At 45.4% G+C, this 144,179-nt stretch overlaps 1 protein-coding gene and 1 long non-coding RNA gene across 7 annotated transcripts; one reads left to right on the forward strand and one right to left on the reverse strand.

The window, feature by feature from the left end:
- Positions 1 to 502: 502 nt before the first annotated feature.
- KCTD7 (potassium channel tetramerization domain containing 7) lies at positions 503 to 70,388 on the forward strand. Of its 6 annotated transcripts, XR_011026227.1 has the most exons (7): positions 503 to 628; positions 8,608 to 8,921; positions 39,896 to 40,065; positions 54,021 to 54,199; positions 57,054 to 60,362; positions 66,285 to 67,501; positions 69,885 to 70,388. XR_011026227.1 is itself a non-coding variant. In XM_068268595.1 (5 exons), the coding sequence occupies exons 2-5, from the start codon at positions 8,634 to 8,636 to the stop codon at positions 57,428 to 57,430; spliced, it is 1,014 nt and encodes a 337-aa protein (XP_068124696.1). In that variant the 5' UTR covers positions 503 to 628; positions 8,608 to 8,633; the 3' UTR covers positions 57,431 to 60,864. The 6 variants fall into 6 exon arrangements, 1 of the variants encoding a protein (XP_068124696.1); XR_011026228.1 differs by having other exon boundaries at positions 503 to 717; positions 66,285 to 70,388; XR_011026229.1 differs by having other exon boundaries at positions 503 to 713; positions 66,285 to 70,388.
- A 58,061-nt stretch (positions 70,389 to 128,449) lies between these two features.
- LOC137544291 (uncharacterized) lies at positions 128,450 to 142,841 on the reverse strand. Its single transcript, XR_011025810.1, has 3 exons — positions 142,758 to 142,841; positions 132,234 to 132,351; positions 128,450 to 129,956 (listed from the first exon to the last, which is right to left on the reverse strand). It is a non-coding gene; the product is annotated as an uncharacterized lncRNA (long non-coding RNA).
- Positions 142,842 to 144,179: the final 1,338 nt, after the last annotated feature.

The raw sequence follows: 144,179 nt of genomic DNA on the forward strand, positions 1-144,179 counted from the left end.
GGGGATCTTCCGTCCTCCATTTTGAAAATGGTTATTACCCATAACAGCCTTCTGGTCAGCACACAGTTAAACTGTAACATCGCCCACTTGAGCCATAGGGAAACATGGACATTACCTGGTACATCAGTTTTCCTCTCAGCTATAACTGACAGCAATTGCTATTTTACTGACAGCAACTGATATATTTCAGATCTGACAAAATGTTGTCAGAACTGGAAGAGATTATTGTCAGAAGAAAATGGTGAGCTTCTGAGAGGAACTGATGGCAAGGTAACTATGCAATGTTCATTTGAAGCTACCTCATGTGTTTATTTTAAATATTTTTACTCAGTACAGGTTCTCTTTAAATACCATTTTATTGGCTTACTGGTCCCACTGGCAGCACTTCAGCTCTCAGTAACGTGCTGGCGCCAGGCGTTCGCTGATTGGTTAGCTGCAGAGTCGCGTCCCGCCTGAGCTCCACGCCTCGGTTCAGCCTCTTTGTCCACTCGCTGCTGGGAACGTCACTGCTGTAGCCGGAGCGAGCGTTGAGTGTGTCTCGCTCCCGCGCGAGATTAGAGCAGGCCGGGGTTAAGATGGCGGCGCCCGTGCTAAGAGTGTCTGTGCCGCGGTGGGAGAGCGGGGCCCGGTATGTGGTGTGCGTCCTCGGCCTCATCTTGTCCTTTTACGCCTTCCACGTGGAGAGAGAGAAGGAGAGGGATCCCGGCTAACGAGTGGGTGCGCTGCTCAGGGTGGGGCAAACCCGGTGCTGCTGCTGCAGGGATGCTCAGCTGTGTTATGAGTCACTGGGCAGGAATTCCTCTGCGGGGTGTAGCATCTGTAGCTACCTAGATACTATCAACTGCAGAGTGTGGAATGATTACTTCTAGGGGGACTTGCTGTGATTGGACAAAAATGGCATTTTTTGTCACAGTTTTGTGTGAGGAGTTCAGTCACCATGTGTGTCCTCTATTAGCTGTCTATTGCTGTTATACCTTTAATCCCCATCTACACGATCTGTGCGATTCGATTACGCTTCTATTTACAATTAAATCCGACGTGTCCGATTACGATTTGATTTGAATCAATTCGATTTGCAATGGCAAATCGAATTAAATCGAATCCCGATCGGACATGTCGGATTTAATTGGACCGTAAATAGAATTGTAATCGAATCGCACAAAGAATTGTATCGTGTAGATTGGGCTTTAGGGCTCGTTCACACTAGGAGCTCATCCGAGTGTTTTGACGGATTGCGCCTAGTTTGCGTTTACAAAGGAAACATGAAAGTCTATTTTACTTTCATGTTAACTTTCACATTAGACAAAGCGTTCCAGAGCGTTACATTACAATGCATCTGGGAGCTTCGTAACGTCCAGCTGCAGCATTTTCCCCGTTGGGTAAATTAGAACTACCACCGCTAATCCGTGTCCCACCGCAACTTCTTGACGTCATGCTGCAGGCCAATAACGCTTGCAGGAAATTGGCTCCTGCACGCGATTGTTAATGTAAAAAGAGCCCTAAGTAAGTTGCCTTCTGTCGCCAGTTTTTGCTTGGCTGTCATGGCAGTGAGCTGGTAGTAGAGGCACATAGCCAGTCTGGCAGTTCCTGAGATAGTACTCCTCAGTAACTATTTCTATGAGTAGCTTGTAGTCAATTTGTAAGATTACATGGTCTGGAAACAGTTCCTGATTGCTGCACTCCCAAGAGGTGTTGATTATTGGAGCAATGGTTGATTGGAGGAGGGTCTGGAAATGTGCAGTGCTGAACACTAATAATGCTCACTGTTAACATAATAATTTATCCATATTCCAAAGATAACATGTCAGTGATTTGATGTATTGACGAGTAGTGCAATTTCTACCTCCTTTTGGTGCAATTCTAGATATACCACTTTACACTGCTAGTCTACTTGAGGTGACCCAGCGGGAAACCTTATAGGGAAATTCCACTATGTGATTGGGTTAATGGCGCACTCTCAAACTTTTAGGATTTGCTAAGGTCAGGGGTGGCAAAGTTGGTTTCTTTTTTTTTTTTTTTTTTTTTTTTATTTAGTTGCGAGCTGCATTCCACTTTCAGGGTGCATTCCTCTCGTTCTTCCCAGCAGAGCTGTAAGTGCATAATGACATGATTAACTCATCCAATCACTGCTTCCAGTGCTCATTTCCACAGCGGCATCATCTGGCACATGCTGTTGGTGGGTCACATGAAGCTACTGTGGCCAAGTAGATTGGTTGAGGTAAACCTATCATTATGTATCACTAGCAACTTTGCAGGGAGAGAGGAGGGCCGGATTCTATCGGTGGGCCGGATTAAAAAACACCAACAAGGTGTATATATCTCGCTGACCATAGTTTTCCCAGCCCAATCTTAGGTTGTAGTAGTAATAACACCCACACTATTTGGCCAATTACAACGCTTCAAGTTGTAGAAGGTGCTGTGATTGGAAAACTGTTCTTTATGAGGCTCCTGTTTGCCGGCCAGGCGCTTGCCATCCTCAGACGCAATATGAGATTTTTTGGACATAGGGTAATGCCACCATGTGCCAAATGTGACACAAGTGGTGTTAACAAACGTTACCATTCAGCTGCATGTTATTGTAGCAAAACGAGCTAAAAGCGTGCCTGAACTCAGATTTTCCTCTCTGCTCTAAAAGATAAGCAACAGCATAATAACCCTTAAAGAAAACATTTCTTGGTTACAGCTGCTACAAATCCTGCTATAAATCTGCAGTTTGTCTACTTTCTTCTTTCATGGAAGCAGGCATTGCTCACATCCTGTGTTTACCTATTACCTCTATGCAATGGCAGTCAGCTGACACAGCTCAGGGATCACATTTCAACTTGTGCATAGTTACAGTTGAGGTAGAATTAGACAGGCTAAACTCTCTAAATACATATTGAGTGCATTTCTCTATGCTTTTCTTTTGTTCTGTGCAAGAGTTCAGGTCCAATTTAACCTCCTTGCCGGTCTAAAAAATCCGGCAAGGAGGCAGCGCCGCACATTTTTTTTAAATTTTTTTTTTTTTTAAATCATGTAGCGAGCCAAGGGCTCGCTACATGATAGCCGCTAAGCGGCGGCATCCCCCCACCCACTCCGATCGCCTTCGGCGATCAGAGTATGCAGGGAATCCCGTTGAGAACGGGATTTCCTGCAGGGCTTCCCCGGTCGCCATGGCGACGGGCGGGATGACGTCACTGACGTCATGGACGTCGGGACGTCATAGGGAATCCCGATCCGCCCCTCAACGCTGCCTGGCACTGATTGGCCAGGCAGCGCAGGGCTCTGGGGCGGGGGGGAGCGACTCGGCGCGGCGGATCGGCGGCGAGGGGCGGCGATCGGAAGTTACAAGCAGCTAGCAAAGTGCTAGCTGCTTGTAACAAAAAAAAAATTATGCAAATCGGCCCAGCGGGGCCTGAGATATCCTCCTGCGCAGGTTACCCCGAGCTGAGCTCGGGATAACCGGCAAGGAGGTTAAAGAGACTCTGAAGCGAGAATAAATCTCGCTTCAGAGCTCATAGTTTGCAGGGGCATGTGTGCCCCTGCTAAACCGCCGCTATCCCGCGGCTAAACGGGGGTCCCTTCACCCCCAAACCCACCCCGGCAAAACTTGGTCGTGAAATTTTTTCTTCCTGGAGGCAGGGCTAACGGCTGCAGCCCTGCCTCTAGTCGCGTCTATCAGACGCGCATCGCCGCCTCTCTCCCGCCCCTCTCAGTGAAGGAAGACTGAGAGGGGCGGGGGAGAGGCGGAGGTACTCATCTGATAGACGTGCATGAGGCAGGGCTGCGGCGGTTAGCCCTGCCCCAATGCGGAAGCGCTCCCCGGCTGCACGGAGGGGATTTGGGGGTGATGGGACCCCCGTTAAACCGCGGGATAGCGGCGGTTTAGCAGGGGCACACATGCCCCTGCTATCTATGAGGTCTGAAGCGAGATTTATTCTCGCTTCAGACTCTCTTTAAAGAGGAGCTGTTAGGTATAGGGTCTCAGAGACAATAAACACATATATCAGTAGCTAAATATTGGCTGTACTTACATTACATATGCATTTCACTGTCCACGTTTGGATTTCACAGAATCTTTATATAGTATTTGCAGAGAATGATGCTCCTGACAGCTCATGGCAGGTTCCATGTTTGTCTGTCTCCTATGAAGCCAAATGTGTTGTCATGTCCTGCCTGCTTCCTGATGATTAGACTCACACAAAAGATCGGTAATGTAAAACACTACAGTGCAGTGAATATTAATTAGCCATGTGGCTGGGAACAATAGCGGACTCCTGCAGTGTACTCTGCTGGGAGTTTTTTCAGTGCTGCGGGCTGCTGCTTTTGTAACAAGAGCCCTGTAACTTATCACTAGCAGCCGAGGGGAGGGCCCCAGAATGCTTTGCTGTATGGTATGCGGCTCTCGTCTTCTTAAGAGCTTGGGTCTAACAGCTTTGCTGATAAGCACACATCAAAACTAGAGATTTTTAACTTCAGTAGTGCCTTTTTGGCTTCCTTCTAAACTGTTTAACACAGGAGAATAGAGGTTTAAATTAGCTTTTGCAGCCTGACAGTCATGCTACGTACACACATGCGACAACGATCGTTCGTTAAGAACGACGAACGAACTTTTAATTGATGAAAGAACGACCTAAGTAAAGATAGTTTTAAAATGTGTGTAACGATCTGATCGTTAGAACGAACGTTACATCACAGAAAGCAACTATTGCGCCTGCGCATAAAAATGAGAAGTTCCATGGAGAAATAGTGAAATGCGCATGTCAAGCCTAGTACGAACGATCGTTTCCAACGATGTACTACTTTTGCAAACGATCGTCGTTGGTTAAAATCCGCCGAGACAGAACTTTCTTTTGTAGCGATTTGGCTCGTTCGTCGTTTGCCTTAATAGTCGGTGGTTCGTTTTTTGTAACGATCGTCGTTGGTAAAGATCGGGGAACGATCGTTACAAACGACTATAGTCGCATGTGTGTACGCACCTTTACTCTTTAAGGCTGGGAAGTTGAACTGCTTGACAAACAAGCAGTTCAGCCATCTGTGAAAGAGGCCTTATTTTGGGTGGCTGAGGAACACCTGTCCTCTGTTGTGTGTTTTTTTTTTTTTTATTATTATAGTGTTCTATGTAGAGGTCAGTTCATTAGCACAAGAGTAGGATGATTTGCGCTCGGCCAACTGAAAAGGATTTATATTAAAGAGTACACAGTAGGAGCCAACACAGTGTTTCAGGTTACATTGCTTGTTTGATTAATTCTGTGTGTAGGCATCGGTAAACTACTGCTGAGAACAGTGTAATGTGCACATGAAACTGAGTGCTTCAGTCAAAGTTCATTCGCATTTGCTCCAAAACAACTGGTTTCTACAGGACAAAAGGAAGTAGCAGACTCAATTGATTTTGATTGGGTCAGCATACAAATTCAAATAATTTAATTGACCGTTTCAATAATTGTTGAAATGGTTAGTAAAGGTGGCCATACATCTATTGATTTTGCGGACCGATCAACCATCTGATTTGAATCAGATGAAAATTGGTGATGCAATAAGCATGCACATTCCGCTTATTTTAGACTGAAATCGGTTGAAGGTATCGATTGAGCAAGCTGGAAAATCGTGGGTCCACATATCTGTTTTCAAAAATATGTTTTGTCACTGCAGATTTGCTTTACAGGACAACTTAAGTTAGAGGTATATGGAGGCTGACATATTTATTTCCTTTTAAACAATACCAGTTGCCTGGCAGTACTGCTGATCTGTTTGAGTGTCATAGTGTCTGAAAAACACCAGAAACAAGCATGTGGCAAATTTTGTCAGATCTAACAATGTCAAAAACACCTATGGCTAAAATAATTAGAGGCAAAGGATTAGCAAGATAGCCAGGAACTGGTATTGCTTAAAAGGAAACAAATATTGCAGCGTTGATATCCCTCTCGCTTCAGTTATCATTTTAGCTCTATAGCTGTGAACAGGTAACAAATCCTTAAAGAGGCACTGTATTTAGCAGTCTTCAGCATTAAATTCTAAGCTGATTTGCCGCATCCCTTGCGGCACAACAAGTTATTTATGGCCCAGAAATAGCCCAGCAAAGTTCCATGGCTTGCATATTTTTGCTTCCTGGAAGAGGCAGAGTTGTGCGCGGTAGCTCTGCCTCTTCTCCAATCAATCTCCACCTCTTGCCTCCCTTCTCAGTCTTCTTTCTTTAAGACAGAGGGCATACAGGCATAGGGGGGTACAGACATCGGCCTTACAGCCGTTTCGCGGGGCTCCCACTTCTTCAGAGACCACAAGATGTGACATCTTGTGGTCTCTGAAGAAGCGGGAGCCCTGCGAAACGGCTGTAAGGCCGATGTCTGTACCCCCCTATGCCTGTATGCCCTCTGTCTTAATCCAATAAACCTAACTGCATGGAGTTGGTGCTGCGTCTCTAATCTACTTCCTATTTGATGACATTACTGCTGAAGCACATCCAGGTTGGGAGGATTAAGTGTGAAGCTGTTGGCTGTTAAATCTGGTGCTGACATTTTCTCTTCAATTCCTTCTTTAAGAGGGGCGGGGAGAGGCGGAGCTACTGCGCACAGCTCTGCCTCTCCCAGGCAGCAAAATCTGTGACTTGCAAAGTTTTGGAACTTTGCTTGGCTATTTCTGGGCCATAAATAACTTGTTCTGCCGTGGGGATGCATCAAATCAGAAAGTAAGGTAAAAAAAATTTCTTCAGTGTAAGGCCTGTACACACTGACTGATGTCATCGGATGACTTGTTCCCTCAGGCAACATTGCTGGGCCAAGGCTATACATATGCATAGTCAGCCTACAGGCTCACTACGTATTCTGTTTCAATTGGAGGAGGGCGGCAGAGGGCTGACGGGTCGGCAAAGCCTTGACATTTATTGGGCTGGGCATCGGTGAGTTCAAAGCAATTGAACGTTGCTCGACTGAATTGATCTGCCCGGCAGAATGCTGACCGAGCACCGATTGGGGGCCACTGTACACATGCCAGCTTATCGGCTGAGGCAAACCTTAAAGGCTTCCTCAGCCGTCTTTAATCTAGCATGTGTACGGGGCTTCAGAGTTAACTGGAGTCACAGACCTTTGAGCAGAGCAGTGCTAAATTGTACTATCACAGACCTTTGAGCAGTGCTATCGTTAAAAAAGTAGGCAGTTAAAATCTGTCAGAACTGACAGGTTTTGGGCCAGTCCATCTCCTCATGGGGTATTCTCATGGTTTTCTTTGTTTTCAACAGCATTTCCTGAACAGCAGTTTAACTGCCAAAATAGTAAGATACCAGCCAGCCTCCCTAATCACTTGCACACTATTTTGTCAGTTAACTGCCGTTCCGGAAATGCTTTTGAAAAAAAAAAAAAGAAATCCTTGAGAATACCCCATGAGGAGATGGACTGGCCCAAAACCTGTCAGATATGGACTGGCCCAAAACCAGTCCGTTCTGTCAGATTCTAACTGCCTACTTCTTTTTGCAGTAGTGGTCCTTTTTAAAGAGAACCCGAGGCGGATTTTCTAAATCTGAATAGGACACAGAGGCATGTTCTCTGCGCAATGACATGCCTCTGTGTCCTTCCGGTATTACCGCCAGTCCTCCCTGGGCTCTGCTGTCTTCCCTGAAAAATAGTGCCAGGCTAGCGACAATCTGCTTGTCGCTAGCCTTCTGTTTACCTTGTAAACCTGGTGCGTTCATGGTCTAGATGCGTCTTGTAGATGTTCTTTCTCCAGTTATTGTGTTGGACTTGTATCTCTTGTGTGCCCCTTTGTGTCCTCTATTGTCTCCCTTGTGTCCTCTGTGCCTCTTTTTGTCCCCGTGTCTTTTTTTTTTTCCCCCAGTGTCTTTTTTTTTTTTTTTTTTTTGTCCATGTCCTTTTGTGTCCTCCTGTTTGTCCCCCCCTTTGTGCCCTTTTTGTCCCCCTTTGTGCCCTTTTTATCCCCCTTTGTGCCCTGTTCGTCCCCCTTAATTCCTCCGTGTCCTTCTTTGTGTCCCCCTCCACTCTCCCATGCATAGTTTAAAAGCAGCGGCAGTGCATCTCTCCAGATCCATTGGCTCCTGCCCTACACATGACCAGCACTAGGGGAACAGTGAGGGAGAGGAAAGGTCTCTGATTGCCGTGGGAGACAATGTATCAAATGAGATGCACTGCCGCTGCATTTAACTATATATGGGGGAGGCACAAGGGACACAAAGGAGTACACATTACAATACAAGGGAGTTCCTGTCATCGCAGCTGTTAACATTGGCAGGCATTCAGGGACTTCCTGTATTTGGAATATAGTACAAAGATGCAGTGACTTTTTCTCCCCATTTTTAGGGGAGGAAAAGTGCATCTTATATTGTATACCCTTTACTGGTGAAAATCAGGCTAATCAAATACTGCTGCAGTTCAAGTATGTATAGACACACAATTATCATCTGGAATATTCCTTGGCAATTGTTCTTGATGACAGGTTTAGCAACCAGTGCTGTACAGACATGCTGCTTAACCATAGCCAAACAGCTTGGTTTTTTTTGTTTTTGGGGGGGGGGGGGGGGGGTTGGGAGTAGTGACAAAAGGCATGGGATGATAGTGCTTGCTTGTTGTTGCTTGTTTAATGTTATGTCATGATGGATTGCTAAACCATGTTCCTTTACAGGTCCTAACGTGGAGTAATGTGTGAAAATGGAGTCAATGGAATGCAGAGCCGTCATCCGGTTCCTGTATTTGAAGGGCCACACACCACAGGAGACGTTCGATGAGATGAAAGTCACATATGGGGAGGATGCACCATCATATGACATAGTCAAGCACTGGCATCTTCAGTTCAAGTGTGGTCATACCTCAGTGGAAACGGCTCCCATTCTAGGGCACCCACAATCTGCCATTGATGAAGACACCATCAGGCAAGTGGAAGCTGCCATTTTGGAGGATTGCCGCATAACCGTTAACCAACTAGCCCATGATGTCAAGGTCAGTGTAGGGTCTATAGAAAAAAACAAACAGTCCAACTTGAAAACAGACCAATAAAATAGAGCATTTGATTGTTCTGTTCTCTAGTTGCAAATATTTGCATAAATTAGCATAACAATTTGCATTGACTTGGAATTATTTGCCTCTGACTGACCATCACTACCAGACAGCTCACGCAAAACAGATAGGTTGAAGATTGCAACATTTTTCTGAGGGGTTGTACATTTATTTATGGTGTTTCCATTACGGAAAGGTCATGCTTCATGCATTCTTAGACCGTGGTAAGGATTGGCACGCATCAGTCGATGAACCAGTCGCAGACACTACAATGGACCATACAACGATTACAGCGAATACATTAATATGGATCTGATACTGCTGTGCCATAGTATTGACCCAGCTAAATGAGCTGTCAGGGATGGCAGGTGCAAAAATCCTGAAACATTTAAAGGGGAACAGAAGTAAGAGGTCTACGGAGGCTGCCATATTTATTTCATTTTAATCAATACCAGTTGTCTGGCAGTCCTGCTGGTCTATTTCTCTGCAGTAGTATCTGAATAACACCAGAAACCAGCATGCAGCTAGTCTTGTCAGATCTGACATTAATGTCAAACGCCTGATCTGCTGCATGCTTGTTCAGGGGCTATGGCTAATAGTATTAGAGGCAGAGAATCAGCAGGGCTGCCAGGCAACTGGTATTGCTTAAAAGGAAATAAACATGGCAGCCTCCATATACCTCTCTCTTCAGTTGTCCTTTAGGATACTTTTGCAGTAGTTCATATAGTATTGTTATAGGCAAAAATACTGGAACGTAATCATAATATTTTACTGCTAAAATCAAGTTTCTGACCCTTACCACTTCTGATAAGGCACAATAAGCATTTACCTAGAAGCGCCATTAACTTAAATTTTACTGATATATTGCAGTTGTCCATATGTATTTGAATAAAGTACAGATATTTGAATGTGTTATAGTATATTTTGACATAGAAAACGTATGGGTGCAAGCTGTGTAACGAGAGTGTGGCTTTGTTTGTCGTGTGTATCGATGGGTGGACTGTAAGGCACTAGATTGTTATGTATATTTAGAAAATGTAGGCTCTATACCAGGGGTGGGCAAACTTACCAGGCTGAAGAATGCAGCCTGCAAACCTCTGCACTTCTTCTTCCAGCTTTAGGGCTTGTTTCCACTGTTGCGACGCGATTTCGCCGGCATTCCGACGCTTGTAAAAACGCATGCGGATGCGTTTTCGCATGCGTTTTTACCCGCGATTTCGCGTGCGATTTCGCATGGCAGGGTTCCATGCGAAATTAACCATGACACTGCCAGGGCAAAATAAAATTGAAAAAGGTGCGAAATCGCGGGTAAAAACGCATGTAACAAACGCATGCGTTTTTACTATTAAATACATTAGCGGCGATTCACATGCATTCCACTCGCAGGCGAATTCGTTGGCTCTTTTGTGCGTTTTTTTTACCGCTGAAAAAAACGCACCTCAACAACGCTACAGTGGAAACAGGCCCATCCACTTGCATTACATGTGCGAATCTGCATGCGTTGGACGCATGCAGATTCGCGATAGTGGAAACGAGCCCTTAAACCTGCTACCACAAAAAAAAAAAAAAAAATGTAGCAGAACAGCATTCAAACAGTTAAATGCAGCACTTTGTTCTTCAGTGGAATACTCCTTGCTTCAGTGGGCAGTTGGCTGGAGATGACATCTTTTTGTTTACATTCCTTTGTCAGATACATTAAGTAAACATTACCCCCCCCCCCCGGGACCGCCTAATGCTGATGGGCGTCAAGTCCTGGGGCTGGGATTTGCAGGAGATCGCACGCAGGCTGCATGCGCATCTCCTACTCTGGGGATGGAGCTCCGCCCCACCTTCAATCGCCGGGAGACTGTAAAGACGGCGAAACCGCTGTCTATTTACATGTACAGTACTGGGGACAGCCGTGGGACACCGCTGTCCCTCTGGGGGACAAGAGTGGGAGAGAGCAGAAGCCTATGACAGCCGATCGCCATGATTGGCCGGCTGGGGGGAGGGGGGGATATGGAAAAAAAATAAATAGGAAAAAATAATGGCAAAAAAATAAATATTTATTTAAAAATAAACAACTTGGGGGTGATCAGACCCCACCAACAGAGAGGTCTGTTAGTGGGTGGAAAAGGTGTGGGGGGGGGGGGGGGGGGAAGAATCACTTGTGTGCTGTTGTGCGGCCCTGCAGCTTGGCCTTTAAGCTGCAGTGGCCAATTTAGTAAAAATGTGCCTGGTCTTTAGGAGGGTTTACCACTGTGGTCCTCAAGTGGTTAAAGCGCTGAAACTGAGCGCTCTCTCTGCTTCAAGTATGTGTGCAGTTTAGAAGAGATAGTTTTTAATGGATACATTTGGAGCCTTGTAATTTTGTAAACAGACAATTGGCCTCAATTCACTAAGCTTAACTCATGTCTTTAATAACTCTTCTGAGCTGTTTTACAGTTACCACAATTATATCACCATGGTGATAACTGTAAAGCAGCTCAGAAGAGTTATAAAGACAGGAGTAAGCTTAGTGAATTGAGGCCATTATTACTTGTGCACAGAAGCAAATATAACCGTATGGATAATTAAAAGTAGGAAAACACATTTTATTGAATGTTATGTCTACCTACAACATGTTTTTATAACATGTAGATAGCAGCAGCATTTGCAGCAATTATCTATGCGATGTCTTTTTTGATCGACAGGTCTTTTGATCTGAATATACTTGTATTTTGCAGCAGCCTGTCTAACGCATTTAACTGTTGAATGCAACAATGTTGAAACTGGTTTTGCGCTGTTAATTCTGACTTTGATCTTCCTGTGATAAGAGGTATTTTTGACTGTTACGTCCTAATCTTTATTACAGAATGCTTCCCCTTTTACGCATGAGGGTGTGTGATGTTAATGTGGTTAGCTCTACTCCATCTGTCATAGATTTGAGGGTCTATACAGTGGTGATGGAGGCATCCGATTGTGCCTGTCTCTACTTTTTTTTTTTTTTAATTTTTTTTTTTTTTTACTACTACAATTGACAGTGGTTTCTCGTGCTAGTGGATCTATGCATTGGTCTTGTCTTTGCCTTACTTTCTGCACCTTTCTTTTAGTGTCTCTCCTTGGTGGAGGTTTGCTTTTTTTCTGATTGTTTACCAAATGTGTTCTGTGAAATACTTTCAGGTAAGGTATAGTGCCTTGATAAAGTGACCCTTGGCCCTGAAACTTTGACTCACCGTATATACTCGCATACAAGCCGAGATTTTGACCCCCCCCCCCCCCAAAAGTGGGTCAAAAGTTGGGGGTCGGCTTGTATGCGAGCCATGTGGTTCCCCGTGCCCCCCCCGCTGCTATTACCTTAGCCGCCGCTGCTTATTTTATTCCCCTCTCCTGCACGCTCCATAATTCACAGCAGCGCTCTTCGCGGCTGCTGTCCGTGATGAGGCGGAGAGCAGTTCCCATAGCAATGGCGATACACATCGCCGCTACAGGAAGCCGCGCTCTCTGCTTCCTGCTTCATCAGACAGCAGCCGTGAAGAGCGCTGCTGTGAATTATGGAGCGAGCAGGAGAGGGGAATAGAAGAAGCGGCGCCGGCTAAGGTAAAAGCAGCGGCCGCAGGGGGTTATGATACTGGGCACTATACTAGCTATACTGGGGCACTATTCTAGGGCACTAACTACCCATACTGGGCACTTAACTAGCTATACTGGGACACACTAGGGGAATAAGGCGGCCAGCATTTCCTACCCCCGGCTTGTATGGGGGTCAATCATTTTTTCCAGTTTTTTTAGGTAAAGGGGGGGGGGGGGGGCGGCTTATATGCGCGTATATACGGTAATACCCCAATAAAAGATTTTACTTAATACGCTTAAGGTTTAATTGAAAGTATCCCTAGCATAATGTGCTCAGACTCGGAATTAGTTGCTTGTAGAACTTGCTTCAACCACTTTTATAGTCTACTGCACCCTATATTTCCCAAGTGATTGTGACCTTAAGATTGTCTGGAATCCACATATGAGATTTTACCCTGACAACCAACTGTGATTTTGAAGTCCATCAATTCACTGCATTAATCACATCCTTGTCATTCGTCTGCATTAAAATGCACCTGGTTTAAAAATGGGTTCCCAAAGTAACTACAGAAACTATAAAAAACAGGAATAATTCAAATAAGGCTATATATTTTGTTTTCATGTACCATCAACCCTCCCAAAAGGTTTCAAAATGTATTGCCACTGCATTGTCAGTACACAACTGCAAACCGGAATCGAGAACAAATCCTCCTGTCATGACTTATCTGTGTGATCAGCGCAGTGTTAGACTTTAATCTACACAAACCAACAAACCAGAGTGTAGAGTCTTCCCCCTAATATAAGGGAAACAGGTACTTTCAGGGTAATATAGTTCAAACAAAAATACCAATAAGTTAACTGATGAATTCCAGTTAAATGTATTGTTTATAGCCATTAATGACAAACTGAGCAAAAGAATTGACAATTTCTCAAGAAACAGAACAGTCTCATAAACATAACATTTATATGTAATTCAATGAAAATGACACAAATATGTAGACACTATATCTGTGTTGAATTAAACTACGGTAGTTGTACACCAAGACTCTCTCCTACCCTCGGGCTACAAACCCCGTTCTAACAGATTGGAGTCTCTAATGCTGGGAATACACAGTTTGTTTTTGAGGCAAATAGATGGTTCGATGGATAATTTCAGACATGTCTGATCTCCCTTTCGATCCTATCGCCACTCAATTTATGATAGAAGTGAGTGGAAAAAGATAAGAAAAAAATGAGCGGAAGATAAGAGAATCGACTGCAGAATCGAGCGGCAAAAACGATCGAGAGGAGAATTGAGCGCCAGAAACGAACCGTGTATTCCCAGCATAAAAGGGCCTTCCAATTTAACATTTCAAAAAAGTGGAGCTGGACACAATCTCAGGAAGGTGAAAGCAAGACTCTTAATTCCAAGGAACTGAAAGGACCCCAGCATCCATGGCAACCCAAAAGACTGGAACAGACAGAAGCTTACTTGAATTCTTCCATGTAATTTCATCTTATTTACTGCTATGATGTATTTTTTAGATATTTTTTTGTAATTTTTCTGTAATCTTTTATTGCACTATTTTTTAATTTTTTTAAATTGTATAAATGTTTATTTCCTGTTCTGTACATACATAGCATTGAATCTGCCTCTCGGTACTGTAAAAATTTTGTTTTTTGCATAAAGGAAAGGATTAAACCAAAGATGTTTTGCATAGCTTTTTCTATTCAGGCGGTGTCCTTGTATAGACCCGGGGTGGCAAGTGATTTCATTGTTTAAGCAGCGGCTGTCTGACTCCTTTCTCAGCCAGCTGGTACATAGATTGTGGTCCCCAGTGCTGGAAAATCTGTGTAGGGTGAGGCTATGTGGTGCTGCCTAGCATGTTTGTGACACCTGCTGCCCAAAAGTTCTATCATTAAAATACCCCAAGAACTGTTTCCAGTTAAAGAGACACTGAAGCAAAAAAAAAAAAAAAAAATATGGTGAATTGGTTGTGTACTATGAATAATTACTAGAAGATTAGCAGCAAAGAAAATATTCTCATGTTTTTTTTTTTCAGGTATATAGTGTTTTTTCTAACATTGCATCATTCTATAATGTGCGCAGATTACACAACACTCTGCATTCAAAATGAGTCTTTCAGAGCAGTCTGTGAACTAATGACCTCTCCTCTAGCAGAGGAAAAGTAAATAGTTCAGGAACAGTTGATAATAAAAGTCAGAAAACAGCCCTCTCCACGACTTTGAAAGTCGTAGAGATTAATCGCTTTTTTGCATAGAGATAACTGGAGTTTCTTAACTCTTCCTGTACTGGAAACAATTAGACTGATGTATCTGATCTTAATGTTTTATTTCTTAGCTGTACTACACATACAAATCATAATATCATAATTTTTTTTCGCTTCAGTGTCTCTTTAAGTAAACCCTCTTTACACTAGCAAACATGCAGTCTTACAAGTGTAACCTAGCAAATAATATTGGCAAGCTCCTGGAAAAGAATCCTTCCCATAGGCATAACCTTGATGGAAAGTAAGCGATACATCATTTGCTGATACTTTCTTGTGCAATAAGAAGAAATTAATTTGATCTCTCAATTTAACAATTTTACTGATGTACCAGATCAGTGCAAATACCCCAAGAGTGTATGACTTTGGGCTCCGGTATGTTGAAAAGAAACTACTTATTCTAAAATCAAAAAACATGCATGACATCGGACAACCCATTGGTAAACAATGATTAAAATAAAATCCTGCATCAAACTGGAAACCTTACGATGAAAAGCTACCTTAATGTTCAAAGATGAAAACCTGACTTGATGTCAGTCTTAGCCATCAAAGCCCCCAAACCAAAAGAATTAACGAAACAGCTTGATCAAAACTAAGCTATTGAACCCACACCTACTCATCAGTTACTGACGTTTAGAGAACCACCCTTCGCTCACAAAACTTTGTGTATCAGACGATACTCTCATACTTCTGACTATCTCAGTCAGCAACAAAGAATGAAAGAAAAGGGCCCAACTGGCCTACCCGCATCTAACTCTTCCTATGTAAATTAACATGCATAACATCTTTCATATATTGAAGTCCCCCCCCCCCCCCCCCCCCCCCAATATGCCGATAAAAGGTGGAACAAAAAAGCGATCCTGAAAACTAATACTTGAAAGCTCAGCTGGTTGGTTGGGAAACCATTTAAGCCAAGGTCTTCCATTTTCAAATTGCTCGTACCCTTTAAGAAATGGCTCACAAAGTGGACAAATTGTTTGGCACTGGTATTTTCCTCAAAAGCCGTCTCCTCTGTAAAGAAATCCTCATAAAAAAAATAAAATCAGTTCAATGGTCCAAAATTACAATAAGCCCCTAAAATGATGTTCACAGTCTGAAGCAGGCCAACCTGTTTTTCAGAAAGTTTCTCACCGTATGCAAAAGGACAGTAACCAGTTTTAGAATGCCCTGGCGATCGGCCTTCTGTCTTTTTTTTTTTTTTTTTTTTTTAACAAGAAATTTTAAGTGTGGAATGAAGCAACAACAAAATATTAAATACATCTTTTCTATAATAGAAAGGTGACATCCCAGGGGATGTGCTACTGCATGATGGATGTGAAAAAAGGGGGGGGGGGGGGAATTGAAGAATTCTCCTGCCCTGAAGGGGAATATTGCACTGGAATATAGATGGTCAGTGAGATGCTAATCATTTCAACTTGCACACAAATTTAATGTAAATTGTATGCAGCTTGGTTTTGGCCAATCGGATACACTTCCTGCTAATTTTGATAGGCCATTTCCAAGCTGTATCCAGTTTGCATACATGCCACAATCATTAGTATCTCACCAGCCATCTCCATGTAGGACTAATCTGTTTTGGAATTCTAATGATGGATACCTGTCAGCTTGATTGACTGATCAACCGTCAATCATTCACTTTTAATTCTGATAAGGCCTGGCAATGTTCTGGTTCTTCCCAAAGCAATTCCTCTGTTCGCAGTGCAAGAAACTTGTCTAAAGTTGAATATAAAACTTACTCTTACACATAAAGCTGAAAGAAAAGGCTGGTGTAAGTGAAATGAATGAAGACGTCATTGTGATGGTCATGTCCCCCCCCCCCCCCCCGCGAGTGACACCCGCAAAACGGTCGCCCGCAAACTGACTGACATCGCAATCGCCCGCAACCCGACCGACATCGCAATCGCCCGCAAAACGACCAACATCACAATCACCTGCAGACCGACATCGCAATCGCCCGCAAAATGACCGACATCACCTGCAAACCGCCCGACATCGCAATGGCCCGCAAAACGACCGACATCGCAATCGCCCGCAAAACGACTGACATCACAATCGCCCGCAAACCGACCGACATCGCAATCGCCCGCAAACCGACCGACATCGCAATCGCCCGCAAAACGACCGACATCGCAAGCACCCGCAAACCGACCGACATCGCCATCAACTCCAAAACGACCGACATCGCATTCGCCCGCAAAATGACCGACATCGCAATCGCCCGCAAAACTACCGACTTCGCAATCGCAAGCAAACCGACCGACATCGCAATCTCCGGCAAAACGACCAACATCGTAATCGCCCGCAAAACGACCGACTTCACAATCTCAAGCAAAACGACCGACTTCGCAATTGCAAGCAAAACGACCGACATCGCAATCGCAAGCAAACCGACCGACATCGCAATCGCAAGCAAACCGACCGACATCGCAATCGCCCGCAAAACGACCGACTTCGCAATCTCTGGCAAAACGACCAACATCGTAATCGCCCGCAAAACGACCGACTTCACAATCTCAAGCAAAACGACCGACTTCGCAATTGCAAGCAAAACGACCGACATCGCAATCGCAAGCAAAACGACCGACATCGCAAACAAAACGACCGACATCGCAATCGCAAGCAAAACGACCGACATCGCAAACAAAACGACCGACATCGCAATCGCAAGCAAAACGACCGACATCGCAATCGCAAGCAAAACGACCGACATCGCAATCGCAAGCAAAACGACTGACTTCGCAATCGGACGCAAAACGACTGATTTTGCAATCGCAAACAAAACGACCGACATTGCAATCGCAAGCAAAGGACCGACATCGCAATCGTCTGCAAAACGACTAACATCGCAATTGCAAGCAAAACGACTGACATCGCAATCGCCCCCAAAACGACCGGCATCGCAACCGCCCGCAAATTGAATGACATTGCAATCATCCGCAACCCCCCGCGACTGACAACGCAATCGCTCGCACAGCTCCCCCCACCCCAACTGACAGCGAGATCACACGCAACCCAGACATGATCGCTCCCCGCTGAGTGCCTAAAACACACGATGCGTTTTCCCGCTCGATCCGCGGGTCGATTAGATTATTTCCAACATGCTCGAATCGGATTTCGATCGTTCCTGCTGTCGATTTGGCATAATTAACATGTTGGAAATAATCGAATCGATCCCGATTGACCCGCGGATCGAGCGGGAAAACGCATCTTGTGTACCGAGCATAAGACCAGAGACTCGTAGGAGTGTCTGAGGGCTGGGACTTGGGAGGGTTAATGTATAATTAATCAGGAAGCAGGGTAAGGGAGGATATGACATCACAATTGGCTTCAGACAAGACAGACAAACATGGAACCTGCCATGAGCTGTCAGGAGCATCATTCTCTGCATATACTACATAAAAATTTTGTGAAATCCAAACGTGGATAGTGAAATGCATATGTAATGTAAGTACAGCCAGTATTTAGCTACTGATATGTGTTTTTTGTCTCTGAGACCCTATACCTAACAGCTCCTCTTTAAAGGACCTCTGTAATTAAATAAACCTTCCTTTTATTACTATAGCAATTTTAAAGAGGCTCACTGCAGACAAAGAAGTGGCAACCTGAAATCAGATTGCAATTTTTTTTTTTTAAATTTCTTTATAAACTGACAAACTTTTCAGTCACACTACGCTTGGACGCTTGGATTAGAATTGTGTCTGAGCATCCCTACTACTAAGTTGATGCAGGATTATGCGATAAAACCGCTAAAATTCTGACAGGTTCATACGGTCAGTTTTCAAGCTGCATACATTGGCAGACAAAAAGCGCTGCGGAATATGTTGGCGCTATATAAATAATAATAATAATTTACATAATCCTGCATCAACTGAGAATTATTTGCATCTCATTCACCATCCCTAGTTAATAGAAATAAATCTATATTGCATACACCTCAATCGGCTTAAACAAATATTCAAAACAGATGCAACATAAGTAGCTGTGTTACAATTCCCATTTTTGCACCACCTCTGATATCCCTGTAAGTGATACCACATCTGAAACCAAGTGCTAGAAGCAGAGCAAAAATAAATGTGTGTGATTTACTGAAGAGAATCAGCAGATTCCACCTGTGACTTCATGACAGTTCTGTACAAGATAACCTCTGGGGTGATGTGACAGACACAATTAGATAACATAATAACAGTCAAGGAGATAAACTGTGTATGCATATAGCTGTTAAATCTCGGCGCTGACAGCTGCACAGTCTTTCTTTTCCTGGTTGTCATTGCCAGTAGCTGATGATCATCACTCAGTGAGGAGAGGGCAGGCACAGCATGAGCATGCACAGGCTGTGACCTCACAATGTCTGGATCACACCACAGCCCTCCCCACCCCCAACTCTGACAAGCGAGCCCCCAGGCAAGAGTGATGGTGGTAGTCTCGGGGCAGTTACAAGATAGAGAAACCCCAGATGACGCAATGTCGAACACTGATGCTGAGGATGAGCTGATTGAGCCAAAAACGCCAACCCCGGGAAACGTTGCTTTCGTCCTCCACAGCAAGCTGCCCCCTTTGCAGGTAAGCACTTCACTTTCCAGTGGCCACTCTCGGTGCTGTACCAGTCAGAGCATACTCTCCTTTCCAAGCATAGTTTGGGAAAAGGGCTATGCCTAAGCTTCTGTTCACCGCACCTTCCAATCAGAAAAAGGGAAGGAGGTGTTGCCAGCCTATTACTAAACACACCTCCCCTTTCTGTATGTGTGGATGGGGGCACATAGTTTCGACAGCAGATCCTCCTGGGAAAAGAGACATTCTATCGTTTGGGGGGGGGGGGAGATTATGGAGAGTAACTGCTATGATACTTTTGACACTGCTTCCCTAAAAATAAATGCATTTCGGAGCCTGTTTATATACTTAAACCTACACTACTGTAGTGTTTGTGTGTCATTACAATAGATAGTGGTGTAGGAGCAGGCAATGCTGAAAAGGCCTGTAACCCTCCACTACGTCATAATTGCCAAATTAGCTGGTGCTTGGCAAACCCACCCAATATCCTGCGCACACTGCCAGACCATAGGACCAGATCCACACTAAGGGCTGGTGCACACCGAGCGGCTTTTTCAGCGTTTCTGCTGCCGCTTGCGGCTGCGGATATGCTTGGTCAATGTATCTCAATAGGGTGGTTCACACCAGAGCGGGAGGCGTTTTGCAGAAACGCATACTCCCGGGTGAGGCATTTTTTGGATTGCGGATGCGTTTCTGCCTCAATGTTAAGTATAGGAAAAACGCAAACCGCTCTGAAAAACGCCTGTTCAGAGCGGTTTTGCTGGCGTTTTTGTTACAGAAGCTGTTCAGTAACAGCTTTACTGTAACAATATATGAAATCTACTACACCAAAAACGCTTCACAAAACCGCAAAATGCTAGCTGAAACGCTACAGAAAAAGAAGAAAAAGCGTTTCAAAATCTGCTAGCATTTTGCGGATCTGCTAGCGGTTTTTGGTGCGCACCAGGCCTTAGTGCTTTTCTGAGCACTTTGTGATTGATTAGTGCTTTCTGAGCGCTTTTTAAAAATCTCCTCCATTCACTTTCATTAAAAATTGCCGCGATCATGTATGTGAAAAATCGTGGCGATTTTTACCGCGATTTTAATGAAAGTGAATGGGAGAGATTTTCAAAAAATCGCTCATCAATCACGAGCACTCAGAAAAGTGCTTAGAGTGTGGATCCGGCCTAAGAGCCCCTTTCCACAAGTGGCTGAACTGCGCACTCAGTGAGCAGTTATCAGACAGCAGCAAGCAGTTGAGGGTTCAACAGTCTTTTTACTGCCTATGATGAACTGCTCGTGGAAAAGGTCCCTAACAGAGGCTCCCACTGGGGCTTTGTGATTTTAAAAGCTCTTGCTAATGTTATCCTATGTGTGTGTTCACACTGGAGCAAAGTGGTTTTGTAAAAATCCCCCATAGCATTGCATTAGCAAGAGCTTTTAAAGAGGAACTCCAGTGAAAATAATGTAGTAAAAAAAAGTGCTTCATTTTTTACCATAATTATGTATAAATGTTTTAGTCAGTGTTTGCTCATTGTAAAATCTTTCCTCTCCCCGATTAACATTCTGACATTTATTACATGGTGACATTTTTACTGTGGGCAGGTTATGTAGCTGCTCCTAGCTGTTTTGGCTGTTAGAGACAGCTGTAAACAGCCAATTCCTGTCTGTGAACATTGTTACATTGTGGCAGTTTTCCCAGAGTACCGCGGTACTCAGAGCTTCTTGTGGGAGGGGTTCAGCACAAAATCAGTCATTAAGCGCCCCCTGATGGACTGTTTGTGAAAAGCATTATATTTCTCATGTAAAAGTGGGTATCAGCTACTGATTGGGATAAAGTTCAATTCTAGGTTGGAGTTTCTCTTTAAAATCTTTTAGTGTGCACCAGCCCTAACTCAGCCTTTGAATGCATTTGTAACAGAACTTGAATTTGTAGGGGGTTAACTCGCTGCCTCTGTGTACTGAGCTCCACGTCACGTTCCATCTCTCTGATGCTTTCTTCTTCACAGCTGGATGAAAGAAGTATCGGAGAGGTGGAATGCAGCGCACAGAGGTTGCGACAAGGGTGAACTAACACCCCCTCCCCACTGTGGTCCAGAATCTCACAAATGTGAGTGCCTTTGTCACATTTTTTATGAATACTATAATTTTCATGGGACAACACTGTAGATGTGCACTTTGATACAATGTAAAATAGTCAATGTACAGCTTGTATATACGTGTAAATTTGTTGTCCAGTCAAAATAACTCATCACGCAGCCATTAATGTTTACATCTCAATCAACAAAAGTTAGTACATCCTTAAAGAGGAATTTACCAAAAAATAGTAGTAGGGGGGAAAATACATGGCTAAGTGAGAAGTTTAAAAAAAAAAAAAAAATTAGAAAGACCAAGAAATGATTGATATCCGCCATGTAATTCATTCATGTTATTTGACTCACAATGAGCCAGCATGTCATCTTCTTCCCTACTTGCAGACAAGAACTGACATTATAACCACACCCACTAACGACGTGATAGGCTAAAAGGTTATATCTATGCACAGAGGGAGATATTGGACTGGTTATTTGGCAGTTGAAAGCAGCTGTTGTTTCTTACAGTGCAACAATGTTCACAGAAAGGAAACTGTCATGACCTTGTTCATAACATCACACTGTGGGAGGAGTTTCACCACAATATCAGCCAAACAGAATTACACCCACACCCGTTGATCTATTTGAGAAAAGGTAGTAATTTCTCATGGGAAATGTGGTATCAGCTGCTGATTTGGGATGAAGTTCAACCCAGGCTTAAAGGGGAGCCACAAGCTATTTATTTATAGATTAATAATTGGCAGTTGACCAGCGGCGAGAAACATGGGGGCTTCAGTGACGGCGTGGGACTTGATAGCTGCAGGGGGCCAGTAGAAGCCCCAGGTGAGTGACACTTTTGTTTTTTAAAAAAAATCCACAGAACCCCTTTAAACTTAACTGAGCCTAAAAAAAATTGTTTCACTTACCTGGGGCTTCCACCAGCAGATGTCCTGTGCCCGTGCTGTCACTCACCGATCATTCGGTCCACCGCCGTAGCTCCGTTTAATTTTTCCTTTGACTGATCAGTAGCCGAGCAGTGCGGCTTCACGCATCCTGGATCATGCAAAAAGTGTTACAAGGTGTGAATGGGCAGCAGATGTTTTATTTGATGTTATTGCACTCAGGGCTGTGGAGTCGGGACAAAAATCATCCAACTGAGTTTGTGAGACCACCGACTTTGACACCTCTAATTTACATATAATAATCTTTTTGAGTGAAAGTATGCATTTCATCACTGCCAGAGCTTAGGAATTTTAAAGCTATGTTAACATGGCATCTGCTTTTGGGAACAAAACTAGTCTCCTGGCCGGGAAGCTGACACTCTACCTTGTCGGCCATCCGGGTCTGTCATTGCAGAGAACTCTTTGAATTGTTGTGCTACATAAAGATGTCCTAGGCTATAATGAGATTGCCAACATCCTGAAACTGAGCTGAAGCATGGTGACCAAGACCATACAGTGGTTAATCAAGACATTTTCCACTTAGAACAGGCCTGGCCAAGGTCAACTGAAGAAGCTGAGTGTGCAATCTCAGTGTCCTATCCAGAAGTTGTCTTTTGAAAATAGGCATGTGAGTGCTGGCAGCATTGCTGCAGAAGTTGAAATGGTGAGTTCAGCCTGTCTGTGCTCAGACCATATGCCACACACTGCATCAGATTGATCTGCATGGCTGTCATCCCAGCGGGAAAACTCTTCTAAATATGATGTACAAGAAAGCCAGCAAACCATTTGCTGAAGAAAAGCAGAATAAGGACATGGATTACTGGGGCCTTGTCCTGAGGTCTGAGACTAAGATAAACTTCTTTGGTTCAGATGATGTCAACCATATTTGGCAGCAACCAGGTGAGGAGTACAAATACAAGGGTGCCTTGCTTCCAGTCAAGCATGTTGATAGGAGTGTCATAGTTTGGGGTTGTGAATGCTGCCAGTAATGGGGAGCTACAGTTCATTGAGGGAACCATGATTGTCAACATGTACTGTGACATAATGAAACAGAGCAATGACCCTCTCCCTTTGGAAACTGGACCACAGGGCAGGATTCCAACATAACTACCCCAAACACACCTCCAAGACAACCAGAGGGTAACAGTGCTGGACTGGCCAAGCATGTCTCTAAACCTAATTCCTATTGCACAAGATCACTAACATTCACCAGATTCGTCATGGAGTGGAAGAGCATTCCAGTGGAAACCTGGGAACTTTAAGCTCAAGAAAGTTAAGTTTGCACTGTAAAACAATGGTAGGCAATAAAGTATTGACACTTTGGGCACAATATTGACATTCTTCACTTTTGGTTGTACTTAAGTTTGTTGCCCTAACGGTTTAGACATTAATGGCTCTGTGTTAAAGGGAAGGTTCAGGGAGGGTAGTGAAAAAATAAAAATCAATTTCCACTTACCTGGGGCTTCCTCCAGCCCGTGGCAGGCAGGAGGTGCCCGCTCCGCAGGCTCCCGGTGGTCTCCGGTGGCCGACCCGACCTGGCCAGGCCGGCTACCAGGTCGGGCACTTCTGCGTCCCACGCGGGCGCGCTGACGTCATCGGACGTCCTCCGGGCTGTACTGCGCAGGCACAGTAGTTCTGCGCCTGCGCAGTACAGCCCGGAGGACGTCCGATGACGTCAGCGCGCCTGCGTGGGACGCAGAAGTGCCGGACCTTGGAGCGCAGAAGAGCCCGACCTGGCAGCCGGCCTGGCCAGGTCGGGTCGGCCACCAGAGACCACCGGGAGCCTGCGGAGCGGTGGCGAGGGCACCTCCTGCGTGCCACGGGCTGGAGGAAGCCCCAGGTAAGTGGAAATTGATTTTTATTTTTTCACTACCCTCCCTGAACCTTCCCTTTAAGTTATTTTGATGGGACAGCAAATTTACACTGTTATACAAGCTGTACACGCAGGGACGAAACTAGTAGCCACCCGGCCCCGCTCGGGATGAAAATAGGTTGCATCCTCAATCGCGCATGCTGCAAGATGTTACTTGATCAGGTGCGCGGCAGTAATGGCGTGCAATTTCCAGACAATCAACAATCATGACAAAACCCTGGACAGTGTCTCCCCTAATGTAAATTTTTCCCTGTGCCCTGTGTAAAGTGTATACATTACCTGTCCGCTGCCTGTGCTTGTCTCTCCGCTGCTCCAGGTGCATTCTCCTCTCCATACACGTGTCCCACATGATTTCCTAGTAAGGGCGCGCATGTGACGTCACACTAGGAAACCAAGTTGGGCGCGCGTGTATGCAGAGATGGAATACCTGAATCCAGCGGGGAACAATCAGAGGCCGCGGAGAGGTAATGTACACACTTTACACGGGGCACTGGGGGGACATTGACTTAGGGGACAGCGTCAAGGCAGAAGTAATACGGCGCACAAGGCTGATTCGCAAGAGATTTCAAGCTGAAATTGATTGAAAATCCGCCTGTGGTGTGTGGGCAGATGACAGATCTCTCTCTTACCAGATTTGATAAAAGAGAGATTTGTCTCTTGGTCGAATCTGTCCATACATCGCTAGATGTATGGCTACCATTATAATTTACACTAACGTAATTTACCTTCTTCAATTTTTGGTTTTTAAATATTTGACCTTTTTTGTAACCTCGTGCAAACACAGCAATAAATTATTATTATTTTTGTAAATCTAGTTCTCTTCCCTTTTGAGAAGCACCCTGTGAGATGTTAACACCAGTAAATCATGAGATAAGTATATAACTAAAAGTGTTAGATAAAACATATTAAAATGCTAAGGCTAAGAAAATATGCCGGATTAAAGTAAGCTGAGAATCCAGCATGAGTTAAGGAGCCCTCTGATGTTGCCAGAAGATCTGGCATGATGTACCTTTAGTGATATCTGACCGAACGTCGAGTGCTTTTTCCTACTCGCCCCATCTGCCATAAGCCGCCTTGTTGTGCACGATGTGTCATCCCTCCTCCCCTTCCATAGCAACAAATGACGCGTCTGTACGGAACTTAGCCTTAAACTGTCACCAACATATATCGGGTCCAAATAAGTGATTTTATATACGTAGTTCGAAGTCTTTTCATGAATGAAACCTAATGCCCGATTCACATTTGCTTTTTTTCATGGAACCGGCCATCAGGATCAGGTAAAAACTGCCAGCCAGTGTGCTGTAAACTGTCAGTTTTCTATTTCTTACTATGTAGCTGCAAAACGTTCGGTTTCCGGGCCGCTGGGCACAATGGTCCAGGAAAATAGGTCCTGCAGCATTTTTTTGTCCGTTGACCGCAACGAACAACAGATCCATACAAGCAGATGGATGTGAACGGAGCTATTGGTTTAATATTGGATCCGTTCGCATGCCTGTCTGTTTGTGCAGTATATGTTCCGCTCACCGCTAATGTGAACCGGGCCTAAGATGAGGTAAGGTGTGACATAGGTTTTGTGCATCAATCCTATATAATAAAACCGCAGGTATCCCTGCGTCATCCTGTCCGTGTGTTGCGCTACTGCGCAAGTGCAGGACGGACAGATATTGGGACACCAGGATGGAGCCAGGTGGACGGGTGCACGCACGGAGGACGGGTGCACGCACATACGTACTGACTGACTGGTGGCGGCATGAAAAGACCTAGAGCCCGTTTTTAAACGGGCTCAGCTCAACTAGTACCAATATAACACATTTGAGAGGATGAAATTCTTAGCTCAATAATTTACAAGTCATGATAATGGGGCATGGAGGGAGAAGTAAACAAGCATTTTTAAATGAGGGTCAGCGTTTTCTGTAGGGCTTGTTTTTAGTATGCCATACAAACCTTGTTTGGATTTGTTATTTATACATAAAAAGTGTAATAAGCAAAGGATAACCTTTTTTTTTAGGACCGATGGCTTTTAAGCCACCATACCACATAATATATTATTGATGTATGTTAGATGCATTATTGAGAATATGTTGATTTGATTTTGTAATGTGATTTTGATCATTCCACACCCACCACTTTCCCAGCAATGCCGCCAGATACATATGCTCAGGATGTCCTGGAAGCACATCCTGTGAAAAGCATTCCAAAAAAAAAACATTCAGGAACAATATCACTGACCTAATGATAACAAGCTTTACAGAGACACAAAGTTAAAAGGAGGTAGATTCACAAAAGGATTTGTGCAATTTACATACCGTAGTGTGTGTGATGCAAATTGCGTAGCTGGCTTTATAGGTGCCGCATGTGTGAGTGCTCCCCGCCTTGGGTAAATAAATGCTCTTCTCTGCCCCACCAAAAATGCACACTATTTACGATCTTTCAGGGAGGTTAGTTTGATTTCTTGATCGATTCTGTTGCTCTAGTCCCTTTATTGTGCCCTGTCTGCATATGTTACCTTTCTTTTGTGAATATACCATATTCATATATTAGCGTCCAAACTTTGCTCTTTAAAGAGAACCAGAGATGAAGCACCCTCATGTATTTTATTACATTTATCAGTGGGAACATGACAGTAAACACCTACCCTGCTTTTAGTTTCATTGTTATCTGCTTAATTAGTCTATTAGCAACTGTGATAAGAATGCACCGACTATTCAGTCGAGATTTGACCTGGAATCATTATAGCTGAGTCACTCTTCTGTGATGTCTTTTCAAGCCCAAGCCTTCCCCTCTCCTGGCTTAGATTTCCTGCTTTGCATACTGAGAGCTGTGATGATATGGGAGAGGCTGCTGCTCCTGAGAGAGAAGCTCTGTGGCTGTAATATGATCCCTGTGTGCACTAGATACTGATAATAACGGCAGTTTCATTCCTATGAGAGACACTTCCTACAGGCAGATATCATACCAAAATGAAAGCACATAGATGAAAGGCTGCATTTAGCCTAGATAGCAGCATAGTCTCATATAGCCTAGACAGCTCATCCAGAACAACTGATAACCCGGAAGGACAAGGGATATAAGCCGGTGGCCATATTTGATTTTTCCTGGAGCAATAATGGATAAAAAACACTAAAAAAGGCACACCAGAGCGGCAAAATTATCAGGTAGAGCATTTATTCTTTACAAGCTATCAACTGATATGTTTATTTTGTGTGAAACGTTCATCTCTGGTTCCCTTTAACCCATTCGCGTTCCGTCGTTTTCACGTGAGTAATGTTCACCTCCTATTCATTAGCCTATAACTTTATCACTACTTATCACAATGAACTGATCTATATCTTGTTTTTTCCTCCACCAATTAGGCTTCCTTTGGGGGGTACATTTTGCTAAGAGCCACTTTACTGTAAATGCATTTTAACAGGAAGAATAAGAAAAAAATGAAAAAATTCATTATTTCTCAGTTTTCAGCCATTATAGTTTTAAAATAATACATGCCTCCATAATTAAAACTCACGTATTGTATTTGCCCATATGTCCAGGCTATTACACCGTTAAAATTATGTCCCTATCACAATGTATGGCGACAATATTTTATTTGGAAATAAAGGTGCATTTGTTCCATTTTGCATCTATCATTATTTACAAGTTTAAAATAAAAAAAAAATAGAAATATTTCATCTTTACATTGATATCTAAAAAGTTTAGACCCTTAGGTAAATATTTACATGTTTTTTTTTGTTTTTTTTATTGTAAAGGTTTTTTTTTTTTTTTTTTATAGTAAACATTTTATTTGGGTAGTTTTGGGAGGGTGGGAGGTAAACAATAGATTTATAATGTAAATGTGTGTTGATTTTTATTTTTTTTTACTTTCAGTTGTAGTATTACTTTTTGGCCACAAGATGGCGGCCATGAGTTTGTTTACATGACGTCACTCTAAACGTAACACGCTTAGAGTGACGCATCGGGGAGGGAACAGCCACAAAAAGCACAGCTTCCGAGAGAAGCTGTCGCTTTTTCAGCGGGGGAGAGGAATCAGTGATCGGGCACCATAGCCCGATAAATTGATTCCATGGCTACCGAATCCGCGGCCGGGAGTGCGCGTGCACGCGCGCAGTAGCGTGCATGGTTCCTGGACGTAGTTTCTACGTCCAGGAACCAAAATAGGTTAAAGAGTAGCTGTTGGCCATACTATCTCCGACCCCCCCCCCCCCCCCACATATATTAGTAGATAAATACTTGCTCTACTTACATTACAATATTACATTTGTATTGCACTGTCCACATTTTGAGTTCAGTTAGTTTTATATAGTAAATAAATATAATTCTGTTTCTGTCAGTTTTCATCTTAGAAGCCTTGTGTCTGAAGCCAATCCTGATGTCATTTCCTCCCTGAGGCCAGAAACCCGCTAGGAGCGCTTTTCTGAGCGCTTTGCGATTTGAAAACTTTTGCTAATGGTAATGCTATGGGTGTGATCTCACTTGAGCGATTTGATTTTATAAAAATCCCCCATAGCATTGCATTAGCAAGAGCATTTTCAAATCGCTAGCGATTAGAAATCGCTCCTAGTGGGTTTCTGGCCTTACTCTTGTTTCCTCTCCTGATTGTGTATGTATGTATGCCCCCCTCTCAGTCTTCATGCACTCCCACACAGCTTTGCAGCCGCGTGCATCCTCACAAATCAATAGGATTGATTCATAAAGCATTACCACATTTGGTAATGCTGAAAACAGCTGACTTTACCAAGCACTTAGCAAAATGTAAATTCATAAAAGCAGTTACCGCATGAAAAGCTGAAATTCCCGAGAAGTGAGGTAAACTACCGCCTTATGCGGTAATTATCTCAACACATGTCAGTAAATGTCAATTCATAAACATTAGAGCAGGTGGTAATGGCATGGAGAATACCACCTGCTTTGAAGAGGTGATAAGAGAACAATAAGGGCTGGTTCAGACGGACGTTTGCAGAGCGTTTACAGCCAGCGTTCAGGGCTTGGTGTTAAACGCTCCCATTCAAGTGAATGGGAGCGTTTGTACCAAGCTTTCAAGTGCGTTTACACAAACGCGGCGTTTGGGTCCCGATTTTCTCTGGCGTTCAAGGAGCCCCTGGAAGCTACATGTAGCTTCCAGGGGAGGTTAACCGCGACGGCTAATGTCCCCCTAGGGGAAGAAAAAACGCGACCGCATCCAAACGCACACGAACGCTGCTGAACGCGACGCCAGCAAACGCAACGCCTCCAAACGTCCGTCTGAACCAGCCCTAAGATTGAGGGACTGTTAAAAGCCAGCAGCAGAGCGATCAGAACAAACAAGGCTTCCCCTGAATACCCCAGACTGTGCTTTTATCCTTTTGGGTACCTGTTTTCAGATGTGTATTTCACATCAGAAAGCCTGCATGTGTAAAGTTTCTTGAAGTTCATCTAAGCTGTGGCAATTAAATAGATTGTATAGAAAGACTAATAGATTCAGAGCAGTCAGGGCAATCAGAATCATTGTAACAAAACATGCACATCTAAAGGGAAGTTGGGGAAGCCTCTTTTATTGTAATGCTGTCTCTGCACACTCATCCAGCTACTCATTAATGTATCAACTCAGCCAGCTACTCATTAATGTATCAACTAGGCCAGCTACTCTTCTCATGTTACGACACTTTAGTTCGGTAAAACACAGCACCTGTTTATGAATTAGCACACAGAAGTCTAAAATAATAAATGCGGTATTTTCCCGCACAGATTTTTTTTTTACCGCACATGCTTTTATGAATGATAGCCATTGTGTGACTTTGCCGACATGGTTTATCTGTATGGATCGGATTTCAGCTGAGTCACTTTCTCAGCTTCTCAGCACAAGAAATATTGGCCAATCAGAGAGGAACAGAGGTGTGGGAGGGAAAACCGGGAGTGAAAGAAACTTCAGCCAATCAGGGTGCATTACTTACGTATGAGGAAAACAGGGGAGGGAAAACAAAAAACAACCAGCATGCACTGCAACTTCTTTTTTGCGGCAGATGTACCAAATAAGAGCCAGGAGACCTAGTAAATGATATTCTATTGAGAAGAACATTGAGAGATTTATATGGATTGCTTTATTATTTGTATTATATATATATATATAAGTTTGGGTACTATGGGAGGGTGTGGGAGGGAAATGATTAATTATAAAAGTCAGTGATTTTTATTAATCAAAAACAAATTTTGGTGTAATATACTATTTGGCCACAAGATTTCCTCAGTCATTATTTCCGATTTACGTACATAAGCACGTGAATCGGAAGTAATGCGTAGCAGTGTAACAACAGGAAGATACAATGAATGCCGTTGTCTCATAGACGCCGATATTCATTGAATCGGGGACTTAGCTTTATGAGGTCCCCTGTGGTCCCATTCATTAACTTCCCCTCTAAGCGGCGGTGCGCGGCGAACGGGAGCGAGCGTCGGCTGCACGCCGCTGCAGACTTGTATTCACGGCCCTGGTGCATCCTGTCAATTTTGCAGGGCCGTGAATATACTGCATAATATATGCAGCAAGTAGTTAAAGAACAACTATCAATAAAAAAGGTTTTGCTCTGTATTAGCATCTGCTGCATTACCACTAGTGCTAGGGGCACTTTATTTATTCCCACATTTCTCTATGTCTGCTTTAAAATCATCCTTCATTCCGAATGGCTGGTTCAGACGGGCGTTTTTGTGGCGTTTAACGCGGCGTTTTTTGGGATCTACTGCCATCCCATGCAAGTGAATGGGAGCGTTTAGAGCTGGCTTTTGCAGGCTTTCATGAAAGCCTGGCGGTAGATCTCGGCGTTGCGTCTAGTCTCGAAAGCAACATGCTGCTTTCAGAGGCGGTAAACGCCAGGAAACAATAGCCCGAGACCAGAACTGCTAGCCTTGAACGCTTCCCAAAAGCCTTCAAAAGCTAGCTTTTAAACGCTGGCGTTTGAACGCAATGCCAAGCGAAAGCTCAGCAGACGCCCGTGTGAACTAGCCTGAACACAGGTCACAAATACTTCACAGTGTTCTCCTCACAGCATGCAGGAGAGTCTGAGGAGGAAACTGATCAGAGGAGGTAACAGGTAGCTAGATGTGCTGTAATACTGCTGCAGTATAACTTAACCGTTAGGGAGATGTGTTTACACCACTCCTGACTGACTGCTTGTGATGTTACACTCTGCAGCATGTAATAAAGCTCTGGCTGCTCAGTGCTGTCTATGCTGGAAGGGAGGGAAACCTTGATAAAGATTAACTGATTATGCATTTCTGAACAGTCAGATAAGTGAAGGCAATAAACACAAATTGCTGTAAACTGCGGAGAGTGATGGCTCCTATGTTATACATAGGAGACATTCACACTTGTCACGCTGCAATGTATCCACAGGATCCATGGCAGTAAGTGGACCGCACTTCTGTGCAATCCGCAATAATCCTGGGACAGGTGGATGCGTTTCCTCATAATGGCTATGGAGGAGCGCATCTGCCCCAAACTCCAGCCGCATCACTGCGGACCATAGGAACAGACATTATACTGTCCGCTCCCACTGGCCGCATGTGATACAAATGTCAAGTGGGAATGGAGCCTTAACCACTTGAAGACCACAGTCTTTTCGCCCCTTAAAGCGGAATATAACCCTGCATTTCAACTTTGCTCTAAAACATTATTTACAGTATATTATATGCAACCAGCATTGGAAGGGTTACACAGGGCTTTAAAGTCCCTAGAGATTTCTGCAGACGCATCCGAACTTAAGTTAGATACTTTTTGTTTACATAGATGTATCTAAGTGTTTATTGTGACTCATCTCTCTCACTGAGAAGGAGTTGGAGGACAGCCAAAGAGTGTGTAACATTTCTAAATATATACATATAACTAAATAGAATGTAACTATCTGAACGTCTGCACGGAACTTAAAACCTCTGTGTTGAACCCTTCCAATGCTGGTCTAGTAAAAAAAAAAAAATGCTTTTTGCATATAATATGCTGTAAATAATGTTTTAGAGCAAAGTTGAAATGCAGGGTTATATTCCGCTTTAAGGACCAGAGCCTTTTTCTTCATTCAGACCACTGCAGCTTTCACGGTTTATTGCTCGCTCATACAACCTACCACCTAAATGAATTTTACCTCCTTTTCTTGTCACTAATACAGCTTTCTTTTGGTGCTATTTGATTGCTGATGCGAGTTTTACTTTTTATTATATTTATCAAAAAAGACATGAATTTTGTCAAAAAAATGACTTTTTTAACTTTCTGTGCTGACATTTTTCAAATAAAGTAAAATTTCCTATACATTTGAGCGCGAAAGTTATTCTACTACATGTCTTTGATAAAAAAAAACATTCAGTGTATATTTATTGGATTTGGTAAAAGTTATAGCGTTTACAAACTATGCTGCCAAAAGTGAATTTTCCCATTTTCAAGCATCTCTGACTTTTCTGCGCACCTGTCAGGTTTCATGAGGGGCTAAAATTCCAGGATAGTACAAATACCCCCCAAATGACCCCATTTTGGAAAGAAGACATCCCAAAGTATTCAGTGAGAGGCATGGTGAGTTCATAGAAGATTTCATTTTTTGTCACAAGTTAGCGAAAAATGACACTTTGTGACAAAAAAAAAAAGTTTCCATTTCTTCTAACTTGCGACAAAAAAAAAAATGAAATCTGCCACGGACTCACTATGCTCCTCTCTGAATACCTTGAAGTGTCTACTTTCCAAAATGGGGTAATTTGTGGGCTGTGTTCACTGTCCTGGCATTTTGGGGGGGTGCCTAATTGTAAGCACCCCTGTAAAGCCTAAAGATGCTCATTGGGCCCCTTAGCGCAGTTAGGCTGCAAAAAAGTGCCACACATGTGGTATTGCCATACTCAGGAGAAGTAGTATAATGTGTTTTGGGGTGTATTTTTACACATACCCATGCTGGGTGGGAGAAATATTGTAAATGACAATTTTTTAATTTTTTTTACACACAATTGTCTATTTATAGAGATATTTCTCCCACTCAGCATGGGTATGTGTACAAATACACCCCAAAACACATTATGCATAGAAGGATCCGCAGACCAAGTGCTGGTAGAAAAATGCTGTTGTTCTTTATTCAAAAGATTCCACATGACATGGCAATAAAACCACAGAGTTCAACTGACGCGTGTCGGGCTTACAGTCTACAACTATGACTAAGGGCAGATTGTAAGCCCGACACGCGTCAGTTGAACCCTGTGGTTTTATTGCCATGTCATGTGGAATCTTTTGAATAAAGAACAACAGCATTTTTTTTACCAGCACTTGGTCTGCGGATCCTTCTATGCATATCTGAGAATTGGCTTGGCTTTCCTGGTCCTGCACCTGCTGGTCTGATTTGAGGGGGTAGAGCGTTTTGAACTTTCCTACTGCCCCAAAACACATTATACTACTTCTCCTGAGTACGGCGATACCACATGTGTGGCACTTTTTTGCACCCTAACTGCGCTAAGGGGCCCAAAGTCCAATGAGTACCTTTAGGATTTCACAGGTCATTTTGAGAAATTTGGTTTCAAGACTACTCCTCACGGTTTAGGGCCCCTAAAATGCCAGGACAGTATAGGAACCCCACAAATTACCCCATTTTAGAAAGAAGACACCCCAAGGTATTCCGTTAGGAGTATGGTGAGTTCATAGAAGATTTTTTTTTTTTTGTCACAAGTTAGCGGAAATTGATTTTAATTGTTTTTTTTTCACAAAGTGTCATTTTCCGCTAACTTGTGACAAAAAATAAAATCTTCTATGAACTCACTGTACTCCTAACGGAATACCTTGGGGTGTCTTCTTTCTAAAATGGGGTCATTTGTGGGGTTCCTATACTGCCCTGGCATTTTAGGGGCCCTAAACCGTGAGGAGTAGTCTTGAAACCAAATGTCGCAAAATGACCTGTGAAATCCTAAAGGTACTCATTGGACTTTGGGCCCCTTAGCGCAGTTAGGGTGCAAAAAAGTGCCACACATGTGGTATCGCCGTACTCAGAAGAAGTAGTATAATGTGTTTTGGGGTGTATTTTTACACATACAGATGCTGGGTGGGAGAAATATCTCTGTAAATGACAATTATTTGATTTTTTTACACACAATTGTCCATTTACAGAGAGATTTCTTCCACCCAGCATGGGTATGTATAAAAATACACCCCAAAACACATTATACTACTTCTTCTGAGTACGGCGATACCACATGTGTGACACTTTTTTGCAGCCTAGGTGCGCTAAGGGGCCCAACGTCCTATTCACAGGTCATTTTGAGGCATTTGTTTTCTAGACTACTCCTCACGGTTTAGGGCCCCTAAAATGCCAGGGCAGTATAGGAACCCCACAAGTGACCCCATTTTAGAAAGAAGACACCCTAAGGTATTCTGTTAGGAGTATGGTGAGTTCATAGAAGATTTTTTTTTGTCACAAGTTGGCGGAAAATGACACTTTGTGAAAAAAAAAAACAATACATATCAATTTCCGCTAACTTGTGACAAAAAATAAAATCTTCTATGAACTCATCATACACCTAACAGAATACCTTAGGGTGTCTTCTTTCTAAAATGGGGTCACTTGTGGGGTTCCTATACTGCCCTGGCATTTTAGGGGCCCTAAACCGTGAGGAGTAGTCTTGAACCCAAATGTCTCAAAATGACCTGTGAAATCCTAAAGGTACTCATTGGACTTTGGGCCCCTTAGCACAGTTAGGCTGCAAAAAAGTGTCACACATGTGGTATCGCCGTACTCAGAAGAAGTAGTATAATGTGTTTTGTGGTGTATTTTTACATATAACCATGCTGGGTGGGAGAAATATCTCTGTAAATGACAATCTTTTTTTTTTTTTTTTTACACACAATTGTCCATTTACAGAGAGATTTCTCCCACCCAGCATGGGTATGTGTAAAAATACACCACAAACACACACATTATACTACTTCTCCTGAGTATGGCGATACCACATGTGACACTTTTTTGCAGCCTAGGTGCGCTAAGGGGCCCAACGTCCTATTCACATGTCATTTTGAGGCATTTGCTTTCTAGACTACTCCTCACCGTTTAGGGCCCCTAAAATGCCAGGGCAGTATAGGAACCCCACAAGTGACCCCATTTTAGAAAGAAGACACCCCAAGGTATTCCGTTAGGGGTATGGTGAGTTCATAGAAGATTTTATTTTTTGTCACAAGTTAGTGAAAAATGACACTTTGTGAAAAAAACAATAAAAATCCAATTTCCGCTAACTTTTGACAAAAAATAAAATCTTCTATGAACTCATCATACACCTAACAGAATACCTTGGGGTGTCTTCTTTCTAAAATGGGGTCACTTGTGGGGTTCCTATACTGCCCTGGCATTTTACGGGCCCAAAACTGTGAGTAGTCTGGAAACCAAATTTCTCAAAATGACTGTTCAGGGGTATAAGCATCTGCAAATTTTGATGACAGGTGGTCTATGAGGGGGCAAATTTTGTGGAACCGGTCATAAGCAGGGTGGCCTCTTAGATGACAGGATGTATTGGGCCTGATCTGATGGATAGGAGTGCTAGGGGGGTGACAGGAGGTGATTGATGGGTGTCTCAGGGGGCGGTTAGAGGGGAAAATAGATGCAATCAATGCACTGGGGAGGTGATCGGAAGGGGGTCTGAGGGGGATCTGAGGGTTTGGCCGAGTGATCAGGAGCCCACACGGGGCAAATTAGGGCCTGATCTGATGGGTAGGTGTGCTAGGGGGTGACAGGAGGTGATTGATAGGTGTCTCAAGGTGTGATTAGAGGGGGAAAATAGATGCAAGCAATGCACTGGCGAGGTGATCAGGGCTGGGGTCTGAGGTGTGGGCGGGTGATTGGGTGCCCGCAAGGGGCAGATTAGGGTCTAATCTGATGGGTAACAGTGACAGGTGGTGATAGGGGGTGATTGATGGGTAATTAGTGGGTGTTTAGAGGAGAGAAGAGATGTAAACACTGCACTTGGGAGGTGATCTGATGTCGGACCTGCGGGCGATCTATTGGTGTGGGTGGGTGATCAGATTGCCCGCAAGAGGCAGGTTAGGGGCTGATTGATGGGTGGCAGTGACAGGGGGTGATTAATGGGTGGCAGTGACAGGGGGTGATTGATGGGTGATTGACAGGTGATCAGTGGGTTATTACAGGGAATAACAGATGTAAATATTGCACTGGTGAATTGATAAGGGGGGTTCTGAGGGCAATCTGAGCGTGTGGGCGGGTGATTGGGTGCCCGCAAGGGGCAGATTGGGGTCTAATCTGATGGGTAACAGTGACAGGTGGTGATAGGGGGTGATTGATGGGTGATTAATGGGTAATTAGTGGGTGTTTAGAGGAGAGAAGAGATGTAAACACTGCACTTGGGAGGTGATCTGATGTCGGACCTGCGGGCGATCTATTGGTGTGGGTGGGTGATCAGATTGCCCGCAAGGGGCAGGTTAGGGGCTGATTGATGGGTAGCAGTGACAGGGGGTGATTGATGGGTGGCAGTGACAGGGGGTGATTGATGGGTGATTGACAGGTGATCAGTGGGTTATTACAGGGAATAACAGATGTAAATATTGCACTGGCATATTGATAAGGGGGAGTCTGAGGGCAATCTGAGCGTGTGGGCGGGTGCCCGCAAGGGGCAGATTAGGGTCTAATCTGATGGGTAACAGTGACAGGTGGTGATAGGGGGTGATTGATGGGTAATTAGTGGGTGTTTACAGGAGAGAAGAGATGTAAACACTGCACTTGGGAGGTGATCTGATGTCGGACCTGCGGGCGATCTATTGGTGTGGGTGGGTGATCAGATTGCCCGCAAGGGGCAGGTTAGGGGCTGATTGATGGGTGGCAGTGACAGGGGGTGATTGATGGGTGGCAGTGACAGGATGTGATTGATGGGTGATTGACAGGTGATCAGTGGGTTATTACAGGGAATAACAGATGTAAATATTGCACTGGCGAATTGATAAGGGGGGGGGGGGGGGTCTGAGGGCAATCTGAGCGTGTGGACGGGGGATTGGGTGCCCGCAAGGGGCAGATTAGGGTCTAATCTGATGGGTAACAGTGACAGGTGGTGATAGGGGTGATTGATGGGTAATTAGTGGGGGTTTAGAGGAGAGAAGAGATGTAAACACTTCACTTGGGAGGTGATCTGATGTCGGATCTGCGGGCGATCTATTGGTGTGGGTGGGTGATCAGATTGCCTGCAAGGGGCAGGTTAGGGGCTGATTGATGGGTGGCAGTGACAGGGGGTGATTGACGGGTGATTGACAGGTGATTGACAGGTGATCAGGGGGGATAGATGCATACAGTACACAAAGGGGTGGGGGGTCTGGGGACAATTTAAGGGGTGGGTGATCAGGAGGGAGTAGGGGGCAGATTAGGGACTAAAAAAAAAAATAGCGTTGACAGATAGTGACAGGGAGTGATTGATGGGTGATTAGGGGGGTGACTGGGTGCAAACAGTGGTCTGGGGGGTGGGCAGGGGGGGGGGTCTGAGGGGTGCTGTGGGCGATCAGGGGGCAGGGGGGGGGGGAATCAGTGTGCTTGGGTGCAGACTAGGGTGGCTGCAGCCTGCCCTGGTGGTCCCTCGGACACTGGGACCACCAGGGCAGGAGGCAGCCAGTATAATAGGATTTGTATACATTACAAAGCCTATTATACATTGTTTCAGCGGCGATCCGGGTGCTAGTAACCCGCCGGCGCTTCCGAACGGCCGGCGGGTTACAGCGAACGGTGGGCGGAGCCAGTCCCCGGCGGCTGATCGCGTCACGAATGACGCGATCGCCGCATAGCCACTCCCGCAGCCGCCCCCGCCGATGGGCGTATTGCGGTCGTTTGGGCCCGGACTTTGCCGCCGCCCATCGGCTGGGGGCGGTCGGGAAGTGGTTAAAGGGCCCATACACTCAGCCGATTTTCTGTCCGACCGATCGATCCCGATCGATCGATCAATTGATCGTTTGCAAATCGGTTGGCCAATTGACCGATCGATGGCCGATTTCGATCTATTTCGATGGATTTCCATCGAACTAGCAGGGTGGAAAATTTAGGTCGATCTGATGAGATTGCTTATCAGTTTGCATTGGCCTTAATGGAAATCTGATGGCAAAAAAATGCCATCAGATCGAATTTCAATAGATTTCAAACTGAAATCTATTGGAATTCTATCCTGGTAAAAAATGTTTTAAAAACGTATCAGATAGATCATCAGATGCATTTTTTATCTATCTGCTGCCAATCTGACGAGTTTATGGGCACCTTTATCACCATCTGAATAAGATTCTTTCAGCTAGGTGATTATTAGACTATCCACTTGAGGACCTAGCCTTTACCCCCCCCCCCCCCCCCCCTTAAGGACCAGCGCTGTTTTTTCAGATCTGTGCTTGGTGGGCTCTACAGCCCCCAGCACAGATCAAATGACAGGCAGAGCGACCAGACCGCCCCCTTTTTTCCCCACTAGGGGGATGATGTGCTGGGGGGGTCTGATCGCTCCTGCATGCTGTGGGTGGCGGGGGGCACCTCAAAGCCCCCTCCACCGCAGGATTCACCCTCTCCTCCCTCCCTTCCCCGAGAGATCAGAGTTTGCATTGGCTCCCCGCTGTCGTGACAGCGATCCCCGGCCGCTGATTGGCCGGGGATCGTTGATCTACTACAACGCTGCTACTGTAGCAGCATTGTAAAAATGTAAAGAAAGCGGATTATTTCCGCTTGTGTTTACATTTAGCCTGCGAGCCACGATCGGCGGCCCGCAGGCTATTCACGGAGCCCCCCGCCATGAAATGACAGGAAACAGCTGCTCGCGCGAGCGGCTGTTTCCTGATTAATTAGCCTGCAGCCGGCGACGCAGATCTGCGTCGCTGGTCCTGCAGCTGCCACTTTGCCGACGCGCGGTATGAGTGCGCGGTCGGCAAGTGGCTATACACTGAGGAGTGGATAGCAACCACCCTGTGCAGGAACATGGTCCATCTCTGCAGAGAGACAGCTGGGTGAGGAAAGAAATTGCTCCTAGTACTTGTGTTAAAGTATGTCGTAACATACAGCATTTAAAAAAAATTGCTTTAATCGATAGATGTCCTTTAAAGGAAATCTTAAAGAGGACCTGTAACAAAAAAAAGTCCCCTGGGGGATACTCACCTCGGTAGGGGGAAGCCTCAGGGTCCCAATGAGGCTTCCCATTCCGCTGTAGCTGCAGGCAATTCAGCGCTGGCTCCCCCGAAGTGTCCCGGAATCCTACCTCGACAAGGCTGACAAGCGCTGATTTATTTTTCTTTCCTGGCTCCAGCAGGGTCGCTGTTGCGGGTCTCTGCACGGAGATAGGCAGAAAAAGCCAATCTCTGCCGGGTCCGCATTACTGCGCAGGAGACTTGCGCATGCGCAGTAGACTGGCGCTGTCTGGGCCGCTTTGCGGGGGTCGCCGCTGATGGCCGGAGGGACTAGGACCAGCGTCGTGGGCACAGAACTACAGGGGGCTGCAAGAAGCCCTAGGAAAGTTCAACTAAGTTTATTTTTGAACTTAAAGTCTCCCTTCAAGCACAACAGAGCCCACAAACCCTTCATGACTGTGAGTACTGCTGGGACTTTGTGCTGGTTTGTTGAGACTGCTGGTTAATTGAGTTCTGGATATCCGGGACTCTACTCTAATCCCTTTTCAACAGAACATTACTTATTATATTGGCATTATTAACATACTTTATTAAGCATTTTAATTAATTTCTCTTTGAAGATATACATTGTTAATTATGTTTCCACAGCTTCCTGAAGTGATTCCTCTTAATGTGGGAGGGCTGCATTTCACCACAAGGCTATCAACACTGAAGCGGTATGAGGACACTATGCTGGCAGCCATGTTTAGTGGACGACATCACATCCCGACAGATGCTGAGGGTCGATATTTCATTGACAGGGATGGAACATATTTTGGGTAAGAGCTGCATTTAGCACTCTCATGCTGGAAATACACTGGTCGTTTTTTCCGCTCAATCGATTTTGCTGCTCGATTCCCCCCTCCATTCTTATATCTTTCGCTAGTTTTTCTTATCTTTACCCATTCAGCTCTATCAGGAATCGAGTGGCAAAACAATTGAACGGGAGATCGGATATGTCGGAAATTATCCATCTAACCATCTATCTGCCGCAAAAGTGACCCGTGTATTCCCAGCATGAAGCTGTATTTTTCAGTCTACAGGAAATCTTCATTGTTACCTTAACCTTATCTCTTTAAAAATCATAAGAACATAATATTCTAATGGGGTCAATTGGAGGAATAAGAGGAAGAGTCCTTATGCAGGAATACGTTAATGTTTGCACCAGTTGACCAAGATTAGTGACTGCAAATAGCTGCAGTTTTCAAATTACATCAGAGATCCTGCTGATCATTATCTGCAAAAAAAAATAAATCAAGACTTTGTTTCCATAACAATTAGTTTACTGCTTGGAACTGGTCCAAGATATTCTTTACACTGATATTACCTCTCCAACTGCTGAAATAAAAAGCAGTGTGTGATGTTCCCACCAATGCAATGCAATGCAGTGAATTTTTATTGCATTGCTGCATGTATGCTGGCCAGCTAGTTGAACGTAGTCTGCACAAAATGAATAGAAACGAAGTGTCCATACTCTGCCAAGAATTTTGATGATGGCACACGGCCACCTGCATTTTAAAGTGGGAATTCAGTGGAAGTTACTGTGATTCTACTCCATTTGTCACACAGTTGCCAGCTGAAGTATAAAAATACATCAGCCATGGAAATTCAGTGTTGTTAGATGATCATTAGCAGTTAACAGTTACTTCATGAGGGATCATGAGAATTGCACTGTAGTCCTGTGTCCAATAGAAATACAGGGGACTGCATCAATGCCTTTCACATGTCTTGATGCTAGTACAGTGCAGAGGGCTTAGGATCAAAGCAGGACATTTGGGCGATGGGGAAGTTTGGACACCGCCATAAGTGCCCATGTTAATAGCCACGATTAGTGGCTATAACTGTAAATTTGGGCGCCTCTGGTGGACAAATTTCCAGCTATAGCTGCTTATCACACCTATTAACATGGGCGCCAAAGGTGGTGGCCAATCTTACCTGGCGCCAGATACAAACTGCGGTTATTTAGCGGTGATATTGCTGGGGGGGCAATTAGGGTGAGGGTGCTTTCACACTGGTGCGGTGCGGTAATTTTACCGCATCCCAATGAAAGTGTATGGGACCGTTCATACTGATGCGGAGCTGCACAATGTGACGGAAGTGACATTTTCGCCGCATCCCCGACGCAAGGACAGATCTACATTATCACCGGGTTCTGCAGTGGCCTGTGGCAATGTGTGTCAGACCGGAAGTCATGTAAGTCTATGGGTGTGAAAACCCGCCACAAGTTTTACATGTTGCGCATGTGCGGAATCGTAGTTTTAGCAATGCACTTCTGCGCCTGTGATCTCTTCGGCCATAGGAAGTGAGCGTCACTTCCTGCTTGGCCAGCTGCCAGATGGGGATTACCTCGTACTAACACGGCAATCCTTAAAGGCCTGTACTAACACGCCAATCTGCCACATGAAACTGGCCTTAGGAATCACCTGGGGAGGGTTCTGAAGGGTGTGTTCGGTTAGAGTTTGGCCGCGGATGGTCGGTTAGGGTTAGGCTTTGATAGACAGGGTGTTCAAGTGAAAATGGGGTCAGGTTGGGTGATAGTAAAATATCGGAAAAAAATACTGATATTTTACTATCGTAATTACATAGGCCTCAATTCACTAAGATCATGCTGGAGATAATAAGGCAAGAGAAAACTTACCTCCACACAGTGAGAGAGTTATTTTATCTCTTCATTCCTTAAAGGGATACTGTAGGGGAGTCGGGGGAAAATGAGTTGAACTTAACCGGGGCTTCTAATGGTCCCCCACAGACATCCTGTGCCCGCGCAGCCACTCACCGATGCTCCGGCCCCGCCTCCGGTTCACTTCTGGAATTTCAGACTTTAAAGTTTAAAAACCACTCCGCCTGCGTTGCCGTGTCTTCGCTTCCCCTGATGTCACCAGGAGCGTACTGCTCAGACACAGACCATACTGGGCCTGCACAATACACTCCTGGTGACGACAGCGGTAACGAGGACATGGCAACGCAGGCGCAGTGGTTTTCAGACTTTAAAGTCTGAAATTCCAGAAGTGAACCGGAGGCGGGGCCGGAGCATCGGTGAGTGGCTGCGCGGGCACAGGATGTCTGCGAGAGACCATTAGAAGCCCCGGGTAAGTTCAACTCATTTCCCCCCGACCCCCTACTGTATTCCTTTAAGTTACCTCTTCTGTAGTTAATTTACCTCCTCTGTAGTTAATGTACCTCCTCTGTAGTTAATTGACCTCCTCTGTAGTTATTTTCACACACAGTTATTTAACAGCCTGTCTTTAACTCTGGAGTTACGTGTTCGTAAGCTTATCGAATTGAGGCCTATATAGAGCCTTATAAAATGCTTAAAAATCTGTTGTGCTGTAACTCTAAGCAGAGTCATGAGACACCTGCACACAGCTAGATTCTTGGCCAAGATGGGCCCGATGACTGCCTTGGCTAACTTCACTCTAGCGTGTGTATTCCAGGGAGCAGAGGTCAAAATATTTTACTAACATTTTAACTATCCTTGATTTCAGCTGATATAACCCAGCTAAAGGTTTCATAGTTTAGTGTCAATAGTAAAAATGTTTCTGTACCGTGTTAGCCAAAGAAATTATGTAGGTAGAAAAAAACAAAGTCTTGTAAAAGTATTACCTTTTAACGGCTAAGTGATAAAGTTAAATTATGCAAGTTTTCTGGGATCTAGTCCCCTTGAACTATGCCTATATGCCTGAAGAAGGAGACTAGATCCCAGAAAGCTTGCATAATTTAACGCTATCAGTTAGCCATTAAAAGGTATTACTTTTACAAGACTTTGTTTTTTTCTACCTACATAGTTAAGTGTCCTAATACCAAGAAATCTTAAATAAACCTGGGCATAATTTAAAAAAAAATCTTTTCGGATAATGCCCTCCAGTCCTCCTTATGCCTGATAAGGCAGACTGATGTAATACAGATGTGGCAATAAAAAACTGCATTCCCATTCATTGATCTCCCCACTAACGGTGAAAACATACGGGGGAGCGAGCGTGGAGGCGCGCATTCTTCACAATAGACAATTGCCTACGTCCCTGGGCAGGAAGTCCTGCGGGTCGTAGATAATCCATCTCAAATTGCTTAAAGAGAAACTCCGACCAAGAATTGAACTTTATCCCAATCAGTAGCTGATACCCCCTTTTACATGACAAATCTATTGCATTTCACAAACAGACCATCAGGGGGCGCTGTATGACTGATTTTGTGATGAAACCCCTCCCACAAGAAGCTCTGGTACCGTGGTACTCTGGGCAAACTGCCACAATGTAACAATGTTCACAGACAGGAATTAGCTGTTTACAGCTGTCTCTAACAGCCAAAACAGCTAGGAGCAGCTACATAACCTGCCCACAGTAACAATGTCACCATGTAATAAATGTCAGAATGTAAATCTGGGAGAGGAAAGATTTTACAATGAGCAAACACTGACTAAATCATTTATACATAATTATGGTAAAAATGAAGCACTTTTTTTATTACATTATTTTCACTGGAGTTCCTCTTTAAGTGGTTAAACTTTATTGTTTGCTTACGGTGAATATAAATTTGTTTAGATATTGTTAAGATATGTTCTGTCGACCACCCATTGTACTTTGCATCAGAAGCACTTGTTACAATCGGTTGGATTAACAAAAGAGTGCTGCTGCAGCGCGTGAGTTAAAACATCCTAGGAGCGCTATGCACGCTACGTGCGGTCGTGCAGCATAGCATGCCTTCCTTAGTTACATTTGCTTACATAGCAATGTGCACTCCTTTAACTGCCAGCCACTGCTGTGAATCGCGAATGCAATACTTCACTAGAGCGGCCGCTACTATGTTAATTAACATAGTTACTATGTAATAAACATAGTAACTATGTTAATTAACATAGTAGCGGCTGAACTAGTGAAGTATCCCATTTGCGATACTTCACAGCCGGCATTTAAAGGAGTGTGTATTGCTACGTAACCAAATGTAACTTAGGAAGGCACGCTACACTGCACGACCGCAGGTAGCATGCATAGCGATCCTTGGTTGTTTTTAACTCGCACTACTGCATCAGTGCTCTTTTGTGAATCACACCCAAAGTCTGCAACAGTGGTAAAACCATATCTAGCAAAGATTACTGCAGTATTTTGTGCTATTACAATGTTTTGATAAACATTAACCAATTTCAGATCCGTGTTACGTAAATATACGCCCCTGTGTATTTTACTTGCAGATCAGGGACGTATATACGTATTGTTTACTTTCTGCCGCCGTTCCCGATCGCCACGCCATTTCCGTTCGCAATCGCCGCATCCCCGTCCTTCCATGATCAGGGTATGAGAATCAGCTGTTCTCAACCCCGATCACCGTGCCTGTAATGAATGGAAACTTGCGGCAGTGAGACGCTGCTCTCATTCATAACCGAAAGGAAACTGTTAAACACACATTAGTTTCTATCTACTGTTAACAGCAGATGGTGAACTAAGTGTAGTGCCATCTTGTGGCCAAAAAATAAAATACACCTTAAAGTGGATCCGAGATGAACTTTTACGCATTGCATAATTGTGTTCCTTTCCTATTGTTTATAGGGCATTCCTCAAGCCAAATACTTTTTTGTTTTTGTTTTAATACTCTAATTCCCTATAAACTAAACAAGCCACGCCCACAGGTTTTCAGAAAGCCAAGGCACTTTCAGGCAGTAGCAAGGGAAGCTCAGTCTGGGCAGGAGGAGGGGGAGGTATTACTAGCCAGAGATTTCAGTGGCGGAGGGAGGAGGAGGGGGGATTAGATTTTTTTGCTCAGGATGCAGATAAGCCTGCCTCTGTGTAATGTTTACAAACAACATGGCTGCTGTCATTGTATCACAGGAAGACATAATCATATTCTATTACAGCTGCTTGCAGCTAAATTTGCTGTGTAAACTAATCTAAACTAAATCTAAACTTTAGATAAGATATATAAACAAGTTACTTGTTATAGTTAGTTTTTCATCTTGGATCCGCTTTAAGACATTGTTACTTTCAAAAATGTAATAAATATTTATTAATTTTTAAAGGTATATAAGAACAAAATCAACCCAGCCATAGTCAATAAATCACACAATCATTACAACTGACCATTCATTAATATAATATACAGCCACATATAGATAAAACCCAGTTCACTTTATTAATGTAATCATTGCTAAACTGTGGCAAAATATGAATTGTAAAGGTATAAATTAACTTTAAAAATATGTTAGCTAGAAAAATAGTTAAAAATTAACCTCCCAATGAAAAAAAAAACCCATGTAGGACTTTTCCTTTTTTTTTAGATGTTTTTACATAAACTTGTTCTATTTTCTATTTGCAACTTGGGCATCTTTATATGGTATTGTAAGATTTTATAGTGCAAAGATTTCACAGACTTATGCTGGGAACACGCGATACGGTTTTTGCGTTCGATTCTCCGCGCGATCTATTAACCATTCAATTCTCTGCTCGATTCTCTTATCTTTCGCTCATGTTTATCTTTTTTCCTTTCACATCTATGAGAAATCGAGTGGAAAAGAATCGAGCGGAGAATCGGACATGTCGGAATCTATCAATCGAGGGTAAAAACGAAACGTGTGTTGCCAGCATAAAGGCAGAGAAAGGATTAGGTGCAGCGCTAAATTAATTCATTTGAATTATCTAGTGCTCGCAGGTCTGCTGGAGTCTCTTGGCTATTGTAATTGTTTCTGGGATAAACAGACCTGCTGCGACTTGCAAGTATTTGTTTAGCTATTCTTAATCTCTTGGGTCCATGGGGCAGACTTGTCAGAACACCTGCTGCCAATTTACAGTGTTTCCAGGGAACCATCTTACCTGGTCTCTTTTTCCTACAGTGTTATACAATATGTTATATCACATTTCTTGTTTCTAATTAAAATGAAAATGTCATTGGTAATATTTCCCAACATACTAAGTACGCTTAAAGGAATCGTCAGGCACAAAAAAAAATGAGTTTCACTTACCTGGGGCTTCTACCAGCCCCATGCAGCCATCCTGTGCCCTCGTAGTCACTCACTGCTGCTCCAGTTCCCCTATGCCAGCTAGTTTCGTTTTTGCCAACCTCAGGGGCGGCGGGCCGCATTGCATACATTTTTACGCATTCCCGCTAGTGCAGGAACAGTAACACATAAATTTTTTCGAGTTAGCAGTGCAACACTAAAATTTATTAGCATTGCACCACTAACGCGAAAAAATGTATGCGTTAATGTTCTGCTGTTCCAGTCCCCCACCGCCAGCTAGTTTTGTTTTTGCCGACATTGTACATTTTTACGCATTCTCGCTAGTGCAGGAACATTAACGCATACATTTTTTCACGTTAGTGGTGCAATGCTAATAAATTTTAGTGTTGCACTTCTAACGCGAAAAAATGTATGTGTTACTGTTCCTGCACTAGCGGGAATGCGTAAAAATGTATGTAATGCGGCCCGCCGCCCCTGAGGTCGGCAAAAACTAAACCAGCTGGTGGCGGGGGACTGGAGCAGCAGCGAGTGACTACGAGGGCACAGGATGGCTGCATGGGGCTGGTAGAAGCCCCAGGTAAGTGAAATTCACTTTTTTTGCTTGATGATTTCTTTAAGTATGTACAGTTAGGTCCATAAATATTTGTACAAAGATGATTTTTTTCTCATTTTGGTTCTGTACATTACTAAAATGAATTTTAAATGAAAAAAATCAGATGCAGTTGTAGTGCAGATTTTCAGCTTTAATTCAGTGGGGGGAACAAAATGATTGCATAAAAAAAGTGAGGCAACTAAACCATTTTTTTTACATAATTTTTTACACTTGCTTTAAAACAAACCTGTAATTTATTTATTTGCAGTACATGAATTCCAATCAATAGGTACCCTCTGGGAGAAATGCTGTGCAAACTTGCTACACGTATCTAGCACTTACTGAACTTTCTTTTTTTCTTGAATTCAACTTTTGTTATTTTTCCCAACAGAACAGCATAACGCCCTTCATAAATATATGTGGCTACAACAAGCATAAAAGCCTGCCAATAAGTATTTAAATCCAGTCAGTGCAGAAATAAACATTTCTATAAAATCTGTCTAGTGCTTCTTGTCTAGTATCCAAATGCACATGGGTCAGAAGCAGAGCATGCATAAAACAGAAATATATATTGACCATAACAAACTATAAATCAGTCAAACATTATCTTGATCTCAGCACTTCTTTGGCTAAGCTCTGAATATTTCATGCATTTTTATGATATAGAAGAGCCCCATTTTCAAGTCCCAAACAAGATAGTCCATTGTTGCCTCTAAAGGGGTCTCAAACTCAATTTACCTGGGGGCCGCAGGAGGCAAAGTCTGGATGAGGCTGGGCCGCAAAAGGAATTTCACAATCGCGGCGCATCGCCGCCTCTGCCCGCCCCTCTCACTCTTCCTTCACAGAGAAGCGGCAATCCGTGCTGCGATTGACGTCAGGAGGGGCAGAGCTGAAGCTGAAAGCTCTGCCCTTTCCAGGAAATGCCGGCCGATTGGCCCCCGGGCGATTTGGGGGCTCTGCAGCCCTCGTTTAGCGGTGGGGATGCGGCAGATTACTTGGGAGCACCGAAGCAAACTATAAGGAAGCTTTTGCCGGCGAGGGCCACAAAATATTGTATCGAGGGCCGCAAATGGCCCGCGGGCCGCGAGTTTGAGACCCTAAACATTTGGTATTACAAATCTTGTAACCTGGTCTATCTGTTCAATGGCTCTGTCAAGTGTAAAATTGGGTGGTTTCCAAAACAATAACCAATCTGGCTTCCAGTAATGCTAGGTACACACCATGAAATTGTTTCTGTTCGATTTTATGTTAAGCCCCCTCTACACCATTCAATTCAGACGAGATCGATTGAATTCGATTTAATCGAATGTGATTAGATCGATTAAATCCGACATTTCTGATCGGAATTTGATTGATATTCGATCAATCGTATGATTGATTTGAATTGAAAATTAGCCAAAATCAGTCACACAATCGATTGAATCCCACTCGGACATGTTGGGCTTGATTCACAAAGCGGTGCTAACCTACTTAGCACGTCTAAAGTCTTTAGACGTGCTAACCAGGGTGCTAAGTAGGTTAGCACCGAATTTCTGAATCAGATAATTCGGTGCTAACCTACTTAGCACCCTGGTTAGCATGTCTAAAGACTTTAGACGTGCTAAGTAGGTTAGCACCGCTTTGTGAATCAAGCCCGTTGGATTTAATTGATTGAATTTGATCCAATCAAACTCAATTGATCACGCCTGGAATTGAATGGTGTAGAGGGGACCATACATTAGAAGATTATGGGCAGATTTGACCAAGAGACAAATGTATCTCTAATCAAATCTGATTAGAGATACATTTGTCTCTTGGTCGAATCTGCCCATACATTACAGGCCGATTCCCGTCCGATTTCAGCATGAAATCATCAGGGAATCGTCTGAGCCTGCCGCATTTATATGTTACCTGTCCTGTAGCAGCTTCCGCGCGGTGTCCGTTCATCTCGCCGGGTAACAGCCGCATACATGCTAGCAGCGCATAGCTTTGACGTCAGGCGCAATGCGCCGCCAGCGTGTTTGCGGAACCTGGCGAGATGGACGGAAACCATGTGGAGGCTGACACCGGACAGGTAATATATAAATGCACACACTACATACATTTATACATTTCGGCGGGGGTTTTGTTGTCTCGTCACTTGTTCGCAAATTGGCCGCCGTACTGCCGCACACCCGACCAACAAACTTCGGCCCGACATCTTGCAGCATGCGCGATCGCCCGTGCGGCCAGTTTCTGTCCCGAAATTGGTCGCTTTGTCGGTCGGGCATGCACTTGGCAGCACCAATTTTCATCCAATTCTATTATAATAATCAAATTGGATGGTCGATTGGTTGGTTGATGTATGGCCACCTTTAAGGTTTGTACACACGCACTACCGCTGGCAACAACGGGTTCGTCAGACCCTCCTGCTGGATGGGCGTTCCAGCGACAGTGGTGCGTGTGTACAGTCTGTCAGGCAGACTGATAAGGCTGTTTCTGAACGATCCACTCAGCCTTATCAGTCCGCCGACAGCGCATACACACATGCTACTGTCGGCTGAATGTCCGCCCAGCGGCGGACCCGTCGTTGCCGGCGGTAGTGCGTGTGTACGCACCTTTAGATTTACCTGCCAGATAGATAATTTCCAACATGTTGGAGATTATCTATCTAACCATCTATCTCCCTAGCAATTAGGCATTGTTCTAGTGTAATGGTTAAGGGCTCTGCCTCTGGCACAGGAGACCTAGGTTCGAATCTCGGCTCTGCCTGTTCAGTAAGCCTGCACCTATTCAGTAGGAGATCTTGGGCAAGTCTCCCTAACACTGCTACTGCCTATAGAGCGCATCCTAGTGGCTGCAGCTCTGGCGCTTTGAGTCCGCCAGGAGAAAAGCGCGATATAAATGTTCTGTGTTTGTTTGTTTGTTACTCAGCAGGAGATAACCAGAAGACAATGTACCAGAGATAATGACCAGTCTCTACCATGATTTTAAAGGGGCCCATACACCTAACGATTTTCCCACCGATATACAGCAGATTCAATCACTGTGATCGAATCTGCTGTGAAAGCGTTGCGCAAACGCTGACAGAATGATCGATTTCCATCCGAAATCAATAGTTTCCGTCGAGTGGTCCGTGCGGAAGATTACGCTCGATTGCCGGCGGGTCAGGAGTACGTCGATAGAGGCATTCGAATGCCCAACGACCGACGCTAGCGTCAATATATTATCTGCACCGCCGGCGTGTATCCCCTCTGTCCCCGCTGCTCCTTCTACGCTGGGTCCCGACAGGAAGTTTAAACGGTAGAGCGCCGTCTACTGTTTAAACTTCCCCAGAAAGAAAGTGAAGCCAGCCGGACCCGGAGCCCAGCAGGAGAAGGAGCAGCGGTGACAGCGGGGACTTGCGCCGGCCAGAGCAGGTAATGTATAGCTGGCAGGGCGGCAGCGGAAGCTCCACAGATTGTGATCGGTTTCATAGTGAAATCGATTCACAATCTGTTTACAGTAAAGGCAGCCATACGATCCCTCTCTGATCAGATTCGATCAGAGAGGGATCTATCTGTTGGTCGATCTGATGGAAAATCGACCAGTGTATGGCCACCTTAAGACGCGTACACACGCCTGATTCGCTTCAGCGGATCGGTCAAAACCAGCCGCATCAGCCTGCCGACAGACTGTACACACTGGGAAACTGTTGCCAGAATGGCAGCCCCGCGTGCGGGTCTGACGACCCGTTGTTTGAAGAAATCTGGCGTGTGTACCAGAGCTGTGGAGTCGGTACAAAAATCTTCCAACTCCAACTCCTCAGTCTATGAAACCACTGACCGACTCCGGGTACCCAAAATGGCTCCGACTCTGACTCCTCGACTCCGACTCCTTAGTCTAATACTTACCAGGGCTGTGGATTTTGTACACAAATCATCCGACTCCCGACTCCGACTCCTCAGTTTTGAAATCACCGACTCCAACTCCGGGTACCCAAAATTGCTCAGACTCCTCGACTCTGACTCCAGCTCCGACGCCACAGCCCTGGTGTTTAGGCGCCTTTACATGAAAATAATCTAACAGAAAAATCTAACAGAAAATTGTATGGTGTATACTAGGCATCAGTTTTGATTGGTTGGTTTTATCGAATGCTTGGTGGGAAAACCAAAAATGCATTCCTTATAGATATTTTACATTGGACATGGAATGACGTGCTGATGAGAGTTTCCACCTTTTGCAAAAAAATATGAAGCTGCTCTGCAAGACCACCAGATGGGAATCAATGTGACGGGTGTCCGAGCAACCTTTAATTATTTACAGGTACATTTTATGTATGCTCTTTATAACACCTTTCCTTCATAAAGTTGCCATTTTATGAGATGAGTAGTAAATTACAGCCTTCTATGTTGTGTTTCAGGTGCTGATATCTATGATATTAGTTCAACAGAAAAAGGAGTGGAACAGATACTGTCTCCAGCTAAAATATCCAGTATGGTTTTAAAACTGTGGTTGCCATCAGCAGCAGGCCTCTACATGCTTGCTGAGAAATTTGGATTGACAAAAACTGTTTATCATCTGATTTTCAGGGAAATTAAGGAATATTTGGATTGCAGTTGATCCCATAAATTTAGGGAAGCTCAGTGTATAGGTTTTGAACCTATATACTTTGTCCTCTTTTCAGACTGTGACCTGATCATAATAATGCAGTTAACAATGCTGGATATATGATACACTGGACATACAGTACACTCTTTACCCATGGTAAATTGTTTTGGTCGGTGTTCCAGAGGTCCAAAGGGGTTCTGTGGGTTTTTTTTTAAAACAAAAACTGACATTTACCTGGGGCTTCTACCGGCCCCCTGCAGCTGTCCTGTCCTGCACTATCCCCTGCGATCCTCCGCTCCCCACCGTCGGTCACTGTCTAATTATTCGTCTAACTAGACGAATACAACTGTGGCTGCAGCCGTGCACGTCCTTGCTTCCGCTCGTGTATCCGGGAGCTTACTGCGTAGGTGCAATACGAGAAAACTTTGTACTGCGCCTGCACAGGAAGCTTTTGGAGACGCGAGCAGGAGCGAGGACACGCACGGCCACAACCACACAAGCACATTTGCAATTGTCTAGTTAGACAAATAATTAGATGGTGATCTGCGGTGGGGAACGGTGGATTGTAGAGGGCGGCGCGGGACAAGACAGCTGCAGGGGGTCGGTAGAAGCCCCAGGTAAGTGTCATTTTTTGTTTTAAAAAAAACCCACAGAACCCCTTTAAGCTGTACTGCTTTGTAGGTAAAGATGATACAGGTAGTCCCCGACTTACGAACGCCTGACTTATGAACGACCCGCCGATACGAACAGCATGGATTCTGTTTTTCCATGGGAACAAGTCAAAAAATAAAATTTCAAATTCGACTTGTAGTTTTTGAGAAAATCAATTTTCAAAAATTCAAAGAAAATTTGTATAAGCAGGTACAGAGGGCAGAGATGACACAGAGGTGGACACTGGAGGCACAGGAGGGCACAGAGGAGGTACAGGGGACAGAGATGGCACAATGTTCCGACTTAAAGAGACACTGTAACATCAAAAACATCCCCTGGGGGGTACTCACCTCGGGTGGGGGAAGCCTCGGGATCCTAATGAGGCTTCCCACGCCGTCCTCTGTCCCACGGGGGTCTCGCTGCAGCCCTCCGAACAGCCGGTGACAGACCTGACTGTCAATTCAATATTTACCTTTGCTGGCTCTAGCAGGGGCGCTGTGGTTGCTTTCGGCTCCGAAGTAGACGGAAATACCCGATCTCAGTCGGGTCCGCTCTACTGCGCAGGCGCCGGAGACTTGCGCCTGCGCAGTAGAGCAGACCCGACGGCGATCGGGTATTTCCGCCTACTTCGGAGCTGACAGCCGTCAGAGCGCCTGCGCAGGAGCCGAGAAAGTAAATATTGACGTCACCGCTGTACGGAGGGCTGCAGCGAGACCCCTGAGGGACGGAGGACGGCGTGGGAAGCCTCATTAGGATCCTGAGGCTTCCCCCACCCGAGGTGAGTACCCCCCAGGGGACGTTTTGACGTTACAGATTCTCTTTAAAGTGAACCAGAGAGGAATGGAGCCTGGAAAATGAAAAAAGCTTTTATACATACCTGGGGCTTCTTTCAGCCCCATAAGCCTGGATCGCTCCCACGCCGCCATCCTCCGCTTCCTGGAACCGCCGTTACCGGGCCCGTCACTTCCGGCGGACGCGGACAATTGTACGCATCACAAGGGCTCCCTCCATACCCGTACGCATGCGGCTGCGCGGTAGGCAGCCTCATGCGTACTTGTATAGAGGGAGCTCGGTGTGATGCAGAGAATAGGCCGCGTCCACCGGCCGACTCGCGCCAATGACGGGACCCGGTGGCGGCGGATCCAGGCAGCAGAGGACGGCGGCGTGGGAGCGATCCTTGCGTATGGGGCTGGAGGAAGCCCCAGGTATGTATAAAACCTTTTTTTTAATCCTCTCTGGTTCCCTTTAAAGAGAAACTCCAACCAAGAATTGAACTTTTTCCCAAATAGTAGCTGATACCCCATTTTACATGAGAAAGACAATGATTTTCACAAACAGACCATCAGGGGGCACTGTGTGACTGATTTTGTGCTGAAACCCCTCCCACAAGAGGCTCTGAAGACCGCGGTACTGCTGGCAAACAGCTACAATGTAACAATGTTCAGAGACAGGAAATAGCTGTTATTAGCTGTCTAACAGACAGAGCAGCTAGAAACAGCTAAATAACCTGCCCACAGTAACAATGTCACCATGTAATAAATGTCAGAATGTTAATCTGGGAGAGGAAAGATTTTACAATGAGCAAACACTGACTAAATCATTTATACATAATTATGGTAAAAAATGAAGCACTTTTTTTACTACATTATTTTCACTGGAGTTCCTCTTTAAGAACAGATTCAGGTTAAGAACTAACCTACAGTCCCTATCTCGTTCGTTAACCCGGGGACTACCTGTATTGCATAAATTTAACCCCGGGGATAGAAAAGTTCTGTCTAAAATTCATTTGATTCCTGTTTTGTTTTTTTGCGCAAAATTTGCCTCATATATAATAAACATTTTCTCATGACAAAATAGGTAGCACTCTGAACAAGTATACAGTAGCAGGTTTGAGAAATAACAAAATGGTATAAACACAACTGAGTAATATGCTGTTAATATTACGTAAATATTAACACAAAAGTTTGACTTTTTTGCTGTGATAATGTTTTTGTTAACAGGGACATTTTAAACTTCTTGCGCTGTGGTGAAGCTCCTCCAAGGGACCGTGTGAAAATGGTGTACAAAGAGGCACAGTACTATTCAATTGGACCCATGCTTGAACTTTTAGATAAGATGCAACCACTTACTGGTCAAAAAGTTAGGCAAGCATTTCTTGACTTGATGCCTTATTACAAAGGTAAGTAATCTTTAATAGATTTTTCGTAACTTGTACAAATATTGTTGATATATTTATAACAATTTGCATGCAGAGCTTTAATGTAGGAAATCATAAAAGTTCTGGGCCACAGTAGTACTCTAGCTTTCCTACAATAGGGTGGCAAAATGAACATTACTGTATATACAGTATTTATATTCTGTATTTAGTGCTAAAAAGATAAGTTTTGCTAGATATTTGTTGGATTGGGCATTCCGCCCTTCAAAGACTACCAGCTGCACAGACTTCTAGCCAAAGTCCCAATCCACCTACAGTATGTAAATGAGCAGTATGTACTCTACTGGGGATAGTTAAGGATGAGCTTCCCGCTGCAAACTACTGTGGGAAAAATTGAATAGCTATTAGTAGAATAAATCCAGCAGAGCTTGTTTATGAAGAGGCAGGAGTGAATATGCCTGTACAGTCAGTAGATCTCCTGAAACCATCACAAATTATTGCTTCCATTGTAATCATTTAATGGCACTTTTAATATATTAAGGTGATTGAACTAAGATCAGAACAATCGATTTTATTATGATTGCTTTTGATGAAACAGGGTCATTTTATTGCATAGGAGAGCTGCAGACTTGAGATATAATTGACATCAAGATTTATATTTATACGCAGATATCCACCAGTTATAGATATATGCTGATGGACAAATGAACTTTTATCAGAATAGGCATTACTGTTTTTTGACCACTGGAGGTCACTATGTACCTGTTTATTTAGATTGTTTAATTAATATATTTTGTATTATAATATATATGTATTTTGTATATAATTTACAAGGAATTTGATTGTGTATAAATATAGTTTTAATATTATGTTCCTAAATACGTCTGTATTGTGTAAGTAATATTTTTTTTGGCTGCTGCTTAGATAGACGATTTACTGACCAATCATAGTGCGCTGTATTGGAGCGCACTGGTCAACTACGGTGCACTGTTTGGAACGCACCTAGATTTGATTATAGGCAGCACGGGATGACGTCAATGCACTCAGTTCCGTTCTGTCATACGTGGCCACGTATTCTCGTGAGAGCAGCGGCGCATAATAGGACTACCAGCGCTTTAGTGTTTAGCCTCCATAGAAGCAGGCGAACGCGCAAGGCGTCCCCTCCTTCTCCCCGGCAGCAGCCATTACACTATACTGGTAAGCACTGAGAATGTTTTATGACTATTGTGGTTGGTTCATCTGATACAATTCAATATTGGCACTATATTTATTATGTTACAGCCGTGTTTTGCACTTCAGGTTATCTGTTTATATGCACATTATTGTTAGCACTCAGCACTTTATATTTATATATTTTTCTATTAGAGTTGGCAGCTTTTTTGCACTATATTTTTTTGATCAATTTTTCAGTATTTCCTATATTGTGGGCTGTGCAATATTTGGATTGTGCACTTTATTATATTTGATGGTACTTTTTCACTAAAATCTTTTTTGACACTATTGCTGCTCCTGTGGATTTCCAATTACATTTGGATTTAGAAGGTGGTTTTAATATTATTGTTTTTAACTTATTTTTTGTGCTTGGAATTATCTAATAAAATTACGTTGATCACACCTTATAGAAATGTTGGAATATTTATTTATTACATGATATGTCTTTAGATGGGGCATCTTTTTTTGTGATATCAGGATTTGTCGCGGCAGGCAGAGAGTAGTCAAAATCCAAAAATCGGTAACAGTAAGACAGAAGAACACTCAAGCTGTTGGGAACCAAATAGCTACTGTATATTGTTAAGATCCTGTGCTTTCAAACAAGCTCATCTGCCTTGGCAGTCAGGTGACACAGGGGAGATCAACAACTTGTGATTAGAGACAAATGAGGAGGAATTAGATACACTAAACTCTCTATATACATGCAGGCTGCATTTCTGTATGTTTACCTTCAGTCCTGTGCAGCAGATCGGGGTCCATATAGGGGGTCAGACAGGCTAAACGCTCTATATACATACAGGGCGCATTTCTCTGTTTTTCTTGTTTCTTTTCCTCCCTGTGCATAAGTTCAGGTCCACTTTAAAAATTTGTGCCGTCCCTGGTGACGTCACGCCGCACCTCCGCCATTGCTACACTGATTAGTTACCGGTTACCCGGAAGCAGAGCGGGGACATGGGGATCCCAGCGGCCGAAGAGAAGGCAGACAGCCGGGGGGAGAAGCCTGGGTCTCGATGCGCATTGCTGATTGTGCGTGGGACCCAGGAAACACACAGGAGAGGCAGTTTTAGCCAGCTTGAGCTGAGCTCGGACTTACCACTTCCAGCTCCTGAAACGGAGCCTGAGCTCAGCTCAGGATTACCGCCAGGGGGGTTAAAACATTCCAATTATTATATTTTAGATTCTTTCGAAGTTTGTTTAAAAACAACACTAATTTAAGAAGATTGCATTAAAATCTATATGTGTGTACCTAGCATAAGACTCGGGAGCATAGGTGTCGGACTCCAGTCCTCGAGGGCCATATCCATACCAGTGTTTGGAATGGACTGATAAATGGAGAAATGTGTTCTACTCAATGAACCGCACCTTTCCTGATTCAGTCCCATCAATTAATTGCAGCTGTGCCAAAAATGTGGGAGGACCGCCGCCCTTGACGACTGGAGCTTGACATCATGGCTCTAGGGGGGCTGTCTGTCCATCCCAAATAATGGACTGTTGCTGTGGGATTACCAAATAAAATTGCAGGTACTGTAGAACCATTTCAGAATTCAGTTCTCTTGATAATATGATACCGTGGGTATACTTTTGAAGTACTTTCTATATGAGTCATACAAGTTGATTTTTTTAGACTATTTAGAAATCTAACCAATTTTACCATTTTCTTTTAAAGATCACTTGGAGCGCATTGTTGAGATCGGAAAGCTTCGAGCTATTCAGAGAAAGGCACGGTTTGCTAAACTGAAGGTCTGTGTCTTCAAGGAAGAGATGCCCATTACTCCTTATGAGTGTCCACAATTTAATGCACTTCGTTTTGAGAGAAGTGAGAGCGAGTCAAAGCACTTTGAGCACCACTGTGAGGTAGAAGTGTCTTTTGGTCCCTGGGAAGCCGTGGCTGATGTATATGATCTTCTTCATTGTATAGTTACTGATCTCTCTGAGAGGGGAATTGTTGTGGAGCACCACTGCATTGGAGTATGTGACAAGCATCTTGTTAATCACTATTACTGCAAGCGCCCAATCTATGAGTTCAAGATCACGTGGTGGTGAGATGCTGCTTAAGGAGCATGACTTTTTTTTCTTTGTTAATACAACTAGGACCAAATGACTTCTGAAATGCGCTACAAGTGCAACTCACAGACTGTTATCAGGTTCTGCAAACACTTCCTGTCAGAGAGAAATGGAGATACTGCCATTGATGAACGCCTCCTGTTTTTCAGGTCAGTCATTTCAAGCGTTCTAACAGCATAAACTCAGCATTACATCCAAGGAACTAGTATCTGTAGGACAGCAATGGCAGTCTCCATATTTCTCTTCTGGCATGTGTACTTTTAAGTTGTCTGTAGAGTACTGTAAGTTAAAGAGCTATAATGATGCCTTCTGCAGAGCTACCAAGCTTTTAAAATGTTCTTTGCACTAATTTCATAAATATTAATAGTTCAGTATGGAAGCTAATTCTCTCTTAGTCATGTATGTTAGGGATTCATTAACCTCATCTTTGCTCAGTATATTAGGTGACAGATATGTTACTTTAACTACATTGAAAGAAAATATAGGAGACAAGCAGGGCAATTGGAAACCTTTACAGATCAAGTAGGGGTATTTTAAATGTTATTATGGTTAAATATGCACAATACTGCAGACAATAGCCTAAGTTTATGCCACCAGTTTTTCTTTTGTATTATTACCCCCAACAGACTGTTCCCAAAAATTGCTTTCTCTGTAGAGTTGCCATCATTGGAGTGAACTGTACCTGCTTCTCTGGTGGATTCTACAAGAAGGTGAACTGTTGCTTGTTGTGTTCACCAGTCTGGATGTAGGGATGACAGCAGTGTGCTGCTACCTATAACATGAAGATTCTGCAGGAAACGTGCTCATGGCACACAGCCAATAAGGTTCATCAAAGATTCTCATGCTTTATCTTTTGCTTACCTTGTCATCCTTATCATTAAGTATAACATTCTCTTCTCTACTTCAGCCAAGTACGGAATGCAGTGCAGGAATTACTTGTCTCTCTGCCTGGAGGCGTCAGTTTTGGTTAGGGTGTTTATGTCCGGGAGTCTCAGACTGCCCTCTGTGATCTAAGTGTGATGATGTCACCAAATCACCCTTTTAGGGGAATTTGTGTACCATATCATGAGAGGTTCAATCATTTTTGGTGTACTGGAGATTATTTTTTTTAAAGTGATAAATTAAATACTACCTTTCTACTTTAAAACATTAAACACAGCATAAAACTAATAGGGAAAAAAAGACTGCTATAAAGTCACTGGAAGGTTCCATTTCATTGAACCAAACATCCAGTCCTAGTTTTTTTTCCCTATTAGTTTATGACCAGAGATGAAATTTGAGTTTCATGCCACTTTTAAAGTGTACCGAAGCTGAAGCTCGGGTACAAAATGTGATACTTACCTAAAGAGAGGGAAGCCTCAGTATCCTATTAAAGAGGAACTCCAGTGAAAATAATGTAATAAAAAAGTGCTTCATTCTTACAGTAATTATGTACAAATGATCTAGTCAGTGTTTGCCCATTGTAAAATATTTTAATTCCCTGATTTACATTCTGACATTTATTACATGGTGACATTTTTACTGTTGGCAGGTGATGTAGCTGTATAGCTGTAAGCTGCTATTTCCCACAATGCAACAAGGTTCACAGACAGGAAACTGCTAGGAGTACCACGTTCCTCAGAGTTTCTTATGGGAGGGGTTTCACCACAATATCAGTCATACAGCGGCCCCTGATGGTCTGTTTTTTAAAAGGAATAGATTTCTCATGTAAAAGGGAGTATCCGCTACTGATTGGGATAAAGTTCAATTCTTGGTCGGAGTTTCTCTTTAAGGCTTCCCTCAATGCTCTGATGTCCCCTGTCACTAAGCACAGCCCCCCAGAAGATTGGCGCCAAGGCATTGTTGCCAAACATATTAGGGAGTTTGTATAGGAGCAGGGTGAGCTGTTTTTTGGCTTCACCCTGCACCGAAATGGCCCACACTGATAATGAATGGACTTGTTTTGAAAGCTTGTCCTGGATTTATTACAAATATTCTGTTATTGGATAACAAAGGACAGCACACCTTATATTTGACCATAACAAGGCTTGCAGGAAGGTGCAAATCCAGTGGTATACGTGTACGGTGAGAACTTTTTTTTATCATTAATCTGACTGTATTAATACAGTTCTGGCTTGCACACTTACCTGCTATTAACCATTCACACATGGGTCAGCAATCTCCTCTATGCTTTAATATGACCCAGATGAGAATTGCAGTCATTTGCTCCCTAACAGACACATTTGTAAAAATCCATTCCAGATTAGCAGGAGCACTTCTATTTTCCAGTGTAGTAAATCGGGCCATTGGGGTTTATCCATTAAACTGCGTTAGTGCGTAGCGCGTGAGCGTTATACACTTTACGCATGCTAAGTATGTGCACGGTTGTTACGTCCGCTAATGCTTTGGTGTGGTCTGTAGCGCGTGGCGTTGACTTTACAGAGGCAAGTGTGAGCGCATAACTTTTCACGCGTGTAATTGTGTTAGTTGGCATTCATTAATATATTTCAGTTATTTATTATTTTATTTATTTGTCCCTCCAAGTGCTGCCGAATATATGTATTCACCCTGCAAGACCGTCAAATTTAATTACACACGGTACTTAACGAATTACGCACGCAATCATGGACCATCAGTTACGCCATATTACCACACTCTAAGTAACATACGTGCGGTAAAGCGGAATGCTCCTATTGCGCCCGCCTTACGTTGTTTTTTACGGACTTAACTTTTCTGCACGCGTGCAACACAATACACACACAGAAAAGTTACGTCCGTTAAAAAAAAACGCAGTTTAGTGAATCAACCCCATTGTGCCTAAAGACAGGTCATATATACTATAATATTTAATATGCAAACCTGGAGTTTTGTTTTAAACACAGAGGTATGTTACAGAAACATTAGAAGAATCCCTTCATTTCATCTCCAAACAGTAAGTATATAGCAGTGTGCAGCTGCTCAATTTTTTTTTATCATAGCATGAAAAGTCTATCTTTGTCTTGCATAACACATTATATTAGCTATTGAATCTTTTGCAGACTATTGTTAATCCTGTTCTTGCCTTCATATACGTACATTGTACTGCATAAGCTCCTTTTTTCAGTGGCTGCTTTAGTAAAACTTATAATACAGGTTATTGTCACATGTGGTTCACTAAAGGTAAAAATGACATTGGTAGAACTGGCGATAGTTCATTTACAGAACAAAAAAGCCCAAACCCCACAAAACAGATAGTGATTCCTAGCCGCTGGCGATGGCAGTACTTTTTAATTTGATAAAAAGGTAAGTGTGACCCCTGAACCTTAATAACACTTTGCCCACCATGCAGGCTTGTATTCCCCAAGGAATTTGGAGCACACAAGCTTGGGGCTCCACCCCCTGAGCAATACCAGCTTGCACAGTCCTTAAAGGATACCCGAACTGACATGTGACATGATGAGATAGACATGTGTATGTACAGTACCTAGCACACAAATAACTGTGCTGTGTTCCTTTTTTTCTCTCTCTGCCTGAAAGGGTTAAATATCAGGTATGTAAGTGGCTGACTCAGTCCTGACTCAGACAGGAAGTGACTACAGTGTGACCCTCACTGATAAGAAATTCTTTCTTGCTCTCAGAAGCCATTTTCTGCTAGGAAAGTGTTTTATAGTTGGAATTTCTTATCAGTAAGGGTCACACTGTAGTCACTTCCTGTCTGAGTCAGGACTGAGTTAGCCACTTACATACCTAATATTTAACTCTTTCAGGCAGAGAAAGAAAAAAAAGGAACACAGCATAGTTATTTGTGTGCGAGGCACTGTACATACACATGTCTATCTCATCATGTCACGTCAGTTTGGGTATCCTTTAATATTGTGCATACTCTCATGCATGTCTGATGTTAATGGACAAGTGTCTCATCCTCACCTTCAATGCCCAAGTGGTGGAGGGGACTGATGATGGAATCTGGAAGCTCACTGTAAGTAATAGCGACCTCCCAGACATCCACCCCTCCCAGATAAATAGGTAAAAGTGGTAATTTTTGACCACCTACTTAGGATTACATTGAAAATAGTAATATATATTAGACCTGAAAGATAGATCGAATTTAAACCGAAATCGCAGTCACCAAGATCATAATTTTGGAATCGTCAAAGCGGCAATTATCGTGATCACATCATTTCCATATGGAGGAAGTTTGAAGAAGTGGCTTTAAACTTCCCCAAAGTCCTAGCGCGTGCGGCCTTCAGTGTTGGACATGCCTTCCACAAGAATCGAAATGCTGTCCGTCCTCTATCATCGTCTGCCGGCTCTTGTGCTTGGCAAAACCCCCTGGGTTCCTGTATGTTGAGCCGGCAGGAGGCAAAGCTATGGCCAGAACTGATGCAGCTTGGGGGACAGAGGGGGCAGAGAGAGACACGTGAGACACAGACAGAGACAAAGAGAAACAGAGCGGGCACAGAGACACAAAGGGGCAAGAGAAAGACCCAGAGGAGGCATAAAGAGGCAAAGGGGGCACAAAGAGAGACAGGGGGACAGAGGGGGAACAAACGGGCAAAGAGGGGGAACAAAGCTTGATTTGAAGGAAATCGTGAACCGAATCGAAATAGCAATTTTAGACGGAAATCACTCAATTCAATTTTTTCCTAAAATCGTTCAGGCCTAATATATATATATATATATATATATATATATATATATATATATATATATATATATATATATATATATATATATATATATTATTTTTTAAGCTTGGTGACCACCTGTCCATACTCACTGCATTCTGCCACAATCCAGATCAGGAGATCAGTCAGCGGCTCATTTGATCTTCCCACTAGGATTTCCTCTTGGTGTTTTTTGGTGTATTGTCCAGTGGAACTCGGAGCTAGTCTACTTTAGGGGACCCACTGGAAATCCCCATAGACAAAGTGACAGCACTGCAAACCGCTATGATTTACCGCCTTACCACCTTTCAAAAAACCCACCCAAATATCATTAGAAAGCTCTGAATCTCCTCTACCGGAATATATAAAGCTTTCCATGCTACGACACATACATGCTGAGTAAATGGCCCCGAAACGCCGCACTCACATTTGCGGCAGCCATTTTCTTTCTTCTGTGCTCTGGAAATTCTTCCTCCTGATTGGAGGAATGCTGTGCTGGGGGCGTGAGTTTGTGAAGAGGGGAAAAAAGGTTGTCTACCCACGCCACCTAGTGGCAGACAGTTCAATCAAAGCCAATACAGAAACATCATGAATGAAACCTACATGACAATGTCATTTATGTTAAATGAATATAGTTAAAGTATAAGGTGCATACTTAACACACTGAAATGTCCATTTTGTTTCCTGTTTTTTTTTTTTGTTTTTATCGAGCACTAAAGCTACAGTTAGTGAGGTAAATTTAACAGTACTCAATACAATATGTGTGTCAATTTGTAATCAGACCCCAAATTTTCATTTTTTCCCCCTTTTTTTCAGTCATGGACAGTTTAAAGGGAACCAGAGGCCCCAGAAAGAAGATTTTATACATACCTGGGGCTTCCTTCAGCCCCATACGCACGGATCGCTCCCACGCGGCCCTCCTCCGCTTCCTATATCCGGCGGTACCGGGTCCCGTAGTTTCGGCCAGTTGGCGGCAGCACGCGGACAATTGTCCGCATCACAGGGGCTCCCGGCATACTGCGCAGCCGCACGCGTAAGGGTATGGAGGGAGCCCCTGCTCATGCGGACATTTGGCCGCGTCCACCGGAAGTGACGGGACCTGGTACCGGCGATCCAGGAAGCGGAGGATGGCGGCGTGGGAGCGATGCAGGCTTATGGGGCTGGAAGAAGCCCCAGGTATGTATAAAATCTTTTTTTCTTTTTACGATTCCGGCGTCTCTGGTTCCCTTTAAGAGACATGACTTTGTTTCAGCTGTGTGATCAGCTGAAACAAAGTGAGGCTGCTTTTGAAGAATGGCTAAAAGACCTAGGCCTTCTTCACAAGCGCCGAAGCTGCCCCAGGTGCGGCAGCAGTAGCATGCGGGCGTACGGAGATGGTGGCGCTGGCAGCGGACGAAGGCGGACCTGCAAACGTCGCCCCTGCCGTGTGGGCGGCAGTGGGAAAATGCGAATCGGGTATTTTTCAGGCACCTTCTTTGAGGGAACTCATTTAGTCCCCCAACATTTTTTACTTGTCCTACTTGTACCTTCATCAAATGGGTACCTTGGCACAGATGGAGTACGAAGTAGGCGTAGCTCATCAGTCATCTGTGCAGTGGACACAATGGTTTAGGGACGTTTTTGGCGAGTACTTTTTGAAACACCATAGGCAGAGTGGCGGTCCTGGTGTCGTCGTGGAAATCGACGAAACCAGCATCTCCCACCGGAAGTACAACGTTGGGAGATTGCCAGGCCACCCACGGAAATGGATGTTCGGCGGGATTGAGCATAGAAGCAATCTTGGCTTTTTAAAATTGGTGGATTCCCGCAACGCCGGTACTCTGCTGCCCATTCTTCAGCAGTATGTCTGACCTGGCTCTATTATTATTTTGGACCTCTGGGCGGCGTATGGAGGGGTTGCGGCGTTACCTGCTGGGTTTTGCCACTATACCGTCGACCACTCCGTAAACTTTGTCGACCTGCAAACAGGTGCCCACACTCAAGGGATTGAGAGTCAGTGGTGCCGATTCAAACATCGCCTAAAGAGAGCACATGGTCTGAATACTGCTGATAATGACCGGTATGACGACTACCTTCAAGAATTCATGTGGAGGCAGCAGTTCAGCGAACGGTGCCAAATTTTCCAACAATTCTGGACTCAGGTTGCTGCACTCTACCCGTGTGAACAGTGATGACGATATCCCATTTGTTTGTTTATTTTGTTTGTTTGTTTGAACAGTGTGAACAGTGATGACGATATCCCATTTGTTTGTTTATTTTGTTTGTTTGTTTGTACTGTCCGTGTATTGGCATTTCTAAAAATGGTTGGACTAAATTCTAATTTTTCCTACTTGAAGGTGTACCGAGTTTACATGAATTGTATTTTCTAATGTTACATCTACTTCGCTACCTTAACTGCTCGATAATGGGGTACATTTATATATACCTGCTCTGTGGGAATTTTTTTTTTATTCCCCTTGGGCCACAAATCCTCTTACACCCCCAGCTGTAGAAAAACAATTCACACAGTACTGTGGCCACTCATTTGACTCTGTAAGTACGCACCTTCTCTTCAAACTTGTATATTTATTTAATATAATTATTATTGTCATGTACAGTATTATTGTCATGCATTTTCTCTATCATTTAACATAAATGACATTGTCATGTAGGTTTCATTAATGATGTTTCTGTATTGGCTTTGATTGAACTGTCTGCCACTAGGTGGCGTGGGTAGACAACCTTTTTCCTCCTCTTCACAAACTCACGCCCCCAGCACAGCATTCCTCCAATCAGGAGGAAGAATTTCCAGAGCACAGAAGAAAGAAAATGGCTGCCGCAAGCGCGAGTGCGGCGTTTCGGAGCCATTTACTCAGCAGGTATGTATCGCAGCATGGAAAGCTTTATATATTCCGGTAGAGGAGATTCAGAGCTTTCTAATGATATATATCATGTGGGGGTTGTGGCCGTGGTAAGGCGGTAAATCATAGCGGTTTGCATTGCTGTCACTTTGTCTATGGGGATTTCCAGTGGGTCCCCTAAAATAGACTAGCTCCTGGAACTCTACAGGAAAATGCAAATAAGCCCTGGCTGGAAATTCAGTCTTTGAATTATGCAAATCATCAAAATGTTTCAAATGCCTACAGATAAACCAGAAGTATAAACTGCATTATAAAATACCAGTGATATAATTTAGAGGGTGTTCTTGATGTTTAGGCTCTACTAGTATCGAAATAGTACATTTGTTTATATAGACCTATACAAAGAATCTTGAAGAACAAAGGCGGATGGAACAGGAAGTTTGTGCTTCTATGGCATTCCCCTTAATGACTTCCGCTGTGTATCTGCACATCTGAAGAAATGGCTTTAATAATGTAAATATGAATAATAAAGTAAATACGGTGTAGAGCAACATATAGCAAATACTTAGTATTCAACTGTTATCAAGTGGTGAGAATTTACAGTCTCCTCCTAAGTTTTAAACAGCCCATAATGAGGGTTGCTGACTGATTATGGATTTAATGGATATGCATTTGCAGTCTTGTTTGCACACCCGCAGTGTAAATTTTAATTGATCATTAATGATTGTCAGCCTATTGTTGCCTTAATAAATCAGGTCTAAACTATTTCAAGGATTTTTTTTGATGTAAGGGTAAATGGTCTTAGGCTCGTATTCACAGTGGATTCACTGCCCTGCATTTTGATGGATCAGGCAGCACATTCAAAACAGATTTTTTTTAGTATGAAAACGGCAATTACTATTAATCTGTTTTTGACTCCTAGGAGTATGTAAAGGCGCGTACACACGCCTGATTTCTTCAAACAACGGGTCGTCAGACCGGCCTGCGGCCTGTCGACAGTTTCCCTGTGTGTACAGTCTGTCGGCAGGCTGATAAGGCTGGTTTTGACCGAGCGGATCAGTCAAAACCAGCCTTACCAGCCTGCCGACAGACTGTACACACAGGTGCCTTTAGAACGGCCGCCCTGCGGGTGGGTCTGACGAACCGGCGTTTGAAGAGATCAGGCGTGTGTATGCACCTTAAGGGACTGAAAGAGGAGTTTTTAGCTATCAGGACAACAAAGGCATGGTTTACATATTCAGCAATGATGCATTGTGGGACACCTCAGAGCTTACTCCAACTTGAATAATCGCAAAAACCTTCTGTTTTAAGAAGGGAAACTTCTGTTTAGATTTTGATATGTCTGTTTTTCTCCATTTCATTTCCCAGACAGACATCCCTGACTGGAGCTTTTTTCAGACACTAACTGCGCTGTCATTCGTCAAACGAGGGTATGCATTTGCTCTGCTGTGGCAGTGGACCCCAGAGCAGTACTGCGCATTTGTGCAATATGGATATGGTACTGATCCAGGTAGATCTGGCATATGAACTGAGCCTTATAATGAAGAAAGGATTTATAGCCTTGATTCTTGTCAACATCTGCCTTCATTTAAAAATCTGACCAATTAACCTTGTACAGAGATGCCAGTGGTTTCAAACTAAGGGCCAAATTGTGAAATATATTAAGAAGGAATAACATTCCAACTAACCTAATCTTTTCCCATCAACCGCCCCCCCCCCCCCCCCCTCATACTCTACTCTGAGGGTATTTATCGCCATGTAACCCACCATCTGTCAGTACAGCCATGGAGTCAAATCACATGGAGCCACTTAATCTCCAACCAGTGCTGCCCTGCTCCCCCCCCACCATAACTGCCATTACTACATCCCAGGAACGCCCACATTCCTTACACATACCAAAACCATGCACCTAATCATGCCCTACCACGTAATGCACTAAAGAGGATGTTAGTGACTAAGAGCCATGCCTTCCCTGTAGTAAGTGCCCTCTCCCAAAAATCAAGGCAGGAGACCAGGCGACCTGAATTGAACACGCGGCATAACATCACTGCTGACACATTAAGGCATCCTGGTGAGTATAACAGGATTTTAGGGTGTAGTTAAGCTTTAGCATGAAAAGAAGAAATCTACATCTTGGAAAAAAAAATTTGGAAGCCATGAGCTTTAACAATGTTTAATCACAGCAGGAAATTTACAACAGTGAATGTATGCGTACATAGATATCTATAACATGTTTCTGTGAATAATAATAAATGTGAACTGTACCAATGTACATAGAGTAGATTTTTGTCTGAGTTTAATAAAGTAAAGAAGCACTCCAGGAAATAGTAATTGGTGTTAAGTGTAAATGCGCTAGTTTATACAAACCTCAACTGTGGTCAGAATGAAGCCTGTGCTTCTGAACATTCACATAACAGCACTGCCACTGTACTTTCAGGTTATATGCTACTTCTGTGCTGATCACTGTTCCATGTAGTCTGCATGTATGGCTGACTGTTATACAGTGCAGGTACATTCTGACTCTCAGTGCTTTATTGGAGTTGGTATTTAATGAACCATGGATGGTCCTGATTGCTGCAGGAAAGGTAAGTGTAAATAACAGTTCTAACCTTAATTCATCCTGGTCATCATTTAGCACTTCTTGTAGTCCAGCGTTATTGGATACTATAAATATATATTTTTTTCTTTTATTTAAAGCAGTGCAAATGCAATTTTAAAAAACGTTGTGCTTTTAAAGTTCTGTGGCAAAAAAGTTTTTTGCTATATAAAAATCCAGAGTTGCTACTGTAAACTGTCAGTCACCCACAGGCCTGCACAGTGCTCCCCTTTTGGCAGTTTGCTGAGTCAGTGACACACTCCACAGCAGTGAATAGACTGACTGACTGTCACTAAGGAGGTGTGGTCTCAGAGAGGAGAGCCTTGCCACTCCCCTGACATATATTACTTTCAATGGTCAGCTTTTGTCTGTAAGGCGCAGAAGATAAGGGAGAAAAGGAGTCTGCTGGCTTTTTTTTCACTGTGGGCCTGACAACTACGCAAAACTGGAAGCCTGAACTTTGAATGTTTATATTACAAATCAATTTTGGGTACTTACATATTAGGGAAAAAGGTGGACACCGCTACACCCCACAAATAACAGACCGTGCAGGACCTTGTCAGCAAGGCCCACAGAAAATGTAGATACAGAGAAGGTCCGCAATGATCCGTTATTCTTCTTTATTGATGGACATATCCAAAATTAAAAGGGAGCCAGCGTCCTAAAAAGGAGGCAGCCACATGTACTTATAAATGCTTTTATTTTGTCGACTCAGGTACACTTTAAATAAATGAAGAATTATCACATTTACCTACATAAATAAAGACACAGAACAGAATTACAAATTAAAAATTGATTTAATACAGAAATTGTAATGTACATGTAGACCTGTAAACCAATTACTATACAACAGGACACAAATGAAGGGGAATATCCAAAATATACAAAAAAAAAAAGCAATAAATGATTCTTCAACTTGCAGTCTGAGCTACAAGAATTTGCTGTGGTAAGAATATGTAAATTGTCGAAAAACAGAAATTGTCAATGTTTTATGGAATTTTTACAGGGGGATTACATTTTGTCGGCTTTGTCATTAACTCAATAATACCGCTAACTACATTTTCAGAAAATAGCAGCAATGATATAAAGCACTTTACAGACCATGAGCTTGATTCACTAACTGGCGCTAAGCCGGTTCGTGAGCCTTAATACCTAGTGGGCGCAAACCACGGAGTTAGGTGGTTTGCGCCCAAACATTGCGCACAGCGGTGTGCACAGAGCGCACAGCGAGGTGCGCCGGTAATAGTGCGCGGTGTGACGTTAACGTTGCACCCGCTGCCCTGTAAACGCATTGTAGCGCCACTTCGGGGGCACCCGATGCGCTGTTTTCGGTGCACCGGGTGCAACGTTTATAGGGCAGCGGATGCGACGTTATCATCGCACCGCGCACTATTACCGGCACACCGCTGTGCATGCTGCTATGCGCGATATAGCTTTGCGCGGCTGTTAGTGCATGCAAAGCTACTTTTGGGGCACTAAGTGGCTTTTCACTCTGGCGCTAACACTTAGCGCCGGTTAGTGAATCAAGCCCCTTGTTGATAATCTGTATACTGAACATTAGCACATGCCTGAATCAGGCAGGATATTAACATTTGCAGCACGGTGGCATAGAGGTTAGTACCCCAGCCAGGGCACTATCTGCCCAGAGTTTGTATGTTCTCCCTGTGTCTTTGTGGGTTTCCTCTGGGCACTCCAGTTTCCTCTGACATATCAAAAACATACAGATAAGTTAATTGGCTTCCCCCTAAAATTGGCCTGCCCTCGACTTAATAAACATATCACTACGGTAGGGATTAGACTGAGCCCCTCTGAGGGACAGTTAAATGACAAGATAATATACATTCCGTACAGTGCTGAGGAAGATGTTGGCGTTATATAAATACTAAATAATAATACAAAGATTAATGTTAAAAAATAAATAAATAAATTGCACTGAGTGTTAAAAGTATCAGATGTGCCTGAGAATGCTGTCTTTAGCTGCTTATCCCCATGCTGGCTGGTATTGACCAGGAAGGCTGGGCTGGCTAGAGTAGGGCTTCGGTGCTTAGGCAGTACCAGACCACATGGTTCTTAACATTGGGGGTGTCTTACAAGAGGGTCGGGATGCAACTCCCTTCACATCTTGCAGAGCACCTGGCCAGTTATTAAAAACAAGGGGCTCTTTCCTATGTCTGTTTTTCAAGTAGCAGGTGGGGAGTAATCATTTGGAGAAGACCCATATAATTATATGGGGTCCCCAATATATTTGCACCCTACCAGAGGAATGAGTAAAGGAATATATTAGTGCATACACACTTACACTAACACCTTTAGTAGAATTTTTTTTTTATTAATGTCCCCCATACATCTCAATAATTGTAATCCTCTTGCAGAGTCTGGAGTGGAAATCTTTTGACCCCCTGTCCTCCCTGCCACTTCCCTGACTGTGACATAAACATCTCTGAATTTCCTGTTGGGGCATATGTTTTGGATCAATAAGAATCATCAGCAAGCAATATCCTATTAAAGAATCACATTAGTTCAAATCAATGGAGCCGATGGGCGGCTCTGGTGAAAAAATTGAAGATGCTTACGCTGACCATCCCATCCTGACCAGTGTTGTGACAGTGTGGAGGAGATATTGAGGGGCTATAGTTAAAGGAAACCAGAGCTGCCGAATACTAAAAGTTTTATACATACCTGGGGTTTCCCCCAGCCCCATCTGCACGGATCCATTCCACACCGCCGTCCTCCGCCTTCTCTTGCTCCGGTACCGGGTCCCGTAACTTTGGCCAGTCTGCGCAAGAGACGTGCGCCCTCTACATATCTCTCTGGTGGCTGCTGGAGAGATACATAAAGAGTGCCCTTCTCTTGTGAAAGAATGGCCGCGACTGGCTGAAGTTACGGGACCCTGACCGGAGCAGGAGAAGGCTGAAGACGGCAGCGTGGGAGTGATCCGTGTGCATGGGGCTGGAGGAAGCCCCAGGTATGTATAAGGGCCCGTTTCCACTAGTGCGACACGATTTCGCCGGCATTCCGACGCTTGTAAAAACGCATGCGGGTGCGTTTCCGCATGCGTTTTACCCGCGATTTCGCGTGCGATTTCGCATGGCAGGGTGCCATGCGAAATTAACCATGACACTGCCAGGGCAAAATAACATTGAGAAGGGTGCGAAATCGCGGGTAAAAACGCATGTAACAAACGCATGCGTTTTTACTATTAAATACATTAGCGGCGATTCGCACGGATTCTCGACGCAGGCGAATTCTGCGGGTCCCGCCGTGCAGATTTGGCCCGCCGCCAAATCGCTCCCGCACGCCGCACAGGTGGAAACAGCCCCATCCACTAACATTAACTATGCGAATCCGCATGCAGTGCCCGCATGCGGATTCGCCCTAGTGGAAACGAGCCCTAACACTTAGTATTTGTCAGCTCTGGTGCATTTTAAGACTTTGTAAAGATCTCCTTAAGATTGGCTACTGACCAGCATTATGATAGACATTGATAATTTTTTTTTTCATTTTGATTTGTGTAATTTTATTAAAGGAGAAGATTTTCTTGTGATGTTTGCACTTTTTATTAATTTCATTTTTGTAGTTGTGGATGTGCATCTAGCACAACTGGCATTGGCAATATACGACAGTTGTGTAAATAGCTGTAAAATTGCAGTGCGCTGTGTGCACATGTGGTTATTGTACGGTTGTGTAGTGAATATGCCCTGATTTATGCTGGTATTGCTCGGGCATTGGAGTCCTAGTCCACTGGTCTCTACCTTCCTTGCTAATACCACCATTCAATAAGGTCTTACAAAAGCTGGATTCAGAGACTGCCCTCTAGAAGTTGAAATTGGATGTGCAGAGTAAATCAGGGCAGTATCTCAATTGAAAGCTAAATAAAACATTTGTCCAAATGCTATACATCCAGATTAGTTAGGCCACGTTCCCAGTGGAATCTGCATTGCTTTCCCTGTAAAAACAAACGCAACAGAACGAAAAAGTCACACGGCGCGTTATGCGATCTTTAGGTTGCATACAGTGAAGCATACAGTTCACAGTGGAAGCTGCATTGAGTTCCCTGTAAAAACATATGCAGCAGAATGAAAAAGTTACACCACACGTTATGCAACCTTTAGAATGCATACAGTGAATGACAAGTATGCTTTACTGCCTCTGTTAACAAGTTATGTAGTGCGTTGGCAAACTGTAGTGCGTTTGATTCCAACAAACCGCATGCACTGTGAACGTTGCATAAGCGTACTATTGCAATGCAACTTTCAGCGTTATGATGCTCCCATAAAGTCGTACAGCAACGCACCACTGTGAACATAGCCTAAAGGTTTGTGAATTAAGTTCTGTCTCTAGATTACTAATTTCTGACAGAGAAAGCAGCTGTAAGGAGCTAAAACAGGTGTTACAACTGCATAGTTTTTGAAATGGTGCCCCTTTAAAGAGAACCCGAGTTGGATCTTCGGGGGCAGATGGGACACAGGCATGTTCTCTGCCTCCTGACATGCCTCTGTGTCCCCTATCCACCGATCTCTGCCCCCCCCCCCCCCCCCTCCGCCATGCTATAGCCCTCCGAGTTTACTACAAGATTTGTTGCTAACTCGGAGGTAAACACAGGGGAGAGGAATTCCCTGTTCAAAACGTCTGCCAGGGGCATTCCTACAGGGTCTCTCTCCCTGGCCGCGCCCCCTGCTGTTCCCCCGCCTCCCTGCACGCTATGAGAGACACACAGTGTCTCAGTGCAGTGTCGTGACCCAGAGGTCACGCAAGTGAAAGTGGGACATTGCGGCCCACGGGTGCAGCAGTTTTTGCGGCTACCTGATCCGCTCGGCCACGCGGATCAGGGAGCCTACTTTTGTTTTCATTTTTTGAGCCTGTGTCGGGCTCTCTATAAATGAAGGAGAATTACTTTTTAGTAGCATAGGTATAAAGAATCGGAGTACTTTTCCGTTAGCCGGGCGCATCCACTAGGTGGCGTTAATTACTATTCCCCCTCCAGGCCGCCACGGAGAGTAGGGAAAGATGTAATTCTGGTGGAGTTTTATCGCCACCAAGTGGATGCGCCTGGCTAATGGAAAAGTACCAGAATTTGTTTGAATTTTTACGTTATTTGTAGTGTGGCTGATCTGGTGCATGGGTCCAACAGACCTCTTCACTAGCTCACCATGTAGCAATTCACATGTTGCCACCTTACAGATTGTCCTTTCTTGGACAGGTGCATAGCAATCCAGTGCTCATTAGCATTAGTCAGTGATGCACCCACTGCTGCTGACATTCATACATCTGTGGAGTTTAGCAATCATCATACTCTGGTCAGGAGCTCTGAAATCACCAGCTGAAGCATTTTCCAGAAAAGGTTATGGGCAGGATGATTGGCAGACAAAAGAGCAATTTTTAACAACTTCCAAATCTATGTTAATTGCAATGTATGGTGTTTGAAAATGGGAAAGCATTTTGATTGTCACGATGTGTGCTTTGATATTTTTAAAATAAAAGTATAGCAAGAAAATTTACTGGTGGAATTAAAGTGTATTGAGTAATGTGGGTGATTTTTGGATATAGGTTACATCAATGTGTTGTTAATATTTAGTATAAGAACTACTAAATAAAAAAATATTCTTGTATATACAATAAGTGTGTATTGTTAATTTTGTTAATACTGTGGTTGGATGTCTTTACTGAAGTTAAAGTAACCCCAATGCTTGAAAGCATTATTTCTTCACAACTTTTCTGTGCTAAAATTACCCTTCTGTATTTTTCAATGTTAGTACAGCTTAACCTCCCTGGCGTTTAATTTCCCCAGGATTTCTGTGCAAAAGGCGATCCAATTAATTTTTATAACCTTTTTTTCCTGTAACTTGCCAAAATGTAACAAGCAAGGGTCTAGTATACAGTGCAGGAGAGTATTGACATGTATGCACATCAATACGGTTCACAGCATGTTTTGTATTGATTTGTATAACCATCAATACCGCTAAGGAGGTGGGGATTAATACCACTACTCACACAATACTCAAATAGTACACAGCTGTTCCAAATAAGTTTCCTTTGGAAACGTTATTCAAATTTGTATATAAACTATACAGCTGCCAAGAGAGCAATGCTAGGTACACACTATGAGATTTTCTAGCAGGTTTATTGTCAGATAAGTTATTTCCAACATGTCCGATCTGATTTCTAATCAATTTCTGACTGTTTTCTGTTCACTTTAATCAGATCAGAAATGTTGGAAATAATCTGCCAGAAAATCTCATAGTGTGTACCCAAGCATAAGGCTATGTTCACAGTGGCACATTGCATTGTGGCAAAACAGGCGTGAAAAGGGAAATTTGTAGATACTAACCTATGGAGAGGGAGGGCCCTGGATCTAATAGTCTTCCCGTTCCTCTCACAGTCCCCCCACTCCAGCGCTTTCACCCCCAGGTAAAATCTGCCGCCACAGGAGGCTTCGAGAGCCTGAGTGCTCCCGAAGATGGGCGGCTCTGTACTGCACATGCGTGAGTGTGCGCAAGAGTGTGGTCACGCATGTGTAGTATGGAACCACTCGTCTTCATGAGCTCTTAGGCTCCTGAAGCCTTCAGAGGATACTCAGAGCTGTATTTGACCAATTGGTATGGGCACGTATCTGTTTTTTTTATTTTAATTTTACTTCACATTAAGACTATGTATTTATCAGCAAAAGTGGCATTTCACACTGAGATAAAAATTTAGAAGAACATAGCCAGCGTGTAAAGCAGAGGAGTACACATTCCACCTAATTCACACATCCTACATGTTCCAAAGATCCATGATTTCTTCACATCAGGTATTTGGGGATGAAATTGCAAATCTTTACTACCTAGAGATGATTGGGATGCTAATAATTGTGGCTTGCGTGCGCATTGAATGCAGAATTAGCAGCAACTGCATTTAACTTTTCCAAGTTCAAAGCTGCATACAGTAGGCATTAATTTTACATGCAAAGCCACAGTTATCATCTCATGACCATCTCTGTTACTGACAACCATTAAAAGTCTGTTTGTAGTTTAAAATAAACTTGCAGTTAGAGGAATCAGAAGGATGTTGTCTTCATCCCTCTAAAAACTGGTCTTTGCCTGGCTCTTGTGTTGACAGGGCTGGTTCTAACTACATAGTGCCCTGGGGGTCCCCATGATCCCCTCAGCAGAAAATTCACCTCCAGCACCCCAAGCCAGCTGCTGAGCACTGAAACCCCCTCCCCAGCCAGTTCCCCAATGACTTGTGCTTCCCAAGGCCCCTGCAAAGTTTTTGGCTTAGCATAGAAACTCACCTGTCTTTGCTGGCATGCTGCTCCATTACTCCATGCACTCTCACCTTCATCCTTGCACTTTTTCTCATTGACCCAGCACATGCTATTATGATATGCACCAGGTCACTGAGAAGATGTAGCCAGCGGGGATGAAGACGGAGCACGCCAGCCAGGACAGGTGAGTTTCTATGCTGACAAAAACATTGAGGCTGGGCAGAGCACAAGTCAGGGGGAGACTTGGGGGGGGGGGGGGGGGGGATATTACCCAGGTTGCCCCCTGTGGTAGTGGCAGCCCTGTATGCTGTATGTTCATCTTCTGCCTCTCATACTTTCTGCATGTCATAAGTAATCCAGTGTAATCCATAAGTAATGTACAATTATGGCAAATACATTTTAAGAAGTTACCGTATTCTCTGTAGATTGTAATCACAGCTCAGCCGACAGCAGGAAATCTCCAATAGATCCAAATACTGGACAAGTTCCAAGTACTGTAAATAAATGATGTATTCCCAAATTCTGAGCGATTATCCACTGTGTCTCAGGAAGTGCTTCCGGCCCCACTGTAACCGTCATACCTGTAATACACACAGACTGACCATATGCAGATAAGCTACAAGGGGAGGACGCTTCAGTCTTTATTTCATGGAACAATTCAAGGAAATGCCTGAAGAAAGCCTAGAGTCACAATCCAAACACTTACATTTCACTTTTGAGAAAAAGCTGGCGCTATGGTGGGATATAGTGTCATCAGAGAGACAACACAAGAAAGGTCTTATCCCACGAAGACTCAGGCGGGACTTTTATCCTAATTAACAAGAAAGGAAATATATTTTAGATGAGTAATGGTTATAATTTCACAATACCTGTGGTACGGAACTGATTTTTATTATTTTAAAAAGGAACAGATGTTTAATTAAAACAAATGAAGAGATAAAGTGCATGATAAACTAGAAACGTACAGAGCTGGAGGACAAAAAAAACAGTCAGCAGATTTACAATTTTATTTGACAAAGAGATTAAAATTAAGAAGCAGAAAAAGTTTGTGAGAGACTTTACGGATTACAAATCTAAAACCTGCATACAAAATGGCAATCAGGCAATAATGAAAAGAAGTGTGATAATGATTGTAGTAAAAAGTCACACTCTAACTCCAATAGAGAGGTATCAACTCCAAAAATTGTCAAGATGTATAACAAATATGCTTTCTCTAAACTGAAAACCTTAAAGGGACTCTGAGCTCAAAATAATAATGAAAATGGTACTCACCTGGGGCTTTCTGCAGCCCACCATAGGTCGGGAGGTCCCACGACGTCCATCTGGCTCTTCTCCCAGGCCTTCGCAAAATATGGCTCCCCGGCGGCTTTCCGGCGACACTGGTTTAATCGCGCATGCACCATACTGTCACGCCGGCCACCGTGATGACGCGAGGCGGTCGGCGTGTGACGACAGCGGTTGCGTATGCGGAAGAACAAACCCGACCCTCGGGCCAGTGTCGTCGGAAAGCCGCCGGGGAGCCATATCTGGCGAAGGCCTGGGAGAAGAGCCAGATGGATGTCGTGGGACTTCCCGACCTACGGTGGGCTGCAGAAAGCCCCATTATTTTGAGCTCGGAGTCCCTTTAAAGCGGTCTAACACCCAGCATTACAACTTTGCTTTAAAAGATTGCTTACAACTTAGAAACTATTATGCCAGATTTTTTTTTAAGCAGAAATTCACTGAATGGGTTAAACATGACATTTTAGTTTTGCATTTAGCTAGAAATCTGGGTCAGTGCTGAGGTTTAGATACAAATGTATCTTTGTTTGGAATGCAAATAGACCTCTGAAAAGCCTGTCTGGGAAGCCCTCTGTGCTGTCTCAGAGAGGTGTTTGTTTATTTACATTGTAAATAGATACATTTGTATCTAAACCTCAGCACGGATGCGGATTTCTAGCTAAATGCAACACTAAAATGTCATGTTTAACCCATTCAGTGAATTTCTGCTAAAAAAAAAACTGGCATAATAGTTTCTAAGCTGTAAACAATCTTTTAAAGCAAAGTTGAAATGCTGGGTGTTAGACCACTTTAACCCCACAGAGACCACAGTATAATTCTGCATACAATCATCGCCCAAACATATCATATGTACCTGCCCATCCAATCATTTCCCTATACTCCAAACAAAGGCCACTTTGAAGGCCCACCCCTGAAAACGGTATGTAAACCCTATGGGGACAATAACCATCAGAGCAGAAACCAACCCATACAGTAAACCATCTAGATTTACCATGCATCATCCATCCCTGGAGCACTTTAAATAATATAAAAAGGGATGGAAATCCCAGCCCACATACAAATATGTGGTTCCTCTGAGTGAGAGTACCCCACCACACAACAAGGACAGGACAGTAAGAGAGAGAAGGAAAGAAAAATAACAGTATAAAAAATGCAGAGCAGGGAGAATGAAACAGTGGATGAAAAAAAAAATTAAAAGGATAAAAGACCAGTAGGGGGAATCTTCAACCTTAGTGCAGTGAAATTAAATTGGAGAAGGAGAAAGAGATCCAGGCACCAGATGAGTATGCAACCATTCACAGTTTATTTAATCCCTGGCAAAGACAAGATACACATAAATTAGCAACAATCTGACAGCTGTTTCGCAAGCCACTGCCTGTGTCATACTCACCGGATCCGTGGCTCTCAGTGCTCCCAGGCAGGTGTCTCTACGCGTGCGCGCTGGGGAACGCTGAGCCTTATAGTTCCTCTTAGAGCATCATGGCGCACAGCGTTGCACGGCGCTTGCGCAAATGTGCGCATGCGCAGTCGTTAATCCTGGCGCCAGATTAAATTCCCACAGTATTTAAGCAGTACTACCCTTCACTGCAGTGCTGCTTGTTCTGGCAGTTTGGCTAGTTTACTAATGCGCTTATGAATTGTTATTCTGATCTCCTGTTGTGACCCGGCTTGTGAACTCGACTATCCTTGATCTCCGCCTGCCCTGACCTTTGGCTTGTGACCCCGACCATCCTTGATCTCCGCCTGCCCTGAGCCTTGGCTTGTCGTGTGGAATACGCCTCTCCGTTATTAGTCCTTCACCCAGTAGTGTCCTCCTGTTCTCCGAATCACTGTGGAGCTACTTCCAGCGCAACCTGGTGGGCACTAGGCAGCGAAGTCCGGCATCCCAATTGGGGGGTGTGTTCCAGCATCTCCACTAGGGGGGTGTTGGTGAAGACCCGTGGTCACTTAGACTCTGTGCTGGAGTGGTTCTATATCAGTGGTGAGGTCAACAGCCTCCTGACCTGTAACAGTAACAAGCAGCCATCATGGACACTGGTGGAGGACAATCGCAGATGGATCTTTTATGTGAAATGGTCTCCCAGTTAAGACTTTCTGTTGCAGAGGTCCAGAAGGAGAACTCCAGGAGATCCGGGAATATCTCAGAAATCAGCCAGTTGCTCCAACTTCTGCTCCCACTGCTGCTCCAGCCCCGGCAGCTGTTCAAGTTCCTGCAGTCAACATTGTGCCTATTCCTGTGGAAGTAGCTGCTAATGTTATACCAGAGCCCAGATTACCATTACCTGATCGGTTTTCAGGGGATCGATCCAAATTTAGACTGTTCCAGAGTGCTTGTCGTCTCCACTTCACTTTGGTATCTAGAACTTTCTCCAATGAGGAGATCAAAGTCGGAGCCATCATCTGCCTTCTGCAGGGTGAACCATGAGCCTGGGCTCTCCGGTTGGTGGAACAGAATGATCCAGCTCTTCTCAGTGTCACTTCCTTCTTTGAGGCCATGGCTGAATTATATGATGACCCAGGAAGATGGGCTTCTGCAGAGACTGCTCTTCAAGCCTTACGTCAGGGAAAAAGACCAGTTGAGGAATTCGTCACTGAATTCCACCGCTGGTCAGGAGACTTCCTGGAATGAGTCAGCTCTCAAGTTCTAGTTCCGACAAGGGTTATCTGATATTCTGAAAGATGAACTGGCCAGGGTTGGAGTACCAGAAACCCTGAAGGACTTAAGAGAGATCAGGCCCTACCCGTTCCATATGGGTTCCCTCTATGTCCGAAGCCACTACCACTCCAAGTTTTCCAGCTTCCTCCGCTGCCTCTGATGTTCCCGAGCCTATGCAGCTGGGGTTGGCTCGACCTGCCATTTCTCAGGAAGAAAGACAGCGCAGAAGATCTTCCAATCTTTGCCTCTATTGTGGAGCCCCGGGCCATTTCCGTCTGAATTGCCCAGTTAGACCTTCTGGTAAGCCCGAGCTTCCACTCTGCAAGGACAGCACTGCCCAACTACTGGCTGTCTCTCACATTCCTCTCATCCTCTCGTTTCAGGGCCCCAGAGGAGAGATCGTTAGAGTCAAGGCTTTCATAGACTCCGGAGCCTGTTCCTATTTCTTCTATATTAATCTCGCTATACAACTTCAGCTTCCAACCCGTTGTAAACGGGTACCACTAAACATCCAGTTGGCTGATGGCTCTTCCATTAACTCTGGTCCCATTACGTCAGAGACTCTCCCACTGATGATAACCATTCAAGAAGTGCATCACGAATACACTTGTTTTGATCTGCTCCCTTCTCCGCTTTTTCCGTTGATTCTGGGCATGCCCTGGTTGAAGATGCACAACCCAACCATTGACTGGAGAACTGGTGAAGTGTCTTTCCATTCAGACTATTGTCTTCGCAGCTGTTTTCCCCGGGCTGGAATTCTGTACTGCTTAAATTCCGGAAAGAAAGATTCTGTTCCCTCGGTTTATCACGATTTCTCGGATGTATTCGACAAGTCAGGAGCTGATATCTTACCTCCTCATCGCATCTATGACTGTCCTGTTGATCTCCAGCCAGGTGCCTCTATTCTTTTTGGCAGGACTTACCAACTGTCTGAACCTGAATCCCAAGTACTAAAGGACTACATTGATAAGAACCTTAAGAAGGGCTTCATCCGTCCATCCACTTCACCAGCCGGGGCAGGAATCTTTTTCATGGAGAAGGACGGTTCTCTTCGTCCATGCATAGATTATAGAGAACTAAATAAAATCACGATTAAAAATCGGTACCCTCTGCCCCTCATGTCAGACTTATTTCAAAGACTTCGTACTGCTAGGATATTTTCCAAACTAGACCTTCGTGGAGCCTACAGTCTGGTCCGTATAAGAGAAGGAGACGAGTGGAAGACGGCTTTCCGTTCCATATTCGGGCATTTCGAGTATCTGGTAATGCCCTTCAGGTTATGCAATGCCCCAGCCACGTTCCAGCACTTCGTTAATGATATATTTAGTGATTTCATCGATGACTTTATGTTAGTCTACTTGGCTGATATACTTGTATTCTCCCCTTCTTTGTAGGAACATCGTACTCATGTAAAGAAAGTGCTGTCTCGTCTTAGAACTTATGAACTTTATGCTAAACCTGAAAAGTGCGAGTTCGAGAAGAAGTCTATCCAGTTCCTGGGCCTGAAGATATCACCAGGAGGTCTAGAGATGGACCCACAGAAAGTTTCCGCCATTCTCGACTGGCCAGTTCCTTCTGATAGAAAGGCCTTACAAAGGTTTATCGGATTTGCCAACTTTTACAGAAGATTTATTAAGAATTTCTATCAGGTTGTGGCTCCTATCACTCAGTTAACCAGTACTCGTCAAGCTTTTCACTGGACTGCCGAAGCCCAAGGTGCATTTGAAAAACTTAAGACCTGTTTCACTTCAGCACCTGTTTTGAGACATGCAGAACCTTCTAAACCTTTCATCCTGGAGGTAGATGCATCGGAGATCACTATTGGAGCCATCCTGTCACAACGATTTGATTCTAAAGACATTCTCCATCCTATCGCCTTCTTCTCCCGGAAACTTAGCGCCGTTGAAAAGAACTATGATGTGGCGGATCGAGAACTCCTTGCAATCAAGGCAGCTCTGGAGGTGTGGCGCTACCTATTAGAAGGAGCAGAACATCCTATCCTCATCTTCACAGACCATAAGAATCTTGAATATCTTCGCTTAGCTAAAAGATTAAAGCCTCGACAGGCCAGATTGTCCCTGTTCTTTTCAAGATTTAATTTCCACTTAACCTACCGTCCTGGGTCTAAGAATACTAACCAGATGCTCTATCACGTATGTTTCATTCTGAAGCTGGTCCCAACTCAATCCCGGAGAACATACTCTCATCTCAACACATCCTGTTCCTCCAGTCAAGTCTGCTCACCTCTATCCAGCAAGAGTCCGCTCGTCACAATACTTCCCTTGATCTGCTCACCAATGATGGTCTTTACTATTACCAAGACAAGATCTTTGTTCCCCCCAAGTCACGACTTCCTGTCCTTCAGGCCTGCCATGATGATAAGTTAGCAGGTCATTTTGGAATTGCCAAGTCCCTTGATTTATTACAGTGAACCTTTTGGTGGCCTGAGATGACCAAGGACTGCAATCATTTTGTAAACACTTATGAGACCTGTGTTCGATCCAAGAGTTCCTGCACTAAACCTTGGGGTCTCTTAAACCCTTTGCCCATTCCAGAATGGCCCTGGTAGAACATTGCCATGGACTTCATTGTAGAGTTACCACCTTCTAAGGGGTTCACGACTATCTTGGTGGTGGTAGACCGTTTCTCCAAGATGGCGCACTTTTTTCCACTCAAAGGGTTGCCCACGCCTGCAGAAACTGCTGAAATTTTTCTTAAAGAAGTGGTTAAACAGATTACCAAGAGATATTGTATCAGATCGGTGAGTCCAGTTCACCTCAAAGTTCTGGCAAGAGTTATGCAAGAAACGTAATATTCTCACTTCATTGTCATCTGGTTATCATCCTCAGACCAATGGTCAGACAGAAAGAACAAACCAAACCCTTGAACAATATCTCAGATGTTTTACTTCCGCATCTCAAGGCGACTGGTCCTCACTCCTGGCTACTGCAGAATTTGCTTTTAACAACACGGTCCATGCTTCCACTAATCAATCTCCATTTTATGTGAATTATGGATTTCATCCTTCATTTCTACTAGGGGTCAAGTCCAGGAGAGAATATCTTTCATCACGGAAAACTTCAATAGAATACAAGAAATTTTGAAAAAAATCCCAGGTAAAGGGAAAAAGATTCGCTGACAGACTCAGAAAGGAGGGTCCAAGTTTTGTACCCGGAGATCAGGTTTGGTTCTCTACAGTAAATTTAAGGCTTCATTGTCCATCTAAGAAGCTTGGGCCAAAATGTATTGGGCCTTTCCCCATTCCTGAAACAGGTTAATCCAGTAATCCAGTAGCCTTTAAGTTATCTCTGCCAAGATCCTTACGGGTTCACCCAGTGTTCCACGTTTCCTGCCTAACCACTTAAGGACTGCAGTCATAAAACCCCTTAAGGACCAGAGCCTTTTTTTCCATTCAGACCACTGCAGCTTTAACGGTTTATTGCTCGGTCATACAACCTACCACCTAAATGAATTTTACCTCCTTTTCTTGTCACTAATACAGCTTTCTTTTGGTGCTATTTGATTGCTGCTGCGAGTTTTACTTTTTATTATATTCATCAAAAAAGACATGAATTTTGTCAAAAAAATGACTTTTTTAACTTTCTGTGCTGACATTTTTCAAATAAAGTAAAATTTCCTATACATTTGAGCGCGAAAGTTATTCTGCTACATGTCTTTGATAAAAAAAAAACCATTCAGTGTATATTTATTGGATTGGGTAAAAGTTATAGCGTTTACAAACTATGGTGCCAAAAGTGAATTTTCCCATTTTCAAGCATCTCTGACTTTTCTGCCCACCTGTCATGTTTCATGAGGTGCTAAAATTCCAGGATAGTATAAATACCCCCCAAATGACCCCATTTTGGAAAGAAGACATCCCAAAGTATTCACTGAGAGGCATGGTGAGTTCATAAAAGATTTTATTTTTTGTCACAAGTTAGCGGAAAATGACACTTTGTGACCAAAAAACAAAACAAAAAAAAGTTTCCATTTCTTCTAACTTGCGACAAAAAAAAATGAAATCTGCCACGGACTCACTATGCTTCTCTCTGAATACCTTGAAGGGTCTACTTTCCAAAATGGCGTCATTTGTGGGGTGTGTTTACTGTCCTGGCATTTTGGGGGGTGCTAAATTGTAAGCACCCCTGTAAAGCCTAAAGGTGCTCATTGGACTTTGGGCCCCTTAGCGCAGTTAGGCTGCAAAAAAGTGCCACACATGTGGTATTGCCGTACTCAGGAGAAGTAGTGTAATGTGTTTTGGGGTGTATTTTTACACATACCCATGCTGGGTGGGAGAAATATCTCTGTAAATGACAATTTTTTTATTTTTTTTACACACAATTGTCCATTTACAGAGATATTTCTCCCACTCAGCATGGGTATGTGTAAAAATACACCCCATTACACATTTTACTACTTCTCCTGAGTACGGCGATACCACTTGTGTGGCACTTTTTTGCACCCTAACTGCGCTAAGGGGCCCAAAGTCCAATGAGTACCTTTAGGATTTCAAGGGTAATTTTGAGACATTTGTTTTTAAGACTACTCCTCACAGTTTAGGGCCCCTAAAATGCCAGGGCAGTATAGGAACCCCACAAATGACCCCATTTTAGAAAGAAGACACCCCAAGGTATTCCGTTAGGAGTATGGTGAGTTCATAGAAGATTTTATTTTTTGTCACAAGTTAGCGGAAATTGATTTTAAGTGATTTTTTTTCACAAAGTGTCATTTTCCGTTAACTTGTGACAAAAAATAAAATCTTCTATGAACTTACCATACTCCTAAAGGAATACCTTGGGGTGTCTTCTTTCTAAAATGGGGTCATTTGTGGGGTTCCTATACTGCCCTGGCATTTTAGGGGCCCTAAACTGTGAGGAGTAGTCTTAAAAACAAATGTCTCAAAATGACCCTTGAAATCCTAAAGGTACTCATTGGACTTTGGGCCCCTTAGCGCACTTAGGGTGCAAAAAAGTGCCACACATGTGGTACCACCGTACTCAGGAGAAGTAGTATAATGTGTTTTGGGGTGTATTTTTACATATACCCATGCTGGGTGGGAGAAATATCTTTGTAAATGACAATTGTTTGTTTTGTTTTACACACAATTGTCCATTTACAGGGAGATTTCTCCCACTCAGCATGGGTATGTGTAAAAATACACCCCAAAACACATTATACTACTTCTCCTGAGTACGGCGATACCACATGTGTGGCACTTTTTTGCACCCTAACTGCGCTAAGGGGCCCAAAGTCCAATGAGTACCTTTAGGATTTCACAGGTCATTTTTGTTTCAAGACTACTCCTCACAGTTTAGGGCCCCTAAAATGCCAGGGCAGTATAGGAACCCCACTAATGACCCCATTTTAGAAAGAAGACACCCCAAGGTATTCCGTGAGGAGTATGGTGAGTTCATAGAAGATTTTATTTTTTGCCACAAGTTAGCGGAAATTGATTTGAATTGTTTTTCTTCACAAAGTGTCATATTCCGCTAACTTCTGACAAAAAATAAAATCTTCTATGAACTCACCATACTCCTAACGGAATACCTTTGGGTGTCTTCTTTCTAGAATGGGGTTATTTGTGGGGTTCCTATACTGCCCTGGCATTTTAGGGGCCCTAAACCGTGAGGAATAGTCTTGAAACCAAATGTCGCAAAATGACCTGTGAAATCCTAAAGGTACTCATTGGACTTTGGGCCCCTTAGCGCACTTAGGGTGTAAAAAAGTGCCACACATGTGGTACCGCCGTACTCAGGAGAAGTAGTATAATGTGTTTTGTGGTGTATTTTTACACATACCCATGCTGGGTGGTAGAAATATCTCTGTACATGACAATTGTTTGATTTTTTTTACACACAATTGTCTATTTACAGAGAGATTTTTCCCACGCAGCATGGGTATGTGTAAAAATACACCCCAAAACACATTATACTACTTCTCCTGAGTACGGCGATACCACATGTGTGACACTTTTTTTGCAGCCTAGGTGCGCTAAGGGGCCCAACGTCCTATTCACAGGTCATTTTGAGGCATTTGTTTTCTAGACTACTCCTCACGGTTTAGGGCCCCTAAAATGCCAGGGCAGTATAGGAACCCCACAAGTGACCCCATTTTAGAAAGAAGACACCCCAAGGTATTCCGTTAGGTGTATGGCGAGTTCATAGAAGATTTTATTTTTTAACACAAGTTAGTGAAAAATGACACTTTGTGAAAAAAAAAAAAAATCAATTTCTGCTAACTTTTGACAAAAAATAAAATCTTCTATGAACTTGTCATACACCTAACAAAATACCTTGGGGTGTCTTTTTTCTAAAATGGGGTCACTTGTGGGGTTCCTATACCGCCCTGGCATTTTACGGGCCCAAAACCGTGAGTAGTCTGGAAACCAAATGTCTCAAAATGACTGTTCAGGGGTATAAGCATCTGCAAATTTTGATGACAGGTGGTCTATGAGAGGCCGAATTTTGTGGAACCGGTCATAAGCAGGGTGGCCTTTTAGATGACAGGTTGTATTGGGCCTGATCTGATGGATAGGAGTGCTAGGGGGGTGACAGGAGGTGATTGATGGGTGTCTCAGGGGGTGATTAGAGGGGAAAATAGATGCACTCAATGCACTGGGGAGGTGATCGGAAGGGGGTCTGAGGGGGATCTGAGGGTTTGGCCGAGTGATCAGGAGCCCACACGGGGCAAATTAGGGCCTGATCTGATGGGTAGGTGTGCTAGGGGGTGACAGGTGGTGACAGGAGATGATTGATGGGTGTCTCAAGGTGTGATTAGTGGGGGGAATAGATGCAAGTAATGCACTGGCGAGGTGATCAGGGCTGGGGTCTGAGGGTGTGGGCGGGTGATTGGGTGCCCTAGGGGCAGATAGGGGTCTAATCTGATGGGTAGCAGTGACAGGGGGTGATTGATGGGTAATTAGTGGGTGTTTAGAGGAGAGAACAGATGCAATGAACTTGGGAGGTGATCTGACTGCGGGTCTGCAGGCGGTCGGATGGTGTGGGTGGGTGATCAGATTGCCCGCAAGGGGCAGGTTAGGGACTGATTGATGGGTGGCAGTGACAGGGGGTGATTGATGGGTGGCAGTGACAGGGGCTGATTGATGGGTGGCAGTGACAGGGGGTGATTGATGGGTGATAGGTGATTGGCAGGTGATTGACAGGTGATCAGTGGGTTATTACAGGGAAGAACAGATGTAATTAATGCACTGGCGAATTGATAAGGGGGGGTCAGAGGGCAATCTGAGCATGTGGGCGGGTGATTGGGTGCCCGCAAGGGGCAGATTAGGGTCTGATCTGATAGGTAACAGTGACGGGTGGTGATAGGGGGTGATTGATGGGTAATTAGTGGGTGTTTAGAGAAGATAACATATGTAAACAATACATTTGGGAGGTAATCTGACGGCGGGTTTGCGGGCGATCTAATGGTGTGGGTGGGTGATCAGATTGCCCGCAAGGGGCAGGTTAGGGGCTGATTGATGGGTGGCAGTGACAGGGGGTGATTGATGGGTGATAGGTGATTGGCAGGTGATTGACAGGTGAACAGTGGGTTATTACAGGGAAGAACAGATGTAATTAATGCACTGGTGAATTGATAAGGGGGGGGGGTCAGAGGGCAATCTGAGCGTGTGGGCGGGTGATTGGGTGCCCGCAAGGGGCAGATTAGGGTCTGATCTGATAGGTAAAAGTGACAGGTGGTGATAGGGGGTGATTGATGGGTGATTGATGGGTAATTAGTGGGTGTTTAGAGGAGAGAATAGATGTTAACACTGCACTTGGGAGGTGATCTGATGTCGGATCTGCGGGCGATCTATTGGTGTGGGTGGGTGATCAGATTGCCCGCAAGGGGCAGGTTAGGGGCCGATTGTTGGGTGGCAGTGACAGGGGGTGACAGGGGGTGATTGATGGGTGATAGGTGATTGACAGGTGATCAGTGGGTTATTACAGGGAAGAACAGATGTAATTAATGCACTGGTGAATTGATAAGGGGGGGTCAGAGGGCAATCTGAGCGTGTGGGCGGGTGATTGGGTGCCCGCAAGGGGCAGATTAGGGTCTGATCTGATAGGTAAAAGTGACAGGTGGTGATAGGGGGTGATTGATGGGTAATTAGTGGGTGTTTAGAGGAGAGAATAGATGTAAACAATGGATTTGGGATGTGATCTGATGTCGGATCTGCGGGCGATCTATTGGTGTGGGTGGGTGATCAGATTGCCCGCAAGGGGCAGGTTAGGGGCTGATTGTTGGGTGGCAGTGACAGGGGGTGATTGATGGGTGATTGACAGGTGATCAGGGGGGATAGATGCATACAGTACACAGGGAGGGGGGTCTGGGGAGAATCTGAGGGGTGGGGGGGTGATCAGGAGGGGGCAGGGGGCAGGGGGGGGGATAAAAAAAAAATAGCGTTGACAGATAGTGACAGGGAGTGATTGATGGGTTATTAGGGGGGTGATTGGGTGCAAACAGTGGTCTGGGAGCTGGGCAGGGGGGGGTCTGAGGGGTGCTGTGGGCGATTAGGGGGCAGGGGGGGGGCAGATCAGTGTGTTTGGGTGCAGACTAGGGTGGTTGCAGCCTGCCCTGGTGGTCCCTCTGACACTGGGACCACCAGGGCAGGAGGCAGCCTGTATAATACACTTTGTAAACATTACAAAGCGTATTATACGCTTCCTATCCGGCGATCGTCGGGTTAACAACCCGCCGGCGCTTCCGATTGGCCGGCGGGTTGACGTCGCGGGTGAGCGGAGCCTATTGCCGGTGGATGCGCGCGCATTGCAGCGCGCGATCCCCGGCAAAACAGTGCCCCAGGACCTGACGCCATTCTGCGTTACGTGGTCCTGGGGCTGCCACTTTGCCGCCGCCAATATGAAGTAGGCGGTCGGCAAGTGGTTAAAGAAAGTGGAGGCTAGTAATTTCCCTGGACGTTCTTCTTACCCTCCTGCTCCAGTTCTGGTCAAATAGCTTTGAAGAATTTGAAGTAGAGAAGATCTTGGATAGCAGAAGAGTTAGGAATTCCATTTAATACTTAGTTAAATGGAAGGGGTTTGGTATGGAGGAGAACTCTTGGGAACCGGCTCAGAATATTCATGTATTCATGTTCCTAGATTAATAAGGCAGTTCCATCAGAGATTTCCACAAAGACCCAGACCTGAGGACACCCGGAGGTTGCCCTTAGGGGGGGGGCAATGTCATACTCACCGCATCCATGGCTCTCAGGCAGGTATCTCTACGCGTGCGTGCGCTGGAACGCTGAGCCTTGTATTTACTCTTAGAGCATCATGACGCACATCGCTGTGTGGCGCGCATGCGCTGGTAGCGGCGCACGCATGCGCGGAGTTGTGCGCGCGCACGGCGCAGAGGGTTGCGCACTGCGAAGGCGTAAGTCCTGGCACCAGATTCAATTGCCACCAGCATTTATCGTATATACTCGGCTATAAGTCGAGAAATTTTGGACTGACTCAAAGTATAAAAGTGGGGGGGTCGCCTTATACTCGAGATAGTCCAAAATTTCCCCACTTATAGCCAGGAATGGGCACCTCTTTCTCCCCCTTCCTGTAATGCAAAGCAGACAGTTTATTGAAAATCCCCCTCCCTCCCACCACCATGCAAAGGAGCCTCTTGTCTATCTTTCCCCCCTGTGAAATCGCTAAAGTGGAAGCTTCTCACTCACTAATCCATCTGAGCGCAGCGCTCTTCTACCTGTAGTCAGTCACGCTGGCTGGGCTTTGTATGCATGAGCTCACAGCTACGGCTCCTGTCATGTGACTTCATGTATCACATGACATCGGAAGCTGTAGCTTATGCATACACAGCCCAGTCAGCGTGACTACAGGGACTCAGGGAGAAGAGAGCTGTGCTCGGATGGATTAGTGTGAGTGAGAAGCTTCCACTTTAGCGATTACACAGGGGGGAAAGATAGAGATAAGAGGCTCCTTTGCGTGGTGGTGGGAGGGAGAGGGATTTTCAGTAAACTGTCTGCTTTTGTTATCACGTCGGAACACCGGATAGCTCAGTGAGTGATTGCTGGCTTCAGTGATCACACAGACGGGGGAGATGTAGAGAGAAGAGGCCTCTTTGCATGGTGGTGGGAGGGAAGGGGGCTTTTTTAGCAAGCTGTCTGCTAACACTGCTAGGAAGGGGAGACGGGATAGCTATTGCCCACCAGTGACTGCACAGGCAGGGGGGCACAGGGGCCTCACAGCAGGAGCCACACAGCCAGCAGGACACAGGGGCCACCCAGCATGAGCCACACAGCCAGGGGGACACAGAGGCCACACAGCCAGGGGGAAACAGAAGCCACACAGCCAGAGGAAAAGGGACACACAGCCAGGGGGACACAGAAGCCACACAGCCAGGGGAAACAGGGGCCACACAGCAGAAGCCACACAGCCAGGGGAAACAGGGGCCACATAGCAGAAGCCACACAGCCAGGGGACACAGAGGCCACACAGCCAGGGGGACACATAAGCCACACAGTCAGTGGGACACAGAGGACACACTACTAGAGGGGCCACACAGCCAGGGGGACAAAGGGGCCACACAGCCAGGGGAAACGGGACACACAGCCAGGGGGACACAGAAGCCACACAGCCAGGGGAAACGGGCCACACAGCAGAAGCCACACAGCCAGGGGAAACAGGGGCCACACAGCAGAAGCCACACAGCCAGGAGACACAGAGGCCACACAGCCAGGGGGACACAGAAGTCACACAGCCAGTGGGACACACTACTAGAGGGGCCACACAGCCAGGGGGACAAAGGGGCCACACTGCTAGAAGGGCCACACAGCCCTTAACTTTGCTGCACAGACTTATATTTGAGTAATTAATAAATTCCTGTTTAAGAGGGTCAAATATTGGGGTCGACTTATACATGAGGTCGACTTGTATCCGAGTATATACGGTAAGCAGCACTGCCCTTCACTGCAGTGCTGCTTGTTCTGGCAGTTTGGCTAGTTTACTAGTGCGCCTATCTATTGTTATTCTGATCTCCTGTTGTGACCCGGCTTGTGAACTCGACTATCCTTGATCTCCGCCTGCCCTGACCTTTGGCTTGTGACTCCGACCATCCTTGATCTCCGCCTGCCCTGACCCTTAGCTTGTCGTGTGGAATATGCCTCTCCGTTATTAGTCCTTCACCCAGTAGTGTCCTCCTGTTCTCCGAATCACTGTGGAGCTACTTCCAGCGCAACCTGGTGGGCACTAGGCAGCGAAGTCCGGCATCCCCATTAGGAGGTGTTCCATCATCTCCACTAGGGGGTGTTGGTGAAGACCCGTGGTCACTTAGACTCTGTGCTAGAGTGGTTATATATCAGTGGTGAGGTCAACAGCCTCCTGACCCGTAACAGCCTGCTTCCTCAGAGATCAAGGTGCAGTGAAATGAAAGCCAGAAGAAATCAACTACTCTTATCACTATCAGTAATGACATAGGAACTGGGAACAGAAGAGTGGTTCTGTTTGGCAACAGAGGTCCAGATCTAGAGCACAGATCTAGATAAGAAGACATCTCAGGTTTCTTTTATTAGACTATAAAGTCTAAAATACATATTGTGCATACTCTGTTAACAAAAAGTTATGACTTGCCAGGTCTTTTCTGTTCAACTCTCCCCCAAAGCCCTCTGTATGTGTTGGCTTCTGGCGTTTAGCCCCACCCCGTTGCAGGCTTGCAGACGAGTGCCATGGCACTCTCTGTATCAGAAAGAGTGCCCCCCAAGCACCACAGCACTTGTTTGTGAGGGGGGGGGGGGGGTGCACCAGAAGTGGGTGCATGCAGGACTCTGGAGGAAAGTTGAGCAGAAAGGAACTGGTAGGTAATTATAACTTTTTCTGCTAACGGAATAGGTGCAATTTGTGCTTTAGACTTTAAATTAACCTCCTTGCCGGTTATCCCGAGCTCAGCTCGGGGTAACCTGCGCAGGAGGATTTCTCAGGCCCCGCTGGGCCGATTTGCATAATTTTTTTTTCCTACACGCAGCTAGCACTTTGCTAGCTGCGTGTAGTACGCGATCGCCGCTGCCGATTCGCCGCTACCCGCCGTGCCGAGCCGCCCCCGCCCCAGACCCCTGCGCAGCCTGGCCAATCAGTGCCAGGCAGCGCTGAGGGTCGGTTTGGGATTCCCTGTGACGTCCCGACGTCCATGACGTCGGTGACGTCATCCTGCCCAGTCGCCATGGCGATCGGGGAAGCCCTGCAGGAAATACCGTTCTCAACGGGATTTCCTGCATACTCTGATCGACGAAGGCGATCGGAGTGGGTGGGGGGATGCCGCCGCTCAGCGGCTATCATGTAGCGAGCCCTGGGCTCGCTACATGATTTAAAAAAATTTTTTTTTTAAAAAGTGCGGCGCTGCCTCCTTGCCGGATTTTTTAGACCGGCAAGGAGGTTAAATAACCAAATTTATTGTTCAGTACAGAAAGATCTTACAAAGACATTGGCATATTATGTGGGCAGATCCAGAGCTGTCAGAACACATATCCTTACAACCTACTATTTTATTCAGGAAACTCCCGAATCTGAAAGATAGCCTTACTCAAAGTGCTTTAGATATTCCAAAAATACAGACGAATAGGATTCAAGATCTTATAGGTTTTTATAACCATGGTAAATGTTTTAGTGCAAGCTTTGTACAAACAGGAAGAGAAAAACTACAACTTTTAGTCTAGCACAACCACATTTGAGATGAGAAACTTTTTACATTGCGATTCTAAAGTGGTTATTTATATTTTAGAATATAAAATAAAGATTGCTTTATGCAGGGTTGACCACTAGAACTTGTAAAGTGAAGCTAAACTCAGAACTTTATTTTTGCTCTAAAAGATAAGTCACAGCATGATAACCTTTATGGGAAAAAATGTTCATTACAATTTATGATGGAAATCTTTAAAACCCTGATGTTTTACTAACATTTGTAGAAAGCACTAAAAGAGTTAAGTCTCATTGTTTACTGTATGGAGAGTTGCCTCGTCACAGCTCTCCTACAGTCTATTCACAGATGCTGATAAGAACAAATAAGACACATTGATCTGCCTAAACCAACACAGAACTAGAGATGCCCCGAATGGTTCGCCGACGAACCGTTCCAGGCGAACTTCGGGTTTGTTCGCCTTCGCCGGCGAAGACGAACTTTCCCGGAAGTTCGTTTCGCCCCATAATGCTCTATGAGGGTCAGCTTTGACCCTCTACATCACAGTCAGCAGGCACATTGTAGCCAATCCGGCTACACTCAGCCCTGGAGCCCCACCCTCCCTTATATAAGGCAGGCTCCGGCGGCCATTACACTCACTCGTGTGCCTACTGCCGGTCAGAATAGGGCGAGCTGCTGCAGACTTGTTCTCCTAGGAACAGATTAGTCAGGCTCTTGGCTTGCTAACTTGCTCCGGGCTGAATCTTATTTCTGTGTGTCAAACTGACACTTGTGTTGTTGCATAGACAGCATTGCTAATTCATACAGTGTGTGCCACTGCCAGCAGCCCAGCAGCACATTCAGTGACTACCTGTGTGTGTGACAGAGAGCTGCACATTGTACTACACAGTACTGCATATACCTACTAGTACGTGTTGTGTTTAGTTAACCCACCTCATCACTGCATATACCTACCTTTGTGTTGAGTGAACTCACCTCAGTGCATATAACTACCTTTTGTGTTGAGTGAACTCATCTCTTTGCATATAACTACCTTTTTGTTGAGTGAACTCACCTCTCTGCATATAACTAGCTGTTGTGTTGAGTGAACTCACCTCTCTGCATATAACTACCTTTGTGTTGCGTGAACTCACCTCACTGCATATAACTACCTTTGTGTTCAGTGAACCCACCTCACTGCATATAACTACCTTTTGTGTTCAGTGAACTCACCTCACTGCATATAACTACCTTTGTGTTGAGTGAACTCACCTCTCTGCATATAACTACCTTTGTGTTCAGTGAACTCACCTCACTGCATATAACTACCTTTTGTGTTCAGTGAACTCACCTCACTGCATATAACCACCTTTAAGTTCAGCGAACTCACCTCAGTGCATATAACTACCTTTTGTGTTCAGTGAACTCACCTCACTGCATATAACTACCTTTGTGTTCAGTGAACCCACCTCACTGCATATAACTACCTTTGTGTTGAGTGAACTCACCTCTCTGCATATAACTACCTTTGTGTTGAGTGAACTAACCTCAGTGCATATAACTACCTTTTGTGTTCAGTGAACTCACCTCACTGCATATAACTACCTTTGTGTTGAGTGGTACAGACTACCCAGCAAGCTCATGGTGACCCAGAACTCATTGGAGTGTGTAAGGGACTACAATGGTCCTAAAAGCCCCCTTACTAAGATGTTAAGAAAAACAAAAGTTTGCTTTCCTAAAACAGAAAGAATTTGCGATAATTCGGGTTGGAGTGAGCTTGAGATGTCTCCCAGAGCAACACTGCTGAATATATGCAAATTAACCATTGTACCCTTAGAAGCTAAACACACCTCCAGAACCGCTGGAATGCAATGATGTGTCAGCTTGTTAATTTGTACAGAGCCATAATAATCCAACATGCATACAGACTGTTTCGGATTGTTTGATCCTCATCAGTGCATGGCATGGATTAATTTGGCTCTATGGAGTAGGGCTTGTGAATCCGAGAGGCACAGACTACCCAGCAAGCTCATGGTGACCCAGAACTCATTGGAGTGTGTGCAACCTGAATTATCGGAAATTCTTTCTGTTTTAGGAAAGCAAACTTTTGTTTTTCTTAACATCTTAGTAAAGGGGCTTTTAGGACCATTGTAGTCCCTTACACACTCCAATGAGTTCTGGGTCACCATGAGCTTGCTGGTTAGTCTGTACCTCTCGGTTTACAAGCCCTACTCCATAGAGCCAAATTAATCCATGTCATGCACTGATGAGGATCAAACAATCCGAAACAGTCTGTATGCATGTTGGATTATTATGGCTCTGTACAAATTAACAAACTGACACATCATTGTATTCCAGCGGTTCTGGAGGTGTGTTTAGCTTCTAAGGGTACAATGGTTAATTTGCATATATTCAGCAGTGTTGCTCTGGGAGACATCTCAAGCTCACTCCAACCTGAATTATCGCAAATTCTTTCTGTTTTAGGAAAGCAAACTTTTGTTTGTGTTGAGTGAACTCACCTCTCTGCATATAACTACCTTTGTGTTCAGTGAACTCACCTCACTGCATATAACTACCTTTTGTGTTCAGTGAAATCACCTCACTGCATATAACTACCTTTTGTGTTCAGTGAACTCACCTCAGTGCATATAACCACCTTTTGTGTTGAGTGAACCCACCTCACTGCATATAACAACCTTTGTGTTCAGTGAACTCACCTCACTGCATATAACTACCTTTTGTGTTCAGTGAAATCACCTCACTGCATATAACTACCTTTTTTGTTGAGTGAACTCACCTCAGTGCATATAACTACCTTTTGTGTTCAGTGAACTCACCTCACTGCATATAACTACCTTTGGGTTGAGTGAACCCACCTCACTGCATATACCTAGCATCCCCCGAGATGGACAAAATGGACAAACCAGGAAGAGGTAGAGGCAGACCCAGAGGAAGGCCACCTGGCACCGGCAGGTCTGTGCGAGGTGGTGTTGCTGTGATTTCGTGCGGACCTGGCCCAAAGTACAGGGCTCAGAAGAAGGCATGTGCCATCACTTCCCAAAATTGTGAGGACGTCCTTGAGTATTTAACACATAACACCTCATCTTCCGCAGCCACCAGCGCTACAACAAGCACCACATCCGCTGCATTTGACACTTCGCAGGAGTTATTTGGTGTGGAAAGCAGGGATTCACAGCCAATACTGCTACAACAAGATGAAGGCGCTAAGCAAGTTACCCCACCTCATACGTCTGAGTTAGGTAGCGATAGTATGGGATGTGAGGAGGGGGATGATGAAGCACCTGATGTTGGTGCAGTTGTGGAGGTGTCTGAGGAAAGCGAAGCTGGGCAGGAGGATTATGATGATGGTTATACGGATGCTACGTATGTTCCCAATAGAGAAGATGACCAGGGGGACAGTTCAGAGGGGGAGCCAGAGAGGAGTAGGAGGAGAAGAGTCCATGAAAGAAGCAGAGGGAGCTCGTCCTCAGAAACAGCTGGGGGCAGTGTCCGGCGCCATGTATCGCCAGCTATGGACAGGCAGCCAACATGCCCTTCAAGGTCAGCTGCTGATGCCACCGTAGTGCCATCACCCCAGGAGGGCTCAGCGGTTTGGAAATTTTTTAACGTGTGTACCTCAGATCGGAGCAAAGCCATCTGTTCTCTCTGCCTCCAAAAAGGGACAGACTAACCAGCAAGCTCATGGTGACCCAGAACTCATTGGAGTGTGTAAGAGACTACAATGGTCCTAAAAGCCCCCTTACTAAGATGTTAAGAAAAACAAAAGTTTGCTTGGTTAATTTGCATATATTCAGCAGTGATGCCTTGGGAGAAATCTCAAAATCACTCCAACCTGAATTATCGCAAATTCTTTCTGTTTTAAGAAAGCAAACTTTTGTTTTGCCTCCAAAAACTGAGCCGTGGAAAGGCCAACACTCACGTAGGAACAAGTGCCTTACGAAGGCACCTGGAGAAAAGGCACAAACAGCTATGGAAAGAACACCTGAGGAAAAGCAGCACCCAAAAGACAAGCCACCCTCCTTCTCCTCTTCCTCCTTCAGGTGCAGCATCTTCAGCCGCTTTCTCCCTTGCACCTTCACAGCCACCCTCCTACACACCGCCTCTGCCCTTGAGCAGTTTCTGCTCCTCTGCCCACAGCAGTAACCAGGTGTCCGTGAAGGAAGTCTTTGAGTGGAAGAAGCCCATTTCTGCCAGTCACCCTCTTGCCCGGCGTCTGACAGCTGGCGTGGCGGAACGATTAGCTCGCCAGCTATTACCATACAAGCTGGTGGAGTCGCAGGCTTTTCGTAAATTTGTGGCCATTGGGACACCGCAGTGGAAGATACCAGGCCGCAATTATTTTTCACAAAAGGCCATACCTAAACTGTACAGTGCAGTTGAGAGGCAAGTGGTGTCATCTATTGCGAAGAGCGTTGGGTCAAGGGTCCACCTGACCACGGATGCCTGGTCTGCTAAGCACGGTCAGGGCCGCTACATTATGTACACAGCCCGTTGGGTCAACCTGGTGACCGATGGCAAGCAGGGAGTACGTGGCTGCGCAGCGGACCAACTTGTGACACCTCCACGGCTTGCAGGCAGTCCTCCTGCCACCTCCTCTCCTCCTGCTACATCCTCTTTGCTGTCCTCCTCCTCCTCCTTGGCTGAGTGGCAGTTCAACTCTAGCAGTGCTGCCATCTCCTCCTCTCCAGCTACACAGCCCTATCTCCCCAGAGCCTACGCTGGCCTACGCTGCATGCGAGGTACGACGGTGTCACGCCATTTTAGACATGTCTTGCCTCAAAGCGGAGAGTCACACTGGACCAGCTCTCCTGGCTGCTCTTAACAAAGAGGTGGAGCAGTGGCTGACCCCGCACCAGCTGGAGATCGGCAACGTGGTGTGTGACAACGGCAGCAATCTCCTTTCCGCGTTGAATTTGGGAAAGCTGACACATGTACATGGCACATGTGCTGAATCTGGTCGTGCAAAGATATGTCTCAACATACCCATGCTTAGAGGACGTCCTGAAGCAGGCCAGGAAGTTGTGTGGGCATTTCAGGTGGTCTTACACGGCCATGGCACGCTTTGCGGACATTCAGCGGAGAAACAACTTGCTGGTGAGACGCCTCATTTGTGATAGCCCGACTCGCTGGAATTCCACCCTGCTCATGTTCTCTCGCCTGCTAGACCAGGAGAAAGCCGTCACCCAGTACCTGTATAATTACAGTAGAAGGACACAATCTGGGAAGATGGGGATGTTGTGGCCCAACAACTGGACACTGATGCGAAATGCATGCAGGACCATGCAGCCGTTTAAGGAGGTGACCAACCTGGTGAGTCGCGCTGAAGGCACCATCAGCGACTTGATCCCCTACGCTTACTTCCTGGAGCATGCCGTGCGTCGAGTGGTGGATGAAGCTGTGGAGGAGCGTGAACAGGAACAGGTATGGCAGGAGGAGTCGTAGGAGCGATTTTCATCCGAACCAGATGTTTCCTCGACACCTGCAGCAGCGCAGAGGGGGGAGGAGGAGGAAAAGGAGTCGTGTGGGGAAGGAGAGAAGTCAGACTCGGATGAGGATGAGGAAGGTGTTTCTGTGGAGGAGGAAGAGGCGGCGGCAGAAGAACTACCGCAGCAGCCGTCACAGGGCTTCTGCTGCTCCACGTTCCCGTGGTATTGTTCGTGGCTGGGGGGAGGAAGAGGACTTGCGTGACGTCACTCAGGAAGAGCAAGAGGAGATGGAGAGAATGTCTGGATCCAACTTTGTATGTTGTCCAGCCTGTTGAGGGACCCCCGTATGAAAAAATTCAAGGGGAATGACCTGTACAGGGTGGCCACGCTACTAGACCCTCGGTACAGGCACAAAGTGGCGGACCTGTTACCAACTCAACAGAAGGCAGAAAGGATGCAGCACTTGCAGAACACGCTGGCAATGATGCTGTACAATGCTTTTAAGGGTGATGTGACAGTACAACGCAATAAAAGTACCACTGGCAGTAATCCTCCTCCTCCCAAGTCCGCACAGGCAAGGATAGGACGCTCCAGCGATCTCGAGGTGATGTCGGACATGCGGACATTCTTTAGTCCAACGCCTCGCCGTAGCCCTTCCAGATCCACCCTCCACCAACGCCTGGAACGGCAGGTAGCCGACTACCTGGCCTTAACTGTGGATGTAGACACTGCGAGCAGCGACGATGAACCCTTGGTCTACTGGGTGCGCAGGCTTGACCTGGGGCCAGAGCTGTCCCAATTTGCCATCCAACTTCTCTCTTGCCTTGCCGCAAGCATCCTGTCAGAAAGGACCTTCAGTGCAGCTGGAGGCATTATCACTGAGAAGAGAAGTCGCTTAAGTCACAACAGTGTTCAGTACCTCACCTTTATCAAAATGAATGAGGCATGGATCCCGGAGGGCTACTGCACGACTGAAGACTAAGTCTGCGGGCGGTTGCTATAAAAAAAAGGCATGTACATGTGCCCATCCCCCTTCAAGATCATTACCTTGCCGCAGTGAAGGGGCTTGCGTATCACAATGAAGCAATGACCGCTGGCTATATGAATGTCTCGGGTGGGGGTGGCACACCAAGGATAATAAGGTCGTTGTTTCATTGTGGTCAGACCAAATTTGATCAGCTGGACAGTCACTGTTCTGTCATTCAGCTACATCAGCCGGGCGACCATATGGGCGACCATATGGGCTGTAAAGCCACCATCACCTGCACTCTCGTCATGGTGCGCACCAGTCCAGCATGGCCGTCACTACACAAATGGCTGTTGGCAGTCACTGCATACCTTTCACTGCATCTGTGACTGCACATTGTATTATACCTGGCAGTCAGTGCATACCTTGCACTTGAATGGATGGCAGACTTGCCCTCCATAACTGATTCTCATGAAAGAAAAGTGGTGTCATCTTTGTCCGCCATAACAGATTCTCGTTAAAGGATTTAAAGTGAATTCGTTTCAAAAACAGCAGGTCCTCCCGAGTCCCGTATTGTTATTTTTGGTCACTACCTCGGTGCGGGCATGCCATGCCTGCTGCCTTCCTTGCCTGGATGTGTGGTGGTAGCCGTTTCTTAGGCTCCAACTCCGGAACGGAATAGAAACCGGATTCCCCGGCCATTACCCATGGTCAGTCACCATGGTACTGAGACTATAGTACTATTTACAGTTTCACACAATTGAAAAAATGGCAGACTTGCCCTCCATAAAACATTCTTGGCAAATGCTTTCGACTCGGTTTGTCTTCCGCTGGGTCAAGGGTCCATGTGACCACAGATGCCTGGTCTTCAAAGCACGGTCAGGGTACAGCATGGGTCTCAGCAGGCTCCCACTTCGGACTGGAATTGAACCTTGATTCCCTGGCCATTACCCGTGGTGACAATGGCAGACTTGCCCTCCATAACTGATTGTCGTTAAAGGATTTAAAGTCAATTCATTTCAAAAACAGCAGGGCCTCCCGAGTCCCATATTGTTATTTTTGGTCACTACCTTGGGGCGGGCATGCCTGCTGCCCTCCTTGCAATGGATGGTGGTAGCCGACCATTTGTTAGGCTACAACTCCGGACCGGAATCACACCAGGAAGGGTTCCCCCGCCATTACCCTTGGTCACAATGGCAGACTTGCCCTCCATAATAGATTCTCGTTGCAGGTACTGAACAGCAAGTAGAAAATGTCATGTAAAAAAAATAGAAGTAAACTTTAACAATGATAGAGAAAGAACCATTGAAAGTTGATAAGGCAGACAGACATTACCTAACCAGACATCACTGAGTGAGGAAGAGCAATCCTCGCCATGATGTGCAGTAGTCCAGCACGGCCGTCACTACACAAACAGCTGTTTGCGGTGCATTACACAGTGAGTTTGGTGTGTCAGTGTGAAGCAGTACACTAATTACACTACCTGATTGATGTATACACATGCAAGATGTTTTAAAGCACTTTAGGCCTGCAATTTAGCATTCAATGTGATTTCTGCCCATAAAACGCTGCTTTGTGTCAAATCCAGATTTTTCCCCAGGACTTTTGGCATGTATCCCATTCCGCAACCTGGGGGTCCAGGTGTTAGACCCCTTGAAACATGTTTTCCATCACTTTTGTGGCCAGCATAAGTGTTTCTAGTTTTCCAAGTTCGCCTCCCCATTGAAGTCTATTGCGGTTCGTGAACTTTTCCGTGAACCGAACCTTCAGCGGAGGTTCGCGAACAGGGTTCGTGAACCGAAAATTGGAGGTTCGCGACATCTCTACGAAGAACACAGAGAAGTGCATTTCTTTAGCCACTATATGTGGTATAGTGCAGGGTTAACAATTAGTTAAAAAACAAATCGCACTGTTGTTTACACATGCATGACAGCATGAATGTGAGGGGAACTTGCCGACAGATTATGGGAGATTGAACTGCGGGCTGCTAGCTGTCCAATGGAATTTCAGCTAGTATTAAATCTTTTTCCTGATTTTAGCAAGGCAGATACACGCAGCCCTCAGTACAGCCTCCATGGGCAAGCTCCCCTCTCATTCATGCTGTCATGAATGTGTAAACAGCAGTGTAATTTATTTTTAACTCATCCTTAACCATCCACAATCCCTTCTACTCACATTCTGTTCAGTATAAATCTTTTATAATTTTATTTGTTATAAATTTTGCAATAGTAGTTCTTTTTTTTTTCTCCTAAAAGCAAATCCTATTCAGCAATTTCCAAGGTAAGTACAAAGAACAGAGCATAAGCCAGTCATTATGTAAGAAAATCCCGCAAAGATACACGGCAAAAACAATGAAAATTACATGAATCAAAAGGGGGACCAATGGACCCCTTAACCATTGTAGATTAACTCCTAGTCATGGGGCTTTGTTTTGCAGGAGATCACGCGCAGGAGATCGGGTGCAGGCTGCGTACGCATCTCCTGCTTGGTAGGCGGAGCTCAGCTCCGCCTTCAGTCTCCCGTTAAACGCGAAAAAATCGCCATTTACACTGCATCTTGTAAGCAAATTTTCACTTTCTGTCACAATTAAAACTATAAAGCCAGACATCTTCCGCCTCTATGAGATTAGCAACTAGATTGACATGCATTCCGTCTGTCTGTCTTGTTACTCAGTCAGAGGCTCAGGGGGCAGTCACCTTGAGCAACCATTGTATCTTGTTCACTAACAGTAAAATCAGGAGTACCCGACAGTATTCAGTTTAGGATACACTTGGCACCTCTGTCTCACAGATGTGCCAAGTGTATCCTGAACTGAATACTGTCGTGTACTCCTGATTTTACTGCCTGAGGAAGAGGGCTTTTCGCCTGCGAAACGCGTCACAGCCCCTTTTGGAGTGTACCAATAAATCTGTTTGCTTGACTATAGACAGTTTCCAGTGTCTGCTTTTAGGAGGTAAGCCCACCACTGCCTCCCAAGCATATTTTAAACTTTTACTACTGTGATTTTACTCTCTTGGCGCCTCTGTTCTTCCCATACTACAGAAGTATCCACCCTTGGTGGAGGGGGAACCCCCCTTTTTTCTGCCTACAGAGAGCAACTTGTTAATCCTGAGTGGGGACAGGACAATTTACTCACCTGCCTATACAGTGGTTGCCTGGAGGTAACCCTGGTTTGTGAGTATATCTATTGTACTCTATTCATTTATCCATCCATTACAGTAACTACTACACTATATTGGGCTCTCGGTCTCTCATTCTCTCAATCTTTCTCCCTTGTTCAGAATCAGAATCAATTTTATTTCACCAAGCATGACCGGGTCAAGCCCGGAATTGGGTTTGGCACAATGGAGCAGTACATAGAAAGAAAGGCAGGAAAAACGTTAGAATGACAGTACTCAAATATAAGCATACACGAATATACAATCAACAATTAGATATACACAGCCGAAGTCTGCCGCGCCTATGCAGGTGGTAGGGCGCTGATAGAGGGTGGTAGAATGTTAAGGGCGTTCAGGAGGCTAACGGCCATCGGGAAGAAAGAGTTCTTGTCTGGTGGTCTTGGTGGGGATGGCCCGAAGTCTCTGACCCAGTGGAAGTGGAGTGAAAAAACAGTGGCCTGGGTGAGAGAGGTCACTTGCAATCCTCAATGCCCTGGCTCGCAGTCTTGTGTTATACAGGTGGTCAAGTGGGGGCAGAGGTCTCCCAATGATCCTCTCCGCCGACCTAATGATGCTCTGTAATGTGTGCCTGTCACTGGCGGTGGCTCCCACATACCAGACCAAGATGGCGGAGCAGAGGATCGATTAAATGGTGGCAGTGTAAAAGCATGTTAGAATCTCCTGAGCCATGCCGAACTTCCGCAGTTGGCGGAGGAAGAAGAGTCTCTGCTGAGCTTTCCGTTGGGTTGACGTGATATTGACTCTCCAACTGAGATCGCTGGAGATGGTGGTGCCCAGCAGGCGAGTGCAGGGCACTCTGGCCACCTCGGTGCCATCGGTGTAGATGGGAGGTGGGGAAGGTGCTGACTTCATAAAGTCAATTATAAGTTTGACGGTTTTGGCCGTGTTGAGCACCAGGCTGTTCTCTTTACACCAGTGGCATAGTCTTTCCACCTGCTGCTGGTACTCCCGGATGTTGTCCTTGGTGACAAGGCCAACAATGGTGGTGTTATCCGCAAATTTTATGACTGTGACAGAGTCTGCCGTGGATCTGCAATCATTTGTGTAAAGGGAGAAGAACAGTGGGGACAGGACGCAGCCCTGGGGTGCCCCTGTGTTTGTTATCTCTTTTCGTGAGTAGATGTCCCACAGCCTGACAACTTGGGATCTGTTAGTGAGAAAGTCAATGATCCATAGCTGTAGCTACACAGTCTTGTTTGTCTGGTGGTACTCCGTCTTTTTTGCCCTCAGCTGTTATACCTTGCACCTCCAAGGCCTGTGTGGAACCGAACAGGTGTTGCTCTTCACCTCCTGTTCAAGCGGGGAAGCGCCACGTAGGGTGAAGAAGGTGGTGGTAGATTGGGGCATAGCGGCTGAAAAGAAAGCAGGAGATCTGCCAGGAATTACAAAACCTAGATTTAACTATAAAATAAAACTGCGGTATATCTTAAAAAGCCATTTTACAATTACAATACAATTATATTATATATATAATATATATTATAGATACAATTGTTTTTCTCATCAGTTTATTTTCACCTCGGATGTCCTTTAAAATAACTTGAAAAGGTAACTAATGGTGAAAAAGTACTATCAAAATTATTTTGAGTATTTTCTTGCTTGCTGGTGATTTAACTTCTTGAGCACCAGAGGTTTACACCCCCCTAGTGACCAGACCATTTTTTACAATTCAGCACTTTGCAACTTTAACGGTTTATTGCTCAGTCATACAACTCGATACTCAAATGAATTTACTTCCTTTTCTTCCCACAAATAGTGCTTTCTTTTGGTGCTGTAGGATCACTGCTTCCAAACTTAGTTCTTTTTTTTTTTTTAAATTAAAAAAAATAGCGATTTATTTCCATTTTTTTGTATACCCCCTCTCTCCCCCCTTTCCCCGGTAAATTGGCCCTACACTACGATACATACACTAGAGGCCTGCATCAGGGCGGGTACTTGTGGGTACCCGCAGGTTACCCAAAATGCGGTTCGGGTGAGGGTACCCGAATTGATTTGAGGTGCAGGTTGGGTTGCGGGTAGTGGATTGTGGGTTAGGTCGCGGGTAGTCAAAGCAAGCATAAGACAATTCTGTATCTTTTGCCTTCACAAAATCTGTGATGAATGCTGGGACCAGAATACTTTCTTGCTGACTTGTTTGCTGCTTCTTATCTTTAATGCCAACAGACTGCTTCCTGCTCTCAAGCTGAGACCTCCCCTCCCCCCATACTAGTGCATATAACTGGGAACATGCCAGTGTGAGAATGAGGATGTGTTTATCATAGATGGCCAGAAATCACTGGGGCATGCTCTGTAAGAGGAAAAGGTCTGATAGGAAAGCTCTGTCTGTTAGTGACTGGGGATATTTGATAGGACAAGAGCTAGAAAATGTTCTGGCATGTTCTCTAAAGCTGGAGGGAGGAGGCAGAGAAGCACATGCAGACCGGCCAAGTGTCACGGTTTCTCCGTGGCACTAACGATTTGCATCCTCTATCACGGCATCACGGGACACTGGTCAAATGTCTCAACCTCTTCACAGAGCAGGAAGGTTTGCAGTTAACTGTTTTACTACCCAAAGTCTTTGCAAAGAACACTAAAATACATGCATCACATCACACTCTGCAGCTTGTCCTAATGCTGAACTTCATCAGCAGCACAACAACATAAAACTCCAAGCTCAGCAGGAATGTCTTTGAAGTTGATAGAGAGTGAGGCAGGGATCTCTACCCTGGCTATCTGGTTACAGAGCATCTGAGTAGTGAGGTAGATATCTTATCTTTCAATATGCTTGTGGAGTGCTAGAAATCCTGTATGTATCAATCATATTGGTTGCATTACTCTGTGCTATTGCTTTTATTAATAGCCCATATCGTGGCACAAGATCCTTAATTAGGGATAGTTGTGTGATTCAATGCATTTACAGTCCTGGGAATAGAGTTATGCACTTGAAGGCACTGTGTTAACATTTCTGATATGTGATTTTTTTTTTTTTGCGAGAAATAAAGAATTTAATATTTTGCACATTTCAATCTATATTTTCATATTTAATATATGCATAACTCTTCACGTAGAGCTGTTTACTCTAATTTATATCCTTTAATACATGTGTGCTGTGATTATTCTTTCAATAACTTCCCTACCATCACTCTATGCTCCAATCTCTGCATAGGATGGAGGGGGAAACTGTATAGGGGAGGGGCGCGGTTTTGGAAAAAATGGGGCATGGTTAAAGGTATGGCAGAGGCGTGTTTTAGTGTCCATTTTTCCTGCTTCAAAAAGTTGGGAGGTATTCACATGGCAGGCAGAGGAGCACATGCCAGATGCCACATGTGACAAGATCTGCTGACAGACAGTGTAGCTGCATCCACCACCATCTAGCACACACAGGTATGTGTTTGCTGCATAAGATATGACAAGAATAAATAAATACAGGCTTTTATTATCAGACAGGTACAACATAATGGGGCAGATTTATCAACACAAGTGCATGCAAAATGGATGGAAAACTATTGCGAAAGTGAAACAATGAATGTGTGTGCTTTTTTTTTTTCTTTTGGTTGTGATAAATCTGCTCCAATTAACTTTGATTCAGATTGGTAAGTCCTGAGCAGGTGTGCAAATATAGTATATGTGTTGTCCCTGCTTAAAAGACTTGTTGTACTCTTATGCAATCCTAATTTTCTTGATGAATTACCGTTTATTTTGCTATTGAGCTACTGTAATGAAGAAAAGATACACATCCAATTTGGAATAGCCAATTATCTCCCAATTTTACATCTCCCCTGTAGTATGAGAGATTACCAACTCAATTTGCTCATAGTCGTTACCGCCGCACGACGCAAAGCCTCGTCCACCTAATCGCTCACACTCGTCGTTACAAGACAAGTTAATTTTGGCACATAATGTTTGCACAGGAAGATCTGCCAGGCACCTTCATTCAGCAGTACTTCATCATAAACAAATAAAGATTCTAACAGAAATAATTGCTGTTTGGGTGCATATACACACACAATATTGATTGGCCAAATTTGATTGGCCCCGTATACTACATGGAAGATCAAGATTGTGTGTGTGTGTGTATGCACCCTTAAATCTGAAAATTACTTATATGAGCCTAGATGCATTGTCTATTCCTTGCAACTCATAGCTGCAGCAGTGGAAGTGTCACCCTGGCCACCAAAATGCATGCTGGGATATTAATGTGCCTACATCTCCTGTGATTACATTAATGTACTATGTTTCCCAGTGTGCATTGCAGTGGCTGGGGGGGGGGGGAAGGGACACTTCCACTAGATGTAGTGTAGATGGGGAGCAGCCTAAAGCAGACAGGGACAGGGATGTGGGTGCTCTGCTCTGCTATTTGTTGTTTGAGCAGGACAGTTACTTCTCGGTTTTTATTGATTTAAATAAGAGTAAAAAAAAAAAAATCTTTAACCTCCCTGGCGGTTAATTTTTTTTTTCAAATGATGAAAAAAACTTTTTAAAAAAATTTTTTTTTTGTTTTGTTTCATGTAAAGCTACCAGAGTGGTAGCTACATGAAACACCACTAAAGGGCGCATGTGGCCCTCTAGTCCGATCGCCGCCGGCAACAATAGCAAACAGGGGAACGCGTATATAACGCGTTCCCCTGTTTGGCTTCTCCTGTCGCCATGGCGACGATCGGCATGACGTCATGGACGTCAGCCGACGTCCTGACGTCAGGCGCACTCGATCCAGCTAGAGGTGTACCGAACGGTTTGCCGGCGAACGGTTCCAGGCGAACATTGGGGGTTCGCGTTCGCCTGCGCCAGGCGAGCTTTTCCGGAAGTTCGATTCGCCCCATAATGCACTATGAGGGTCAACTTTGACCCTCTGCATCACAGTCAGCAGGCACATTGTAGCCATTCAGGCTACAGTAAGCCCTGGAGCCCCACCCCCTCCTTATATAAGGCAGCCTCTGGCGGCCATTACAGTCACTCGTGTGCCTGCTAGAGAGAGGAAAGGGACAGCTGCTTCAGACTTTTTCTCTTAGGGACAGATTAGTTAGGTTCTAGGCTGCTTTGCTTGTTCCTGACTGATTAATATTGCTTTTAAAGCACCCAGCAACAGCTCTTTTCAGAGCTCAACCTGTACATTTTTTTTCCTGACACTTTTGTTGCATGCACAGCCTTGCTAATTGATAGTGTGTGTGCCACTGCCAGCAGCCCAGCACATTCAGTGACTGACTGCCTGTGTGTGTGACAGGGAGCTGCACATTGTACTACCCAGTACTGCATATACCGCAGTACCTGTTGTGTTTACTTAACCCACCTCATCACTGCATATACCTAGCTTTGTGTTGAGTGAACCCAGCTCACTGCATCTAACTACCCAGTACCTGTTGTGTTTACTTAACCCACCTCATCACTGCATATACCTAGCGTTGTGTTGAGTGAACCCAGCTCACTGCATCTAAGTCTAACTACCTGTTGTGTTGAGTGAGAACCCACCTCACTGCATCTTAAGTACCTTTACTGTATACTGTTCAGTGAACCCAGCTCACTGCATCTAACTACCCAGTACCTGTTGTGTTTACTTAACCCACATCATCACTGCATATACCTAGCCTTGTGTTGAGTGAACCCAGCTCACTGCATCTAACTACCTGTTGTGTTGAGTGTGAGCCCACCTGGCCACCTCACTGCATCTAACTACCTGTTGTGTTGAGTGTGAACCCACCTGGCCACCTCACTGCATCTAACTACCTGTTGTGTTGAGTGAGAACCCACCTCACTGCATCTTAAGTACCTTTACTGTTGAGTGAACCCAGCTCACTGCATCTAACTACCTGTTGTGTTGAGTGTGAACCCACCTGGCCACCTCACTGCATCTAACTACCTGTTGTGTTGAGTGAGAACCCACCTCACTGCATCTTAAGTACCTTTACTGTTGAGTGAACCCAGCTCACTGCATCTAACTACCCAGTACCTGTTGTGTTTACTTAACCCACCTCATCACTGCATATACCTAGCGTTGTGTTGAGTGAACCCAGCTCACTGCATCTAACTACCTGTTGTGTTGAGTGTGAACCCACCTGGCCACCTCACTGCATCTAACTACCTGTTGTGTTGAGTGAGAACCCACCTCACTGCATCTTAAGTACCTTTACTGTTGAGTGAACCCAGCTCACTGCATCTAACTACCTGTTGTGTTGAGTGTGAACCCACCTGGCCACCTCACTGCATCTAACTACCTGTTGTGTTGAGTGAGAACCCACCTCACTGCATCTTAAGTACCTTTACTGTTGAGTGAACCCAGCTCACTGCATCTAACTACCCAGTACCTGTTGTGTTTACTTAACCCACCTCATCACTGCATATACCTAGCGTTGTGTTGAGTGAACCCAGCTTACTGCATCTAACTACCTGTTGTGTTGAGTGTGAGCTCACCTGGCCACCTCACTGCATCTAACTACCTGTTGTGTTGAGTGAGAACCCACCTCACTGCATCTTAAGTACCTTTACTGTTGAGTGAACCCAGCTCACTGCATCTAACTACCTGTTGTGTTGAGTGTGAACCCACCTGGCCACCTCACTGCATCTAACTACCTGTTGTGTTGAATGAGAACCCACCTCACTGCATCTTAAGTACCTTTACTGTTGAGTGAACCCAGCTCACTGCATCTAACTACCTGTTGTGTTGAGTGTGAACCCACCTGGCCACCTCACTGCATCTAACTACCTGTTGTGTTGAGTGAGAACCCACCTCACTGCATCTTAAGTACCTTTACTGTTGAGTGAACCCAGCTCACTGCATCTAACTACCCAGTACCTGTTGTGTTTACTTAACCCACCTCATCACTGCATATACCTAGCCTTGTGTTGAGTGAACCCAGCTCACTGCATCTAATTACCTGTTGTGTTGAGTGTGAACCCACCTGGCCACCTCACTGCATCTAACTACCTGTTGTGTTGAGTGAGAACCCACCTCACTGCATCTTAAGTACCTATACTGTTGAGTGAACCCAGCTCACTGCATCTAACTACCTGTTGTGTTGAGTGTGAACCCACCTGGCCACCTCACTGCATCTAACTACCTGTTGTGTTGAGTGAGAACCCACCTCACTGCATCTTAAGTACCTTTACTGTTGAGTGAACCCAGCTCACTGCATCTAACTACCTGTTGTGTTGAGTGTGAACCCACCTGGCCACCTCACTGCATCTAACTACCTGTTGTGTTGAGTGAGAACCCACCTCACTGCATATAGCTAGCATACCCCCGAGATGGACAAAATGGACAAACCAGGTAGAGGAAGAGGTAGAGGCAGACCCAGAGGAAGGCCACCAGGCACCGGCAGGTCTGTGGCTGTGCGAGGTGGTGTTGCTGTGATTTCATGCGGACCTGCCCCAAAATACAGTGCTCAGAAGAAGGCACGTGCCATCACTTCCCAAAATCGTGAGGAGGTGATTGAGTATTTAACACAGAACACCTCATCTCCCGCAGCCACCAGCGCTACAACAAGCACCACATCCGCTGCATTTGACACTTCGCAGGAGTTATTTGGTGGTGGTGGTGAAATCACTGATTCCCAGCCACTACTGCAACAACAACAAGAAGGCGCAGGTACACCACCTCATACGTCTGAGTTAGGTGGCGATAGTATGGACGTAACGTGTGTGGATGGGGATGATGGTGGACCACCTGAAGTTGGTGCACTTGAGGAGGTGTCTGAGGAAAGCGCAGCTGGCCAGGAGGATTATGATGACGATTATACGGATACCACATATGTTCCCGGTAGAGAAGATGACCAGGGGGACAGTTCAGAGGAGGAGTCAGAGAGGCGTAGGAGGAGACGACTCCATGATAGAAGCAGAGGGAGCTCGTCCTCAGAAACAGCTGGGGGCAGTGTACGGCGCCATGTATCGCCAGCTATGGCCAGACAGCCAACATGCCCTTCAACGTCAGCTGCTGATGCCACCGTAGCGCCATCAGCCCAGGGGGGCTCAGCGGTTTGGAAATTTTTTCACGTGTGTGTCTCAGATCGGAGCAAAGCCATCTGTTGTCTCTGCCAGCAAAAATTGAGCCGTGGAAAGGCCAACTGTCACGTAGGGACAAGTGCTTTACGAAGGCACCTGGAGAGAAGGCACAAACAGCTATGGCAAGAACACCTGAGGAAAAGAAGCACCCCTCAAAAGACATGCAGCGGAGAACAACCGTGGCAGCCGTCACAGGGGGCTTCTGCTGCTCCACGTTCCCATGGTATTGTTCGTGGCTGGGGGGAGGAAGAATGGATACACTTTTAAACAATTTAAAAATACAACCATCTAAACTTTCAAACAATTTAAAAATACAACCATCTAAACTTTCAAACAATTTAAAAATACAACCATCTAAACTTTCAAACAATTTAAAAATACAACCATCTATCATTTTCAAAAAATTTAAAAAAAGGGCAAAAAAACTTGCCCTCCGTAAAACATTCTTGGCAAATGCTTTCGACTTGGTTTGTCTTCCGCTGGCTCAAGGGTCCATCTGACCACAGATGCCTGGTCGGCAAAGCACGGTCAGGGCAGCTACAGCATGGGTCTCAGCAGGCTCCCACTTCGGGCCGGAATCCAACCTTCATTCCCCGCGGTGACAATGGCAGACTTGCCCTCCATAACGGATTCCCGTTAAAGGATTTAAAGTTAGTTCATTTCAATTAGGGCCGCAAAAGGTCCTCCTGAGTCCTGTATTGTTATTTTTGGTCACTACCTCGGGGCGGGCGTGCATGCCTGCCTGCTTCCCTCCTTGCCTGGATGTGTGGTGGTAGACGTTGATCAGGCTCCAACTCCGGAACGCAATACAAGAGGGAGCTGGTCCTCAGAATCAGCTGGGGGCAGTGTCCGGCGCCATGTATCGCCAGCTATGGCCAGACAGCCAACATGCCCTTCAACGTCAGCTGCTGATGCCACCGTAGCGCCATCAGCCCAGGGGGGCTCAGCGGTTTGGAAATTTTTTCACGTGTGTGTCTCAGATCGGAGCAAAGCCATCTGTTGTCTCTGCCAGCAAAAATTGAGCCGTGGAAAGGCCAACTGTCACGTAGGGACAAGTGCTTTACGAAGGCACCTGGAGAGAAGGCACAAACAGCTATGGCAAGAACACCTGAGGAAAAGAAGCGCCCCTCAAAAGACATGCAGCGGAGAACAGCCGTGGCAGCCATCACAGGGGGCTTCTGCTGCTCCACGTTCCCATGGTATTGTTCGTGACTGGAGGGAGGAAGAATGGATACACTTTTAAACAATTTAAAAATACAACCATCTAAACTTTCAAACAATTTAAAAATACAACCATCTAAACTTTCAAACAATTTAAAAATACAACCATCTAAACTTTCAAACAATTTAAAAATACAACCATCTATCATTTTCAAAAATTTTTAAAAAAGGGCAAAAAAACTTGCTGTCACAGGAGCCCTAGTGGCTGACCGCACTTAGCCTTCTAAACGGTGCCAGCGCACAGATCGTGCGAACTCTGGTCGCAGTCAATGCGCAGGAACCGTTAAGAATTAGCCGCAGACAACTCAGAAGGGAGCCTGTGAGACACGGGTAATTACAACGTCACCTACTGGTTCAGAGTAAACTGCCACCACCGCGGTTACCATGGGAGCCCACTAACTGACTGACTAGTCCTGCGAATAAAACGGTTAAACACACGGTATTCTGTCTAGCCAACAACAAACAAACAGTAGCGTATCTTCAGAGACCCGGGATCAGTTCTGTGTGTGTGCTGATAAGCAGGGTAGCGGACAGTGAATGACTTGGAGAAAGTCGTTTATTCACGCAATATAAATAATTAATATATACAGACAATTATTAAAATCACAATTATTAAGACAGTAATAGCCAGTATGAAATAAAAAGGAAGAAAATACTTATGGTTTGTGGAAATATGTCCTTGTGGTAAAATCATAAAGTTCTTGGTTTCAATCAGAATTCAGCAGAATTCTTTGTTCCAGATTACAGAAGAGATGGCCAATCAAGATGGCCGCCCGCACATGTGTCCTTTGTCTCAGGGCTTCATTCAAAGTTCAGCAAAATGGCCACCAGCCCTATGTCCTCTGAGCTGGCAGCAGGATGTTCTCATATGGATGGAATGGGAGGACTTGAGCCCGCCTGCTGGCTCTGTGCTTTTGATGAAGCTGGTTTGGGGGTGTGGCAGTGCCAGCCCCCTCTGAGCTACCAGCAAATGACAGTTCATTCCCTCTGAGAGATTTTAGAGCTAAACTTATGAATTGCTGTAACTCCTGAACCATACATGTTACATTTAGGGGGGTAACAGCTTCATACTTGGAGGAAAATACAGATTAATATGATATCCGACATGGCTAGTGCAGCAGATCAGGGTCCTGGGTAGATTCATACCTGGGTTGTAGGGGCCCCGGGACCCTCTCGACTGGTATCAAGAGATCCAGCATGACCCTACGGATCCAATGATACCGCTCTCATAACCACCCTATTTATTGTATTCTGTAAATGGGCAAAAGATTATATAGTACATTCATTTCTTCCTGCTAAGGCTGGAGTCAGCCTGACTGGAGTCCAGCTGTGTCTGCTCTTGGGATCTCCTTTTTTTGAAAGGCCCTGTTGGCTCCTTCAATTAACATCTGAATGTGAGATCAGCTAGGTGTCACCTTATACCTGATGGATGGGCCATCAGCACAGCTTGAAGCCAGGGACTCTCTGGGCCCAGGCTCATTAGCATATCAAAAGAGCCATCCAGGCTTTAGGATGGTGCTCTCTCTGCTAAGAAAAGGACTTCAGCTCCCACTACACACTCAACCCAGACTGTATCGATTTGAAGCGCAATCGATGCAGGGAATCGAGTGCGATCGCTTTTTTCTTCACGGGCGGTTACAGGACGCGCCTGCGGCCCCGCAACCGTCCGTGACAGCCCTCCCTGGGGAGAAGGCAGATAGACATTCATCAGCAAGATGTGTGTCGTTGCCGCTAACCTGCGAGATCTGATCTAGTTCCTCATTGGCGTTCTGGGGTCGGCTGCCCGCTGCGTGTCGGCCAACCTGGCTGACGGGTCTCGGGTTGCCGGTGCGGCGGGAAAACCTATTGGAGCCTGTGGCTCGGTTCCCCTGGACCGGGCGCGGTCTGCTACCCTCAGGGTTGACCCGACATGGACCATTCTGGACAGGGCGTTTGCGCCACTGCAGTCGGACGTGGTGTCTGCCGGGACTGCCGACAACGGGCAGTGGGTTGGTTAGGTCAACAGCCAGCCCACGCAGGGTTCCCCTGCTAAGTGGCTGTGGACCTAAGGGAACCCCGCGGGAATCCCTGGACCTTCCCAGCTCCTGACAGACGGCACATGCCCTGCAGTAGTTTGCTACATCCCTGTTCATTCGGGGCCAATAAAACTGGTTCCGAATACCGGCAAGTGTCTTGCGGACACCCGAGTGCCCTGTCAGAGGATTACCATGTGCGGATTTCAGCACATGTCCCCTGAACGCACTCGGGACCACAAGCCATTTGGTATTCGCGTGGGATCTACCTGTAGGGGGCTGTACAGACTCACTGTACAGTCTCCCACCTTCCCAGTACACCTTGAAAGCGGCCCCGTCTGCGAGGGGCTCAGCGGCTTGCTGCCTGAGCACCTCCAGGCTTGGGTCACTTTGTAGTGCGGCTGAGAATACGGCGCTGTCAGTTCCAGCCAATTGGCTCATGTCACAAGAGGCCAGCGGCTGAAAGGTCTCATCCCTGCGGTCAGAGGAGGGGGAGGAGGCCGGAACCCCCTCCACCTGTTCTGAGCTCGGGTTCTGAGCAGTGCAGCGGCGTGGTACTGCTAGCACAGGTACACTGTCAGAATGGCACAGACGGACATTACTCAAGTCATCATTGCATGCAGTAATGACATTGACAGGTATAGACATTTTTTCATTACAGACAGGTTGTACAGTAAACTCAGGTACAGTTACAGCATCATCACAACAGACAGTCTGTACATCAAACTCAGGTGCCTTTGAAGCAGGCACTATTGAACCTGGTACCCTTGAACTGGGCACATTCAACCCGCCTCCCCCTGGTGCTCCCCCAAGTGTATAAAGTACCTGGTGGTGGGTGGAGAGTCCGTCTCCTTCCGTGAGCGACAAGGCGGTCGTGGCAGGTTCATAGTAGGACACAAGCTTGCCCAAATCAGTCCCCAGCAACACAGGGACTGGGAGATCCTTCATAACCCCAACAACCCTTTCGTGGATCCCTAATCTCCAATCCAGCTTCACTGTCGCGTGGGCTATGTGAAAAAGCGTGCCCTCTACTCCAGTAAGGGCAAGGGATCGGCTGGAGCTGATGCTCTCCTTTGGCACAAGGTGTGAGTGAACTAACGTGATGTCAGCTCCGGTGTCTCGAAATCCGGTGACAACTTTGCCGTTCACTCTAACAAGTTGCTGCTGGTCGGTTCGGTCGCGGATTTCCTTTCCGCGGGCAAACAGGACAAAATCTGATGATCCAGGCTGTGGTTCGCTGGCGGGCTGCCTCTGCTGTGGGTGAGGTGCAGGTGATGCAGATGATCCAGGTGCTGGTGGTGTCTGTCTCCGCTCCGGGCAGTCGAATTTCATGTGTCCGGGCTGGCGGCAGTAGTGACAGGTGACCTCTCCAGGCGCTGCAGGCCTGGGTGCAGCAGCTGCGCTGGGTGGCCTCTGTGGCGGACGGCTCACAGGGGCAGGAGGGTCTGCCGAGGTATTGGGCTGACCTCCTCTCCAGCTGGATGGGACAGTTCTGCGTGTATCAGCCACCCGGGTAGTTGCAAAAGTCTCAGCAAGGTCTGCAGCGACAGTGGCTGAAGCCGGCCTGCGTTCTAGCACAAACTGGCGTACATCAGCAGGGCAAATGTTCAGAAATTGTTCGAGGACTATCAAGTCCTCCAGGACGCCATAAGACCCTTTGGTGAGGCCTAGAGTCCACTGCCGTAGTGTGGTGAGCAAGCTGCTGGCCACATCTCGGTACGAATCAGAAGACTTTTTCTGCCAGGCCCTGAACTTTTTCCGATAGGCTTCTGGCGTCAGCTGGTACTTAGTAATAATAGCGTCTTTTATAGCAGCATAATCATTATCCTTCTCCGCAGGCAATTCTGCAAAGGCATCAAGCGCTTTGTAGCGCAGCAAAGGTGTCAGATGTCTGGCCCACTGGTCTTGGGACAGACGATACTGACGGCACGCTTTTTCAAAAGACCGCAAAAACAAGTCAATGTCTGTGTCTTTTTCAATATTAGCAAATTTAAATTTTGCACTTACGGGTGGTGCAGCTCCTTCAGCAGGGAGGCTGGGCTGTGAACTCCGGCTGGCCTGTTGAACCTTTGCCATGTTGAGCTCATGCTGTCGTTTCTCCCGTTTTTGCTCCGCCATGTACTGCAGGTACTTGTCCAGGTCAGTCTCCATCAGCTTTTGTAATGCCTGCTGCATTACCGGGTCAGCACCCATGGGCAGTCCAGTACTGGCCAGTTCCGGGCGAGTACTGTCAGAAACTCTGGGATTGGGGTCCATACTGACAGTCTCTGGCGTAACTGTTGCAACAGGGCCCGCAGGATGCTCAACCTCTGTACGCCTAGGGTCTTCAGTCTCTGGTTCCCCTAGACTGTCAGATGGGCTAGTATCCACTTCAGCGGACACTCCCGGCTCCCGCAGTTGCTGGGCATCCCATCTGGACAAGTCTGCTATCAGGTCCCGTTTGTTCTTGCGGAGGATGCCAATGCCCCTCTCTTCGCAAAGATTTTCCAGGTCTGCTAGGCACATGTTCTGGTAGTTCCCGGACATTTCCATGCCAAATAAAATAAAACTTTTGGGGAGGGGTACTGGCTACACAGTCTCTCTGTATATATAAAAAATATATTGCCTTCCAGCTACACCAACGAATTAGTTCGTTTCTTGATAGCGCTAGCGCTATCTTAGATACTTTCAGCACAACACAGGTCCCAACCGCTGCCTAACACTGTCACAGGAGCCCTAGTGGCTGACCGCACTTAGCCTTCTAAACGGTGCCAGCGCACAGATCGTGCGAACTCTGGTCACAGTCAATGCGCAGGAACCGTTAAGAATTAGCCGCAGACAACTCAGAAGGGAGCCTGTGAGACACGGGTAATTACAACGTCACCTACTGGTTCAGAGTAAACTGCCACCACCGCGGTTACCATGGGACCGTGGAGCCCACTAACTGACTGACTAGTCCTGCGAATAAAACGGTTAAACACATGGTATTCTGTCTAGCCAACAACAAACAAACAGTAGTGTATCTTCAGAGACCCGGGATCAGTTCTGTGTGTGTGCTGATAAGCAGGGTAGCGGACAGTGAATGACTTGGAGAAAGTCGTTTATTCACGCAATATAAATAATTAATATATACAGACAATTATTAAAATCACAATTATTAAGACAGTAATAGCCAGTATGAAATAAAAAGGAAGAAAATACTTATGGTTTGTGGAAATATGTCCTTGTGGTAAAATCATAAAGTTCTTGGTTTCAATCAGAATTCAGCAGAATTCTTTGTTCCAGATTACAGAAGAGATGGCCAATCAAGATGGCCGCCCGCACATGTGTCCTTTGTCTCAGGGCTTCATTCAAAGTTCAGCAAAATGGCCACCAGCCCTATGTCCTCTGAGCTGGCAGCAGGATGTTCTCATATGGATGGAATGGGAGGACTTGAGCCCGCCTGCTGGCTCTGTGCTTTTGATGAAGCTGGTTTGGGGGTGTGGCAGTGCCAGCCCCCTCTGAGCTACCAGCAAATGACAGTTCATTCCCTCTGAGAGATTTTAGAGCTAAACTTATGAATTGCTGTAACTCCTGAACCATACATGTTACATTTAGGGGGGTAACAGCTTCATACTTGGAGGAAAATACAGATTAATATGATATCCGACATGGCTAGTGCAGCAGATCAGGGTCCTGGGTAGATTCATACCTGGGTTGTAGGGGCCCCGGGCCCCTCTCGACTGGTATCAAGAGATCCAGCATGACCCTACGGATCCAATGATACCGCTCTCATAACCACCCTATTTATTGTATTCTGTAAATGGGCAAAAGTTTATATAGTACATTCATTTCTTCCTGCTAAGGCTGGAGTCAGCCTGACTGGAGTCCAGCTGTGTCTGCTCTTGGGATCTCCTTTTTTTGAAAGGCCCTGTTGGCTCCTTCAATTAACATCTGAATGTGAGATCAGCTAGGTGTCACCTTATACCTGATGGATGGGCCATCAGCACAGCTTGAAGCCAGGGACTCTCTGGGCCCAGGCTCATTAGCATATCAAAAGAGCCATCCAGCCTTTAGGATGGTGCTCTCTCTGCTAAGAAAAGGACTTCAGCTCCCACTACACACTCAACCCAGACAGTATCGATTTGAAGCGCAATCGATGCAGGGAATCGAGTGCGATCGCTTTTTTCTTCACGGGCGGTTACAGGACGCGCCTGCGGCCCCGCAACCGTCCGTGACACTTGCCCTCCGTAAAACATTCTTGGCAAATGCTTTCGACTTGGTTTGTCTTCCGCTGGCTCAAGGGTCCATCTGACCACAGATGCCTGGTCTGCAAAGCACAGTCAGGGCAGCTACAGCATGGGTCTCAGCAGGCTCCCACTTCGGGCCGCAATCCAACCTTCATTCCCCGCGGTGACAATGGCAGACTTGCCCTCCATAACGGATTCCCGTTAAAGGATTTAAAGTACATTCATTTCAAATACACAGCAGGGCCTCGAAAGTCCGCCTCCTGTATTGTTATTTTTGGTCACTACCTCGGGGCGGGCGTGCATGCCTACCTGCTGCCCTCCTTGGATGTGTAGTGGTAGCCGTTTCTCAGGCTCCACACCGGATTCCATCCCTCATTCCCCGGCAATTACCCGGGGTCACAAATGACAGACTTGCCCGCCTCCATATGATTCTCGTGAAAGGAATGTGGTGTCATCTTTGCCCGCCATAACTGGTTCTCGTTAAAGGATTTAAAGTACATTCATTTCAAATACACAGCAGGGCCTCGAAAGTCCGCCTCCTGTATTGTTATTTTTGGTCACTACCTCGGGGCGGGCGGGCGTGCATGCCTGCCCGCTGCCCTCCTTGGATGTGTAGTGGTAGCCGTTGCTCAGGCTCCACACCGGATTCAAACCTCTCATTCCCCGGCCATTACCCGGGGTCACAATGGCAGACTTGCCCGCCTCCACAGGATTCTCATTGTAGCGGTACTGAACAAGTACACAGCAAGTAGAAAATGTAAATTAAAAACAAAACGTAAGCTTTTTAACAATGCCATGGAAAGTTGAGAAGGAAGTCACACATTACCTGACATCACTGAGTGAGGAAGAGCAATCACGCCATGTTGCGCAGTAGTCCAGCATGGCCGTCTCTACACAAACAGCTGTTTGCGGTGCGTTACACAGTGAGTTTGGTGGGTCAGTGTGAAGCAGTACTCTAATTACACTCCCTGTTTGATGTATACACATGCAAGATGTTTGAAAGCACGTTAGGCCTGCAATTTAGCATTCAATGTGATTTCTGCCCTTAAAACGCTGCTTTGTGTCACATCCAGATTTTTCACCGGGACTTTTGGCATGTATCCCACTCCGCCATGCCCCCCTCCAGGTGTTAGACCCCTTGAAACATCTTTTCCATCACTTTTGTGGCCAGCATAATTTTTTCTATTTTTCAAAGTTCGCCTCCCCATTGAAGTCTATTGCGGTTCGCGAATTTTTCCGCGAACCGAACCTTCCGCGGAAGTTCGCGAACCCGGTTCGCGAACTGAAAATCGGAGGTTCGCGACATCTCTAGATCCAGCCCATAGCGCTGCCCGGAACTCATTGGTCCGGGCAGCGCAGGGCTCTGGCGGGGGGGGGGGCCCTCTTCTGCCGCTGCGTGCGGGCGATCGCCGCAGAGCGGCGGCAATCAAGTGCTAGCTGCGTGCACAGCACTTTACATGATGAAAATCACCCCACCAGGGGCTGAGATATCTCCCTGTGCGGCATAGCCCGAGCTCAGCTCGGGCTTACCGCCAGGGAGGTTAAAACACTTCTTTGGCTTTGGTTTTGAGTATAGAAATAGGTTCTATTTACTTTACAGCTCTCTATGTTACTTTAAATGTGTACTTTAGAAGAAAATGGTGGTCGGGTGCGTGTAGCAGGGGTGCGGGTTGGGTGAGGGTATCAAAATCACCAGAAAGCAGGTTGCGGGTCGGGTGCAGGTAGTGGGGCTGTGGGTGGGGGTCGGGTGTGGGACTGAAAAATTGGACCCATGCAAGTCTCTACCATACACTATACATTACATACATAGGCATATGCCTATGATGGGGATTAGATTGTGAGCCAATCAGAGGGACAGTTATGTGACAAGCACATACTCTGCGTTAGATGGCAGCACTATAGAAATACATTTCCTCCTGTAAATAATTATCACAGCCGGCCAGCGCTGATCAGCCGCTGGCAGGCTGCTCGATGTGCCCCGTTGTGTTTACAGACGGGAGCTTGCGCTCCTGCGAGCTCCCGTCTAATCTCACGCCTCACGAGATGACGCCATATGACATGATGGAGGAATGAGAGAGCCACTTTGTGGCTGCCATCCTGCGTTAGGCGTTCGCTGAGTGGTTAATAGGCATTTTATTGATAAGGTGTGAAAATATCACCTAGGAGAAAATTCAGGAGAAAAAGTAAATTGCATATTGGCCCTAGTCTTGTAGACACAAGTGATCCCCTGGTAAATGCATACTGGTGTGTTTTTCAGCAACCAGGCAATTTTAGCCTTGTAATCTAGCAAGTCAGATCAGCATTTTGCTGAGAAGACAATGTTGTTGTTGTTTTTTTTTGTCTTTTTTGTGTTGTGTTGAGTGTGAACCCACCTGGCCACCTCACTGCATCTAACTACCTGTTGTGTTGAGTGAGAACCCACCTCACTGCATCTTAAGTATCTTTACTGTTGAGTGAACCCAGCTCACTGCATCTAACTACCTGTTGTGTTGAGTGTGAACCCACCTGGCCACCTCACTGCATCTAACTACCTGTTGTGTTGAGTGAGAACCCACCTCACTGCATCTTAAGTACCTTTACTGTTGAGTGAACCCAGCTCACTGCATCTAACTACCCAGTACCTGTTGTGTTTACTTAACCCACCTCATCACTGCATATACCTAGCGTTGTGTTGAGTGAACCCAGCTCACTGCATCTAACTACCTGTTGTGTTGAGTGTGAACCCACCTGGCCACCTCACTGCATCTAACTACCTGTTGTGTTGAGTGAGAACCCACCTCACTGCATCTTAAGTACCTTTACTGTTGAGTGAACCCAGCTCACTGCATCTAACTACCTGTTGTGTTGAGTGTGAACCCACCTGGCCACCTCACTGCATCTAACTACCTGTTGTGTTGAGTGAGAACCCACCTCACTGCATCTTAAGTACCTTTACTGTTGAGTGAACCCAGCTCACTGCATCTAACTACCTGTTGTGTTGAGTGTGAACCCACCTGGCCACCTCACTGCATCTAACTACCTGTTGTGTTGAGTGAGAACCCACCTCACTGCATCTTAAGTACCTTTACTGTTGAGTGAACCCAGCTCACTGCATCTAACTACCCAGTACCTGTTGTGTTTACTTAACCCACCTCATCACTGCATATACCTAGCCTTGTGTTGAGTGAACCCAGCTCACTGCATCTAATTACCTGTTGTGTTGAGTGTGAACCCACCTGGCCACCTCACTGCATCTAACTACCTGTTGTGTTGAGTGAGAACCCACCTCACTGCATCTTAAGTACCTATACTGTTGAGTGAACCCAGCTCACTGCATCTAACTACCTGTTGTGTTGAGTGTGAACCCACCTGGCCACCTCACTGCATCTAACTACCTGTTGTGTTGAGTGAGAACCCACCTCACTGCATCTTAAGTACCTTTACTGTTGAGTGAACCCAGCTCACTGCATCTAACTACCTGTTGTGTTGAGTGTGAACCCACCTGGCCACCTCACTGCATCTAACTACCTGTTGTGTTGAGTGAGAACCCACCTCACTGCATATAGCTAGCATACCCCCGAGATGGACAAAATGGACAAACCAGGTAGAGGAAGAGGTAGAGGCAGACCCAGAGGAAGGCCACCAGGCACCGGCAGGTCTGTGGCTGTGCGAGGTGGTGTTGCTGTGATTTCATGCGGACCTGCCCCAAAATACAGTGCTCAGAAGAAGGCACGTGCCATCACTTCCCAAAATCGTGAGGAGGTGATTGAGTATTTAACACAGAACACCTCATCTCCCGCAGCCACCAGCGCTACAACAAGCACCACATCCGCTGCATTTGACACTTCGCAGGAGTTATTTGGTGGTGGTGGTGAAATCACTGATTCCCAGCCACTACTGCAACAACAACAAGAAGGCGCAGGTACACCACCTCATACGTCTGAGTTAGGTGGCGATAGTATGGACGTAACGTGTGTGGATGGGGATGATGGTGGACCACCTGAAGTTGGTGCACTTGAGGAGGTGTCTGAGGAAAGCGCAGCTGACCAGGAGGATTATGATGACGATTATACGGATACCACATATGTTCCCGGTAGAGAAGATGACCAGGGGGACAGTTCAGAGGAGGAGTCAGAGAGGCGTAGGAGGAGACGACTCCATGATAGAAGCAGAGGGAGCTCGTCCTCAGAAACAGATGGGGGCAGTGTCCGGCGCCATGTATCGCCAGCTATGGCCAGACAGCCAACATGCCCTTCAACGTCAGCTGCTGATGCCACCGTAGCGCCATCAGCCCAGGGGGGCTCAGCGGTTTGGAAATTTTTTCACGTGTGTGTCTCAGATCGGAGCAAAGCCATCTGTTGTCTCTGCCAGCAAAAATTGAGCCGTGGAAAGGCCAACTGTCACGTAGGGACAAGTGCTTTACGAAGGCACCTGGAGAGAAGGCACAAACAGCTATGGCAAGAACACCTGAGGAAAAGAAGCACCCCTCAAAAGACATGCAGCGGAGAACAACCGTGGCAGCCGTCACAGGGGGCTTCTGCTGCTCCACGTTCCCATGGTATTGTTCGTGGCTGGGGGGAGGAAGAATGGATACACTTTTAAACAATTTAAAAATACAACCATCTAAACTTTCAAACAAGTTAAAAATACAACCATCTAAACTTTCAAACAATTTAAAAATACAACCATCTAAACTTTCAAACAATTTAAAAATACAACCATCTATCATTTTCAAAAAATTTAAAAAAGGGCTAAAAAACTTGCCCTCCGTAAAACATTCTTGGCAAATGCTTTCGACTTGGTTTGTCTTCCGCTGGCTCAAGGGTCCATCTGACCACAGATGCCTGGTCGGCAAAGCACGGTCAGGGCAGCTACAGCATGGGTCTCAGCAGGCTCCCACTTCGGGCCGGAATCCAACCTTCATTCCCCGCGGTGACAATGGCAGACTTGCCCTCCATAACGGATTCCCGTTAAAGGATTTAAAGTTAGTTCATTTCAATTAGGGCCGCAAAAGGTCCTCCTGAGTCCTGTATTGTTATTTTTGGTCACTACCTCGGGGCGGGCGGGCGTGCATGCCTGCCTGCTTCCCTCCTTGCCTGGATGTGTGGTGGTAGACGTTGATCAGGCTCCAACTCCGGAACGCAATACAAGAGGGAGCTCGTCCTCAGAATCAGCTGGGGGCAGTGTCCGGCGCCATGTATCGCCAGCTATGGCCAGACAGCCAACATGCCCTTCAACGTCAGCTGCTGATGCCACCGTAGCGCCATCAGCCCAGGGGGGCTCAGCGGTTTGGAAATTTTTTCACGTGTGTGTCTCAGATCGGAGCAAAGCCATCTGTTGTCTCTGCCAGCAAAAATTGAGCCGTGGAAAGGCCAACTGTCACGTAGGGACAAGTGCTTTACGAAGGCACCTGGAGAGAAGGCACAAACAGCTATGGCAAGAACACCTGAGGAAAAGAAGCACCCCTCAAAAGACATGCAGTGGAGAACAGCCGTGGCAGCCGTCACAGGGGGCTTCTGCTGCTCCACGTTCCCATGGTATTGTTCGTGGCTGGGGGGAGGAAGAATGGATACACTTTTAAACAATTTAAAAATACAACCATCTAAACTTTCAAACAATTTAAAAATACAACCATCTAAACTTTCAAATAATTTAAAAATACAACCATCTAAACTTTCAAACAATTTAAAAATACAACCATCTATCATTTTCAAAAAATTTAAAAAAAGGGCAAAAAAACTTGCCCTCCGTAAAACATTCTTGGCAAATGCTTTCGACTTGGTTTGTCTTCCGCTGGCTCAAGGGTCCATCTGACCACAGATGCCTGGTCGGCAAAGCACGGTCAGGGCAGCTACAGCATGGGTCTCAGCAGGCTCCCACTTCGGGCCGGAATCCAACCTTCATTCCCCGCGGTGACAATGGCAGACTTGCCCTCCATAACGGATTCCTGTTAAAGGATTTAAAGTTAGTTCATTTCAATTAGGGCCGCAAAAGGTCCTCCTGAGTCCTGTATTGTTATTTTTGGTCACTACCTCGGGGCGGGCGTGCATGCCTGCCTGCTTCCCTCCTTGCCTGGATGTGTGGTGGTAGACGTTGATCAGGCTCCAACTCCGGAACGCAATACAAGAGGGAGCTGGTCCTTAGAATCAGCTGGGGGCAGTGTCCGGCGCCATGTATCGCCAGCTATGGCCAGACAGCCAACATGCCCTTCAACGTCAGCTGCTGATGCCACCGTAGCGCCATCAGCCCAGGGGGGCTCAGCGGTTTGGAAATTTTTTCACGTGTGTGTCTCAGATCGGAGCAAAGCCATCTGTTGTCTCTGCCAGCAAAAATTGAGCCGTGGAAAGGCCAACTGTCACGTAGGGACAAGTGCTTTACGAAGGCACCTGGAGAGAAGGCACAAACAGCTATGGCAAGAACACCTGAGGAAAAGAAGCGCCCCTCAAAAGACATGCAGCGGAGAACAGCCGTGGCAGCCGTCACAGGGGGCTTCTGCTGCTCCACGTTCCCATGGTATTGTTCGTGGCCGGGGGGAGGAAGAATGGATACACTTTTAAACAATTTAAAAATACAACCATCTAAACTTTCAAACAATTTAAAAATACAACCATCTAAACTTTCAAACAATTTAAAAATACAACCATCTAAACTTTCAAACAATTTAAAAATACAACCATCTATCATTTTCAAAAAATTTAAAAAAAGGGCAAAAAAACTTGCCCTCCGTAAAACATTCTTGGCAAATGCTTTCGACTTGGTTTGTCTTCCGCTGGCTCAAGGGTCCATCTGACCACAGATGCCTGGTCTGCAAAGCACGGTCAGGGCAGCTACAGCATGGGTCTCAGCAGGCTCCCACTTCGGGCCGCAATCCAACCTTCATTCCCCGCGGTGACAATGGCAGACTTGCCCTCCATAACGGATTCCCGTTAAAGGATTTAAAGTACATTCATTTCAAATACACAGCAGGGCCTCGAAAGTCCGCCTCCTGTATTGTTATTTTTGGTCACTACCTCGGGGCGGGCGTGCATGCCTACCTGCTGCCCTCCTTGGATGTGTAGTGGTAGCCGTTTCTCAGGCTCCACACCGGATTCCATCCCTCATTCCCCGGCCATTACCCGGGGTCACAAATGACAGACTTGCCCGCCTCCATATGATTCTCGTGAAAGGAATGTGGTGTCATCTTTGCCCGCCATAACTGGGTCTCGTTAAAGGATTTAAAGTACATTCATTTCAAATACACAGCAGGGCCTCGAAAGTCCGCCTCCTGTATTGTTATTTTTGGTCACTACCTCGGGGCGGCGTGCATGCCTACCTGCTGCCCTCCTTGGATGTGTAGTGGTAGCCGTTTCTCAGGCTCCACACCGGATTCCATCCCTCATTCCCCGGCAATTACCCGGGGTCACAAATGACAGACTTGCCCGCCTCCATATGATTCTCGTGAAAGGAATGTGGTGTCATCTTTGCCCGCCATAACTGGTTCTCGTTAAAGGATTTAAAGTACATTCATTTCAAATACACAGCAGGGCCTCGAAAGTCCGCCTCCTGTATTGTTATTTTTGGTCACTACCTCGGGGCGGGCGGGCGTGCATGCCTGCCCGCTGCCCTCCTTGGATGTGTAGTGGTAGCCGTTGCTCAGGCTCCACACCGGATTCAAACCTCTCATTCCCCGGCCATTACCCGGGGTCACAATGGCAGACTTGCCCGCCTCCACAGGATTCTCATTGTAGCGGTACTGAACAAGTACACAGCAAGTAGAAAATGTAAATTAAAAACAAAACGTAAGCTTTTTAACAATGCCATGGAAAGTTGAGAAGGAAGTCACACATTACCTGACATCACTGAGTGAGGAAGAGCAATCACGCCATGTTGCGCAGTAGTCCAGCATGGCCGTCACTACACAAACAGCTGTTTGCGGTGCGTTACACAGTGAGTTTGGTGGGTCAGTGTGAAGCAGTACTCTAATTACACTCCCTGTTTGATGTATACACATGCAAGATGTTTGAAAGCACGTTAGGCCTGCAATTTAGCATTCAATGTGATTTCTGCCCTTAAAACGCTGCTTTGTGTCACATCCAGATTTTTCACCGGGACTTTTGGCATGTATCCCACTCCGCCATGCCCCCCTCCAGGTGTTAGACCCCTTGAAACATCTTTTCCATCACTTTTGTGGCCAGCATAATTTTTTCTATTTTTCAAAGTTCGCCTCCCCATTGAAGTCTATTGCGGTTCGCGAATTTTTCCGCGAACCGAACCTTCCGCGGAAGTTCGCGAACCCGGTTCGCGAACTGAAAATCGGAGGTTCGCGACATCTCTAGATCCAGCCCATAGCGCTGCCCGGAACTCATTGGTCCGGGCAGCGCAGGGCTCTGGCGGGGGCCCTCTTCTGCCGCTGCGTACGGGCGATCGCCGCAGAGTGGCGGCAATCAAGTGCTAGCTGCGTGCACAGCACTTTACATGATGAAAATCACCCCACCAGGGGCTGAGATATCTCCCTGTGCGGCATAGCCCGAGCTCAGCTCAGGGCTTACCGCCAGGGAGTTTAAAACACTTCTTTGGCTTTGGTTTTGAGTATAAAAATAGGTTCTATTTACTTTACAGCTCTCTATGTTACTTTAAATGTGTACTTTAGAAGAAAATGGTGGTCGGGTGCGTGTAGCAGGGGTGCGGGTTGGGTGAGGGTATCAAATTCACCAGAAAGCAGGTTGCGGGTCGGGTGCAGGTAGTGGGGCTGTGGGTGGGGGTCGGGTGTGGGACTGAAAAATTGGACCCATGCAAGTCTCTACCATACACTATACATTACATACATAGGCATATGCCTATGATGGGGATTAGATTGTGAGCCAATCAGAGGGACAGTTATGTGACAAGCACATACTCTGCGTTAGATGGCAGCACTATAGAAATACATTTCCTCCTGTAAATAATTATCACAGCCGGCCAGCGCTGATCAGCCGCTGGCAGGCTGCTCGATGTGCCCCGTTGTGTTTACAGACGGGAGCTTGCGCTCCTGCGAGCTCCCGTCTAATCTCACTCCTCACAAGATGACGCCATATGACATGATGGAGGAATGAGAGAGCCACTTTGTGGCTGCCATCCTGCGTTAGGCGTTCGCTGAGTGGTTAATAGGCATTTTATTGATAAGGTGTGAAAATATCACCTAGGAGAAAATTCAGGAGAAAAAGTAAATTGCATATTGGCCCTAGTCTTGTAGACACAAGTGATCCCCTGGTAAATGCATACTGGTGTGTTTTTCAGCAACCAGGCAATTTTAGCCTTGTAATCTAGCAAGTTAGATCAGCATTTTGCTGAGAAGACAATGTTGTTGTTGTTTTTTTTTGTCTTTTTGGGGGGGAGGGGAATAACTGTTTTCTACTGCTGTTGGGTCCTTATTTCACAGCATTTGCAGAATAACAGAATATGGTACAGGTGGTGATGCTCATGATGTGTTACACAAAATTACAAACATGGCAGTAGTAAACTAGTTTTGGCATATTTTGCAAAAAATGTTTGCTTAAACTGTAGTAGTTAGGGGGAATAGTGGGAATAAGGCCAAATATTTGTATTTATTTAAAAAAAAAGACCTTGTAGTTTTAGAGAAAATTTCCAAATTCTGTATACTCATTTTATACATCTTAAGAAAACAGACAGTGTAGGGTCCCCCCCCCTCCTAGGCCTCTTTAACCCATTGTCACCCATGCAGTAGAGGCAGAATTCAGAGCCCGGACTGCACAACCGTTGCAGTGATAACTGGTAACACACTTTTGTAATGAGAGTTACCGCTAGAAATGCTTGTTATCATAGCAATGGTCGAGCTACTCGAGTACCACTTATTGCTGCTGGAAATAAGGGTAATATTGGTGTGCACTCTCTATATTGTGCATCAAGCCCAAAGTGTAGAAGGCCTTAAAGGGAACCTGAGGTGAAAGGCATATGGATGGAGGCTGCCATATTTATTTTCTTTAAAGTGTAACTGTCGGGCATAAAATAAAAAATCAATTCTTTATTTTTATCTGGTAAATAAGTAATAAGGATGCTAACCAGGCAATCCAAAAGTTACAATCACTATTCCTTTTATTGTTGATAAATTATCATTCCCGAGTTTACCTGACTCTTATTTGGTACACAAAAATTTTGGTATGCACAAAGGAGGTTGCAGGGCATGCTGGGTTGTCCTTTTTTGCTTCTCTACTTTCCTCTCAGACTTAACCACTTAAGCTTTCTTTTGGTGGGGTCTGATCCCTTGTGGCATGTTTATTTGTGTTTTTTTTTTAATTTGTTTATCTGTGATTGTTTTTTTTTTTAAAATACATTTTACCTTTTTATATTTAATTTCCCAGCCCGCCCTCCCTCTCCCTGCCAGCCAATCACCGTGATCAGCTGTCATAGGCATCAGCCTATGACAGCTGATCACTCCTGTGGGTCCCTGGGGGACAGCCGTGTCAGTAAAATAAAAATGTGGACAGTGCAATATATATCAAGCAGAAAACAGCAGTGCTGTGTGGTCAGCCTCAAAGCACTTCAGTTCCACCTCCAGAGATCCCAATGGTCTGTTCTTTTACTCCTAAACAGTGCCACTCCATGCACCATAAAAGAGGAGATAAGGGATGCTCTCAGTGGAATAAAAGGACAACTTTATTTTAATAAAATTTCTTCCAGATAGATAAGCAAAATAAAACTCACATACAGAGAGTCCTACTCCAGTAGCGGCCCTCTTGGCAATTTTCGCTTCTCACTCTATGTGGTACTAAAGTACAATGACAGCGATCAATGGTGTATCATTGCCCACTCTCGTCCCGACTAGTTTCGGCCTTCCGCCGTCCTCAGGGGATACGAGAGCGGGCGGGCAAGTTACACAAATATATAGTATGATAGCCATAATTACCTGTCCAAGCATCAGCATAGTTGAACAGGTAATTATGGCTATCATACTATATATTTGTGTAACTTGCCCGCCCGCTCTCGTATCCCCTGAGGACGGCGGAAGGCCGAAACTAGTCGGGACGAGAGTGGGCAATGATACACCATTGATCGCTGTCATTGTACTTTAGTACCACATAGAGTGGGAAGCGAAAGTTGCCAAGAGGGTCGCTACTGGAGTAGGACCCTCTGTATGTGAGCTTTATTTTGCTTATCTATCTGGAAGAATTTTATTCAAATAAAGTTGTCCTTTTATTCCACTGAGAGAATCCCTTATCTCCTCTTTTATGGTGCACGGAGTGGCACTGTTTAGGAGTAAAAGAACAGACCATTGGGATCTCTGGAGGTGGAACTGAAGTGCTTTGAGGCTGACCGCACAGCACTGCTGTTTTCTGCTTGATATTTGCTACATCCGAGGAAAAGGATTTACCTCTACAGTCGCTGACGTGTGGGATTCTGATAAGTAGAGCAGAGCGTTTATTGATATTACTTGAGGCACCTCTATTTTACTATTGACTATTTGAGAGTGCAATATATATGTTATGATGGTAGAGCAAATATATATATATATATATATATATATATATATTTTTTTTTTTTTTATTTTATTTTTTTTCTCTGAGATAGTATGGCTGACAGCTCCTCTTTAAATTCACACAACATGTCATATCATCATGCATAGTGTATGCAAATTGCATGTGATGCCCATTAAATCCCCATTAAAAAAGGAAGATTATGTACAAATTCCAAAAGCATGAAAAGGCATGCAAATACAAAATGCACCACCTGCAAACTCATACTAAAACGCAATTCCAAAAACATAAAAGAAAGAGAAAAGCACAGAAATGCTTATGACAGAGAACTCATGGTTTTCTGCACAAATAGCAGTTGCAGGTGTGTTACTCAACCTACTGAGGCTAAAAGATTGGCATGACAGCCAGACATTTTTTGCAGAAAAGCTCAGATGAAGTCTGTAGAAATTGTATTGTTACTATTAGCCATCAATCATTTTTGGATATTTTTTACTGGATTACTATCATGTTCACAAATGCTACAGAAAATATGAATAAAGGAAAATATATAAGTTTATTTTTCAAAATGGCAAATAAAACAGCATTACTATAAAATGTGTGCATATCTGCACAATATAATGGTACAAAGCTGTACATGTGTCTTAAAGTGTACCTGCCACAATAAGATGAGATAAAAAAAATACATATGTTATAAATAACCCACTAAGAACGTTCCTGTATTCCCTTTATTTATTTTTGTTCATTACAAGGGTTAATAAAATTGGGCTTTATCTAGCAGATGAGACCGGCTAGCACAGGCATGGGCAAACTTGGCCCTCTAGCTGTTAAGGAACTACAAGTCCCACAATGCATTTGCCTTTATGAGTCATGACTGTGGCTGTAAGACTCCTGCAATGCATTATGGGACTTGTAGTTCCTTAACAGCTGGAGGGCCAAGTTTGCCCATGCCTGGGCTAGCAGGTGAATGCAGCAGCTCTGTAATAAGAAAGTAAATAGAAGCCAAAACACTTGTACTGCATATTGCTGAACAAACACTCCTGATAACAGTAAAGTGCTAAAAATTTTTTATTTCTGCACAGGAGCAGAATGAACCAGATTTGATGTCATACTGACTTGGCTACTGTTTACACTTCAGTTATTTATTTTCTAATTAAAATATAAAAATGTGAAACATCAGGAAAATTCTTACCATTATTACTACACATACAGTTAATTAATCCATAATTTTATTTTCAGTTCAGGTTTAGGTGTACTGTCAGTCCCCTACTTTAAAAACAGGTTCCATTCAGGCAGGTGGTTGTAAGTCTAGCATGCGTTGTACATACTGGTACATGGGGATAACTCCGAGTTTGAGCATACAATAAAAACAATGTTTTTTTTATTGTCTTCCAAGTGCTTTCTTGTGCGTTACCGTGCAATAGTTTATACAATGACGAAACATGTAATAACAAAAAGGTAATGAAAAAAATGTAACAAAAACAGTGCAGTATATCTTGTATGAGGACAGCTTTGCATGTATGAGACAATTGTAACTCAAGTGTTTGTAAGCAGAGGAGTCTCTGTATACAAAGACACTTGAAATGTGAAAGTGCAAATAGACATTAAAGAGACTCTGTAACAATTTTTTCAGCCTTAGTTCTTCTATCCTATGAGTTCCTATGCCTGTTCTAATGTGCTGGGGCTTACTGCAGCTCTTCCTAATTACACTGTCTCTGTAATAAATCAATGTATCTTTCCTCTGTCCTGTTTGTCGGGCTAAGGCTTTGATTGTGTGGAATGTGCAGGGCTGCTTGTGATTGGTAGAAGCGATACACACCCTCTGCAGGCCCCCTGCATACTATGAATGACTCACACACTATGCTTAGCTGAGCCTATTAGAAGCTGGTTAGTTTGTTTGCAAACACTGCCTAAAACTGTTAATTACAAGCCAGGATTGCAGCAGAGAGTGGCAGAAACAGCACAGAGGGGCACAGGAGAAAATAAGGAATAGAATGGTATGCTTTTTAGTGTAAGAATATTAGAGTACAGATTCTCTTTAAGAAATCTTCACTTTTATGTCACAGCATTTTAGAATTCCAAGCCTTAATTTTTCTTATTTTCTTTCTCATTTAGTTTTGCTTTTCGTTGATTAAATTTGGCAATTTCATCCATAACAGAAGAGTTATTGTGGACACACCGTCTCTTTAGTTTTCCTTTTTCACTGATTTGCACACTACGAAAGAAGTATAATATACATATTTAGTAAAACAATTCCTGAAGTACTAGACCACTAGAGCCCTTAAAGGGAAACTCTACTTGCTCAAAAAATTACTACAACCATATGCAAATCTGTTATGTAATGTTTTTAAAAAGTTTATATTCACTTCAAGTTGCAGTCAGCAATAAAATTCCCAAACCGACTGAAATGGAGAATGTATGTGTATGTGTATGGTATGGTTAGCAAAGAAAAATCTCATCCTGCTTTCAACTGAGGCATAGAGAAAGTAAATGAGATACCAATAATTGTATGCATATTTTATGTTACATTTATGCAAATGTATTGCGTTTAAAACTGGAAAAATCACATGCAGTAACTGATGTTTTTGATTGGTGCAGTCCCAAGCTGCATACATTTAAATACAATGAACGTATCATTTATATAAAAATAAACTGCATTTCATTTATCATCTCCAGTGTGGCAGCAAACGTTACATTTAAGCAAGCTGAGTTATCCGGTAATCCCTGCAATATATAGAGCTGAACTGAAGGCATTGCCTTTTTCTCCGCAATAGGGTAGTTTCACTTTAAAGTCCTTCAGTCTAAAATCTAAAACATACCATCCCACTGCTTAGTTAGCAGGGTGCACTAATGGACTATTTTTATGTGAATAGTTCTGCTTTAGATATAGTCATGTATTGCGTAGCAGCAAAGTGAAGGACTTAGGGCTTCGTTCACATTTACGATCGCAAACCGCTAGCGATTATCGCTTGCATTTTGCCGCAATGTTTTTTACGTGATAACCACATATTTTTTCTGGACATTTTCAAGATTTTTGGGCAATTGCGATTCACAATTGAAATACATTGCAATCACGATCACAAAAAATGCTGCAAGTAGCGCGTTTGTGTTTAGCTAATTGCAAATCATCGGTGATCGCAGCCGTGAGATCACTGCCATATAGTAACTTTGCACTAGAGCTTTAAAAAGTGCTAGCAATCGCCGGCAATTTGGCAGTTAGCGGTAAATGCCTGCTAATCGCCAAAGTGTGAATGGGCCCTAAAAGCAGGCTTTGTGGGAGGAGTTGCTATAACTTGGTCATTGTATGCTGTTCAAACTGCAAGGTTGTTAATGTGAACCAGACTGCACAGAAGCTATGCTTCGCCCCATCAAATACGTCTGCCCGGCATTTTTCTCCTGATGCTGTGCAAAGCATGATGGGATTTCTAATGTTGTTCTCGTTTTGCTGTTTTGTGCAAATTTGTTTTTTAAAATTTTGAATTTGAGATTAAAGCCTAGAGCGCGCAGCTGGGAGGGGTGATCGGGACACAGGACAGTTCGAATTGTGTCTCATGCTCCCTGTCACCTCCTTTCAACCAAAAAGATGGCTGCCCCCATGAAATCACAAACATTTGCCTTTTAAAACAGGGTGAGTAAGAAATTATATTATCTACTGTATCTATTTTAATTAACATAACTAACTTAACTTAATGACAGTATGTTTGTTTAGGCTTAAATTCCTCTTTAAGCAAAGACTAATCTTTCTGGGAAGAGTGCAGTCTAGAGCACCAGCAGTCTGTTTTGCTGGTATTAGGTATTCACAGGGTCAGTGTTAGGTTTCACAGCACTCTGAATGACACTAGGCTCTGGTGCACTCCGCCCCGATTTTGACCACCAGTGCCACCAAAAAATGCAACACCGCTTCCCAGAACACTGTGTTTTCAGTAGTGGCAGGTGCCAGGTAGCCAGGTATGCCCCTAGATTCTAGTATTAGATAGTTAATGTGCCCCCAATTGTATTAGGTAGGCAAATGTGCCCAAAACAATATTATGTATCTAGATCTGCCCCCCAGTATTAGATAAGCTTTCCTGGTATAGGTAACTAGATGTGCCCACATAACTATGTAGCCCCTTCAGTATAGATAGCAGAATTGCCCTCCCCCATAGGTAGCCAGATGTGCCTGCAGTATTAGGTAATCCCCTCAGTATAGGTAGCAGATGTGCCCAATTATAGGTTACCAAATGTGTCCCCTGTCCCTGACCCCCCGGATGGGTAGCAGACGTACCCTAGTATTAAACATTTTACCCCAGTATATATAGCCAGGTGAGCCCCCCGTATAGACCCACCCCCCAGTATTAACAGTAAGCTTAGCTTATCTTTGCTTATTATTTATTTTCGTTTTTTTTATTGATGAAGTTTACTACTTAGATATTAGATTTAAAATATTAAAGACTTAGATTTAGACTGGAGATACTGACTGGAAATCAATCAGAGAAGAGGAGACAATACTCACATAAAGGCTTTGTGTCCACAGTAAACGGGATCTATCTCTTTATAGCTGATAATGTTTTTCGATAGTACCTTATTTACATTGGGTTTACAACATTCTCTGGTAGTGTAATCCTGTTGAACTGAATATACAGTAAAACATCAATTAAACTGAAATACCGGTAAGTAGAATATCAATATAATATAGCTACAATGACCATGTAAAAACACATATTAAATTGTGTTACAAATATCTGTTCTATATATGTGATGTGCTATAAGCCTTTCTGCGTGGCTGAAAACTGACCAATACCGTAACTCAAATGCTCAATTCAAACACAAAAAAACAAACAAACAAACAAACACTTTGAATTAAGTGTAAGTGAAAAAACATTTTTGTGTAATAAGATTGGGTAAAGATCTGTGATGATACATACAGTGCCGTGGGGTGGGCTGGTAGCACTAGCAAGCAATTTGTTTTTAGTTCAAGCTAGCTGGATCATTTGAGAGATACTTTCTGATTGGTTGGTTTTATTAAAGGGGAACTGAAAAGAGAGGTATATGGAGGCTGCCATGTTTATTTCCTTTTAAGCAATACCAGTTGGCTGGCAGCCCTGCTAGTCTATTTGTCTGCAGTAGTATCTGAATAACACCAGAAACAAGCATGCACCTAGTCTTGTCAGATCTGACTTTAAAGTCTGAAACACCTGATCTACTGCATGCTTGTTCAGGGGCTATGGCTAATAGTATTAGAGGCAGAGGATCAGCAGGGCTGCCAGGCAACTGGTATTGCTTAAAAGGAAATAAACATGGCAGCCTCCATATACCTCTCTCTTCAGTTCCCCTTTAACTACGGTTTGCGGACGATCATCACAACTCCACTGCTTAATGTGACATTGTAAATGATTGCATATAAGTTTCAGGCTACGTTCATAGTGGTGCATTGTGGCACGAAGTAATGGCTGCATTAAAACACAGAAAGGCGCACTGCAGTGCAAAATCTACTCAATTGCTTTGGGTGGGGCATACGGTATAAAGGCATGACGTTACTGCATAATGCGCGTGTTACCAGCAACAGCTAAGAATTACACATTACTTCATAGCACGGTCAGTTGCTAAGGAACATGTTACACTAACATAAAAACATTCTGCAAATCGGATTGGGATGGATCAGCAGGCATGTGAACAGATCCTATGCTAGCTAATAGGATCTGTTCACATCTGTCCGTTCAGTATGGGTCTGTTCATTCAGTTTTGATGAGCGGAAGTGAAGGCCCTGCAGTGTGCAAACATTTTAGGATCACTGATACTAAATGGCGGTTCATAGATTTAAAAAAGAACAGTTTAAAAATGTATTCACTGAACAGACAGGCTAGAAAAACGGAAATTGGACAGGCTACTTCCTGTCAACTCTATGGTATTTTGGAGTTTCACATTCCCATTTTTACAAGACTTTACATTTCCAACTTTCATCCATAGTCTATTTTTAGGAAGCAGTAAAGACAGCCAGCACTGTAAGTGCAGATGGATCTGCCAGCAAGCCGAGAGCAGTGGTGCTCAAATACCCCTTTTTAAAATTCGAGTTTGGTCGAATTCGAATAGTAAATTATTCGAGGTCAGTCGAATATTCGAGTCGAATAATTTTTACTATTCGATTCGACCTCGGACTTCGAGCTGACTATTCGAGTCGGTATTCGAGCTCATTATTCGAGCTGACTATTCGAATTGGCCTTAAATAGCTTCCAACACTTGTTTTGAGGGTGAATGATGCAAGAAACATCTTTTTTTCCAAGTAACAACAGCAAGTGATTATGTGGGGATGTTCCTTTAAAAAAAAAAAGGTGGAAAGAGAAGTTGTGTCCAGAATTTTGTTCAGTACTGTATATACTTCTTCTTCTTCTTCTTCTTCTTCTTTATCTTCTATATCTTCTTCTTCTATATCTTCTTCTTCTATATCTTCTTCTATATCTTCTTCTTCTTCTTCTTCAATATTGTCTTCTTCTTTTTCTTCTTCTTCATCTTCTTCTTCTTCATCTTCTAATCTTCATCTTCTTCTTCTTCTTCATCTTCTTCATCTTCTTCTTCATCTTCTTCATCTTCTTCTTCTTCTTCTTCTTCTTCTTCATCTTCTTCATCTTCTTCTTCATCTTCTTCTTCTTCATCTTCTTCTTCATCTTCTTCTTCTTCATCTTCTTCTTCATCTTCTTCTTCTTCATCTTCTTCTTCTTCATCTTCTTCATCTTCTTCATCTTCTTCTTCTTCATCTTCTTCATCTTCTTCTTCTTCATCATCTTCTTCTTCTTCTTCTTCTTCATCTTCTTCATCTTCTTCTTCATCTTCTTCTTCTTCTTCTTCTTCTTCTTCTTCTTCTTCTTCTTCTTCTTCTTCTTCTCCTTTTCCTTTTTCTATATCGTCTTCTTCTTCTTCACTTATTTCTCTTTCCATTTTTTTTTTAAAGAAATGCAGCTATTTTTGAGCGTAACAAATAGCTGGTGGGCGCACGCATGTTGGAAGCGCCATTGTATGTGCTCCCTGGCAGTGGAAACACACAGACAGCAGGAGGTAAATTCAGCAGCAGGAGAAGGAGGATGAGTGTGTGGCAGCAGGCAGTCAATGAGGCAGGCAGCGTGACATAATAGCCCTGGTACCTAGCGGTGATACCAGGGCTGTAAATAAACACAACAGGAGGTCCCAGACAGCAGTCGTGCAGCCCACATCGTGTCCAATACACAACTGGGACAACACAGTTTTCAACCCGGGCACCTCAGAAAAATTAAACCTTTTTTTTTTTAATGGTTTTTTTAGTTTTGGTTTTACAACCAATATAGCTATTGTTTGACGTAATAGCTGGTGGCAGAGTGGCAGCAGAAGGTAATTCTGTGTACCCTGGCAGTGGGAAACACAGACAGACAGCAGAAGGGCAGTACACAGCAGCCCACTGTAGGTGTAAAATGTGTGGCTGCAGGCGACGTAATAGTCAAAGTGAACCAGGCTGGCTTAGTGAGCAGGAGCCAGGAGGTGGTAAAGGGTGGTAAGGCACATTAACGATGGTTCTAAGTTCCGGCAGCCAGTTCATGTCCCCCTCTCGCCGACAACAGGGGCCAGGAACTCGCCTTCCACCCACGCCTGGTTCATCTTGAGAAACGTCAGTCTGTCCACAGACTTGTGAGACAGACGTGAGCGTTTCTCGGTGACCACGCCACCAGCTGCACTGAAGCAGCGCTCGGACAGCACGCTGGAAGGGGGGCAGGACAGCACTTCCAGGGCGTACTGCGCCAGCTCGCTCCAGATCTCCAGGCGCTTGACCCAATACTCCATGGGATCAACAGGGGCATCGCTGTCAAGCCCGCTGTAGGACCCCATGTAGTCAGCCACCATGCGGGTCAGGCGCTGGCTGTGACCGGAGGAGGATGCTGCTGCATGCACCTCCTCTCTAGTCACTGCTGCCGGAGCCTCTACAGTCCTGTAGAGCTCGTGGCTGAGAGACAGCAGGTCTGTGGGGCGCTTGCTGCTGGATGCAGGCACCTGCTGCTGCCTCTGTGCTGGCTGCTGGACAGTGGGGGTGGAAGGCTGGGGGAAGGCTTCCTCCAAGCGCTCAACAAGGGCCTGCTGCAAGCTCCTTATTTGTTGCGCTGGGTCTCCTCCTGCAGGCGGCAGGAACTGGCTCAACTTCCCCTTGAGGCGTGGGTCCAACATCATGCTGATCCAGATGTCCTCCCTCTGCTTCATCTGGATCACCCTGGGGTCCCTGCGCAGGCACCTCAGCATGTGCGCTGCCATTGGGAAGAGGCGGGCCACGTCTGCTGGCACATCGACGGCAGTGCTGCTGTCCTCATCCTCCTCCTCCTCCTCTGCCTCGTCAGCCTCATCCTCTCTCCACCCCCGCACCAACTCAGCTGCACTGTGCTGCTCCCCCTCATCAGCAGCAAGGTCAGGGACCTCCACCAAGTCCTCCTCCTCCTCCCCCTCAGAGGTGGACTGTGCAGCTGCTTGCCGCTCCTGCTGGTCCAAGGCTGCCGCTCCCTGTTCCAGCAAAGCATCGAGGGCCCTGTTCAGCAGACAAACCAGGGGCACCCACTCGCAGACCATAGCATGGTCCCTGCTCACCATGTTAGTGGCCTGCAGAAAGGGAGCCAGCACTAAGCACACCTGCTGCATGTGCCTCCAGTCATCATCGGGGACGATGGACGGGATGTTGCTGGTCTTGTCCCTTCTCTGAGCGGCGGAAACAGTGGCCAGGGCAAGGTACTGGTTGACAGCGTGCTTCTGTTCAACCAGACGCTCCAACATCGCCAGGGTGGAGTTCCAGCGAGTCGGAACGTCAAGGATCAGCCGATGGCGTGGCAGCTCCAGCTCCTTTTGCACATCTTCCAGGCTCGCACAGGCTGCAGCCGAGCGCCGGAAGTGACGCACAACGTTCCTTGCCATTTCCAGCAGTTCGCCCATCCCCTGGTAGGTGCGCAAGAACTTCTGCACCACCAGGTTCAGCACGTGGGCAAGACAGGGGATGTGGGTCAGGTTTCCCCTGTCTATTGCGGCAACCAGATTGGCCCCATTGTCGGCCACCACCTCTCCGACTTTGAGGCCTCTGGGGGTCAGCCAAATCCTCTCCTGCTCCTGGAGTTTGGCCAACACATGGGTTGCCGTCAGCTTGGTCTTCCCAAGGCTGACCAAGTGCAGCAGCGCTTGGCAGTGGCGGGCCTTCACGCTGCTGCTGAGGCGGGGGGTTTGGCCAGGTGTGCCGGAGGATGGCAGAGGATCGGAGGAACCTGCTGCAGTTCCCCTGACCCTGCGGGGTGGCACCACCCACTGTGTTGCTGCTGCTGCTGTGCCCGCTGCTGCTCTCCCATCCTCACCCCCTTCCACCAAGCTGACCCAGTGGACAGTGAAGGACAGGTAGCGGCCTGTCCCGAAGCGGCTGCTCCAGGAGTCCATGGTGACGTGGACCCTTTCACCAACCGCGTGCTCCAGCCCTCGCTCCACATTGGCCATCACAAAGCGGTGCAGTGCAGGAATGGCCTTGCGGGAGAAAAAGTGTCTGCTGGGGAGCTGCCAGTCTGGGGCTGCGCAAGCAAGCAGCGCACGAATGTCGCTCCCCTCCTGCACGAGCGTGTACGGCAGGAGTTGGGAGCACATGGCCCGTGCCAGCAAGCCGTTCAGCTGCCGCACGCGACGGCTGCTGGGAGGCAGAGCCCTAACCACCCCCTGGAAGGACTCGCTCAAAAGGCTCTGGCGTGGCCTTTTGCTGGCACGGGAATCAGCAGACACAGCGGAGGAGGCCACTGAGGACTGGCTGCCAGAACAGGCCTCAGTGTCGGCGGCAGGAGTTGCAGAGGGGGGAGGAGCAGTGCGTTTCCGCACTCCTGCTGGTGCTGCTGGAGGAGCAGGAGGGCGGGTGGCTGCTGTTGCTGCTGCTGCTGCTGCTGCTGCTGAAGGCTGTGCAGTGATGGGTGTGGTGCCACTGCCAGCACCAGATGCCTTCAGCCTCTGGAACTCCTCATGCTGGTGGAAATGTTTCGCAGCAAGGTGGTTGATGAGCGAGCTGGTGCTGAACTTTAAGGGGTCTGCACCTCTGCTCAACTTCCGCTGACAGTGGTTGCAAGTGGCGTACTTGCTGTACACAGTGGGCATGGTGAAATATCGCCAGATTGGTGACAGAAACATCCCCCTACGGCATGGAAGCGCTGCTGCCTGTCTCCCTGTGGTGGTTGGGGGGGGGGGGGGGCTTGGGTGCGGCTGGTGGTGGTACTGGCAGATGCTGCTGCTGCTGCTGATGAGCCTGAGACACCAGCAGGCTGTGGGACCTGCCTACTGCTGCCAATGCTTGCAATGATGCGCCTCCTTGCAAGGCCCACAAGAGCATCCTCCTCCTCCTCCTCAGAGCTGCTGAGGACGACATCCCCTGGAGGTGGTGGCACCCAGTCTCTGTCTGTCACCGGGTCATCATCATCCTCCCCCTCCTGAAACATGTCCTGCTGGGATGATGACCCTCCAAACTCCTCTCCTGATGCATGGATGGGCTGCTTGACTGTCGCCACAGTCTTGCTGTCCAATCCCTCATCCCCCAAAGTGCCCATCAGCATCTCCTCCTCAAAATCGCCAACAACAGCAGACAATACCCTGATGGTGCCTGGGGTAAAAATACTGCTGAGTGACAGGTCGCCAACTTGTGACAGTGAACTGGCCTCCTCCCCAGACCCTGCTGGGCGGCTGCTGCGAACAGGGGTGGTGGTGGTGGTGGTGAGGGTGGAGGCCTCGGATGCAGAGCTGATGGCGGGCTGCTCATCCTCTGTCATGAGTTGCACCACAGTGTCTGCATGCTTTTCCTCAATGGGACGTTTCCGACCCGGCTGGAGGAAAATCGGAGCAGGTGCTACACGCTGCTGCTGCTGCTGTGTCTCTGCAGCGTGAGTTGCAGATGCTCCTGCTGGGCGGCGCCCAAGGCGTCCACGGCCAGTGGCTATGGGAGGAATGTTAGCCACTGACGCTGCTGCTGCTGCTGCGGAACTGTGCATGGTGGCGCGGCCGCGGCCTGCCACAATGCTGCTCCCTCTCCTCCTGATTCCCTTGCTGCCCTTCCCCTTGCCCAAACCGCGCTGGCTGCCACTTCCAGACATCTTTGATGTTTTGGGCGTATAGACAAAAGTTTTTTAAAAGGGCGGGTGAAAAGTGGGGTACTTTAATGGAGTGGGTTGGTGGGTGAGGTGACTGAGTGAGTGTCCCTAGTACAGTAAGTAAGTAGTAACAGTCAGTAAGTACAACTAACTAATTACAATAATCAATCAGTAATCAGAAGGAAATAGAGTGTGTGTAGTGTGTGTACACAGACAGTGAGTGCACACACGCAGGAGCTAGTAGCCTATGAACAGTGACTGAGTGTCCTAGACTCCTAGTACAGTAAGAGTAAGTAGTAACAGTAAGTACAACTAACTAATTACAATAATCAATCAGTTATCAGAAGGAAATAGAGTGTGTGTAGTGTGTGTACACAGACAGTGAGTGCACACACGCAGGAGCTAGTAGCCTATGAACAGTGACTGAGTGTCCTAGACTCCTAGTACAGTAAGAGTAAGTAGTAACAGTAAGTACAACTAACTAATTACAATAATCAATCAGTTATCAGAAGGAAATAGAGTGTGTGTAGTGTGTGTACACAGACAGTGAGTGCACACACGCAGGAGCTAGTAGCCTATGAACAGTGACTGAGTGTCCTAGACTCCTAGTACAGTAAGTAGTAACAGTAAGTACAACTAACTAATTACAATAAGCAATCAGTTATCAGAAGGAAATAGAGTGTGTGTAGTGTGTACACACTACACAGACAGTGAGTGCACACACGCAGGAGCAGCTAGTAGCCAATGAACAGTGACAGTGAGTGTCCTAGTACAGTTACAGTATATAACTACAATACTAATACAATCAGTAGTAAAGGACAGCAGAAATACTGGTATAGATGAGAGAAATAAACAGAGGACAGGAGAGAACAGCTGCCCACACAGGCAGGCCCTGAGGCCTAAAGCTGTAAGCGTGCAGCAGCTGTCTGAGTCTCTCTCTATGTAACACAAAAGCTACTAACTAAAATACAATGTCTAACTAACTAACAACAATATAGGTGTGTATAGGAGGTGTATGTGAGCAAAAACGCTAGGTAAATGACCACAATAGAGCTCTTGCTAAGCCAAAGCACAAAGGAGCAACTCTCTCTCTGTACAAGTCTCAGGCAAGCACGGAGAAACCTAACATGGCGGCCGCTATTTATAGGGTAGGGGCTGGCCAGGGTCCCCCTCTGTGATTGGCTGCCGTCAGAGGGCCTGGGAGCCCTCTGATTGGCTCTAAGGACATCAATCTGGGCTATGACGCTATTCGAGCTCGGTACCGAGCTCGAATAGCGCCGGTTTGCTCGAATAGCTCGAATAGTGAATGGGCTATTCGAGTGTACTCGAATAGCCCATTCGAATAGCTACAGCTATTCGGAGCTCGAATACCGAGCTCGAATAGCTGAAAAAGAGCTCGAATATTCGAGCTACTCGAATATTCGAGCTCTGCTGAGCACCACTGGCCGAGAGTAGCTGGTGAATCACAATGCAATAGTTGTGGTAGACAGGAGGGGCTCAAGGCACTGCTGCAATGATATATTCACATACTAGACTAAGAGATAGTGAGTGCACAATTCTAAATGTAGCATCCTGGTAAAAAAAACTCAGGTATGTAAACTGCTGATACATGCATGGTATGAAAGCATCCCAATGCTGAATGAATGGAGAGATGACTGAAAGCAGAGATTGCAGCCACACTTTTTTTCACAGTGCTGGGAGTTGTGTTTACAAGAAGTGGAGAGCATTATCATTAAAGGGACCCCGAACTGCAGATAAAAATTAAATCGGTACTTATCTGGGGCTTCCTCCAGCCCACCGTAGGCTGTGAGGTCCCCGGGCGTCTTCCTGGCTCCTCTCCTGGTCCCGATGGCGACTTCATTACTGGCGACACCCGGGCCGAGTGTCGGCCCAACACTTCCTGAATGGTGCCGCTCCGCGTCATCACAGTGGCAAGTGTGATAATCCTGCGCGTGCACGGTTCAGAGTTAGAAAACAGTGCATGGGTAGGACTGTCACGCCGGCCGCCATGATGACGTGGAGCATCACCGTTCAGGAAGTGTTAGGCCGACACTTGGCCCGGGAGTCGCCGGTAATAAAGCCGCCAGCGGGACAAGGAGAGGAGCTAGGAGGACGCTAAAGGGCCTCACGGACTGCAGTGGACTGGAGGAAGCCCCAGGTAAGTACTGATTTCAGTTTTATCTACTGTTCGGGGTCCCTTTAACCGTCACTACTATGAGGAAAGGGAAGCTGAAGTGAGAGGATATGGTTATATGAGAGGATATTATTAAACAATGTGCAATTCCTGGTTGTACTGCTTATCACCTGCCATTAACCTCCCTGGTGGTATGATTCTTTCCGGATTTTAGGGACTGAAAGCGGTGCAATTTTTTCACACACTTTTAGACCCCAAGAATCATACCGCTAGATCCATCTGTGGCAGCCTTGCACGTTACACACCTCCCATGGATCCAGCTCGGGATTATTACTGCTCTGAGCTGTGGATTTCAAGCCCGAGCCTGACTTGGGGTTACGCTAAGGAGGTTACTACTTTTTGCCATAGACCTGAACAAGCATGCAGATCAGTTGTTTCTGACTTAAAAGGAAGGTTCAGGGAGTATGAAAAAAAAAAATCCATATCCACTTACCTGGGGCTTCCTCCAGCCCGTGGCAGGCAGGAGGTGCCCTCCCCGCCGCTCCAGAGGCTCCCGGTCGTCTCCGGCGGCCGACCCGACCTGGCCAGGCCCGGCTGCCAGGTCGGGCTCTTCTGCGCTCCAATCTGCACCTCACGGGGGCGTGCTGACGTTATCGGACGTCCTCCGGGCTGTACTGCGCAGGCGCAGTACAGCCCGGAGGACGTCCGATGACGTCAGCGCGCCCGCATGGGATGCAGAAGAGCCCGTCGTTGGAACGCAGAAGAGCCCGACCTGGCAGCTGGCCTATCCAGGTCGGGTCGGGCACCGGAGACCACCGGGAGCCTGCGGAGCGGCGGCGAGGGCACCTCCTGCCTGCCATGGGCTGGGGGAAGCCCCAGGTAAGTGGATATGGATTTTTATTTTTTTTTCATACTCCCTGAACCTTCCTTTTAAGTCTGACTGGATTAGCCACATGCTTATTTTGGGTGTGTGATTAAAACCTCCTTGGTGGTTCAATTTTTCCACCAAGGAGGCTGCATTGCACTTTTTTTGTTTTTGTTTCATGTAGCTACCTGAGTGGTAGCTACATAAAACACCACTAGAGGGCGCATGTGTTCCTCTAGTCCGATCGTCGCCGGCAACAAAAGTAAACAGGAGATTGCGTATAGAACGCGATCTCCTGTTTGGCTTCTCCTGTCTCCATGGCTACGATCGGAATGACGTCTTCCGCCGCTGCGTGCGGACGATCGCCGCAGAGCGGTGGCGATCGAGCTGGACGTGCAGCTAGCAAAGTGCTAGCTGCGCGTACAGTACTTTACAAAACAGAAATCGCCCCACCAAGGGCTGAGATATCCTCCGCGGCGGCTTACCCCAAGCTCAGCTCCGGGTTACCGCTAAGGAGGTTAAGACACTAAGGGCCTGAGCCCACTAATGCAATTGTGTACACTTTTCAGTTACACATCAATGTTACAGATGCTGAAAAGTGGACAGAAGCGGACACAACTGCGTTAGTGGGCTCAGGCCCTAATGCAACCAGAGAGATCAGCAGCGCTGCCAGGCAACTGGTATTTTTTAAAAGGAAATACACATGACAGCCCCCATATCCCTCTCACGTCAGGTTCCCTTTTACAGGTTTAACCAGAATTTTACTTTTAGCATGGAAAACTTATATTTTAAGATGAATACATTTAATAAATACCCAAAACAAAACTGTAATTTTATTGGCCTATACAAAAATACAGTGACTCTTCTTTGCAGCATATTGAAACAATGTACAGTTATCCTAACTAATCAGTAAGAATGAGATATGAAGATACTTACATATATTCAGACAGGAAGCCTCTAGCACCAGAAGCAGCAGCACAGCAAGGCAGGCAGTTCTCATGGTGAATAGAAGACTGTAGTAGTGACTACTGATAGTCAATTTCTAGGTATCTACAGTGAGCAGTGCCTTGCATTTTATACTTTTCCTCAAGCTATGGGATGACTGTGATGGAAAGAGTGGGTAGGAATAAAGAGAGTGACGAGAAGTGTGTAGGAGTAAAAATCTGTAGATTTCTACAGTTCCACCACTAGGGTGGAGTATGTAAGCTAAAACAGACAATTACATAGTGTATACATGACAGTGGACAAATAAGTGACCAAGATAGGAAATCTGTAACCTGAATTGTAATTGCAGGTAGTGTTGCTGTTGATGTTCTGCTAAAAGTGAAATTCTTTCCAAATAACTTGTATTTCATTTGGAAGTGCTCAATATCAGGGCAATTTCTAGGCTAAGAACATTATTTGTGATGCAGTATTTAGCCTCCTGTATAGTTAGCCAGGTAAAGGTGCCCTCAGTATAGGTATCCAGGTATAGCAAGCCAGGCTTAGGTGCCCCCAGTATAGGTATAGGTGTCCCAGTATAGGTAGCCAGCTATATGTGCCCCCCCCCCCCCCACAGCTTTGGCATGCTGGGGGATTACAGTGAAGGAAGGGCGAGCAGCAGGCACACAGGGTCTCAGCTGTGGGAAGGGGGTCCCGACTCCTCACTCCCTCTTCTTGGGAGTAGTGCCGCTCACTGTTTCCTGTTAGCGGAAGTAGTGACCGCCGCTGGAGACAGAGCAGCCCGGTGGCAGTGAACATCGCATGAAACCTGGATGGTGAGTTTGCATGATAAGGCCGCTACAATTTTTTTCAATGTAAGGGGGAGCATGGAGAGGTGTCCAAGAAGAGGTAGGGAGGAGTCAGGCCCCCTCCCTGCTATTACATAATACTATGGGGGCCATATGCAATTCATTTTTTTCTCCAAAGTTTTCTCCTAGGAAATAATTTTTCATCTTTAATTTAAACGAACTTTTTAGCACTTTACAATGGAAAGAGCACCAAAAGTAGGTGAAAAAGTACTGTCAAAATGATTTTGATTATTAGTTTGGTTGCTGGGGGTGTATAATTCGTTTTATTTACAAGTTGTGAAAATATCACCTAGGAGAAAACTTAAGTGAAAAAGTGAATTGCATATGGGCCAGAATTTTTTTTTTTTTTTGGGGGGGGGGGGGGGGGGGGGGAATGTTTTCTTCTGCTGTTTGGTTCTTATTTCACAGCATTTGCAGATTAACGGAACGTAGTATAGACAGGTAGTGATCACAATGTACTACGCTAAATAATGAACACGGCATTCGTTAACTAATTTTTGCATAATTTGCAAAAAATGTTTGTGTAAACTGGTTAGGGTAATAAGGGGAATAGTGGGAATAAGGCCAA

Source organism: Hyperolius riggenbachi, chromosome 2 (assembly GCF_040937935.1).
Source record: "Hyperolius riggenbachi isolate aHypRig1 chromosome 2, aHypRig1.pri, whole genome shotgun sequence".
Lineage (NCBI taxonomy): Eukaryota > Metazoa > Chordata > Amphibia > Anura > Hyperoliidae > Hyperolius > Hyperolius riggenbachi.

Coding starts and splice junctions, on each gene's coding strand:
- KCTD7 (XM_068268595.1), top strand. CDS start 8,634: ATGGAGTCAATGGAATGCAGAGCCGTCATCCGGTTCCTGTATTTGAAG. Junction 8,922..39,895: donor AACTAGCCCATGATGTCAAG/GTCAGTGTAGGG, acceptor ATGTTTCCACAG/CTTCCTGAAGTGATTCCTCT. Junction 54,200..57,053: donor CTTGATGCCTTATTACAAAG/GTAAGTAATCTT, acceptor TTTCTTTTAAAG/ATCACTTGGAGCGCATTGTT.